At 35.7% G+C, this 144,179-nt stretch overlaps 1 protein-coding gene across 1 annotated transcript; it reads left to right on the top strand.

Moving 5' to 3' along the window:
- Positions 1-69,655: 69,655 nt before the first annotated feature.
- On the top strand, positions 69,656-136,273 carry DHX15 (DEAH-box helicase 15). The gene is made up of 14 exons (XM_031942203.1): positions 69,656-69,909; positions 83,923-84,358; positions 87,516-87,709; positions 99,944-100,103; positions 103,708-103,926; positions 110,946-111,113; positions 117,372-117,458; positions 119,173-119,322; positions 119,682-119,790; positions 121,811-122,002; positions 125,158-125,280; positions 128,308-128,498; positions 133,464-133,633; positions 135,725-136,273. Exons 1-14 carry the CDS (start codon positions 69,839-69,841, stop codon positions 135,840-135,842), a joined length of 2,388 nt encoding a protein of 795 aa, XP_031798063.1. The 5' UTR covers positions 69,656-69,838; the 3' UTR covers positions 135,843-136,273.
- Positions 136,274-144,179: the final 7,906 nt, after the last annotated feature.

The raw sequence follows: 144,179 nt of genomic DNA, 5'->3' as shown, positions 1-144,179 counted from the left end.
TAGATAAGCCTTTGGTAAATCTGATTAGAAAAAGGAGGGAGGAAAATGAAATTAGTAGTCTTAAAAATGAAAAGGGAGAACTTTCCACCAATGAAGAGGAAATTAGAGAAATAATAAGGAGTTATTTTGCTCAACTTTATGCCAATAAATTTGATAACCTAAGTGAAATGGATGACTACCTCCAAAAATATAGACTTCCCAGACTAACAGAGGAGGAAGTAAATTGCTTGAATAGTCCCATTTCAGAAAAAGAAATAGAACAGGCAATTAAACAACTCCCTAAGAAAAAATCCCCAGGACCAGATGGATTTACATGTGAATTTTACCAAACATTTAAAGAACAATTGGCCCCAATGCTATATAAATTATTTGATAAAATAGGGAATGAAGGAGTCCTACCAAATTCCTTCTATGACACAGACATGGTACTGATACCTAAACCAGGTAGGCTGAAAACAGAGAAAGAAAATTATAGACCAATCTCCCTAATGAATATTGATGCTAAAATCTTAAATAAGATATTAGCAAAAAGACTACAGAAAATCATCTCCAAGATAATACACTATGATCAAGTAGGATTTATACCAGGAATGCAGGGCTGGTTCAATATTAGGAAAACTATCAATATAATTGGCCATGTTAATAACCAAATTAACAAAAACCATATGATCATCTCAATAGATGCAGAAAAAGCATTTGATAAAATCCAACATCCATTCCTATTAAAAACACTTGAGAGTATAGGAATAAATGGACTTTTCCTTAAAATAATCAGCAGCATCTATTTAAAACCATCAGTAAGCATCATATGTAATGGAGACAAACTGCAACCATTCCCAATAAGATCTGGAGTGAAACAAGGTTGCCCACTATCACCGTTACTATTTAATATTGTATTAGAAACGCTAGCTATAGCAATAAGAGCTGAGAAAGAGATTAAAGGAATAAGAATAGGCAATGAGGAAGCCAAATTATCACTCTTTGCCGATGACATGATGGTATACTTAGAGAACCCCAGAGATTCTGCTAAAAAGTTATTAGAAATAATCCACAACTTTAGCAAAGTTGCTGGTTATAAAATAAACCCACATAAGTCATCAGCATTCTTATATATCACTAACAAAATCCAACAGTCAGAGTTACAAAGAGAAATTCCATTTAAAGTAACTACTGATAATATAAAATATTTAGGAATCTATCTGCCAAGGGAAAATCAGAAACTTTATGAGCAAAATTACAGACCACTTTTCACACAAATTAAGTCTGATCTAACCAATTGGAAAAATATTAAATGCTCTTGGATAGGGCGAGCAAATATAATAAAGATGACAATATTACCTAAACTAATCTATTTATTTAGCGCTATACCAATCAGACTCCCAAAAAACTATTTTAATGACCTAGAAAAAATAACAACAAAGTTCATATGGAAAAACAAAAGGTCAAGAATTTCAAGGGAATTAATGAAAAAAAAATCAAATGAAGGTGGCTTAGCTGTACCAGATCTAAAATTATATTATAGAGCAGCAGTTACCAAAACTATTTGGTATTGGCTAAGGAATAGATTAGTTGATCAGTGGAATAGATTAGGTTCAAGGGATAAAACAGTCAACAAATATAGCAACCTAGTCTTTGACAAACCCAAAGATCCCAGCTTTTGGGATAAGAACTTACTGTTTGATAAAAATTGCTGGGAAAATTGGAAACTAATATGGCAGAAACTAGGCATTGATCCATACTTAACGCCGTACACCAAGATAAGGTCAAAATGGGTTCATGACCTAGGCATAAAGAATGAAATTATTAATAAATTAGAGGAACATAGGATAGTTTACCTCTCAGACCTGTGGAAGGGGAAGGTCTTTATGACCAAAGCAGAACTAGAGATCATTACTGATCACAAAATAGAAAATTTCGATTATACCAAACTGAAAAGTTTTTGTACAAACAAAACTAATGCAGACAAGATTAGAAGGGAAGCAATAAACTGGGAAAATATTTTTACAGTCAAAGGTTCTGATAAAGGCCTCATTTCCAAAATATATAGAGAATTAACTCTAATTTATAAAAAATCAAGCCATTCTCCAATTGAAAAATGGTCAAAGGATATGAACAGACAATTCTCAGATGAAGAAATTGAAACTATTTCTAGTCATATGAAAAGATGCTCCAAGTCATTATTAATCAGAGAAATGCAAATTAAGACAACTCTAAGATACCACTACACACCTGTCAGATTGGCTAAGATGACAGGAAAAAATAATGATGATTGTTGGAGGGGATGCGGGAAAACTGGGACATTGATGCATTGTTGGTGGAGTTGTGAACGAATCCAACCATTTTGGAGAGTAGTTTGGAACTATGCTCAAAAAGTTATCAAACTGTGCATACCCTTTGATCCAGCAGTGTTACTACTGGGATTATATCCCAAAGAGATTATAAAGAAGGGAAAGGGACCTGTATGTGCACGAATGTTTGTGGCAGCCCTTTTTGTAGTGGCTAGAAACTGGAAACTGAATGGATGTCCATCAGTTGGAGAATGGCTGAATAAATTGTGGTATATGAATATTATGGAATATTACTGTTCTGTAAGAAATGACCAACAGGATGATTTCAGAAAGGCCTGGAGAGACTTACACGAACTGATGCTGAGTGAAATGAGCAGGACCAGGAGATCATTATATACTTCAACAACAATACTATATGATGACCAGTTCTGATGGACCAGGCCATCCTCAGCAATGAGATCAACCAAATCATTTCCAAAGGAGCAGTAATGAACTGAACCAGCTATGCCCAGAGAAAGAACTCTGGGAGATGACTAAAAACCATTACATTGAATTCCCAATCCCTATATTTATGCACACCTGCATTTTTGATTTCCTTCACAAGCTAATTGTACAATATTTCAGAGCTGATTCTTTTTGTACAGCAAAATAACGTTTTGGTCATGTATACTTATTGTGTATCTAATTTATATTTTAATATATTTAACATCTACTGGTCATCCTGCCATCTAGGGGAGGGGGTGGGGCGGGTAATAGGTGAAAAATTGGAACAAGAGGTTTGGCAATTGTTAATGCTGTAAAGTTACCCATGCATATATCCTGTAAATAAAAGGCTATTAAAAAAAAAAAAGACTCACTGGGAGCAGGATGAGATAAAGCATTAATCCTTTGACTTCTTCTGAACTCTCCCGAGCACTTTATTTGTGCCTCTCTTACTGAGCATTTTTTCTACACTATCTTGTAGTAGTTACTGAAATATTTAACTTCCCTCTCCTGCTGGACTATGAGCACCATGAGGGCAGAGATTCCTATTTCCCCCTGGACAAATCCTGAATAAATGTGTGCTGGATGAATGAATGAACCCACAGAACGTGAACGGACAGGACTTGTACCATATAATTTCCAACCAAAGAAAACACATGTCTCTAAAACCACAGAATGTGACTGCATCCCATTGATCCACTGCCAATAAAGAGAGTAAAGTTTGCATTTATTTCTTCCTCGCCTCCCCTTTCTGGATGGAGTCCCCATAATACAGGAGCTCCTTATTGTCTCCCATAAGTGTGAATGACTTTAAGTTTGCAGAGTTTCCAGAATGACATTGGATGCCAACAATATTTCTAAGAAATAGGATGAGATTTATTCACAGATAAGGATGCTGAATCTCAGAGATGTTAGGGGATTTCCCTTGATCACACAAAAGGTGGAGACCAGAATATGCAGCCAGGGCTCCTGATTCTATATTCAATGGTCTTTCCATTCTGCTGTTCAGCTATATATAGACATGTTCAGTCTCTACTAGAACACAAACTACTAATCTATTGGCATAAGAGTCTGAACCTATACCTTACATAGAGTCCACTGTCTTGTAGATAGTAGGCTCTCTGATATTTGAGGGATGGATTAAAGGCTCCTTGACCAAAGGAGCTAAAGGATGTAGTAGGAAAGGACAGCCTAACTAGCCAAGTTAGGGTGTTAGCTGATAAGGCTTGTGGTGGTCTCGTTACAAGGGCTATTTGCATTTTAATAGATGCCTCTTGAAGACCCCAAAGCCTTCTGAGAACTACCAAGGGCTGACCCTCGGAGAGGGATTTCCTGCACCTCCTTGTCAGGTGGGACCTGCAGCTCAGCCAAGACAACGACATTTCTGCAAAGCCAATTTCCATAAGGCCTACAGTGGGGCAGACTGTGGGGACAGAGATATTGATTGAATCTGGAAAGTGATTGTGGTGCTCCATGATGGAAAGGATTACGCAGGAGCTATTTCTGTCAGACCCATTCATATAAAGCATTTCAGACCCATTCATATATATATATATATATATATATATATATATATATATACACACATACATAGTTTACTTGCTGTGTACCACTGGGGAATTTCAATGAATCATCCTGAAAAGAGCTAAAAGTCAAAAGGGGGAAAGCAAGGAAGAATGAGGGGAAGTGAGGGAAGAGAGAGAACTAGGGAGAAAGGAAAATGAAGAGGGAATAGAGAATATGCACAGACTTGATTTTCTTGGGGAGTAAAACTGGGAAATCTTCATTTAAATAGAAAATACCCAAACCAGTGCTGGAATATGCATTTCTCCCTTCCCTTCCCTTCCATTTCCCTTTCCCTTTCCCCATTTAAGAAAGCCAGGAAAATATAGTCACCTCCTCAAGGAGTGTATATGGGAATGGTGGGAAGAAATGGGAGAAAGGGAAGGAGCGTGAGGTCTTCATCAGGAAGTGTCCCGTCCAGCGGGACTCAGTTATTCCGGGGATCGAGGGGGACCCAGCCTGAAAGAGAAAAGGGCGAGAAAGAGGAGGGAAACCGAGCAAATTTTGTCACAGCTCAACTTTATTCATGCAAAGGGTCTTGTTTTTATGCTATACTGCCACGTGAGACCATTATCTCTGTGTCAAAGTTCACATGGTCCTTGTAGTTAATGTTCTTCCTAGGACCCCTCGGATCATTGTGCTCTGTGGTTAATGTTCTTCCTGGGACCCCTCGAATCATTGTGCTCTAAAAGCATTCTTCTTCAAACAGGTGTGTTTAACTAAGAGTGCAGTTGCCTTTGGGGAGGGGAGAAGGCCACCTGAACAAAGATTGTTAAAGGAGGGGCTGTTGGTTCCTGACAAGGAAGGGTCTGAGCTAGGAAATAAGAGAAAGCTCCAGCTAGTTTTCCTACCTCTTGGTGTACCAAGAAGGCTTCCACATGAAAGAACTGGAAAGACCCATGACAAGTCAAACATCCTTGCCTGAGGAATTGGAGATAACCTAAGGCTGTGTATAGAGTTGACACAATAGGATTCAAAGGCTGTCAAGTAGCCCTGTAACTGTAGGCTATTCATTTAAGCTTAACCTTTCTGGGCATCAGCGTGGCCATCTGTAAAATAAGAAGATTGGACTAGAATGTCCCTTCTATTGATAAATCTGTGACTCTATTGAACTGTATTGGTGGGAGGTTGGAAAAAGAAAGAGAACTATTACCCATCAGCCTAGGTGGAAAATGAGCACCAGGATGCCAACCAGAAAAGAGGGAGATTCTAAGTAATTCTGAAGACTGATTCACATCTTTCAGGGACAATGGTTGTGAAGTTGAGGATTTGTTTCTGATTTTGTCCTATAATATCATATATTTTGAGACTGAAAGCAAAGAATTGACCTCAGTATACTAAGGACTGGAGTGGTTACATGGTGTAATGGCTAGAATGCTGGTCTGAAATAGGAAGACTCATCTTTCTGAGTTCAAATGTGGCCTCAGATACTTACTAGCCTATGTGACCCTGGCCAAGTCACTTGATCCTGTTTGCTTCAGTTTCCTCATCTGTAAAATAAATTGGAGAAGGAAATAACAAACCGCTCCAGTACTTTTGCCAAAAAAAAACCCTAAATGGGGTCATGAAGAATCAGATGTGACTAATCAACAAAAATAACAAGGAAAAAACCTCTCTGAAGGGGAGACTATATCTTTGTATTTCTCTACCTCCTTTACCTGATATTCAGTTTCTTTATGAGTCCTTGAGGAGCAAAGCAGGGGTTAGGATATGATGAAAAAAACCTTTGAGGTGCATAATGCATGTTAAAATTGTTTTTTGCTTTTACTCCTTCTAGTTAGAATAATAAGTTTAGAAGGGGCTGGTATAAAGTAACAATAGCAGGAACTAAAACAGCAAAAGGGAACCTGGAGGTCATTTACAGACTGTCCAACAGATAAAGAGAAAATGAAGGGTGTTTGCAATGTGTCTTATAAATTAAGAAAAAAATCACATTCTGAGATTATGTGCTAAATCAGGAGAAGTCCCTTTGGTCTCATTAACTGTCCGAAGTCTATAAAGCACTGAATAAGCTCCAGATATTTGAAGAACAGCAAATGTTACTGATAACTTTGAGATGACATGGACACATTGATAAGCTAAGCCCAAGGTGGCACAGATAAGATTAGTCTGTTTTCCATCAAAAACAACAACAACAAAAAATAGATCCTAAATTCCTGATCCCTAAGCACATTTCCATCTCCTAAAGTTGGGAAATATTGTTCAATGTCTTCAATTTTTGCTCTATGTTGCTCAAGTGCTCCCATCTGTGGTCACCTAAGGGACTCTCCCTCTCCTAATTCTCTTCCCCATGCTGACTTTTCCTACCATTCCATTATTAACTCCATGCTATTTGCCACTGCACCTTCATCCCAGTACTCTGTGCCTTATTAAAACATGATGGAAGAATTACTTCCCACTTGTCGCCATCATGGTTTTTCCCTACAATTATCCAAAAAAACTAGGCATTTTCCACCACATGCCCCAGAGGTAGACTTCTTATGATCCCATTCTCTTACTCCATAAATAAATTCCCAACTCCGAATGGATGAAAAAAAGAAACTTGTCATAATCTTTTTTTAAGTAAAAAAGGAGATAAATCATCAGTTGGAAAGGAAGAAGAAGAAGAAGGGGGCTTGAAATATTTGAAGAGAAAGAAAAATCAGCTGGGCAGAATGTGATAGGAAGCCATTCAGTGAAGAACAAAATGATTACTATGCAGCAGTGAGAGCCCAGTTGATATTACCCAATTACTCAAAAGCTATAATCTCAGCAATTTGGAACGTCTCTACAATGACAGATTTTGACTGTCTCTGATTCTCGTCTAAGTTCCTTCATCACTATCCCAAAAGGAATCCACTCAATATGCTGAAGACCTAATTAACTTCCCATGAAGGTATCAATGAGATGTTCCAGCCATCTGCCTATCATCAATCATCCTTGCCAAGGGACCAGTCCGTCTTCTCTTTCTATAATGAAATTCCTTGATGGAATTTCTTTATTCTTTATTCCTGTTTGCCTCAGAGTTCTTCACTGTTTATATGTTGTATCCATTCAAAGCCACAATATGTTTTTTCCTCTTGTTTTCTATTTAATATGAATTTTTAATTCTTCAAAGCCTATTATAGTCTATGTTTCATTTCCTTATAACACTATCAGGAGACTGTGATCATTAAAAAGATGGTCCTTTTTTTCATGAGAAATAAGGGGTCATTAAAGGAGTATTGGAGTTTCCTGAAGGCCAATGTAGATTTTTATTTATCATTTATTAAAATTTTATGAACTGAGCTTTATGTGGCTAGATAATTGTCTAACCCCAAAAGCTTACTATAGAGGTCAGGTTGACCTCGGAGATGTTTCAAGGAATCTGGATTATTATAGGGAATACTTAGATCTCATCCAGTGTTTGTTTTGGGTCCCCTTGGGTTCCAAAGTTGTGTTTTAGGTTCCTTCAAATAGATTGTCTTACCTACTGATATATATCAAACTGATCTTCTTTTAGAGATTACTTATTGCCTACACAAAGCCAATCAGACAAATGTCTTTTGAACCTTGGGCTGAACACCCATAATGTAACCTCACAAAGACCTCTCTCTTTCTCTCTCTCTCTCTCTCTCTCTCTCTCTCTCTCTCTCTCTCTCTCTCTCTCTCACCTAACAATCTTTTTTTCTAAAACTCTTTAAGAGTTAAAGCTTGTTCTCATGAATAAGACAGACTAGCTCTATCTTTCCTTCTGTTCAATTCTGGGCTCAAATCATTGCCCATTTGTATTCATTTATTTCAGATATACTTGCAGCAATTGGATAATCTTTACAGATTATCCATCCCATATATATGTTGTAATATAAGTAATAGTTCTTCTTTATCTACTTTGAATGATTTGCCCAGTGTCTGGAAGGACTTGTGAACCAGAGGAGATCTTAGACTCAGGTCTTCTTGATTTTAAGGCTGACTCTTCATCAACTATATCACTTTGCCTCTCTCATAATAATAATTATAATAGAAATAATAACAACAATGGACATTTGTATGTATAGTGAATTAAGGTTTGCAAACCAATTTACATGCTTATCTCAATTGAACCTAACTGATTATTTTCATTTTATAGATGAAGAAATCAGAAACTTAGAAAGATTAAGTGCTTTCCCCAGATCATGCAGTAGCAAATGTTAGATTCAGATCATGAATTAAAGGAAAGCCTAAATCAAATGCTACGATAGGAAGATGTCATAGGAAACTTGGCAGTAGCATGTGAGAAGAGGAGAGAATTTTTTTTTTGAAAAATGGAAAAGGCCGAGAAGACAAAGTTCTTCTAGAGTGACTCCTTTTTAGGAATAGCTCATCTTTTTTTCTTTTCTTTTAAATTCTTGTTTTCAGTTGCAAATTCTCTCCCTCCTTGTATCCCTCCCCCACTGTTGCTTATTAAGGATGACAAAGTCAGAGAAGACAAACTTTTCCTGGAATAAGACTCTGTTTGCGAATAGCTGATCTTAAACAAAGCAAAGGGATTTTCCATTTCTCTTTCTCTTCCAGGCTAGACTGACAGCATTGGTTTGTGTTTTGGCATCTGTTTTGGTCTTGGAAGGAAGGCCCTAGTATCTGAGGTCTGATTTTAAATAATTCTCTTTTGCCTAATCCAGTCTCTATTCCAAGTCTCTCTGCTTCTATCTCTGTCTCTCTCTGTCTTTGTCTCTTTCTTTTTTCTCTGTTTGTCTGTCTGTCTGTCTCTCTCTTTGTGTGTGTCTTTCTCTTTGTATTTGTCTTTCTGTCTTTGTCTATCTCTGTCTCTCTCTTTGTCTTTGTCTCTCTGTTTGTCTCTGTCTTTGTCTCTTTCTTGTCTCTCTCTCTCTCTCTTTCTCTCTCTCTCTCTCTCTCTCTCTCTCGCTCTCTCTCTCTCTCTGTGTGTGTGTGTGTGTGTGTGTGTCTATTTCTGACTTGGACAAGCTTTGGTTAGAGTTCTTATTCATGGTCCTCTTGTAACTGCAGGTACTCTGAGGTACCAATTTCCTTATGTGAGTCTTCTTCTCATCTCTGAAACTAGATGAAGGTACTAGATGTTTTCTGGGAGCCTTCCAGTTCTGGAGCTATGATTGTGGCTGCCCACTCCCAGTACCTTCCAATGTCACCTACGTCCCATTTATATACCGTATATATCTTTTTGTCATTGCATAGTTGTGTACATGATATTTTCCTCATTTGAATGTGAATCTTTTCAGGTCAAAGATGTTTTTTTTTCTCTTTTTGTGTATCTTAGCACTTAGCAGAGTGCCTGATACATAATTAAGCACTGAATAGATGCTTGTTGCCTATATAAAATGAAGGGTATTAGATGAACAATTTCTGACATCTGTAAGATGCTGTGGTTCTATGATCTTCAAGAAAATGAAGGCCATGGAAAACGAGCCTTGTGAGACTGGTGTAATTTTTAAAGTCTCTAAGTAGTATTTATATAGTACTCTAAGGTATATAAAACACTTTCATGTGGATTCTCTCACCTGAACCCTACAACATCCTTGGGATTTTCTTTCCCTTACTTGTAAAGCAAATACTACAAAGCATTTCTCTCCCACCTACCCTCTTCCCTATGGCTCACATGTCGGGAGTTTCTAGGGTACATTTTCTTTTGTTGATACAATTTAGAATCTTGGGGAATTGACAGAGGAACTGAAAAATTAGGTAACTTGTTGAAGGTCATACATCTAGCTTATGTTAGACCCTGGATTTGAAAGCAAGTCTTTTTGACTCAAAGTCCCACACTCAATCAACAAATGTTTATTAAGCACCTACTGTGTACTAAGCATCATACTAGGTCTTAGGGATACAGAGACATAAAAGAAATAGCCCCAACTCTCGAAGAACTTACGTTATGTTAGGTGACCTAACATAATGTATTTATATATTTACATTGCATATGTATATATATACATAGACATATATATATACATATGCAACATAAATACATATAAAATAAATAAAAGGCAATGGGAAGGATTAGCAGCTGGAGGAGGGGGACTCAGAAAGACCCTATATAGAAAATAATATGTGAGCTGAACTTTGAAGGAAACTAGGAATTCTGATAGGAAAAGAGAAGGAAGGAATAAACTCTAGGCGTGTGAAACAGCTTAAGAAAAGGCGCAGAGGACAAACAACTGGAAACTGAGTGGATGCTCATCAGTTAGGGAATGGCTGAAGAAATTATGGTACATGAATGTGATGGAATATTATTGTTCTGTAAGAAATGATGAGCAGGATGATTTCATAAAAACCTGGAAAAACTTATATGAACTGATGCTGAGTGAAGTGAGCAAAACCAAGAGAATATTGTACACAGTAACAACAAGGTCATGTGATAATCAGCTGTGATGGACTTGCCTCTTCTCAAGTGTAGTGATTCAGGATCATTCCAATAGACTTGGAATGGAAAATGCCATTCACATCCAGGCAGAGAACTATGGAGACTGTTACAAAGCATAGTATTTTCACCTTTTTTGTTTGTTTTTTCTTTCTCATGACCTTTTCCCTTTTGGTCTGATTTTTCTTGTATAATATGATAAATATGAAAATATGTTTAAAAGAACTGCACATATTTAAGCTATATCAGATTGTTTGCTGGCTTGTGGAGGGAGGAAATAAGGGAAGGAGGGAGAAAAATCTTAAATTCAAAGTCTTACAAAAATGAATGTTAAAATTATCTTTACTTGTATTTGGAAAATTAAATACTGTTGAATATATATATATATATATATATATATTTCCAGAGAGAGAGAGAGAAGGCACAGAGATGAGAGATGGAATGTTCTATTAACCAACAGCAAAAAGTCTTGCTTATCTAGACAAAGACTATGTGAAAGGTGGTGATGAATAATTAGTCTGGAAAAGTAGGTCAGAAACAGATTATCAAGGGTTCTAAATACATAACCTTATTTTTTTTTCTTGGATCCTACAGGTAATAGGAAGCCAATGAAGTTTCTCCTCTTGAAGAGGAGAGTAGCATGGTCACACCTGTAAATTAGGAAAATCACTTTGGGGATCTGAGGTCAGAGAACTATTAGGAAGTTATTTTAATAGATAATGCAAGAAAGACATCAAGAGAGTCTAAATTAAGGTGATAAAAAGGAAGGAAAACTCAAGATGTTGAAGAGGCAGATTCAAAATATCCTGAGTGACAGAATGCTGAAGACTTGAGAATTATTTGGGTGGAGAAGAGAGATTTGAGAATGATGGCTCAAGGATGGGTTCAAGGATATTGTACAGAAGCAATATCCTCACCTCTGTTGCCAAGTGTGTTGGGCTAGCTTTCTCTTTAAAAAGTATTGAGGCCTTCATAGAGACTGTTAGCTTGGGAACTAAAGGCTCATGTTGTTGACTTCCTGGTCACTGAGAATGAAACAGCCTGAAGAAACCTCAGGTGCTCTAAGGTGGATCACAATAAGCACCTTAGGCAAACTCCATTCAGCAGAACTGATATCCTTTTAGGAAAAACTATTAAACTGTCCCCAAAACCTATCCTTGTTGAACAGCTTCTTCCCTTTGGCTAAATAAATTCTCCTTTGTTAACTATTGCATAACCTACAGTGGTAGATAGTTTTGTTGCAGTATCAAATTTAAACCATCAATCCAGCCTAGATCACATATGAACTTTGGTGGCTGAAAGGGCAATGCCCCTATCCAGTAGTTTACCTTGCCTTCCAAAACACATTTTATTTTAAAGTTCCATTGATAAGTACAAGTTTTCAAACATGCAAATGAGAAGAAAAGAAATATGAAAACAAAAAAAATTGTAAACAATCCTTCATGAAACAATAAACTGTTATTCAACAATTGCCAGGGGGGAAAGTACACTGATTTTAATAGCAACAGAGACATCTGTTCATTTCCATGACCTCTTCAGAATATTTTTTTCTGTATATTTAATATGCACTTGGTGCTATTATTGTTTTCTTTATTTACATATTCATAAACAGTGTGTATATTATCCTTTTGGTTCTGCTTTCAGCACTCTGTCACTTCATATAAGTATTTACATATTTCTTTGAATTCTTCACATTTGTTGTTTCTTGTTGCACAATAAGAATCCATTGCATCCAAATACTATAATTTGTTCAGCCATTTCCAGTCCCTGGTCCCCTGATTTTCGCCAATTTGTGGCAATTGAAAATAGTGCTCTGAGTTGATAAACAAAAAGGTAAAGTAGATATTTCCTTTGATAACCCTCAATGTCTCAAATCTCTCCAAAATAGAAATTATGTGCCATCGATAAAGAAACTTCAATTGTCTCGATGATTCAGATCACCTGGAATCCAAAAGAGGGTTGAAAAAACAAAATTGTAAACTGATCCCTTAGCTCAGTCAGGTCTCCTCCCCCATACCTAACAACTCACCCATTCTTGGAGGTGGGAGGCCCACAGGTTTTACCTATAGTACCCATTTGGGGACCTTTTTATATTGTTCAATTGTGCTGATTTTTTCCCCTACTCTAAAAAATATTTATTGTTATATGGTCTGGTTCTAAGACAGAGCCCTTCTCCTAGGACCTAGACTTGAGATTACCAAGAAGATGTTCAAAACAGATAAAAGCAATAAAAAGTTATTAAAATCAAGGACAACAACAAAAAGAAAATTATACTACTAAGAATATTTTGGTACAGATAGGTCTTTGATAGGGATAATTCTTTAAGTAAGTAAATGAAGTACTTAAAAAGTAATCTAATAATAATAACAGTTAATATATATATATCTAGCACTCTAAGTTTTGCAAAGCATTTTGCACAAATTAACTCCTTTGATTCTTTCAACAACTCTAGGAAATAAGTACTACAAGTTTTATGTATTCAATATGAAGAAGAGGAAACAAGAGGGAGATTGGCTTGGGGAGGGGAGTGGAGAAGGGGGAGAGACTTGCCTTGGATTACACAGTTAGTTAAATATCAGAAGCAAGATTGTACAACCAAGGTTTCTCTTGACTCCAACTTCACTATTCCATCATGCCAACCCCGCAATGGGACCACTGGTCAAAGGGTAGGAACTTTTATTTTCCTCTTTCTGTGCAAAGTCCTTTACAAGACATTGAACCAATTCCTACTTCTTCCTCAGTGTGATTTCTAGCTTCTGGATGCTCCTATGAAGAAAAAAAAGAAAACTAATTCTCTCCCATCTATTCAATGCTGCTTGAGAGTCTCTGAATAAGGAACAAAATCTTCCATTCCTTAGGAAGAGTGAATGAATGAAAAAGTATCTATTAATTCCTTACTTTCATACTTACAGTATGTCAGTTACTGTGCTAAGGACCAAGGAATACAAATACAAAAAGCAAGACCGTTCCTACCATCAGGGAGCTTATGTTGTAATGGAGAATATAACATGCAAAAGGGAGTGATGGCCACAGAGGGGCACTTGAGTCCAGAAAGTTAAGGGAATGGTGAGTAGGACCATAAGTTGGGGAGTGTGGTAAGTAGGGGTTGACTTCCTATTCCAAAGCAATGGCAGAATTGATTTTATCCTAGTCCATATTCTATGACTGATGAGGTGAAGAGAGGAAACAAAACAGGAGGGAGAAGGAGAGCAAGAGAAACAGAAGCAATAGGAACACCGAGAGGAGATTTTCTGAAAATAAAAGCCCAGGAGGGATAGTGACCAATAAGGAGAAGGGATCCCCAGGGCCAAAATTTCTCCAGGGAAAAATTAAAAGTTTCTCCATGGAAAGATTAAGTTTAAAATTCTATCGAATTAATAGAAGATTCTCTGACATTCAAAAGCACTTAATACATGTTTGTTGATTTGAATTAAGTTTTAAATAACAGATGTCAGAGCCTTTCCTGAAAGCAGTTTTAAAGGGGCAAGGGAACTAGATGCTTAAATGTTCTAAGGTGGAAGAACTGGAAGCGTTTGGATATAGAAAGAGGTCAGGAGGGGTTCCGCCCCCTTTTTAATGTATAGAAGACCACTCCATGTAATGGAATGTACTGAGAATATTTATGCCCTGACCTAAGCAGTGGGCATAGAACATTTCCCCAAGCCTGTGAAAATAGCGGAAATTTTGCTGACGGAAAATTACACTGTTCTCATAATCAGTAATTTGAGGAAGAAAGGGGGGAATTACCTTTCAAGACCACACATGAATTTTCTACTCAGCAAAACCTCATTCATTCTGGTTTTTTCCCTTCGGTGCCCAAGACGTTGCCATGTCAAATCATTGTATACCTCAAAGACAAAGAAAACTAGTTTTCTTTCAAATAGATAAAAAGATGACTTGAATTTAAATTTAATTTTTAAATTTAGTCTTAAACCTGGAGTCTGCATTTAAAATCTCAGATACTTCCCAGTTGTATGATTCTGGATAAGTCACTAACCTGTATCTGCCTCAGTTTCCATACCTGTAAAATGGGCATTTTGATAGCATCTACCCTGCCTCCAGAGTTGTTTTGAGGATAAAATGAAATATGTACAAAGTTTTTTGCAAGCCTGAGTGTTATATTTTAGCTAATCTTGCTGGAGTAAGCATTTAATAACATCTGGACTCCATGGAATAGCAATTATTTTTCAATCAGTAAGCACTGAGTATTTGCCATGTATCTAAGACAATAATGTCCAATAAATAAGGTATTAAAGAACCACAAGATATAGCTCTCATATTTAATCATATTCTTAATTTCTTTTTTTCATGAACTTAACAAATATGAACATTTCAACAAAGAACAGAAAAGAACACAAACTGTGTACTTCTGTTATGTATAACTTTTAAGTAAAAATTAAATTAAATGTGAGTGTATCAGAACAGTCCTGTTTGTCTGTGATTACTGCTGACCTTCCATCCGTTCTCTTATGTGTACTTTTAAATGTTTTATTGATAGTCTTTTCTGATTTTCTCATTCTGTATCACCATCACTCCCTCAAGAATATAAATCCACTTTTCTAGCCAATAAACAGAATCAAGCAAAGCAGATCTACCTACTGATTTTGTCTATAAATATACATCTCATCTTGCACATTTATTCCCTCATCTTGCCAAGGGGGTGGGAAGCATGTTTCCTTAGCAGGCTTTTGAAGTCATGATTAGTCACTAATGCTGAATTTTCATGATCAGTCTTGATGTGCTCCTATGATCCACTGTCTCTCTCCAATTTCCTAAGTTTCCTTTCTCATTTTTCCCTTTCTCTCCACTTATCTCTATAAAAAGAGGATCCTAGAAAATTTAGGCATGATGAGGAACTAAACAACCCTTGAATGAGGGAGTAAAAGGGCTAGAAATAAGAGGTCTTTTTCCATTGGATGTCTCTTAGTTTCCTTTTTACCAAGAAATACCTATAAATCATCCATAGTGTGCTAGGCATTTGCAAGAAAAAATACTTTATTATTTATTAATATTGTTGGAATCTAACCTTATGTGGCTAGCTATTTAATTCCATTCAATTAATTTAATTCAATTCTTCCCAGAGACCCTCAAGGGGAGCCAGCGCTTACTCCAAGAAATGTTTGGGACCCACCCAAACTTGTGGTTTGGGTTAAGCTAATAGCTTGTGTTGGGTTCCATCAACTTTTACTGAATGTTTTGACCTACCTGCTGATATACATCTCAAACAACTCTGGAAACCGTCCATTTTGAAAACTGCATTGTGGGCCACTTAGCTTGTACACTTGTTTGAACTCTATAATGTAAGACTTATAGAAACCCAAGGTGAGCCAGCCCCACCTTTTTTTCTGGCTCTCCCTTTTGTCTGACTTAATAAAATTCTTTCTAGATTCCTTTTTAGGTTTCTGATTTGTTCTTGACTGACCCGTTATCTTGGGCCATAAGAATACAAAACCAAAACATCTCTTACCCCCAGGAAGCTTCCATTCTCTTGAGAAGGTACCACAGATATAGAGATACAGAAATACAGAATGTGTACAAAGAATTTCGAGAGGAAGAGAGTATCAAAGGTATCAGGGAAGGCCTTGTGGGAGGTGACGCCCAAAATGGGGCTTTTCCGTGAGGGACATGGCAGATGACTTGGGCAAAGCAGAAGAGGTAGGAGATAGAATGCCAGAAGGGCATTGAAGGGTTATAGGGTGATAGACATAGAACCAAAAAGGCCATCTTTTAGGGGCCATCTAGTCATTTTTCAGATGAAGAAACAGAACCAGTTGGACTGAACAGAGAGGCCACAAAGAGGCAAAACATGAAAAAAGACCAGCGAAGTAGGTAGGAGGCAGCCTGTGACTGTCTTTAATTGCCAGGATGACGAGTTTGTGTTTTATTCCATAGACTATAAGGAACTCTTGAGCATTATAAAATTGGAAGTCAAATCTGTTTTTAGGTAAGATCTGTATCCTACAACATGAGCTAAGCAGCTTTATGAGACATGGAGCGTGGAGAGATCAGACAAAATGCTGGAATAGAAGGAAACAGCCTAGCTCCCTTAACACCTACTTCTATAACAATCCAAAAAGAATTCTGGACCAAGTCCTGATAGAGAAATCCAAGGAAAAGCTACAGCGGGTCGTCTTTCTGACCCAGACATATATTTGAATCTACAGACTAGTGAATGAGGCGGGAACAAGGATGGACCTTAAAACAAGCCCAGAAGAGCTGGACACCTAGAGCTGATTTGCTTGTCCACAAGATCAATTAGAATTCCTAGAAGAAATGATAAATGACTTTTAAACTGAGTTTAAAAATATTTTAAATGAGAGCAATAAAGGAGAGAATTTTAAAAATAGATGAGAGATATTAAGGGGTGAATTAGAAAGAGAATTAATAACGGCACAAGTTTAAAAAAAATATATATATATATATATATACTAAAGTAACAAACTCCTTGAGAATTAGGATGGACCAAGCAGAAGTTAATGACCATATGAGATAATAAAAAATATTAAAACAAAGTCTAAAGCTTGAAAAAATAAAGGAAAATGTAAGGTATCTCATATAAAAATAGCTTAGCTTGAAAACAGGTCAAAGGGAAATAATTTGAGAATCACTGGAATTCCATAACTAAACAAAAAATTTGTAGGCTTAATAAATTATAAGAAAACTTCCTAGATTGAGGGCAAAGGGAAAGAGAAAAAATCCACTCAAGAAAGAAACAACAATATGAAAAGTCTCAGGAATGTCATAGCTAAAAACCAGAGCTTCCATGTCAAAGAAAAAATATTGTAATTTGGCCATTTTGCAAACACTGATTTAAACAGGTGAAGAAATACAAAATTTACACACAGATTTCCAAGTTGGAAGACATCTTGAAGATCATTTAATCAAATGCAATCCTGAATAAAAATCTCTTCTACAACATACCTACAGAGTGTTTGAAAGCCTTTATTGTTGGGGTGGGAGAACCTACTACATCCTAGTGTACCCTGTTCTGCATTTGGATAGCTCTAATCATTTTACCTTATAATAAATCTGAATCAACTTCCAATCATTTTTCCTAGTACTATCCTCTGGGGCAGAACTGATGTAATACCTCTCCTACCATCTTTCAGATTCTTGGAGAAAGCAATCCTGTACCACACACACACACATACACACACACACATCACCTCAACCCCCATCTTCTTCTCATGACGTCGCTATTTTTGGTACTCATATGTGAGCATCTACATTTATCCCTATTATAATGCATCATATTAAATTTGGCCCAATGTTCTAGCCTATCAATATAATTTTGGATTCTGATGTGGTCATAAGTTCTTGGCAAGTAGGGAATCTCTCTTTTATTGTATTTGAATTTGCAGTACCTAACATAGTAGGTATTTAATAAATACTTATTGATTGACTGGCTAGAAAAGGAGATGGCTCCTTTTTTTCAGCAAAAATGAGGAACAACTTAATGTTGCATTGGCTATGGAAAAATATTAAAAAGAATTCAAGGAGGTGAGATCTCCAGAAGAATGAAAATATATTGTATGGAAAGACAAGGACAAGAATGGCAGACATCTATGGTCTTAGAAGGTATACATACTGCAACAATAAAATTATGTCCATCAAAAGGTGGAATAAATTAAAATACAAATGTCAATCTGGCAAGACAATGGCCTTTAGCTCTCAACAATCATCTCCATGTTAGGTCTGGTCAAACTGGAAAGATTTGAAGTCCAAGCTACCAATTGTATTGTTGGCCATCAGCTAACAGCCCACCTAAGAAGAAAGGTCGATCCCCAGAAGATGGAATAAATGATTTTTTTTAAATCCTCAGAAATTCATGAAGATTGTTGTCTAAGATGCAGAGCAATAAATAAATTAATTAATTAAAAATAAATTTTTTAAAAAGATGCAAAGCAGCTGTGATCCGAAGTGATAAAGGGAATTTCCACACAACCAAAAGCGGGGGATCACGGATTGAGAATTGGAAGGAACTTCAGAAGTTATCTACTTCATATACAACTCCCTTTATTTTATGGATAAGGAAGCAGACCAGAGAGTATCCTCTGTTACTTGCCTAAGGTCACACAGATAGTGTCTGAGATGTGATTTGAACCCAAGGCCACTCACTCCAGAGTCAATACTCTTATACCACACTGCTTTCCCCATTATAAAGTTTTGAAGTAAATAAGTCCATTAAAAGTAGAAATGATGACTTTTTTTGTCTTTCATCTGGCTACACAGAAGGCAGTAAATATTCATTGCTCATTTGATTTCAGTTATTTGATTTTTAACAATTAAGAGTTTGCAGCAATTATTCCAGCTTGCTGGCCCACAGTAATTCTATATTCAGCTGGACACCAGTGAGCCGTTGACACGGGACCTCTGGGTGTGTTTGTTTATTTTAGTCCCTGCTCATTCTAGCTTGCTCCAAGAAAGGGGTCTATGGTGCAGAGAGTGCTAGCATTCCTGAACAGTTGTTATCACCCTCACCATGCTGAGCTGTCACATGTCACTGGCCCAGCCACACTAGAAAGAGGACGCTTCTCCAAGAGGCGTAAAATAAATCAGTCCGAATAATCAGCATCTTTCTACTGTGTTGGGCAACAACAAATCCACACGAATGAACCTTTGATTCCTTCCCTTTGGTTCTCTTCTGGTTCAATACTGTTTATGCCCTTGGACTGTTTATTAACATATTGTACGGTTTTAAAATGTGTTTTACTATTGTACAGTAAAAATATATCAGTGTGGATGACCTGCTATGCAGAGTTGTGATGATTGAAATAATCTATCCTCTTTATCTTGCTGGATTACAAAATCTAGCAGTCAAATGACTTATTTAAAAACACACAGCTAATACTTGGCAGAACTCAGACCTAGCTGTTTTCTCAGGACCCTTTCTATTATGCTATGTTGAATTATAGCTTCTGCTCTTCCTTCTTTCCTTCCTTCCTTCCTTTCTCTCTGCCTTCCTTCCTTCTTTCTTCTTCCCTCCTTCCCTCCCTCCCAATTTTCCTCCCTTCCTTTCTTTCCTCCTTCCCTCCTTTCCTTCCTTCCTTTTTCTTTCCTTCTTCCTTCCTTTTTTCTTTCTAAATCAACATTCTTTTAGCTCACATATCCCTCAGAGATAAGGTTTTCCCTTTCCCAGCAGCTTGCTCCAGTCTCTTCCTAATTTTTTAAAAATTCAAACAACAAGTATTTTAAACAATTTTTCTTCCATCTATCTTCACCATATCATCCCCTGCTCTTCTCCATTGAGTCAATTAAAAAAGCAAACCCCTCAAAGAAAGAGAGAGAGAGATTTATTTGGAGGTTTCTTTTCAAACATATATACACAGGGGGGAGGGCAAAACAAACATGAGGTAGGTTTCTTTCTGGACTTCAAATTTGTCATTTCTCTGTTAGGAGATATGTGACTTATTTTATCTTTATTCTTTCATATTCAAGATTTTTCATTGTGTTGATCAGGGTTCTAAAGTCTTTCAAAGTTATTTTTCTCTATAATGTTCTCATTCTAGTTTTCCTAATTCTGCTCATATCTCTCTACATCAGTTCATAAAGATCTGCCCAGTCTCCTCTGAAACTGTTCATTTCATAATTTTTATGGTACAATAATATTTGATTATATTCATACATTATATTGTGTTTAGCCATTACCCAGTAGGAAGATGGTGCCTTAGTTTCTGGGACCTACACAAAAAGAGCTATTATAAATATTTTGGTACACATACATATATATTTTTGTCTTTGGGGTATAGAACTGGTAACAGTATAGCTGGGCCAATGAATATGCACAGTGTAATAACTTATGGGGCATAATTCCTAATTCCTTTCCAGAATGGCTGGATCAATTCACAGCTCCATCAACAATACACTACTGTGTCTGTTTTCCCACAGCTGCTCTAACATTTGCTGTTTTCCTTTTTTTTTTTATCATCTTTGCCTGTCTATGTGTGATATGAAACCTTAAAGTTACTTTAATTTACAGTTTTCTAAAGGTAAGTTAGAGCATTTTTAATATAATCATTGATTGCTTAGATTTCTTCCTTTGAAAACTCCTTTTCAGATTCTTTAATTGTTTATCTGTTGGGGAATGGGTCTTAGTTTTATAAATTTGAATCAGTTCCATGTATATGGAACTTACATATATGTATATTATGTATACATGAAACTTATAAATATGCATATGTATGGAACTTATATACATGGCATTCCATATTTACACATACATATGTGTATGTGTACATACATATATAAAATAAGAATTTTAATGGATAAACTCATTGCAAAAAATTTTTCTCCAGTTATCTGTTCCTCTTTTAACTTTTGCTACCTTAGATTTGTTTATTCAAAAACTTTTGAAATTACATATAATTAAAATTGACAATTTTATTTGGGTGGTCCTCTTTACCACTTCTTTCATCATGAACTCTTACCTATCCATAGATCCAAAAGGTAATTTCTTCCTTGCTCCTCTGAACTGCTTATGATTTAACTTTAAAAAAAAATCTAAGTCATGGATCATTTTAGAGCTTATCTTGGTTTACAGTGTGAGGTATTGGTCTAAATGTAATTTCTGACAGATTACTATCCAATTTTTCTTAGCAGTTGTTGTCCAATAATGCATCCTTCCCTTAGTAAATGAGGTCTGTGGATTCATCAAACACTGTGTTACTGAGTTTGCCTGCCTCTGGATGTTGTATACTTAATCTGTTTGACTAATTGATCGCTCTTTTTTTAAACCAATACCAAATTTTCTACAAAAATAAGTTTACTAAGCAAATTCATGGCAAATGGCTCTTTTTTGTGAAGATTGTGGAAAGGGTTTTTTTTGCTTACCTAGGATAAAATATTTTGAACACTTAGCATCTTCCTTTTACAAACAAATAATTAATGTGTCATTTACAAATTATCCTTATTCATTAAATCATATTTGGCAGGATCTACACTTGGCAATACTTCGTTTACCATTAGCTTGTGCTAATGCCTATACTTGAAAGTAATAAGTTTGCAATTTTTTTTAAATGGTTCTATAATATTCTATAATTTAGATGTTTCACTCATCCAGGTTGGTCTTTCTCCCAAACTAGTCACATTTTACTTTTAATTCAGGCTAATAGATCAAGCCTCTCTAGTTACAGGTCTCTGAATGCATTCAATGTCGTCTTTTGCCTTTGTGTTATCAGGATTTGTGACATTAGAATCACTTACTGCTGGGAGATTTTGTCTATCATTTAGTGGGTTGGGGGATGGACAGTTAGTTATCTTTCTTTAGAATTATGACTCGCCTAGAGAGATATGTGACAGCAGCAGATGAGAATGGCAGTCTAGTGCGGCACTAATGCTGAGATCCATTTTTTTCATTCAATTTCCAGTGGACTAATCCAATTCTGTCGTTCTCATAATATAGCTTTCTAACTCTCCACAGCCACTCGGTACCAAAAAAGGGTAGTTTGATGGAGTTGTCGATTTTCCAGTTATGCAAGATGATTTCTCTTATAGCCAAAAAGCAAACTCTTTAATAGTCTTTTGTCTGCCAATATGCCCGTTAGGAAAGCTTTACTTTCACTAAATAATATCAATGTGGAACGAGGGGACAGATTGGACCACTACTCAGTGTATGGAACCAACAATGTTCTTTCCCAGCATATGATATAGGATGATACATTCAGGCCCATTAATACACCCCAGATATTCTAATGGACGTGTTTATAGGAAAGCAGACTAGTGAAAAGAGGATCTGAAATCAGAGCTCTTGTATTTCAACCCCACCGCTCCTACTTCCTGTCTGTGTAACCTTAGACAAATACCACAATTTCTTAGGACCTCAGTGAACTGCCTCATAAGATGGAAAAGTTTAGCAAGATCTTCTCTAAGTTTTTCTCCTACTCAAAATTCTAAGATACACAAGCTAAAATAGTATTATTAAATGTTAGAAGATATCATGTTCTTGTATAAGATTATAAAAGTCTAAGACTTTGGAGACACAAAACACAATTTGTAGGCATTGCCTCACTTTCGGTAACAAACGCATTTGTTGGTTGTAAAGCAAATCCTATTTTCCGGTTGAGTTTATTTACAAAATTAGAGCTGTGTTCTGATGGAAGGAAAGTCCCCCAATGGATTGATTTCAGTTAAATGCACTGGGACAAACTTTTGTTAGGCGCCTATCATGAGTGACTATTTTTGGCTGAGGAGGGATGGGCATAGTGGCCTAAGCCTCTGCCATATTGAATATTTTAATGTTGGAATTATTTTATTTTTGCTTCTTTAACTGGATGCATTTTTTCCTCTCTGTTCCCATCCCTATCCTCCACTGAATCAAAAAAAAAAACCCATCACCTAAGCTTATTTGCTTTTCTGAATAATGTTCCCCAGTCTTCAGAACTTACCTTTTCACCTTTTCCTTTTTTTTTCTGAATATATCTAATGGCAAATGCTTTAAGAGCCTGGCATCTTCTCTTCAACAGCCATCTCTGACTCCATCCCCTTCAGTCTTCTCCAGCAGACTGAACCCACTATCACCTCCATTTTCTCTAATTTTCAATCTTACCCTATCCAGCGGCTCTTTTTCTGCTAACTATGAATGCTTTGAATCTATCATCCCCATCAGTCATCTTCATATAGCTCTTCTAACCTTCTTGACTAGAGTCTGTGAGAAAGTCACCTATCATGGGTACCTTCACTCCCTCTCTTTTCAGTCTCTTCTAAGTCTTTGACAATTTGGCTTCCAACTTCATAACTCAGTTGAACCTTTTCTCTTCACGGTTAATTGATGACAAATTTAATGGCCTTTTTTTTTTCACCCTCATCCTTCTTGACCTCCATGTTGTATTTGACACTATTGATCTTCTCCCAAATACTTTTCCCCTTTACATTTTTGTGACCTTGCTCTCTTCTGCTTCTCTTTCCATCTGACCACTTTCCCCAGTCTCTTTTATTGCATGAAGATCCATGTCTCACTCAATAATATAAGTAAACTCCAAGTTGCAATTCTGTCTTCTCTTTTCCTTCTATATTATCTCACTTAGTGATCTCATCAGCATCTAGGGAGTTCAGTTATTGCTATGCAGATGATTCCCAGATCTGTATATATAGACTTTCTTTCTTTCTCTGTCTCTGTGTGTGCATGTCTGTCTCTATCTCTCTATCTGTCTCTCTGTCTGTCTCTGTCTGTGTATCTCTTATCCTTCCTGAATTCTAATTCAATCTATCAACTATGTCTTAGCATCTTGAAGTAAATATCCTTTAGGCACCTCAACCCCAAAACCTGATTATATTAAAAGAAAAGAAGATTTACTTCATCTTTCCTGGGACTGTTTAGAAATTCAGTAGCTCTAAGTAGCATAGTGATATGATTTGATCTCATGATGATTTCAGTTCAAATCTTGTCTCAGGCGTTTAGAAGCTTAGTGGCTAAGGGCATGTCACTTCATCTCTCTTAATAAAGTTTCCTCCTCTGTAAAATGAGAACAATAAGAGCTAATAATAAAGTAGACTTTACTATTTGTAAAGATCAAATGACTTAATTTATGTAAAGTACTTTCTCAACCTTAAAGTACTATTTAATATTACTTATTATTATTAATAATATGATATAGAAGGCCTGTTACATATACTATTAACTATCATCTCTATTAATGTAGACCTGACTTTATCCCTCAGTTGCAAACCATCTGGGATGTTCCAAACATGAAGAACCTTCTATGCAAAGACAAGAAGGTAGGTAATGGGATGTCTTGTTGCCCATCTTGGGCCCCATCAGCTCAATGTAGTAGACTGATATCACTCCTTCACAGGCCAAAGTGAGAACGATATTGTCTTTATTGACCGATACCGGTGCATACTCCCAAGAAGCATTGCACTGTCCTACGTGGGGTGCCGGTGACACAGAGGAACCAGCTGCCCCCCATTTCCCATTTAGAACCCAATATCCTGACCAAGTCTGGCCTAGTCAGCTGTGCATGAATGGGAACATCCCAGAGAAGCACATAATACCATGTCAAACACCATAGTAATCCCTGGCACACTGTGATTGATCGTTAAAAGTGGGCACCATCCACTCTGCTCACAATGTTAAGCTGCCTCTATTTGACCTATCTCAGAGGTGTAAAAATCCAGCTAATTTACTAGTTTAAAATATTTGCTCACTTATATATATTTTCTAAAAATATGGGTCTACCCACTTTATGGGGTGAACGAGCGAATGTATTACAAAATACTGGGAGCTCTTCAAAGGGAAGATGTTAGGCCAAATGTAAACTCCATTCAAGTCTACAAATATTTATCGAGCTTCTGCTCTGCTAAATGTCAGTGATAATGCAGCTACCGATAGTATGGTTGCTATCTGCAAGAGTAATAGGCAGATTTGCTTTCTATTACCTTCTATTTGGAGTGGCTTGAAAAAGAGCTATTTGTGATCCCAATAAGACACTGAGCATTGGTTCTGGTAAGCCCTTTGACCTTTCTTTAAAATCACACTGACACCAGGATACTTAGAAAGTGATAAATTCTTGGGGGAAAGAGCTCCCTCCCAGGGCATATTTGGCTACATTCACCACAACATCACCGCCATTATTGTAATCAGTCCCCAATTTACAGAGGTCAACTTGCAAGCATCCATTACTACTATTACTGGGGACTTTGGAGTTCTAGGTATCAGTAAAATGGAGGTTTGTTTGTTGAGCATAGTATCCTTCCCTGGGCCTCTAAATCATCCCACACAGATGACCTGCTATACTCATTAACAAGCCTCAAATATAAAGATGTGTTGATATAATTTTGTAATAGAGTAGACTAAAAATATTTTTTATTCTCTAAAGAGATAGGAATTAAGGTTAAGAAAGGAAGGGCAGAGTATGTCTGATGAGGAGTTTAAGTATCTGCTATCTATTAGCAGGACTTCTTATAATTTTGCCACTTACAACCCCTTTTTGCCTGAGAAATTTTTATATGATCCTGTGTATATAGGTATATAAAATAAGTATACAAATCAAAACTTTATTGATAATAAATCATAATTTCATGATGCATTTACTAGACTCTATATGAGGCTATGAACCACAGTTTAAGAAGCTGGGTGTGAGGACAATCACCAAAAGGGAAAGAGAAGGGATTTTGAAATTACAGTAATTTGGAAAAAAGGAAATGTGCTCAGTCAATTTGGAAGTTTCTCTTCAAGTGCTCCTGGTGTTTCCTTCCATGGCGGCCTGATGTATTCTGTAGTCTCTCAAGGTTTTGAGAGTCCGGGTTCCAAACTCAGTTCTGATGCCCACTTAGAAATGAGTGATAAATAAGTTCTTTAACTACTGTGAGACTTACTTTTATAGTATCTTAGAATTGCACAGAGATTTTGAGCTGGTAAGAGATCTTAGAGGCAAGCTCATCTGACTCTCTGATTTTAGAGTGGACCATAGATTTTAAGTAAATTGCCCAATATCACCCAGATATTAAATGGCTGAGGACCCCTGACTCAAGATCTAGGTTCTTTCCTTATGTGAATAATCATCATAATCATATTTGTATTGACTACCTCACCAGATTTTTGTGAAGAAAAATCCTTGAAAACCTGCAAACACTACATCAATCTGAATTTTTGTCATCATTTCAATTCGCTCAGAACAAAGGGTACAATATACCTTCATGGGAATTAAAGGCAGTGTCTTTTTCACCCCAAGAATATTCTACTCTAATATTTTATCATGGAAATAATGCAACAGGGCCTACCAAGCCGGAACGTGTTCAAAGGCCAACTTGAGCCAGATATTTGTCATCCTAGGACAAACTTAGATAAAGGTGGGGAAGCGCTTCACAAGAGGGTTGGCAACCAGGAATAAATGTACTGCAATGAGGGACTGTGAAGTGGCAGTGGTTAAAGCCTAGCCCTGAAGTCAAGAGGACCCGAGTTTAAATCTAACTTCAGACACTTAACACTTCTAGCTGTGTGAGCCTGGGCAAGTTGCTTAACTCCAATTGCCTCCACAATAAATGAATGAATGAATAAACAGACAAACAAACAAATAAGTGAATAAATGAATGAATGAAGATACTGCAATTACTGTAGCTTTGACACTAAAGCAGGGTGGCCTAGTGGATGAGATCTGAATTAAGAATCCAAGAACGATGAAGGCCTCCAAGATCATGCCATGTGAGGATCAGCTGAAGGAAGGAGGGATGTTTAGTCTAGAGATAAGACAACTTAGAGAGGAACATGATAGCTGTCTAAATATTTGAAAGGCTGTCATCTGGAAAAGGGATCGACTTGAGTTGTTTGGTCCCAGGAGCATACAATTAAGAGGACTGGATAGAAGGGAGAATGATATAATTATAATAGGAAGGGGAGGCAGTCAATAAAACACTGAAAAAAGAAAGAAAAACAGACAAGTTAATTCTGGAAGAAAGCTTAGTGGTTATCTCATTCCTCCCCATTATTTTATAGAAAAGGACACTGAAACCAGGCCAGAAATGTGCAATCCAAGGTCACGTAGCCAAGTTTGGACTCCAAGCTTCTGATTCCTCAGCCACTTTTCTTTCTAGTGCGGTAGAACGACAATCTTAGAATGTTAATGCTGGAAGGAACTTGAGAAACAAACTGGTCAAACCCCCTCATTTTGTTTGCTTTTTTCATAGTGTTATTATTGCTACTGTTGTTTTAAAATATAGGACTTTCATTTATTTTGAATTTTTTTTGATGTGTTTTCACATCAAGGACATTTCCATTTCCCACTCACCAACTCCCTCCACAAACACTCTCCTCTTTCCTGGCAAGAAAGAGTTAAAACCAACCTATCATAGCTGACAGTATATGCAATAAATTATAATTGTGGTTTCCCACATTTTCAAGGAAGAAAAGAAATACTTCCTCATTTCTTATTGGTGAGGTCAAGACTGATCATTTTGTTACAGATCTTTATTATAAAATAAAACTTTGCAAATATAAGGCCAGTTTTTGTACGAAATAGACTTTGAAATAAAAGTTTCTCCTTAAGTTTTCTGGCATCCAATCTGACTTGTCAACTCCTCCTTGGATGTAGTTCCAAAGATAGCATTTCTTCCATCAAGAGAGGAGTATTTTGGTGGGGTTTTTGATGACGTGGATTTGTTCTTAGAACTTTAGACTGAATCCATTGCAAATATGCCCAGTTCTCTCTTTCACATTCAAGGTGCAGAAGAGAGAAAATATTTCTTCTATCTTTCTCCTTCATCCTTCCCTTTGGTCATTGACTAAAAGAGAGAAATGTTTATCTACAGAAGAACCTTTGAAAATGAGCTTGTAACACCCCTGCAAGAGTTCATAAGGGAACCAGAGGTTCTCTTTAGACTGTGTTCCCTAGTTTCCATACCCCCCCCCAAATATAGCGAGTCGCCTTCCTTTCCAAGGCTGCAGGAACTAAATACAAATCTCTAGGATGTCTCTGTACTCTGTATACTGAGAGGAAAAGGAGGATTGCCATTCTCATCAGTTAAATAAATGCTGGCATAGGATAGAACTGTGTTTTAGGCTCAGTTTCCTTCCTTACCCCTGTAATACCACATCTCTTCTTCCTCCTCCTCTTCTTCCTCCATCATCAGCATTCTCTGCCGCACGCATTATCATAGAATATATCAGAATGCTTTTCTGAAAGCTCCAATCATTCCCAGAAAGCTTTGTTGGCATAGTAACATAGTAGACTGCTAGGAATGATGGGCACATTATTGGTCTTACGATGTCTCCTGATGTCTTGGATTTCATTTCTTTGCAGGGTTTGTGAGAACAGAAGTTGCATGTCTGACCTTTATCATACCCAACATGTAACTAAGGGGAAAGGGGAAGGGAAAATGTTGTCCTTTTGCAAGCACCAGTGTCAAAAACTTCTCATTCTGAGACTGAGTTAGAAGAGAAAGGAGTATGGAGGGTGAGGGGGGGGGTGGTAGGAGGGAAGGAAAGACAAAGGGGTAGATATTCTAGTTTTACCTACTTGGAATTAAAATGATACAAAGATTTTTCTGAAAAAAGAACTGGAACACCGTTTTCCTTCATCCTGCCCTATTATCTATTGTGTTCACATAGAGGCAAGAATCAAATTTCACAATTAGGTCATCAGGTGAGAAAGCCTTTGCAGAACCTCAGATGTTTATAACCAGCTTCATATTATGTCCCATAGATCTAGGATGCCTGGGAGGTCAATATCATCCTTAAAATGTGGGATGTAGGATTTCAAAGCTAGAAGAGACCTGCAAAATCATCAAATCAGAGGATTATTATAGGTCAGACTTGGAAGGGATTGGAAAAGTTGCTTAGCGATAAGATTGTAGATTTGGGGCTGGAAGGGATCATAAATCTCCCTCATTTTACTGAGGAGAAAACCAAGCCCACCTACAAGGGCTGAGCCATTTGTCCAATAGTAGACAGACCATCAGTGGCCGAGCTGGGATTCAAACTCATGTCCACTGATGTCAAGTCTAATCCTTTCTATAAACCAATGGTTCCCAACACTTTATGTTCCTCTAAATGTTTTTAACAACAGCAGCAAAATGTGTTGCAAACTCCCATGGTAATTCAATAGACTATTCATCATGTTCTATTAGATTTATTTAATATTTCCAAAAATAATGATAACTTTTGCTCCCCAAAAGTTCCAAATTTAAACATATAATTATAAAATATAAAATTTAATACTGTGTATAATTGTGAGAATTCTGAATGCTTATCAAATTATAAAACTATAAAATTAACACTTTATTGGGGACCTTCTGCAAGAATTAAAAGAAGTGATACAATAAGACTTCATGTGGTTACTATTGTGTGTAAGAATTTACATTAAATTTCTAATTTTTATAAATTTTGTTTAATATAAATAATGTTTTAGTGAAATAAGTTATAATTTGGAAGATATTTAATATGATTTAATAATATATAAATTTAATTTCTGGACTTTTTTATTTGATCAAAAGGTTGGCAATATCTAGCTTAATACCCAAAATATTCTCTCTCTCTCTTTTTTATGAGGCTCTTGATGTAAAGTGACTTGCTCAGGGTCACACAGCTAGGCAGTATTAAGTATTGAGGTCATATTTAAACTCAGATCCTCCTGATTCCAGCCCCACCGCACCAACTACCTGCCCCCAAAAACATTCTTAAATTTTATTCTCTATTGAGTTTGCTTCTGAATTTTTATTAAAAACAACAATGTAGTGAAAATGCTTATTCACATAAATAGAGGAGAGAAATGGTTGGAGAATTTTACCAACTCTCTTACTGAAAAATAGAAATTCTTTTGTTTTTTAATTTTTAGCCAATTGGCCAATTGATGAAAATAAATATTTAATGATGACATCAAATCTTACTGTTCTGCTTAATGACAGTGTTGTTTTCAAGAAAGTGGAGAAGTTCAGTTCCCGTCTAACATTTAAATATGAATGGATAAAAGTGATTCTGGTCAGCAATTCACTGTTTGCCTCAGTTTCCTCATCTGTAAAATGAACTGGAGAAGAAAATGGCAAACCACTCCAGTATCTTTGCCAAGAAAACCCCCCATTAAATGACTAATGTATATAAAATTTAATTTCCCCCATTGCATCATTTTAACCCATGATTATCTACAAACTAAGCTTTTGAAAGAAAAGAATCATATCAGACATGACTTTCACCTCTTCTGTTAGCATACTAGCTACTTTCTCATCAAAACTCTATTGAACCATTGACTAGTATTGCTAACTAGTTCCTTTGAAATAGATAGAAGAATAATGAGGAATAAATTTAAATTTCTTTTAATAAATTTTTTATTTAATTATTTTTAAATTTAAATTTAATTTTACATTTAATTTTAAATTTAAATTTCAATATAGCCTTAATACAGCAATGAGGACAATATAAAATTTATTTCTGTAGTACATTTGTGATGATATGCGATAGTTTCAAGATGGCTTATAATGCACATGCCCAGGGATTGTGATTTTTAAATAACCTGACACTTACCCTGGAAGAACCCAAACACTGGACCACCTTGATGATGTGATGATCCAGCTAATAAGGTACCATGATCAAGTTACAGAGGAGAATCAGGAAACTTCTTTGCTGCAATGTATAGAGGGCAGATCCTAATTCATGTGACCATCTTTAGGATGAGTTCCCTCCCAAATATCCAATACTTATGGCAGTCTAGAAGCAATCTGATGATAGCTTGAGAAGCTGTAAGAACATGTTGCTTAGCCAGAAATGACTAGAGTTTGATGTAATTGGTGCATGAACACCAAAATCATTATAATAATCATGAGCTTAAAATGCAGCAGAAATAAACCTTAAAAACTTCAAATATATACTGGCTCATTGCCAAAGAGAAAATATCTTTGCAATGTAATTAGACAACTATTTGCTGCTCAAGGTGCCATTATTTTTAGCATCAGTCCCTTAGATGATCATCACGAACCCTGGAGGGATTACTGAACTACTAAATTAGAACTACCTGGATTACACTTTACATCCTCTGAGTCCTTCCCTACTCACATAGCAAATAAAGAGCTGTGGCTAAATGACTTATCTAAGGCAACTTGGTGGTGCACTGGATGAGACTTGGAATTAGGAAGAGTTCAAATGTGGCCTCAGATACTCATTGAATTAAACTACTTAGTATATTTTTCAAGAAAGTCCATTCCCTTGTAACATTTAAATATGGTGGATAAAAGTGACCCTCAGCAACTCACTGTTTGCCTCAGTTTCCTCATCGGTAAAATGAACTGAAGAAGAAAATAGCAAACCACTCCAGTATCTTTGCCAAGAAAACCCCTAAATGAGGTTACAAAGATACAACTGAAATGATTGAACAACAGCAAGGTCATATAGCTACTTGGTGATCTATAAAAAGTCACTTGGGGAGGACAAGGCCTTTTTTAAACCTTATTGTAGACTGAGTAGAGGCAAATAGCTTTGGTTCTATGCTTATATACATCTGCTTGAATTTTATATCACGAATGTAGGGTTTTTTAAAGTACTCTACAGCCTTGTATTTCTCAAGCTCCATCTTCCTCATCTACCTAACCCCACTCTTGATCTCTGGAGTGGGCAGGAGGAGGACGGGGCAGGAAGCACTTTTAAATGTGCTTTAAACGAGCAAGGACAGTTCAGAATAAATCCTTGTGTGTAGCCTGAAAATCTACCCCAGGTCAAGTGTAACCCCATCACTGCTCTCACCCCCTGGCCTTTGCCAACCTTTGGTTACAACCTTGGCTCAGCCTTGAATAAAATTAGAAAATAATAGCTTTTCCCCTACTCCCTTTGTCCTATTTTTCGTTTGACTGACACTGATAGCTTTGCACCATTTTTAAATGGAGACTTTTTGAAGTTCCAGCAGGTGACCTCTATTTACTACAATAAAATTAGTGATTTATGGAAAGTCAGATTTCCACAATCCCCAGAACTCCTTTTATCCCTAACTACTATGTCAACAAAGCACCCAGCATCAAAGGTCTGGATTATGTAGCAAAATAAATCACTTTGAAAATCCCAATAGTGATGTAGAGCACAAAAAAAAAATCTTAACTGGAAATGTGTAAAGAGGAAGAGATCATATAGGAGAAGCAGATGCAGCCAACCTTGGCTGTGCTATATTACTCAAGTTGCTATGGGGCAGAGAAGATTGGATATTTAATGTCAATGTTACTATGAGAGGGGATGAAAAGCAAAAAACTCCAGGACAAAATAAGAAAGGGAAATAGAACCTTTTAGATTCTATAGACTATAGCTCTCCTCTCCCTCTCTTCTGTATTTCTCTCTTCTCCTTCTCTTTTCTCCTTTTTCTCTCTACTTCTTTCCTCCCTCACCTTCCCCAAGAAATAGATGTGATATGATAGAAAAACTATCACACACAATGTCAGAAAGCCTGAGTTTAACTCTTCACTGACATATATGAATTGTTTTTACCCTTAAGAAGTCACTGAGTCTGTTTTCTCTCTCTGTAAAAAGGAGATAACTTTTCATCCCCTACCTCATAGGGTTATATGGAGAAAAGCACTTTGTAAACCTTTAAAAATTATGTATGTGTATGTATACTTGTATAGTACATATATGTATGTGTTGGGTTTTTTTCTTCAAAGTGATAGCAGATGCTTCCTTTTTAACTTTTTTTTTCTTCTGTAGTCCTCACATTCATCTACAACTTAATTTAGAGAATTGACTAAGTGCCAGAATTAGGATCTAAACCTAATCTACTTAGATTAGATCCGACACTTTTTCCATTATAGACTCCTCTCTCGTTCTTTCTACTACACAAGAACTTTTTTTTTAATTCTGGTGTCATTGAATTAAACTACTTAGTACATTTTTCAAAAAAGTAGTAAAAGTCCAGTTCCCTTCTAACATTTAAATATGAGTGGAAAAAAGTTCCAAACTTTGATTCGTTTTACTTAATATAATTATAGGCAGCTATGTGATGTGGGAAAGTGCTAGACCTAGAATCAGAAATCAGGAAAACTGAGATTCAAATCTACTCTGTGTAAGCTCAAACAAAACACTTAATCTCTGTATGCCTCAATTTACTCATATGTTAAAATAGGGATAATAATAATACTTACCTCCCTGGGTTGTTGTGAAAAATATTGAAGTCCTGTGAAAATCTAATAGTGCTATAAAAATGCCAGCTTATTACTATTAATTATATTATTTAATATTCAAAGCTAGAATTGTGATGACCTCATGTAGAAAGCTCTTCCACACTCAAGGAATGGACATCAGGTTTTTAATACCAAGGATTACCCTGAAGTTCAGAAATGGAGAAGAGTAAAGCCGGCCAGAGAGACTGCTTTTTCAGTCCCCACATAACCCAGAGTTCCAGTGCCCATTTCTGCCTCTTGGCATTTGATGTAAAGGGAAAATGATGAATATGATGCATTTGCCATGTCACAGGAACTGAAGATGGGCCACTAGGATTCAATTCATAAGAAGAAGGTTAAAAGAGCTCTTCTCAGTGGGTTCTCGGGGTGGGATGACTTAAGTCACTTCATTCATATCCATCAACAGTCTTGATGTGTAATTTCAGGTACGGGCTGAGGGTAACTGATTTGTATCTTTCAAGGGTCAAGCATTTCAAAATGGCACCAGTAATGTCCTTGCTTGTGATGAAAGCCACATTGCCAGTTCTTTTCTTGATGTGGTTCTCATTCTCAGCTCCCATTTTTCAAGGTGAAAAACATTCACTTTCCAGTTGGAGTTTTTGAGGGCAGATTTTTTCTAGTACACATTGGCCTACAAAGTTCATTACTGTTCTATACAGTTCTCAATCACCAAATGTTAAACTAATTTAACCTTCTTTTTGCATAGTCTCTTTCATTTTATAATTTGTTCAGTTGCTTTCAGTTGTGTCCAAATCTCCATTATCCTGTTTGCAGTTTTCTTGGCAATGATGCTGAATTGGTTTGCTATTTCCTTCTGTCTCATTTCACAGCTGAAGAAACTGAGGCAAGCAGAATTAAATGATTTGCTTAGTGTCAGACAGCTAGTAAATGTCTGAGGCCAGGCCAGACACTCTGTCTACTTTGTCCCTTCCATTTTGTAATACATTTAATAAAAATATAATAGAATAATTGTATCATAACATGTTGTAAAAGCTCACATTCACCAAGCTTTCTGTGCTTTACCAAGCTCCTGCCTCCCAGCACCTCTCTAAGACAGATGGCACAAGTGTTTCCAGCTCCATGAGATATCTAATCAAGGCCCTTACCCAAAGTCACATGGTTCAAAAGGGCAACAAGCTAGGATTCAAACCTAGGTGTTCTAATTTTGAGATGAGTATTCTTGCAAACTTCTCTATTTTCCTTCTCTCACTCAATACACAGTGTTTCATTACTCCTTATAAGCTTTCCTGCTGTAGCAGTGGGACTTATTTAACCTTATCTGTGTCATAAATGACATTGGCAGCCTCATGAAGCTTATAGACTCTTCTTAGAATAATATTTTAAAACATAGCCTATGTAGCACTGTGTCCTCTGGCTCCCCCATCTGCCCTTAGGGTTCCAGGGCATGTTTCATGCTGTTTTTCTCCTCGATGGAGCAAAAAATTGGCTCCCTTCTCCTCCCCATTCTTAGATGCTAATGACTAGCTCTAATTTCCATTTAGATCTCTAGAAGAATAAGATTAAATTTTAGTTTAATTCCTATATAGTATCAATTCTACCAAATTTTCTGCTTCTAATGGCTTAGGTCCAGATTTTTGTTCCTTGAGATTTTTCATGGTGAGCTGGCTATAACATCGAGCTAGAACACAGATTCGGGAATGCTAAGATGCTGGTATGCAATTTGGATATTTTAAATTCAAAAGGTTTGAAAAACTATTTTTCTTCCATCTAGAATAGATAGATCAGACAAAAAGCAGGGGGAGGAGGGAGATGAAGTCTGTTTATCAAGACCCACATGGTCAGACCACAAGGGAAAAACTCCTGGGACTTCCCTCTTTGCTGCATGGATTCTCACCAGGCAGAGTAAGATGATTGGTTCTACTAAAAAAAAAAATAAAATAAATGAGATGATAAATCGGAGTGAACTGAAGCCTGCTAAGCTCTTTTAAGTGCCTCTGCAGCCAATCAGTAAGCCTCTTCTTCACCATGTGCTTAGCCAGCCAGAGCCAGTTCTATGGGAGCTTCACAGTCGCTCCAAAATACTTCCCTTAAATATCATCATGTTACTTCCCAGCATCCTCCATGGGGAGAGGTTGCATCAACTAAGAAAGCTAATACAATCTGTTCCTACACCAGATTCCCCCCAGGATTACAAAGAAAGCCAATTACATCAAAGTACAGTTATAAAAATATTTATTAAAAACAAGTTCAAGGACTTATTCTATATGCTTATTCTATAGGTTCTTTTACAATTCTTACTGTAAAATGCTTATTCTATAACTTCTTTTACAATTCTTTCTACCATATCCAAGAGATCTTTACTTCAACTCTTATATAGAAGATAATATTTCTATTAGGCATTGATTGGGTAGAATTCCTCTTGGAATGAATGACTTTCTAATCCATAATACTCCAAGTATATGCTTTCATATATAAGATCAGAGTTCTTTTGCTATTCCTAGTTAAGCTGATGCAAGCAACATCCCCTAATACAGCAAATATCTAGCTTCATCTGCTCCAGCAAAGGCAGAACAGCTGCAGAAAAGTCAATAGAAAACAAAGGCAGCTAAAGTAATAAGCAATAGAACGATTCCCAACAATTCTCTATTCATAATCCACATTTAATTCAAAAATACAAAAGGATTTGTTTAGAGTCTGGCAGGTTTTTTAATGGCTCTTCTCTACAGCAGCATCTCTGAAGTGGTGGAGATGTCAAGCAATTTTTGACTCTTTACCAAAGTAAGGAATTAAACACACAAGAGAAACAAAGGGTAATGATACAGCAAATGGCAATGCGTCCCATTGTTTGGCGGTGTCTAGCAGGGTGCCACAGGGATCAGTTTTCATTCTGGTCTAATTTAACATCTTCATTAATGATCTGGAAGAGAAAGTAAACAGCACATTAATTATAATCACAGGCAATGCTAAATTAGGATTTACTGCATGCACCACAAAACAGGACACAGAAAGGGCTTGCAATGGAAAGAAAAGAATAAAATGAGATTTAGCTTGGAAAATCATGAAATTAATATTCCAAGACAGAACTATAGAATGAGAAAGAGACACCTAGAAAGAAGTTATAATGCTAGACAATGTATATTACATTAAAAAAAAACACTTTGCAAAGTGTTTTTACAACCATTATCACATTTGATTCATCAGAACCCAAGAAGAACTTCGATAGCATCAATTCCCTTCCAGGAAGCCACAGTTATTTCCTCAAGATCACCCAGAGAGGTAGCAAATAGAACAGCTGAAAATTGAGTTCAAGTGCTCTGATTCCAAATACATTCTGTTTTCAACTCCACTGCAAATTTGAGTCCCACAGATTAAGTTCCTTATCCAAAATGATATGGCATAGACCTGAGTCCAGAATCCGCTCTCCCAATTCTCTCCAGGCTTACTTCATCATTAAGAACACAGCTCACTACCTGAAACCCAGTAGAGGTAATCAGGGACATACAGAGACATTGGTGTATGTCAAGAGAGACAGATGGGGGGAGGCAATTTGTAGCACGATATATGGAAAAATCCTCAAAGACTCTGAGAAATCGCCCCCACTGAAAGTATTTCTCTTGCCTGCCTAAAATTTCACTATTAGCTCATTCTTTACTGACCTTCTTAAGAAGATGTATTTTTAAACTGGTTTAAGGTATTGTGTTATTTGGTAGTTAAGCAAATACATCAGAGATTGGATGACAATGGCTAAAAAGCTGGAATGGGAGTCAGAAGGGTGTGGGTTCAAAGCCTGTTTCTGGATGATAAAGGGCAGGTCACCTAATGAATCTCTCCGTGGTTCTTGATAACTTTCTAAATCTAGAGGTTTCTTAGATAGAATCAGATGAGCCCACAGAGGCCATCCAGCACAGCCTTTCATCTCACAAATGAGGAAATTGAAGACAAAGGAAATTATGACTTCCCAAGTAAGAATGAGTATCAGAAGGAGAATTTGCACCAAGGTCCCCTGGTCCTTGCACCAGGGCTCTCGCCACTGAACCATGTTGCTGATTTCCTTCCTTGAATAGTTTCCTCAGTAGGACTTCCCCACGCTGATGAAATCAGCAGTTCCATGTCTGGACCGCCATGAACAAAACAAAGACACCAGCTCCCAGTTAGAGAGAGTTAAGGGGGAGTAGGGAAGGCTATAATTGGCATTGTCTCAGACTTGGTTCAATGCTACATGGTCAGGCTGTGATCAACTAGGTTGACAGGATCGTAACTAGTCTTAGATGTCTGATGTAAGCATCATGAGGTGGGACCCTGACATTGGTAGAAATGCAATGGAAGTTTAGTATCTTGTGCATAGGAGGCACTTAAATAAAGGATTATTGATTGACTGACTGACTGACATCATGGCTCTGCCTTTGGCTGAGCCCGGAAATACAGCTGTTTTTTCCTAAAGGAGGATGGGATTACACTGATCCATCCACACTTTGTCACCTGGTTCTTCTTGTAACTAATGGCATGCATTCACAAGACAGCTGGCAAGGGTGAGGGTTACAGTTCCACAGTGGAACTCAAGACATCGAGAGATCAAGCCATGACCTTGGGCACATTAGGGCTCCACTGGAAGCAACCGAGCAAACAAGGTCATGTAACTACACTAGGCCTAATGGGATTAGAGGATGCTAAATTTAGACAGCAAAGACTTTCTAATGATGAATTTTGTTGCAGGCCATAGCAGCATGCTCCATGTAACCTTTGAAGCTGGTAATGGGTATTTCTTAAGCACAGAGCCGAGAAAAGGCCCTTGAACTCTTCTCTTTGCCCAAATTGTGGACAGTTCAGCAATGGCAGAGAAGAGGTTGATGCTTGGGAGAGTGGGAAAGAGTGCTGACAGAAGGGAGCTGGGATGGTCGGGCAAAATTATAAACAGGCTAAGTTTGTTTCCAGTGTCTTCCAAATTTCTCCATCACTGAGTCTGTAGTCCAAAAAGATCATGATCACAGATGACGTTCTAAGTCCTGCCCTAAGGATGACTTCTATTATAATAAGGAAATGCCAAAGAGCTGTCAAGATATATAAGAATAAAGCTATCATGGTGGAATGACAGACACGGGGTATTATCCAGTACCCCACCTTAATCTAATAATGCATTAGGATTACCTCCTCCCTGAGATATTAAGCTATTGAGTCTCTTCATTAAATTTTTTTTAATAAATCACACTGAAACCCTTTAAAAATATTATACAACTCTTTAAGTAGAAAACAAGATTATTCTATTATTTAATTTATAAGATGTTTTCATATCTATTTTAACACTGAAGTAATCTTTGTACTTTTAGAATACAAGGGCATAAAGTCATAAAAGAAAATACAAAATTATATTGAATGTAAATTGAAAGATACAATAATAGCATATGAAATCCATGTTGATACTTCAAGAGATGTCCTTTTTAGGTGACGCAGTGGATGGCACAATGATCCGGGAGTCAGGAAGATCTGCATTCAAATCTTGCCTCAGATACTTACTAGTTGTATGATTGTAAGCAAGTCACTTAACTTCTCTGTGCTTCAGTTTTTTCACCTTCAAAATGAGGATAATGATCCCAGTATTTTTGTAAAGATCAAAAGAGACAATATTTGTAACAGTGACACTCTATTTGTTGTAGATTGGAACCCTTCTATGCTTTCATATTCTGTGTGATTCTCAACTCCTTTCTTCCATAAGTTTCTGTGAAAGACCTAGCAAACACCCTGAAAAACTGCATCTGGACCTTTTACTATTGGGTGCCAATATTCACAACATTCAAACTGCCTTTCTGTTATCTTTTCTGCTCTTGCTGCAGGACTAGGTCACCTCCTTTTCTTGTCACACATGGCACTGGCGACATTTTTATGTCACTTCTGATGAAAAAAGTAATCATTAGTACTGTGTGGTGTCCTGCTTATATCCACAGCCAATCAATTCATTAGTCAATATCATTTATTTATTAGGCACTTATTACATACATGCCAGGTATTGTGCTGAGCATTAGAGATATGAAGACACTAATGAAATAGCTCCTGCCTCAAAATTTACAAATCTCTCTATCTATATATTTGTGTGTGTGTGTGTGTATACACACAATATATATGCAAAATAAATATGCAATAAAAATATGCAAGGTGAATTGGAAAGGGTAGGTAGGATTCAGAAAAGGTCTCATGTAGAAGTTGATGCCTGAGCTGATCTTTGAAGGAAAGTAGGAATTCTAAAAGTCAGAGGTGAAAACAGACATACATATAACAGGTCTGGCCTCCAGTCTATACAAAGGGTGAGTGTCAGTGGTTTATAAAAGAAACGACAAAGGGCAGATTGGCTAGAATAGACTTTTTGTAAAGGAAAGTCATGCAGCAATCCAGAAGGGTTGTGAAGGGTTTAAAATGCCAATAGAAGCGTTTATATTTGAACTTAGGGGTAATAGAGAACCAGGGGAGTTTACTAAATAAAAATAATTTGGTCACACCTGAGCTTTAGGAATATCCCATTAGTACCTGTCCTGTGATCTTTGGCGGTTCTGATTCTTCAGAGATCAAGGTATCCCTGTGATTCCCAGTCATATAACACCAGAAGGAAAATGCTCCTGTTATGCAGGTGACCTTTGAATGCAAGGAATACTAAAACCATGGGGATCACTAAATTCACTTCAGGTTCCCAAATGGGATCCCACCCTATAATTCTATTCTTGGCCCAGCTAATTATCTATAGGCATTGCTTGACCAAGATTAATATATTGAGACTCACTGAATGGACTATTCACTCAGTTGCATAGAATATAAATGAAAGAAAAGGATGTAAGGAAATCTGACAATTAAATGAAATACGAAGTCTTGATGATTTAATGCTTTTCCTAAATTACTTGAGAATTGCAGTTTTGCATATTAGATATAACACTATCAAAAAAAGGAGAGGAAAACAAAATTCATAAAGCACATTAATGTAATAATAATTCCTACTTTCCTTCAAAGATCAGTTTAAGTATCAGTGTCTACATGAGGCCTTTTCTGAATCCCACCTACCTTTCCAATTGACCTTGTATTTATTTGACAGTTATATTGTGTACACACAAACACACGCACGAATCTATGTAGAGATTTATAAATTTTGATGCAGCAACTAATAAAATGAATCCATAACATTTTTAATCCAACTTATCACCAGATGGTGATCAGTACATATATGAAATTCTATAAAATCATAATATGGAAGTTTGTGAGCGCTGTTTATACTTTCTGCTTAAATTTTAAACACAAACTTTTTTAAAATGCTAAGAAGATTTCTTTCTTGTTTAATGAATCTTCCATTTTTCTCTGCGATGCTGCTAAAACTGTCGTTCTACCAACTCTGGGACTGCTAAACACTGTGTCTGGGGTGGGGGGAACCAAACTATTCTGATCTGTTCTCCCTGGAATCACAGGTTCTACCTTCATCTTTCCCTTTTCCCCTCTCCATTCCCATAATCAAATCAATACTTTCATTACCTCTGGAAAGAGCATGTCCATAAACTGTCCTATTGCTCCACTCATTCATTTTGCCACTTTCCAAACTATAACTGCTTTCCTTAGCCACCTTTCCCCTCCCTGTGCAGTCTCTGTCATTAGATTGTAAGCCCATTGAAGGCAGGGAATGGTTCTCTTTTACTATATGGCCAGATCCTAGCCCAGATACTTAACAAATAATGTTTAATAAGTGTTTTCCATTCATTCATGTGTTATAAGTATAAAGTATTATCTATTTGAAGGTATAAACAAAAGTAAGAGAGAACAAAGGGGATCCATGACAATATAGAATATGGAAACTGTAAGTAGCATAAACGTGGTAACAATGTCTTATCTCCCCCTGGTTTCCCTGGCTTCCATTGGGTCTTAGCTAAAATACTACTCTGTGGAGTCTGATTCTTTTTGTACAGCAAAATAATGCTTTGGTCATGTATACTTATTGTGTATCTAAGTTATATTTTAATATATTTAACATCTACTGGTCATCCTGCCATTTAGGGGAGGGGGTGGGGGGGGGTAAGAGGTGAAAAATTGGAACAAGAGGTTTGGCAATTGTTAATGCTGTAAAGTTACCCATGTATATATCCAGTAAATAAAAGGCTATTAAATAAAAAATAAAATAAAATAAAATAAAATAAAATACTACTCTGTGCAAGAAATCTTTTTTCATTCTACCTTGATATTAGTGTCTTCCCTCTAAAATTATCTTTGATTTTATTTATATCCTGTTTCTTGGATTTGGGGTTGTTGTTTTTTTGTTTGTTTATTTACTGTTTTGTTTTGTTTTTGCATATTGTCTCTTCTATTATTCTGTAAGCTCCTTGAGCATAGGACCTGTTTTTACCTGTCTTTGCATTCCCCAGAGCTCAGCATAATATCTAGTAAACAGTATACAGTAGGTATTTAATAAATGCTTACTAAATTATGAGCCAAATAACCTAGAAGAATGATGAAATTTTTAGCAGAAATAAGTAAGTTTGTGAGTTTGGGACAAAAGATAATAAATACAGTTTTTAAATTGTATTTGAGCTGTGTTTGGCACACCCAGTTTGAAATGTCCAGTGGGCATTTGATGATGGAAAATTCTCTCCTCTCTTAGGAGAGAGACTAGAGTTAGATATGTAGATCTTTGGACCATCTGCAAAGAGATGTTTATTAAACCCCTGAGAGCTGATGAGGTCACTGAGCAAGAGAGTATGGAGAGAGAAATCCCAGTAGTAATTCATGTTTAGCTTTTGAATTGGTGGAATTTGAATAGCAATGTGAAGGATAAATAAGTATTTAGCTAGAAAAGAAAGGGAAAAGGGGCATTTCAAGTATAGGGAAGAGTGTGATCAAAGGCTTGGAGGTAGGATAAGGAGCCTACTAGTGAAGAATACCTGGAAGTGATTAATATCAGACAAGGGTGGAAAGACAAATGGCACCAATTTGTGAAGAGGTTTGAATGGCATGCAAATGAATCTGATTTTTACTTAATAGGCCATAGGGAGCCATTGAAGAGTTATAAGCAAAATTGTGTCTATATCTATGCATAAGAGAGATAATTGTAGGAGTGATAAGAAGACTAAATTGGAGAGAAGAGCAGCTAAAGGTAAGAAGGCCTGATAGAAAATTATTCCAGTAGTAAAAATAAGTACAAGGATGACAGTAATAGAAAGAGAGAAGAAAGGATATAAGTAAGAGTTCTTACAAAGGTGGAATTGATAGGACCTGATAGTTGATTGGATAGAGGAGTTAAGGGGGAGAATAATAAGATATAATACCAAGATCTTTAGCATCAGAAACTGACAGGAATAACAAATTAGGAAGAAAGAAAAAGCGGGCATAGAAAAATCCAGAGAAAATTAATGGAGTCTGAATACAGATCAAAGCATACTTTTTAAACTTTATTTAGGGTTTAGTTTGGTTTGCCATGTTTTCTTTTATTACATGTTTTCTATATTTCATTTTATAAAATAAGTAATATGGAAATGTTTTACATAACTACATATGTATAAACTAAATTAAATTTCTTGCCTTCTTAATGATAAGGATGGGAGGGTTGGAGAAAATTTAGAAATTGAAACATTTTAAATTAATGTTAAAATTGGTTTTACATGTAATTGGGAAAATAAAATACAAAATAAATAAGTTTTAAAATAGAGATATATATTTCATTTTAGGCTCTGGTAAGATATCTTCTTGGAGACATCCTGAAAAATTTTGGAAACGTGGGTCTAGAGCTCAACCAAGAGGTCAAGATTGGAGATGTAGATATGGAAATTTTGAATATAAGTAATAGTCAGATTCATGGAAGTGAAGGAAATTGTGAAAGGATAAAGTGTGGTATGAGAAGGGACTAAGAATCCATACTAGGAGAGAGGTTTGGAAACTTAGGGTTCATGTACTAGGGACAGATAGATAGATAGTAGATATATAAATAGATACACAGATACATAGATATATAGATACATAGATATATACATAAAAGGAGAGAGATGGATAGATACATAAATAGATGATATATAACTATATTCTCCATATAATTGATTTCCTCTATAATCTTATTAATTTTATTTTATGCATTTAAAAACATTATTCTGGGAAGGGGGTCCATAGACTTCCCATGATATGAAGAAGCTTAAGAACTCTTCTAGAAGAATATCCACCCTAAGAGATAATGAAGAAAAAGAGAAGCCAGTGAAGGGAACAGAGAAAAAGCAATTTAAACAACAGTAGAAAAACCAGGAAAGTAGATTTTCTCAAAAGCCAAAGGAGAAGAAAATATCCAGAAGGAATAGCTGCTTCATGTAATGACAGCTTTATCTTATGCTTTTTCATCATCTATACTCCTATTCATCCTTTCTAGTTAGAACATTTTTCTTCCTGACTCAAGAATATATTGTCACAATATTAAAAAAGGAAAAAAAATAAGTATGGAAACATAAAAATAGGTGTGTAATATAATCTGAGTTGAAATGCAAGATTATGTGAGTTGTAAACATATCTTCAGTATTTATTTCTTTTTTCTCCTTTATAATAGAAATTTATTATTTGAGAAGAGTCTTTTAAAAAATCATAATATCTGTAAGATGCTTCTTGGTCCCCATGAGATCTTTTCTTAAGAGACTTTATAAAGGCAAGCCAAATGCTTCCTGGACAGTACCAGAGTTATTCATATATACAACTTAGAAAGCAAGGTAAGAAAGTACTAAACATATTTTATAGAGCCAGAAAAAATAAACAAAACTCATCTAGAAAAACAAAAAGTCAAAAATATCAAGGGAATCAATGTAAAAAATATAAGGGAATGTGGCCTGACTGTTCTATATCTCAAACTGTTTTATAAAGTGGTGATTATTAAAGCAATCTGGTACCGGCAAAGAAATAGTGATGGATCAATGGGATAGATTAAGTACACAATACATTGTAGTTAATGGCCATAGTAATTTAGGGTTGATAAACCCCCAAATCCAAGTTTTGAGAACAAAACCTCACTATTGAAAAAATTTTGGGGGAAACTAGAAAACAGTCTGGAAAAAATTAGGCTGAGTCAAATTTATAAGGATACAAGACATTGCCTAGTTGAAAAGTGGTCAAAGGGTCTGAATAGGAAGTTTTTAGAGAAAGAAATAAAAACCAACTTTAGTCACATGAAAAAATAATCTTAATCACTATTGATTAAAGAAATTCAAATTTAAAAACTCTGAGGTACTGCCTCACACTCTCAGATTGGCTAATATGACAGAAAAGGAAAATTATAAATGTTGAAGGGGGTATGGAAAACTGGGACATTGTTGATGGACTTGTGACTTAATCCAACCATTCTGAAGAACAAATTGGAATTATGCCCAAAGGGCAACCAGGCTGTGCATACTCCTTGATCTAGCAGTACTACTACTAGGTCTATATCCCAAGAAGATTTTTTTAAAAGACAAAAAGAAATATTTATTGCAGCTCTTTTTGTGGTGACTAAGAATTGGAAATTAAGGGAATTAAAGTTAATAAATAATTAACAATAATTAATAAAAATTAATTGGGAAATGACTAAATGAGTTGTGGTATATAATTGTGATGGAATAGTAGTACTATGCCAAAAGAAATGATGAACAGCCTGATTTCAAAAAAATCTTCAAAGATGTATATCAACTGATGGAGAGTGAAGTAAGTGGAACCAGGAGAACATTATACATAGTAACAACACTGTGATGATCAAGTATGATAGACTTGGCTCTTCTTAGCAATACAATGATTCAAGACAATCCCAAAGGACTCATGAAAAATGCTAGCCACCTCCACAGAAGAAACTGAATACTGACTAGAGCTATCCCCCCCTTTCTCTCTCTCTCTCTCTCTTTCTCTCTCTCTCTCTCTCTTTCACTCTCTCTCTCTCTTTCTCTCTCTCTTTATATATATATATACACATATATATATATATATATAGTGTGTGTGTATATACATATGTATATAAATATAAAATATATATACACACATATGTACTTCTTTTGCTCTCTTCGAGTCTTCTACCCCCCAAAATGGAAATATGTTTTATTTTTTATATAATTACACATGTATAACCCATATCCGATTGTCTACCCTCTGAAGTAGGAGAAAAGGGAAAAAAGGAGGAATAGAATTTGGAACTCAAAATTTACTTCTCAAAAATGTTAAAAATTATTTTCATATATATTTGGGAAAAATAAAAAAACTATTAAAAAAAGAAAGTAAGGTAAGACTGAGTTAGATAAACTCAACTAAACAGAGCTTTAGCTCATCATCTAACAATTGCAGTTCACAAACCTAAGGTAAACTAAACATCCTCCTATTCAAATAAAATTGTTAGGAGAGGTTTCTGGTAAAAAGAGATTTTCTTACATTCTCTTTTGACAAAAAAGGTCTTATCCTAGGGCCCAGCAACTTTTAAAAATATATAGATAACTATTTCAATATAATCGGTTTCCTTTGTAACATGTAAAGTGCTTTACAAATCTCAAAGTGCTATATAAATGCTGGCTATTATAGTTATTTTTTTTTATTTCACTCTTTTTTCTTTTTGAAATTTTTTTTGAAAAGAAAAAAGTTGTTATGTGCATAGCAGAACATAAGAGAGGATTTAAAATACAAAGCAATAAATTTCTATTTCAAGAAAGCCTATATAATAAATACTACACATTGTGTTCAGAACTTTCCATCTTTTCTTTGCCTTCTTGTGGATTTTCTTTTATTTTCTGCTCTGTACTTTTTACTTTATTCTTTTTGTTCCTCTCCTCCTTCTTCTTCCTCCCCCCACCAAAGAAAATTATAATTAAGCATGAATATATATGTAATGTATATACACATTTATAAATAAACATATATACATATACATCCACATATATATAGATATTTATAATCATGCAATATATGCATTCATACGCATCTATTTAAGACTGTACTATGCTTTTTTTTGTCCTCTGTTTCTCTGAAGGATGGATATCTTCCTTCATAGCTTCAACTCTTTCCATATTTTTCTAATTCCACCAGCTCATCATTTCCTGTTATCATTATTCTTATCACTATTATTTAGTCCAAACATCAGCTATACCAGATAAGTAGATTTTTTTCTTTTCAAAAGCAAGGTGCATATAAATGAATCACAATTTGACTTTGTAGCTGGCAGTCCTGTTAATTAAGAAGCCTGTAATTGCAACATGTGAAGGATAAACTACCCCTGTGTTTGATTCCTTCATTTCCCCTCAGTCCCCTCTGAGTCTATCAACTATCTTATTCATCTCTCTAATTTTCATTTTTAGCTATCTTTATATGTTGGGTACCAGTGATTTGGAGATTTAATTATTTAAAGGTTCTCTGAGTTTAAAACTTCCTTATCTGAACTGGAAATGGGAAAAGTACTCAGCTATCAGGCCAACAGATTTAATGCAGATATGCTCCTGCCAAGGGAATTTGAAGGATCTAATTTGGTCATTGAAAATCCAGGAGTAAGAAGAGGATATTGGATTTTTTCTATTGTTGAAAATCTTCTCTTTTCCTCCATCACAGTTTATTTATTTTATGCACATTTGACCTTTTTTGTCATTAAGGATCAATTTGTTATTAAGAAAAGCTCTATTATTTTAAATTAATACAATAATTCAGACATAAAAACAAATCTCCAAATCTCAAGTGTAGGTAAAAAGACTTGTAAAGAAATTTAAATGCCACAGACCATGGAAAATGCATAAATAGCCTTAGCACTCTCCTCAAGATGTATGGTACATATGACTGTTGGTAGGGGTGACAATTTCAGGTAATCTAATAAAAGTCTGATAAAAATGGGGATAAAATACAGAAAGAACTTGGAGAGTGGTATATTATACTGAGGAACAGCATTATTAAGATATAGGAGAGTAAAAAAATCCAATTCAACAGCCATTTATTATGGACCTACTCTTTTAGGCATACGAGACAAGAAACCAAAGAAATTCAGTCTCTATCCTGGAAGAGGTACCATTCTAATAGTAAGATACAAGATGTACACAGACCCAAAATTTAATGAGATAAAGCTCTCCTCTCAAGTGGAGAGAGGTAGGAGTTAGGGAGAAGGAAGCAGGAAAAGCTTCCTCTTGGAAGAAGCTAACCTAAGTTGGACCTTAAAGAAAGATGAGGATTCCAACAGACAGAGAAAAGCAGGGAGTTCATTCCAGGTATGGAGGCAGAAGCTAGAGTCCTTAGTTCTGGCCATTTAGTAATAATAATAACTCACATTTATATAGACCTAATATGAGCCAGGCTCTGTGCTGAGCACTTTGTATATATCATCACATTCGATCCTCACAACAAACTCAGTATTATGCTCATTTCACAGATGAGGAAACTGAGGCAGAGGTTAAGTAACTTGCCCAGGGTCTCACAGATAGTAAGTGTCTGAAGTTGACTTTGAATTTAAGTTTCCCTGACTTCAGATCCAATACCCTGTCCATTGGACTTAATGTTCTGAATCTTGATTGAGTGAAGAAGTTGTAAAGAGAAATAAATCAAAATTACTTTGGAGGATAGGTGGGAGTCACAGAATGGACAGCTTTAAATGACAGGGTAGGGTATTTGCATTTTATCCTAAAGGTAACCTGGAGTCATTGAAGATTATGAGTGGGGAAGGGACTTGGATGGACTTATGTTTTAGGAATATTAATTTAGGAGCTATGTGGGAGATAGATTAAGAGACCAGAAGCAAGGATACCAAGTCTGACAGGAGCCCTATCTCCCAGGGTTCCTTCCCCCTGCCATGTAGATTAGACCTCTGATGACCTTTGGCCAGATTGATGTGTCTTAGTGGTCAATTAGGCCCATCCTCAGGGGATCAAGGCCCTTTAGCCTTAGTGGATGTTCATAGGCCGTACAAGTCATTGCACACCTGCCTTGCACCCTAAGTGCTTCCAGAAGGGTGAAGTTTACTTGATTGCTTCAGTGCTACTGTATCCCAGTTAAGTATCTTTTCCATGTTAGAGTTATGAAATTTCCTTGTGGTACCTATTGAATGAAAGAGGAGTCTCAGTTTATATTGGAAGATTTTGGCCTGAGATAGATCTACCCATAACACCAAGGAAACATTGTTTAGACAAAATAATATCTGGATGTCACACTGATAACTAACAAAATGAGAGATTTTGGACTGATCATTGGTAATGTGAGGCATTTAGGTGGTTTGATGGAGAGAGGGTCAGGGATGACTCAACGTCATGAGTTCAAGGCTGGTTTCAGATACTTAACCCTGTTTGCCTCAGTTTCCTTATCTGTAAAATGATCTGGAGAAGAAATGGCAGATCACTCTAGTATGTTTGCTAAGAAAAACCCAAATAGGATCATGAAGAGTAAGGACATGATTAAAAATATTTGAACAACAACAAATTGCAAATCCATCATAGCTTCTATGCAGACAAATGTGAATACGTATTGTTAGTGTTGCCCAAAGTGTTCTGTGGAACATGGTGTTCTATACAATATTAATTTTAAACATTTTTATGCTAGGAATAATTTTCTGATCACTAGAAAAAGGTGAAACAGAAGCAAGGCAAGTCACCTTGGGCAGATGGAGTAAATCAATGACTACAAAGCAAAGGGGAAACATTGGAGTACTCCTTTCCCCATTGTAGCTACAGGGGCAATGGCACTGGAAATAAGCCACAGCAGTGAAAAGGGCAATGAAAATGGTCATGGAAGGATCTGGAGGAGGTTACAGTAATATCCCCAGGGGAAATTCAATTATCACCGGTTTAGAAAAGGTATTTTGTAAAGAGATGGACTCAAATGAAAGGTAAAAAGCCCCGAGCATGATAATTGTATAAATATATATGTCTATATTGGATTTACATGTATTTTTTATACCATTTTAAAATTATATTTGACTACTTGCCATCTAGGAGAGGATATGGGGGAAAGGGGGGGATCTGAATTCAAGGTTTTGCAAGGGTCAATGGGTGAAAAAATTATCCTTGTATATGTTTTGAAAATAAAAATGTTCAATAAAAATAAAATAAACAAAAAAAGGAATTGAACACAGTATAAATGAGTTTTCTAAGAAAATATTCTCAGGCCAGAGAGATTTGAAAGTTAATTGTATTAATTAATTAATTAATAATAGAATAAAAATAAAAATAAATAAAAACTAATTGTATTAAACATTGATTAAAAAAAAAAGCTGGGCTTGCACCAATTCTCTTGATGATGGCTGTAGTAGTTTCTGAGGATTCCTTCCTGCTGCTACTCAGCTCTAATACAATGGAACCTTAAAATCCTAGGTCACATCCAAGTCAGGAAATGTTCATTGTAATTGTGGAGAAAGGTGTTAACTCAGTGGAGTTGATAAGACAATGGTTATCTAGTTTAGCATGGTGATTAATAGTTCTCTAGTTCAATACATGTACTTAGTATTTAATATAGTTTTACAGGATTGACACCTATTCTACGAGATTCACACCTATGATGATGTAATTATAATAGAGTATATAAGCCAGGACAAACTCAGCCAGAGACATTTATTCCATCTCCCACCTTTGTGGTAACTGGAGGTTGGAGCACAAGCCCTCGGACTCAGGGAGACCTCAAGATGGAGAGCATCGTGGTGGTCCTCCTGCCTCCCCCACAGAAAACAAGACACATTCTGGAGGACCTCCAGAAAGCTGGCCCAGGCCCCAGGCAAGGAAACTAGACTGGGAGGGAGATAATAAAGAATTTGGACTTAATCCCTGGCTGGTGATTACTCTGCTGAAACAAAGGCTGGTCCAAAGACCTCCAGAAAACCAACCAGAACATTACAATTCATGTCAGGATAAATACTCATTTAGCTATAAGATCATGAAAAGACAAACATAAAAGCCAAAAAACTTAATAAGAGCCAAGGATTCAGGAACAAGCTCACCTAGAAGTTCCACTATACTAGAAGTTCCATATGAGAGAGGTTACCATGAAGTTAGAATGAAAAAAAAGGCCAGTTCTTCCTCACTGCTCCCAGGATTTTCAAAGTTATATAATGCTGCTTGGAAAGTCAAAAGAAAAGAGGCTAAATCAGAAGCTATTCCTTTTTTTGTTTATTTTACATATATATTGGGATTTGCCACTGAAATACAAAATTCTTTTACTAATGCATCAATACATGGCCAAGGACGGTCCAAAAAGCTCTCACATGGTCCATAAGAATCAGGAAGCACATATGCTTTGGGGTGAATCTTATAAGCCAATTTATTGTCCTTATAAGCCAATTTGGTCAGGAAAGACCAAAACATATTTTAGCAAAAGGAAAGGAACTACTGGGAAAGAGATTGGAAATAATAATAAAAAAAGACAAGAGATTATTGTTGGAATAAGTTCCTGATAGAGGAAGGAGTAAATGGAATCAAAGAATATGTGGAAAGGAAGCAATGACAAGGATGAAGGCTGCTTCTTCCTCTGAGATAAGAGAAAATGAATTGAAGATGGATGAAGGTATGTAGAAGTTTTTAGATGTGGAGAAGAAGAGTTGAGTGGATTTATTATGGATGGTCTCAATCTGCTCATTAAAGTAGGAAAAGAGGTATTTTTCTTAGGTCCATTTATCTGCCTTTTTCATATCCAAGAGTGAAAATATTATTTTAAAGAAAAAATTCTGAGGGGAAATATGTTGTGTTTTTCCATAGGTAGAGAAAAGGCTACATTTAATGACTTCTCTCCTTTATAGGCATATAAAATTATTTATGTTGCCACTGAAATGGGGAAGCTCTAATGATATTATCCTCAAGGGTATTCAAAAGTTTAGAAACATGAAATCTGAAAGCCCAAATTTACTTGGAATCCAAATTAGTTTGTCTTATTTCAACTCCATTTTTGCCCCATCCTATCTTTCTTTCTTTCTTGTAACATCAACATATTTGTTAAGTACTTATGAGTCAGTCACTACGTGTCCTTTTTTAATATTCAGACCTTTAAACAAGCAATTATGAAGAAATAATACTGCCACTTAATTTCTTTGGGTTTTAGTTATTTAATCCATAAAATGATGGAATTAGATTTCAGATGGCCTTTAAGGTTGAAGTTAAAAGAGACTATTTGTTGCATGTACTTCCTCACTACTAACTGATTCAACTCTTGTAACCCACCATCCAAAGAATAGTCACAATGCCAACAGAAAGAACACAGGACTTGGAGACAATGGAATGGGATTCAAATCCCAGTTCCAATATTCAAGGTCACACTACCAATGTTTGACCTCAAGCGATCACTCTTCTTGGTGCTGGTTTTCTTGTCTATAACATGATGGAGTTAGAGTTTAAAGTCTGTAAGATCCCTTGTAGCCTTAGAACCCAATGAATGATGAATATCTATATTGTTTTATAGCTATAAAATTCTTAATATTCTTCATTTATAAAATGGAGGCTTGAGTTACATAATCTCTATGTTCCCTTTCATTTATATTAAGAGATCAGTCAAGTGAGAGAGAATGATTATGATCCATGAGAATGATTATCGTTCCATGATTCTTAAAGTGGTCTTATGGGTTTAACATATGTCAGAATCTGAGCCATAGCTCTTTATGGGCAGAAATACAATATCTTCTACCCACTGAAAAGTGATAGGGTCTGGGGATCTAATTCATACCAATTACTCAGGGGGAAATTGAATAATAATTTGCAGGGGAGTGACTTATCTGGCAAGTTAGGGGGCCACACAATGGCCAAATCATAATATGTATAATGGGAGCTACACATAGTGTAAAAACTGGTATTAAATGTCTATATGGGTTTCCTTTGGTCAAGAAACCAAATTATAAAAACAGAAGTTTGGATGGTGAGCATAGGGTTAGAGCAAATGTATGTTCTTGGACATTATTTTCTTAAAATTATTACAGTTTCTTAACTCCTTCTTCACTCCTGGAATATACAGGAAGAGTTCAAGTTCTCTGTCTTCTTAATATTGCCCATGAAGAAGTGACTTTCAATCTGAGTTCTGAGGCTTCCATGTAGCTTTCTTCTCTTTGTTCTCCTCTTTATCAGATTATATAACATGAAACTTGAGTGGGCCCAGTCTGTAATGGTGCAACTTCAAACATTCAAAACCTCAGAAACTGTCAAAATTAATTAAGGGATGACCTAAATTTTAAAGAATGGAAGTATGTGAATGGGATAAGGTAAGAATGCAAGTGAGTGAGTCAAGGGCAAAGAACAAGGCAAAGCTGAACTGGTTAATTGTAATCAAGACTGTTAAGGAAGGAATAGGAAAGAATAAGGATAATGCACTTGGAGTACTAGGAGAGATGGAAGTTGTAGAGAGGATAAAGAAAAAATAGGTTTTAAAGGAATAAAGAAGAAGAAGCTAGAAAATTATGATTAGAGAGGGTCATTTCAAACTTCAAAACTAAGGAAGTGTCATAGGTATGGGTGATGAAGATGTAACTATGATCTTTTATTCAACCTATTCAATCTATTATTCAACCCATCTCTGTGGGTTGAATAAAGCTGGCGATCACTAGAGTTGATGAAATTGATGTACTGGAAGTCCAGGATACCTGAGAGAACATCCACATGTAGAATGAATTACAGAAAAGGAAAAGTAAGTCTTCTTGAAAGAGGAGAATGACCTCAAGGATAGGAAATGTCAATGACAGGGTCCCCAACTAGACCATAGTTATTGTCTACATGTGGTTTGTTCTTTAGTGAGATTATCCAATATATGGAGTCTAGGACTTCTAAGTTCACACTTACTAGTTGTATGACCCTGAGCAAGTCACTTCACCACTATCTGCCTCAGTCTTTTTGTCTATAAAATGGGCATAGTAATAGCAACTACCTCCAGAGCTGTTGTGAGAATAAAATGAGTTATTAAAATATAAAGCACTTTGCAAATCATAAAGCATTATATAAATGCTATTATTATTATTTTACTTTTTCATAATGCTTCTGTCATTTTTCATTAGACTTGACTCATCTTTTTTTATCTTTCAAATGAGATAAAAAAGTCACAGCAGCTGGCATAGCTGTCAAAAGCAGTTTCATAATCATACGGCTGATGAAGTGACGAACTAGTTCAATCTCTTTGAAAAGTACTTTGCTCTCTTAAGACACTATATAGATGTTAGTTGTTATTATTAATGGTTATCACTGAATATTGAAGAATAGTATTCAATTACATTTAGAGACCAAGAGGCAGCATGGAATAATGCACTGAGCACTGGCTTAGAGTCAGGTACATTTTGGTTCCAGTCCTATACTCACTGGCTGTATGACTGGGCAAATCACTTAACTTTTTGTGCCTTACTATTGTCATCAGTAAAAGGGGGAGAAGGGAATTAAATTTAGTGACTTCTATAGTCCCTTCCAGTTCTACATCTATGATCTATAATTTGTTTAGCCATTACACAATCATTAGACAGGTAATTTGTTTCTAGTCATTTGTTATGATAAGTAGCTTTATCAGGGATGTTTTTGCATGGATTTTTAAAATCTAGTCAACAACTTCTTCTGAGTGTAGTCCTGGTAGCAATCTTTGGGTTAAACCCTGAAGTAAACCCTGGATTAAAAGGTCTGAAAAATGTTATAAGATAACATATAGGATCATTTTGCTTTCTGATAAGACTGAACCAATCTACAACTTCACCAGCAATATAATTGTGAACCCATAGTCATATTCTTGCTGAGGGCATTTTATCATTATTTTTATTTATCATTATCATCTTTGCCAAAATGACAGGTATAAGGTCATATCTAACTTTTTTTGGGGGGGGGCTAACTTTAGAGTTGTTAATCTATTTTAACATAGTTATTGATAATTTTGTTTCTTCTTAGAAGAATTCATATTCACTAACCACTTGCCTTTTGGTAAATGACTCTTACTTTTATAAATTTGTATTATCTTATAATGATATTGATTGGCATTGTATTAAATCAGTATATTGATGTGAATAATGTTATCTTTTCTGCATAAATGATCTATTTGGTTATTAAATTTTTCTTCAATTGATTAATTCCTCCATTATCTCTGACAATTATCTTATAGTTTTCTTTATATAGATTCTTTGCCAGTCTTATTAGGTTAATTCAGAAATAATTCATTTATCTTTCTGTTGTTTGTAATATTGTTGATGTTTCCTTGAAGGGAAGGTAGATAACCTTATGTCCCATGATTTCTGAAACTTTTTTTAATCCAAAACTATAATTTTATTAATATAAGTTATTCCCAATAAGAAAACTCCATCTATTAATAAAGATTAGAAAATGTTCTTCAACTTATAGTCTTAGATACAGGTGCCTTGGGCACCGAGAGGTTGAGATTTGTTCAGAATCTCATAGTACATATTAAAGATAATACTTGAACTCACATTCCCCGAATGAAGTCAATTCTTAGTCATTATGTTGTGCCAACTATTTCTGAAGCTATTACTTTTTTAAAAATTTCTAATTAATTTTAAAAATTCATTTAAAAAATTGAGTTCCAAATTCTTTCTCCTATTTATCTCTTCCCCACCCATTGAGATGACATGTAATATGATATCCATTGTACCTGTGAAGTCATGTAAAACATATTAATATATCCATATTAAAAAGGAAAGAAAAAAAGAAAGTTAAAAAAATCATGTGAAGCTATTACTTTAATGGGTTTTTGAGTGTGTTGAGTTTTGTGTGTTTTGAATATAAAGCTACTTCATCCATAAATGGAAATATTTAGCTTCCTCTTTAATGATTCTAATTCTTTACTTTCATCTTCTTGCCTTATTTCTATATCTAACATTTCTAGAATTATGTCAAATAGTAACTATGAACCAGGTGGTTCAGGCCAGTTCCAAAGGTCTTGGGATAAGAGAGCCATCTGCACCCAGAGAGAGGATTATGGGGACTGAGTGCGGATCACAGCAAAGCATTTTCACTCTTTTTGTTGTTGTTTGCATTTTGTTTTCTTTCTCAGTTTTCCCCTTTTTGATCTGATTTTTCTTGTGCAGCATGATGGGAAATCTGTGTAGAAGAATGGCACATGTTTAAAATATATTGGATTACTTGCCATTGGGGAGGGAGTGGAGGGAAGGGAGGGGAAAAATTAGAACTCAAGGTTTTGCAAAGATGCATATGTTTTGAAAAAAAACTTTTATTAAAAAAAAAATTAGTAACTGTGAGAGTGAACAGCTTTGTCCTAGTCACGTTTTTATTAAGAAAGTTTCTAATGTTTCTTTGTTTCATAGAGCTACCTCTTAGACTCAAGTAAATACTTTTTTGACTTTTGCATGTAACAAATTCAGAGTAAGAGGCCAGGATGTAATATATTGATGGGGAAAGTGGAATAGCGTTTCAGAATCCCCTAATTAACACAAATGTTGCTATTTTGCATAGAACAGAGTAGTTGCTTGGGGAAGTTAAAGATAGTTTCTTTACCATAATGTCTCAAAATCCCCTTTCCATTTGAAGAAATTGAGCACTGGGGAGATTTACCTCAGCTAAGGGTTGTGATAAGACCTGGAACTAAAATGAGCCTTGTTTTGTTTTGTTCTGTTTTATCTCAAGTTGGCTGACAGTTAAATTGAGAAACCCAGGAATGAAAGCAGAAGACAAGGCCTTTAAAGGATAATTAAAAAAAATACTTCACCAAAACACTTAATAAAAGAACCCCTAAGGAGTATTGAAAGGGCAAAACTGAACTCAGTCTCAGACTCTATAATTTCTGATGCAGCCTGGATGAAAAGAAGGGAGCTTCTAATAACCATTTAGTCCAAAACTAAGCTGATCCCAGAAGCTAAGCTGGCTAAAGAGAATAGAGCTTTAAAACCAGTGGCTGAAAATTCTGGCAGAGGAGAGCAACAGTCCTATCTGCCTATGACAGATCTGTCAAATGTAGCCCTTCCAAAGGGAAGACTGCAGGTAGCTTTGTAGATTGCATTTTAGCTGAGGGGCAAGCTGATGGGACTGGGGTCTCTCCTCTGCTTACAAACCAAAGGATCTTTAACTGGGTAGGAGAGGTAACTAAGACAACTGGTAAAAGAACTATCCCCATTGCATCAATGATGAATGTTGTATAAAGTATTAGGTGACACTGACTAAAATTGGAGCTGATGGATGACCAGCAATAGCAGACAACAGTGTCAAGCAAAGAGCAGCTGAGAGCAATTCCTGGCATAGAAGAGTGGACAGTCAAACTTTGCAGGGAATAGGGCTGGCAGAGAACAGCTCGGTGACATCAGCAGAAGACTTTAGCAGCTCTGCATTACTGGAGGCATGACTTATTACTAGGCTTATCTGACTGCTGATCAGTAGATAGTGAATTTATAGTCCTCTCAGATGGATAGTCCTAACTTCAATGACTGTTCTCATTGTATTGACTTCTGCATTGTTTAGAGGCCTGAAATCTGAAGCCCTATTTCATGGCTTGTTGACAAATGATCCTTGGGATAACCTGGTTTTGATTTGTGGTACCAACTGCTCTTTACCCTCTAGTTTATTTGGTTGACCTCTCTGTGTGATATTAGTTCTCCCTGTTGATCTCAAAAACAAAACCAAATTGGTTGATAATGTCTCTAGCAAATACTTTTATCTAGGTCCTTGATAAAAACATGGAAAAGAACAGGACCAAGAACAGAACAGAACTAAAGTTAACCCTCAAAGTTTTTATCTGTCCATTTTTCAGGATTCTTTTAGGTCCAATCAGTAAATCAGTTCTAAATCTACTATACCGTTTTACCATTTTTGTTGTTGTTCGTCACTTCATACAATTCCTTATAACCCCATTTGGGTTTTTCTTGGTGAAGATACTGAAATTGTCTGTCATGTCCATCTCCAACTCTTACAAATTAGGAACTGAGGCTAACAGTTTAAGTGAATTATCCAGTCACATGGCTATGTAAGTGCCTCTTGACAATGACTTCCTGACTCCAGGACCGCCTCTATCCACTGCACATCATCTACATTAATCTGTATTGTCCACAAAAAATCTTGGCCCAATTTGTTAAATACCTTGCATATCCATAAAATTAATTTGATCTACCAGTTTAGTCATTCCTCTATCAGCTGAGTACAGTCAAACCTGAACACTGAACTGTTAAAAAGAAAAGATCAAAATTAAAATAAAGCTAGAAGAAAAAAGGTGAGGAAAAGAGATGTTATATGATAGAAACAGCTCCAACTTGAGCTTTTTGAACAAGTTATTAATAATGAAAAATAAGTAATGGGTGGTAGAAAGGATATTATCAGTGATTACAACAATTATATAAGATTGGTGAAGTGTATGTGTAATAGATATAATTATCTGGGAAATAGTTCTCTTTTTTTACACTTTTTGTTGGAGGGAGCCAGGATGGTGTCCTTTCCCCCACTCTGGCAATTTGGCAGCTGCAGAAAGGTGAGCTGCTCCTGATCTTTAGTTGCCTTTTCTATTTTCTGTGTCTTACCTGAGAATAGGTGACTGAATGGGTAACCTGATATAACCATTTCTCAGCCTTGGAAGCAATGTGGTGAATTTAAGAGGTTGGAGTTTCTGGGATTTTCCAGGCACAGCTGATTGGCAGAAGGAAGTTTCCATATGAAAGAGGTGACCACCAACAGGAGTCAGAGCCCAACTTGTGCCCTGACTTATTGGAAGCTCTGGATGTGGTAGGAATTATCTAGATAGTGAAATTTGAATGCTAATTTTACAGTGCTTTAAACTATATAGTGGTATGCTCAAATGGAGTGTATATTTTTTTTTCTGTCAATGTGCAGTTTTGAGTCCTTTGAATTAGAATTTATTCTTATGTGTGAAGGAAATAAATAGCTATTCTATCCCTCATTTACATTTTACATTTAGTACTTTCTATTCAGGTTAGTCAAAGGGTTTACAAAGAAAGTTAAAATTAGTTTCTGCCCTCAAAGAGCTCACATTTTAATGGGGCATAGAAACAAGAAAAGGATGAGGTACATAAAAGACATAAACAGGGAAAGATGAAAGGTAATCTCAGGTGAACACACTAGCAGTTTGAGGAACCAGGAAAGGTATTCTGTAGAAGGTCAGATCTGGAAGGAAGCCAGGAAAATTAGAAGCAGGTAAAGTTATCTAAATATGGGGGAAAGCCCATACAAAGACAGAAAGAACGGAATTGGAGTGACATGTGTGAGGGATGGCAAGTAGACAACTATGGCTGAATTATAGAGTCCTTTTTTGAGAAGAACCTAGACATGAGCCAAACCTACTCTTTAAAGTAATTCTTGGATGGAATTCTGGGTGTAAAATCCCAGGAGTGTAAAAAACCAGCAAGTTCATAGAGCATAACCCCTTGAATTAAAGGCCAGGCTGTTCCCAACTGAGGTTGGTGTGCATGGGTCTAGGTTTGGAGGAAAACTAAGAAAAGAGTCCTCCTGGTCCCAAAAGCAGAGTTTTTGTTGCTACACACAAGTATCACTCAAAGAGGAAAGGAAAGACACATGGTGGGTGTGAGCAGGCTGCAATATAAAACAACTGAGGATTTTTTAATAATAGGAATAAAGAATATGATCAGGTAAATGTATGCTAGGAGAATAAAATTTGTTAGACCTGTTATGGGGGTGAGGGATGACAGATGAGAGCAGGGATGTTCCAATGATATCTCTGCAATGTCAAGAGAAAGTAAGGAAGACCTCAGACATATCGGGTCAGTCCCCTTTGGAAAACTCCTGGGAAAACAGAACAAGTGTCATATAATTTAGGCAGACATGAATGGGTTTCAATCTGGATTGTTGTAGGGATTATACAGACTGTCAACATCCCTAATCTGTTTGAGCATTTGAGAATACCATTCTAGTGAATATCTCCAAAAAAAGTAGATTGCTATGACTTTTCTTAATGAACCCATGGTCTGTAAAAGTAGACTTTAAAATGACAATTTCTGGTGATCATTACTTCCCTTTCCTCATAAACCATCTGTCTAATAACCCATTCTAGAGCTTTGCCTGGAATTGACATCAAGTTAATGGTGGTAGTATGGAGATACTCTATCTCCCTCTTCTCTTTCCCAACCCTTGCCCTTGCTCCAGCTGCTGTCAGGCTCAGAGGACATCTTCCAACACACTTCAGACATGAGTCTCTAAACTAAACTAAAACCAATCTCATCTGTGGCTGCCAAGGCCAACAATCTGACTAACAGGATATGCGTCTAGATCCATCTACACTTGCTCAATATACATGTGAAAACAAAACACTGAAAAGGAATTCTACTCTCATAGAATTACAGAATATCAGAGCTCAAAGGTCCTTGAAGCTTAAATGAATTTCTTCCTTTTGCCGATGAGGAAATTGAGGCCCCATGATATAAAATGACTCACGCAGGATTACTAGAGCCTGGAATTGGGCCAGCTCTAGAAGTCAGGTCTTCAGACTCAAAAGTTTTGGCTTTTATTCCTCTTTGTCTTAAAATCATAGACTTAGAACTGAAAGGGTCTTTATAAATCATTTCTACACATCTTTACGAGTCCTGAACACCATCCCAAGTCCTCAGCAAGTGTCATTCCACTTGAAGCCTTCCAGTATTAGGAACTCACTGCCTCTGGGAACAGATTACATTATTTGGCAGCAGCTGGACTTGGTTTTTTCCTCATGTCAAGTCAACATCTTCCTCCTTATAATTTGTACTCAGTGACCTAATGCTCCTCTCCAGAACCTAGAAGAACTAACCTAATTCCTCATTCACATGATGAAAAACCTACAAATACTTTAAGCAAAACATCATATTTCTAGGAAGTCTTCTCCAAGCTAAACATCTCCAGTTCCTTCAACTGATCCCCAGATGTTGTAGTTTTTAATTCCCTTTATCTTCTTAGTGATAACCTTCTGAATGAATTTCACTCTATTAATGTACTTTTTAAAATGTGCCATCCCAGACTGTACACAATATTCAGGATATGGCCTGAGCAGGACTGAGCAGAGAGAGGCTACTATCTCTTTCATTTTAGACAACACACTTTTATTAATAATACAGTCTAAGATCACATCAGCTTTCTTGACTTCTACCTCATATATTAAGGTTTTGTTATACCACAGTGACTCTGAAAACATTTTAGCCACACGTTCCACCCTATATGCTCAGAAAATTGTGTTTGTTTGTTTTTTTTAAACACAAAGGGAAACTTTAAATTTCCCCCCATTACATTTTATTTTGTTCTCTTACATTCATCCTTACAACCTGTCAAGATGTTTTTGGTGTCTGATATTTTCTATATTAAGATAAGTAATTATTCTCATTTTTGTGTCACAGACAAATTTGACAAATAAACCATCTGTACTTTTCAAAAAAAATTTTTTTATTGATAACTTCTGTTTTTCATACTGCCAGGTTTTGTTCCTGAATCTCCTCTTCTCTCTTGAAGAGTCAATCTCTATAACAAAGAGGTTTTTTTTTTAATGGAAAAAAGAATTAGAAGAGGGAAAAACACACAGAGCAAACCAACCAATATATCCCCCCCTAAAAAAATTTGAAATTCTATGGAATGTTTCATGTCTGTAAATTGTTCCACATCTGTGAATCTTCCCCATTCTGCAAAGGAGGAGCAGGAAAGGTATCTATACATAGCCTATCTTTGGGAGCAAGCTTATTCTTTAAATCTGCTGGTTTTGAACCTGTTCTTTCTATCTGCTAATAAATCATTGCTGCTCAGAAGAAAGAATAGGACTAAGTGTATAGATCTGCATAGAGTTCATAATTGAGCCCATGGGAACTGATTAGATCACCAAGAAAGAGAATAAAGAGAAAGTATAGGATAGAGTCTGGCAGTACACTAGGGGTTAAGACAGCTCTAACTTACTATCATATGGTTTGTAAAATTTATATTTGCTTTAAAACAACAACAACAAAAAACTAGGATAAGCCTTGTTCCCACTCTCCAAGACAGTTTTAATGCCCCAGGGTGCACCTTTCCCCACACTCCCCTTTCTATCAGCAAGTCCATACTCTGGACTTCACATATCTCCTACAGATCTAGAATTGCTGTCTCTCACTACTTTCTCAAGTTTCTCTAACTTAGCTGGCCATGGATGTGAATGGCCCCAGTGTGTCTAGCTTCAATACCTACTCCCCCTTCCAAGATCAGGCTTATATTTTTAAAAGATTGGCTCTGATGTCAAATTCACATGACATGAATGGTGCAAGTATATTTTGGAGAATTTCCTAACTTCTCTAGCTCCAAGGCGCCAAACAGGAAAAGTGATGAAATGTACAAATAATACTCTTCAGGATTCATAGACTGACTTAATTTGGATCCATACTTCTTGATATTTTAGAATGTTGTTACTATTATATAGGGGCGCTGAAATGAACTATTAAAATCATAGCTGTATAAAAACCCTCACTCATTTATATTCCTGTATTTGAAGGCTACTCTAGCAGGTCCCTCTCTTACCTTGACAGCATGCTTCAGTTCTAGCCTTGGCTATTGCTTTGTAATGGGTGGAGGGACAAAAGCCAATCTTATTTTTTTTTTTCTGTTTCCTACCAATTTTCATATCTTTCTTCTTTTCTCTGGGTTTATGCTCCTGGCTCTTCTACTTAAAAAAAAAAAATCCATTGTCCACCTGTATCATCTCTGCTCTCTTTCATGTAAGCTATAGGATAAATGACGTTTATTTTCCAGTCACTCAAAAGAGAGAGAGAAAAGATCCCATCATAATACTACATTTTTATGTACTATGAATTGAGATTATCAATAAAAATTTGAAAAGCAAACAGGCATTTTTTGCACAGATGCTTTTATAAGAGATCACATGTTGAAGGTCATACAATTGACTGAGAGATATAGACTATAAGAGGTTGCCATGTTTATTATTAAATGATTTTTTTAAGAAATTAGCTCAGTAGCAGCTAGGTGGTACAGTGAATAGAGCACCACTACTGAAATCAGCAGATCTGAATTCAAATCTGATCTCAGTCACTTAATACTTACTAATTGTGTAACCTTGGGCAAGTCACTTAACCCCCATTGCCCCAGCAATAAACAAACAAACAAACAAATAAATGAATGGATGAATGAATAGATAGGTAAATAAGAAAATGAATAAACAAACAAATAAGTGGATGAATAAATGTATAGATACATAGGTAAATAAGCAAATGAATAAATAAACAAATAAATAAGTGGATGAATGAACGAATAAATAAATAAATAACTCAGGCAAAATGCATCTAGGTTCTTTTTAGACAAAACAAAGTATCATACATGTGTAGTATTTAAATTATACAATATTTTATGATGCATCTACAGAGATAAATCTATTTACAGATCTCCTCAGTACTGATAATTAAATGAGGTAAAAACAAAACAAAACAACAAAAACAAGCGCAGAGAGGCATGCTCATTTGAATCATTGAAATGATCATGAAAGCTTTGAAATTTTTTTTAAATTACAGATGATTTTAATTGAATCAAACTCTAGTATACTTTCAGTATACACACACACACACAATGAAAAACCTAATAAGTAAAATTATATAGCATGCAAATTATCTATATTTGGGCGAAAAGTGCTTGAAAAATATCTATTCATACAGCTGGATGGACAGTCTATCAATTTCGAACTAGGTTCCAATTAGTGCGACTAATGAATCTTATAAAGTGGTTGCATTTATTTGAATTCATACTTATGCAGTGTGAATTTGAATAACATATCACTTCACTGGATTTATTATTTGTTTTAATTAAGATTTAAATTGTTTTCTTATAGATAGCTAGGTGGCTAAGTGGATAGGGTGCTGGGCCAGGAGTCAGGAAGATTCCTCCTGAGTTCAAAGTTGGCCTCAAATACTTACTAGCAGCTACAGCTCACTAGCAACAAATCACTTAATTCTGTTTGCCTCAGTTTCCTCATATGTTAAATGAGCTGAAGAAAGAAATACCAAACCACTTCAGTCTCTTTGCCAAGAATACCCCAAATGAGGTCAGGAAGAGTCACACGTGACTGAAACAACTAAGCAACAACAAGAAGTTGTAGTCTACCAATAGGTAGATATTGAACATATACTACGGCTAGAATATGTTAGACTCAACTCCAAATACCCTCCAATGCCATTTACTCCTTTAGCTAGGAGAACAGTAATCAAATAAAGGTTACTACTCATCATCACCCAACCAAAGCACACTTTCCTCCTCATCACTCCCTTATATCAGAATGTAAGGTCCTTGAGAGCAGGGACCATCAAGCTTTTTGTCTTTGATTCCCAGCTCTTAACTCAATGCTGGACAGATCAGATTGCAGATCACAGCAGGAAGAGAAATCAGAGAATATTTAATCCAACCCCTCCTTTATAGTTGGGGAAATGTCAGATCTAAAGAGATTAAGGATGGTGTCCAAAGTCACACAGGTAATAAGTAGCAGATCCAATTTTCAAACTTGAGGCTTCTGATTCCAAATGCAGAACTTGGGTGTTGTCCCATGCTGCTGTCCCACTGAGCAAATGTTTAATCTAAAGTTAGATTGTAAAACAAGGTAAAGACCTCGAGGAAGCACAAGCAGACTGCAGTATGTTATCTAGTAGCATATCATATGTTATCATAGTATAGTGGGAAAAATATTAGATTTAGAGACAGAGTAAGTGGGATTCAAAAGCTACTTACTACCTGTGTGTTCCTGGACAAGACTGTACAATGGAAACAGCATCTGGACTCAGCAAGACCTGAATTCAAATCCAGCCTCAAACACTAACTGCCACTTAACTTGTTTGCCTTATTTTCTCATCTATAAAGTAGGGTTAGCAATAGCATCTTCCTGCCAAGACTGTTGTGAAAGTCAAATAAGATAATAATTATAAAGCACTTAGCCTGCCCTGCCACCTGGCTCCTAATAAGTGCTATATAAATGTTAGCATTATTATTCTTATTTCAACTCTTTGGACTTCAGTTTCCTCATCTCTCAGATGATGGATTAAATAACTGCCAAGATCCAGCTATAAATTCAAGGCTAGGCTGTATCCAGAAGTTGTGAGCCTCTTGTCCTAAACTAGAAAGACAATAGAAGCACCATCCACATATTATGTGATTATATCCAAGTGACTATAAAGTCAGAGGAGGCCTCCAGCAGGATGGGATTTTGGGAAAGAGATACAGACAAGACTTGCTCAGGATAATAATTCATGAAAGGTTTGAGATCCATCTAAGTGGGAGTGAAGGCCCATGTGACAAAATCACGGATGTTCCCAAATACCAAAATACTATGCCTCACAGAAGTATGGCCCAGGAAAATGAAATCAACTGCTGTACTTGGGTGGATCTGTGATCTCATCAGCATGATTATTCCTTCCAACATGCAGTACAACCTGGCCATCCTTCTCTTCCGCTGACACTCTTACTTATGTCCTTTAGTGCGTCCTCGCAATCGTTCTATATCTCTTGACATTTTATGGATACCAGGGTGACTATCTCTGCCTCTTGCTATATGATCTGTTCATTCTCTTTCCAATCATATATCAAGGCTGTTTCTCCTGAATCTCTTCACTGGTTGTAAGTTGGTAATTGGTTGTAGGCTATGTGAAGTACATGGTGATATGCACTTCTTTATCGTCCTTTGGGGGATCCTCGACTTTAATTCCTCAGCAACCTTGATATTTCATTCCATAAAGGAACATTGGAAGAACAATTGTGTTAAAAGAGGTGTTTATATTTCAGGCAAGGCACTCAGGGGCCATTAAAAGCAGTTTCCCAAATGTGATCAGCTCTGTCCCCTCTCTCCCTGCTCCCATTCAGTTCTGGGTCCAGTTCATCCTCCATCCATATAACGTCTGTCCAAGATATAAGTACTGATAAAATAGCTCTAGGGTTATCCATACAACTGCTTGCCAGCACCTGGATAATAAGTGTTCTCTAGCCACTTGGTTTTTCCTGTATGGAGACTTAGGCTGAACTTCTTGATTCTGGATCTTCCATAAGAGACTCATGAGTGCAAAATGCTGGGTCTTGATGCTATCAAGAAAATACAGGGGACTATTAATCATCCATAAGAATTTCTTCTACCCATTTACTCTATGCACATGTATATACCCTGCCAGTGGCAAACACATTTGCTAAGTACATGCCTCCTTATTTTATATCTTTCTGGATATTAATAATCAAATAGTTTAGAAACAAAGTTATCTCTTTTGTTACATTTTTCAAGGAATCCTATGTACTTTTGACAGATGCAGAGGATACAAATTCTGTCAGAGGAAAGCCTTTAAGACAACATTTTATCCTCTAGAATCATATCGTTTTCTTTTTAAACAGTCAACAAACAATAAATCCAGTAGGATCTTAACTGAAAGGAGGACCTTTCCATCAGTTGTGAAAAAATAGTCTGTTTCCTCACTGCTCAGCAACCTCAACAAGGATTCCCTGGAGGTATGTGCAGAAAATGCTCAGGAAGAATTGTAGTGGTGGAAAAGTAGGCCTCTAGGTCAGCAGTCATTGATATTTTTCTTAGTTATGTATTCTTATGTAGTAATTTTCCTTCCCCTTTTTGACATTTTCCCCTTTTTCAATCATCTTTAAAGTTGGTCCCTCAATGCTCTCAAAATTGTGTTCCTTCTAATTTGAACCTCTTCCATGGATTTTTGGATTACCAGGTTCCACTGTTCTTCCCAACTTTGTTTTCCTTTGTGCTATCTGAAGCTGCCATCTAACTCTAGTAATTAATGGAAATCAAAGGAAGTTTGGTCAAGAAGTCATAGAATCTCAGAGTGGGCAGGAATCCCGGAAGTGCCTTGGGAAGCATACCTAATAGGTGGTCATCCAGCCTTTGCTTCTAGGAGAGATTAATAGGAATGATCAAATCATACATGTAGAAGGAACTGACAACACTTAGACTCACTCAGCAGCATAGAAACAACTGAGTTTAATTCTGATCTAGCAAGAATGAACTTAAAATAGGAAATCACAAAATGACTGGCTTGCTGCTTTTCACTGCCACCCTCATCTCCAAACCAAACTCCAAGGTGGCCCTTTCAGTAATCCAGGGTGTCAGCCAGCACAGAGACTTTTGTCCTGGAGTCTTTCTCCTGGCTCCAACAGACAATAATATTTAAAAAGCTAATTTGAGGGCCCATTTTGTGAAGTTTGCTTTAGGTCCCCAAATTGATAGTGTAAGGGGCTTGGCCCGGTCATACTCAGATTGCCCATCATGGAAGCACCCTGTGTTTTCACATAGTAATGTGAGTAGACAGCCTCCTTTTATTGGCTATGGAGCCAGAAAAGGCTGGATCTGATTTACACAGGGCAAGCACTCACAAGGTGGTCAGAAAAAGTGATACAAGGACTCTCAAGATATCTCTAAGGAACTTTAGAATGCAAAGCAGAACTGAATTAACTCAGAAAAATGCAAGATGCACGAGTTAGAGAAGCACCCCAAATGTTCAAAGAGACTATTTGTGTCCAACCTGTGACAGAGCATTCCTAGCTCTGATCAGCCACAATCACACACACTGTAACTTGACTCTAACATAGTGATATCATTTTGGTCCTCTTCAACTACAAAGGACAATAGCCAACAACTCATTTTTTTTCCTGCTGTGTCCAGTTGACCAAAGATTTGGACACAATGAACTTACCTAGAAAGGGGATGTATTTTCCTTTTATTCTGGTTCTAAGAAATAGGCCTAAGATCTCTGTCATTTGTTATTGTTGTTGGTTTTTTTTTTTTTCCGGCTGGGACAATTAGGGTGAAGTGACTTGCCCAGAGTCACACAGTTAGACAGTGAGTGTTAAGTGTCTGTCATTTGGTCTTCTTGGCTGATTGTTGTCCTTCTCGAAGAGAACCAAAATGACAATACTATTTTTGTCAAATTAGTGCATCTGATTGTGGCTGATCAGACCAATATGAGCTCTGAATGCTCTGCTGCAGGTTGGCCACAAATAGTTCCTGTGGACATTTAGAGTGAATTGTCTAACTTTTCACACTGCACATTTCTTCTGAGCCAATGGTGATCCCTAGTAGTGTGAGTGAAGTGTTCAAGCCGTAGTTACCCTGGAGCCAGGAGTCCAGGAGAGATACTGCAGCCAGTCAGCCTGGTAGGGAAAATCTGAGAAGCCAGGGCTGGGGCTTGAGACTGAAGCAGGTTTGGACTCGAAATTGGACTGTGCTTTACAGGAACTGAGCTAAGCTATGACTCTAATCGCCTTCTCTACCCACCTCTATGAGGTGGTGAAAAGTGGGATGGAGAATTATTTCCTACTTGTTGGAGAGCATATCTGTAGATTTGTTATTATTCTTTTGAAGGAAATATTTCCTTATAATAGAAGACAAATCCGACTGATATGTAGTTAAATGGAATTGGGATATAGGGGATCACCCACTATACTTGTGGAAACTTCATTAATTGAGGTTGGAGTCATTAGCCAAGAGCCTAAATACCCTATACCTTTTTTGGGTATTGTATAATTGATGTTGATGTAACATACTTGGCCTTCAGGCCAGGATAGACAGTGTCACCTTAGTAATACTCTTTCTAAAGTACTTTAAAGTAAAAAAGAGTGGGAGAAAACAGCCAGAGTAGATCTACTATGCTATATAACATTGATAATAGCTCTAATGTGGAAATAGCAGTAGATACAACTAGTAATTCATTTGAGATAGAATCCAAGAGAAAAGAAGCAGCAGCATGACTTCATCAAGAACAGGTCATGCCAGACTAACTTCATTTTCTTTTTGGACAGGATTACTAGACTGGCAGATCAGCAAAATACTTAGAGAATTTAAATTTCTGTAAAGCATTTCACAGAGTCTCTCATCCAATTCTTATGGATGAGATAGAGGAAAGGGCTCTTTTCCACTTTATTTAGATGTTCTTTATATTAATGTACTTTTAGGTTTTATGAATAATTTTTGATTTTGCACCTTATTTACAGGTCTAACATTATCCCCTTTAAAAAAATTACTTTTTAAAAATTATTTTTTTATTTTTAGATCATCTTCATTTTCAAACATATCTCTTTTTCCTCCCTTACTCACAAAATTATTTTGTTACCCCAAAAAAAAAAAAAAAACTTGAAAAAAAAACCCTCAAACCCAGTTTTCCAAAACTAACACATTAAATGAGTCTGACAGGATATGGAACATATTTGGAATTTAAGCTCCTTGAGATAAAGGCTGTTTTGTTTTTGTTTTTTTTTTTTTTGCTTTTTCTTTGCATCCCTGGCACTTATCACAGTGCTTTGAACAGATTAAGCACTTAATAAAGGCTTGATAGATTGAGTAATTAATATTCTATCCCTGTAATCTATTAACTCTCCAACGAAGGGAGAATCTGGCAAGTCCAGCTTGATCATTATACTTACACAAGCATTCATTTTCGTTTTTCCTATTGTTCTTCCCATTTATATTGCTACAACAACCATAAAAGGTACTACAAACATAAAACTCTTTAAAGTTTTTGCAAAGATCTTTCATCTCTTTTGACTTACAATGACGAGGGCTGATTGAAACTGAGGGAGGTTAAGGTCGCACAGCTCGTGTCTAAGACAGGCCCGTATTTGGTTTTTCCTGACTCTCCCTCCCGCAGAAAGACCATCTAGTTCTTTCACCAGGGTATTTCTAGGTTCCGCTTCCTTCATTTTCCATCAGGTTATTTAAAAGCTTCCAGGGTTTCTCTGGGTTCTTCCTCTCTCCCTTGTCCGTATTCAGCAGACGCGGCTTTGTTGCTGAAGGCGTTTTCCGCTGACATACGCCTTCTTGCGAGCCGCGAGACCTTTTGTCTCGGACCCCTGGGGCTCAGTCCCCGGGGACACTTAGTTAGCGCCGCCGGATACCGCGCCCTTTTGCCGAGCGGCCGGACCGCCTGCGGCTGCAGCCACTATGCAAAGGTTTCCCGCGAAGGTCCACTTTTCAAAGCCGGCTGCGTGGGACGGTGACCCATGTATCACCAGTGATTTTTGGAACCTCCGCCCATGCTTATTTGCAACTTTATTAGTTTATTTTTCTTTTGGAGAGAGAGTGTTCACATTCTTTGAGTGAAGGGAAGGCCCTTCTCCTCACTTCCTCCCCGGGGGAAGGGTGTAGGTCTTCTTGTTCAGCAATAAGTTGGCTTTCTCTCCCCGCACACAGCAGGCGGCTAATAATTGCTCGTTCATTTATTGGCTAGTACTTCCAATCGGATAGTTCTAATGGGGGGGCCCTGAGGCACCTAGGGGAGAGACCCGTCTCCTCCGCTCCTACTTCCGGCGGCAATGGGGCAGGTGAGCCTGGGAAGGCCTTTCTTTCAGACCCACTCTGCACACCACGTGGGGCTCCCCCTCCCGCCACTTCTCCAAGGTTTCCCCGCTCTCCGGAGGGGGAGGGGCAGCGGAGTAATCTTCCCAGCAGCCCTTTCGCGTGACGTGCACCACCACGCCGAGCCCAGAGGGCGGGTGACTTCTCGCCCCTCCCCCTCCTCGCCTTTCCCCAGCTAAAGGCGGGAGGGGCGTAGAGCGGGAGGACGGACGAATGAGCGAGGGAGAAACGGCGGGGAGCGGCGCGGCGCGCGCGCGCCCAGGCACGCACGCACGCAGCGGGGGCGCGCGCGCAGGCCCGGTCCTCGCCGCCGCCGCCATTTTGCCTTCTGGTCCTGGCCGCACGGCGGAGGCTGTTGTAGGTGGGGGGGGCGCCCCGAGCCGAGGATCGCCCTTGTCCCGTCGCCGCCGGCCGCGCCTCGCCGCCTTCCCTCCCTCGCTGCCCACATCCCTTCCTCCGTCGCCGCGGCCTCAGCGCGACCATGTCCAAGCGGCACCGGCTGGACCTCGGGGAGGATTACCCCTCCGGCAAGAAGCGTGCGGGGACCGATGGGTGAGCGCGGTCGGGGCCGGGCGGAGGGTCGGGCCAGGGGAGGCCCAGGAGGCGTCGGGGCCCCGGGCGGGGAGGCCGCGGGGCCTGCCGGGGATGGCGGCCTCGTGGCTGGGACAGCGGTGCTCGCGGAAGCGGGGAGGCCGCGTCCGGGAGGCTGAGGGCGGCGCGTGGGCCCGGGGAGGCCGCCGTGGGGGAGGGGCGCGCGCGTGGGCCCGCCGTGGGGGAGGGCCGGGCCCAGGCCTTCCGAGCTTCCCCGGGGGGATGGATGCTGGAGTAGGCGGCTGGGGCTCCCGCGGGGCCGTAACCTTGGGCATCCCAGAGCCCCCCGCGGGAGGCGCTCCGCGTGGAGGTCATGCCGGCCCTGGCCGCCGGCTTCTCCTCTGCCCGTGAAGCAAAGGGGAGCCGACTTGCCCGGGAACCCATTCCGACCTGTTATACTTTGAGACTGGGGACCCAAAGGCCCTTACGCTCTTCGGGGACTCGTGTGCTCCTTGCACTTCCCGGGGACCCGTGTGCTCCTTGCACTTCCCGGGGACCCGTGTGCTCCTTGCACTTCCCGGGGACCCGTGTGCTCCTTGCACTTCCCGGGGACCCGTGTGCTCCTTGCACTTCCCGGGACTCCAGTGTGCTTTGCACTTCCCGGGTCTCATGTGCTCCTTGCACTTCCCGGGGACTCATGTGCCTTGCTCTTCCGCAGTACTTAGATGTTCCTTGCGCTTCCCAGGCACTCCAGTGCTTCTTGCACCTCTTAGTTACCCATGCTTTCTGTATCTAAGTGTTCCTTGAATATAATAGATGGAAATGCTTGTGGGATGAATAATAGTCTACATCGCCGAGCTAAGGTTATTGATACAGTTAAGCCACAGAGTTATTCAAATCTGCTGGTTTTGGGGCCTACCTGTCTTCCCTCCCAAGTCTGCTGCTCTTCTAACTTCGGACAAGTTACTTGAGTCAGCTTTAAAATAAAGGGTTTGTTCTCTCAGGTTCTTCCAACTTTTAATCCTGTAAACGCCAAGGTTAATTACCTCCAATTAACTATTTCACTGAATTTAATTGCAGTTTAAAGTAAATTATACTCTCCCCCCCCCCCCCTTCCCCCCCACCTCTACCCCCCCCCCCCCCCCCCCCTTTTAAACATTTGATTTTGAGCTCACTGCAGGTTGATAGCAAGTAGATCTCATTTTTCTGGAATCAAGTGTAGAATGAAGCAGAAGGGGATTTCCTACTTAAAAGTTTTTGCTACCCAGCTTTTTTGAATATTAAAAACAGACCGACATTTAAATAGTTTTCAGAAGTCTCACAACTCTAGACTAAATTTGTATGTATTTCTTTTTTTTTTAATTATTTCTGATAACTTTGTTTCTTAGAGATCTATATCCTGTAGTTTTGAAATCATAAGTTAGCTAGAACTACAGCAGTGAAGGAGAGAACAGGAGGTTCTTAAAATTCTTTAAAGCACAACAAACTGCTTTTGTCATCTTTAGGGATGGCACTTTGTCCGTAAGGAGAAAAGCCAAATGTTGTTAAAGTATTTTAAGAAACTGAAACTAACATTAGTTACAGCTGAGTTTATATTAGCGAGAATGTTAAATTCACTTCCTCTTTATCTTTTAAATTTTTTTTTCGAGTGGTAGTAAGCGCATCTGCAGTTATGTCTCATGTCCATATAGCTAAATTATGTCTGATTAAGGTAGTACTTGGACAGTAAATTTTCAGAATTCAGCCTTAACATTGTCAGTTTGACTTACTTAAGAGTTAAGTTGTATATGTGTAAAAACTTGTTTTCAACTCTTGGGATCAACTACATGGTAAATCTTTTGATTTATGCAAACAGGATCTTTATAAAATGGTCTTATAACCCACATGTATATGTGATATAACTGTGCTATCCAGTCTTACATTCACTTTGAAGAGTTATGTAATATAGTCAATTGTATTTGAAATCAGAAGGCGTGGCTTTGAATCCTGCACCTACTCCTAATTTAACCTGAGGGATACTGGACCATGAGGAAGTTGGAAAGCACCTATTATGTAATATGCGCAATAGATACAAGTAGAAACCCAAAATTGCTCCTTCCCTCAAGAAGCTTCTGTTCTATCGGTGGAAATATCATGTACATATAAGTAAATATGCAATTTAGATAGGGAGTGAGGAAAGTCAGGAAACTTGTCTTGTGGGAGCCGGCACTTGAGGTTTGAAGAAAACTAAGAATGATCAGAGGTGGAACTGAAAGGAAAGTGCATTCCACTCCTGGGACAAGGCATACAGAGGGGAGGTTTAACCTCAAAGGCTTTAAAATGGGAGGTGGGATTAAGGCTAATAGTGAGAAGAGTTCTGGCTCTGATGTCACAAGCTCTGGGTTCAGATTTAGCTTCTAGTCTAAAGCTATGATCCAACATTATGAACAAGGAACCCTGTTGGACTGGAAAGTAAAGTGTTTGTAGAGGAGTTATACAAAATATGTTTATTGGGTAGTATAAAATCAGATTTTGGAAGGTTGCAAGTAGAAGCTCCTCTAGAGGTATATGAACGGGAATAGGGTGTAGTGAAAGCTGTGCTTATCTAATAGTATGTTGGCTCCATGAACAGTGTTGATTAGAGCTTAAACATGAAGAGGCAGCAAGAATCGTGTCATAGGCCAAGTGATGGCCATGGAAATTGGGAGGAAAATATTCTAGAGGTTTTAGATAGACAGAGTTGACTGGTGCCCAGTTAGATGTGGGGACTAAAGGAGAATGGAAAGTTGAGGATGATTCCAGGGTTACTAAGCTAGTGTCAGGAAGGATGGTGCCCTACATGGAAAGAGTCGTTCGAAAAGAGCAATAGTTAGGGAGAAAGACAGATCTGTTTTGGACATGCTGCTTTTTGATGGATTACATACTTACTAAGGTCGTCCTGTGGGAAATGTCCAGTATGCAGCAGGTGATATGGGACTGAAACTGAGGGAAGACTTTAGAGCTGAGTACTTAGATTTGAGCATCAGCTGTGTAGAGATTATAATTGAGCCCGAGAGAATTGAAGAGTTCACTGGGAAGAGAGTATATAGAGAGAAAGGACCTTGGGTATCGCTGTGGACTGCTCCCATATTTAAGAGGCCGGAAGTTGGGGGAAAGGAGCAGTAATCTAGTAAAGGAGACTTAAGGAGTCACCTGCTAGGTGTAATATACTGTGTTAGGCACTGAAGAACATAAAATATAAATATTCTCTCCTCCCCCTTGTCCAAGGATGCACATTTATTATTCTTCCCTGGACAAATGATGAAAGCAGTTGAATAATTTTTCTATTGTGGCCGTCCAAAGTATTCTAACTGGATTCTGTAATTTAAGGTGCCATTTCTGAAGCATCATGTAGGAATTTTCTGAGGCAGCCATTTAACCTCTTTTAAACTCCATTTACATTCATAGTTAAAATGTGGAGTTGACCTTAGATGATTTTTAAGGCCCCTAAGTTCCCATCTGTTTTCTTGGATCTTTCCAGGGGAGTGGCAGCTTTTGTACATTGTCTGCTTACAGTCCTGTGATAGTGCTCAAGAATTTTTCATACTTGCTAATTGACTTAAAGACAAACCTGCATGTTTGTTTTTGAATTCCTGGCTGTTGGTGAGTGAATTTTCTTTTTAATGGTTCATACTTGGCAGTCTTGTGAATATCACTTCCAAAAGTCTCTGTCAAAATAGATACAGGTACTATATTTTTCTGTTTCTATGCCTGGCATCATAAGTTACTAATAGTAGATAATGTGTTACATCCCCTTCTCTACCTCCACCTCCATCTGTTTAGAAACCCTAGGAACATAGAATTATGAAGAAAGATTAAATATTTGCAATAATGTGCTATTGCAAACCAAAGAAACATTCTTAAAATCAGAGCTTATTAAGAAAATGTTGTTTGTCACTGGTGTCTTCGGTATTAAGTTTAGGCTTAAGACATAAAATGAGATGTAGCATTGATCTTTAAAAAAAAAAAAACCTTAAAATTAAATTATTTTGAGAAAAGTTTAAATAGCATTGATTCTACTGGATTAAATTCATAAAATACATGAATTACCTACCCTGTTTTCAATTCAACAGTACTCATCACAGTGCATGAGTAGAAACTTTTATAATTTCCACTGAAAGATAAAAAAATTTAAAAAGTTTCATTGTATTTTATACTTGAATTGCATAATAATGTGGGACAAAAAACTGCCCCACCAGTTTGTATTAATTACAAATGTAAGTAATGTAAATTACTTACAAATTAATTACATATGCACTGTGTTGCATTTATGTTACATGCTTAATGTTTGAAATTTCCTCTTTGAATAACTTGACTAAGACCTAAATACTTCTAACTTTAAATGTTGGGTAGTCATTGATATCTTCTAGCCCCATCTACCATGCATTTTAGATAAACCTTTAGGCAATTAAGCCATTTCCTTACTCCAACCCTGAAACTTGCCTAAACTAGTCAATAAATACCCTGAAAACCCTGTTTCTTCCTTTCTTCTTCCAATTATTTTTTTTTAAAGGAAAGAGAAATTTTTATTGGCCAAAATGTTCAATGTGTTAGGAGTACTGGATATTCAATATCTGAAATGAAGATTTATTTTTGACAGTTTCCAATTAAATTAGCCAACGTGCTCCTATGAGCAAGTCACAACTTCTTTTAACTGCTTATTCTCCACCAAATGGGTATGATAATGTGTATAGTACCTATCTCACAATATTGTTGTGAGCTAGTATGTGAAATAATATGTATAAATAATTTTGTGAACTTTAAAAACACCATATAAAATATTAGTTATTAACTCTCTAAGTGCTCCCTGATTTTGAGATGTTAAAGATCCTTCTAATTTTCTCCCATCTTTAAAGGTAATACGGACTTAATTCACAGTTGTTAACTTCCTTATAGCTGAAGTCCTCTTTAGATAGTCTTTATTTACAAATGTTCTTGCCCTCCAGAGCTAAGATTATTTGTAAAAACATAACTGCCGTGTAATGCTAGTCTGGATGGTTCAAATTAGCTGTTTGTTTTTTGTTTTGTTTCTCTTTCTGAAATTTGCTATTGGGAAACCTTAAGACAAATATTTAGCTTTTCTGGGCCTAAGTTTCCTCATCTATAAAATGAAGGGATTAGACTAGATAATCCCTAAGGTCTTTCCAGCTCCAAATCCTATTGTGTCACATTTAGGTGCTTATTTGTAATTTTATAGAGAAATGATAATACTGACCAAGTGAAAAGAGCCCTCACTAACTAGAGCCCCTAGCTTTGAATCCTTGCTCTCCTACTTGCTGCTCATTTGATGTAGGATGCAATTTTAGTTTTTTTTTTTTTTTCTTTATCTCTAAAATGAAAGGATGACATTTAAAAGGGGACAAGTTGATTTGTACAGAAATATAGCAGCTCTTTGTGATAATTGTGATAGAATATTATTGTGCTATAAGAAATGATGGGCAGGATGGTTTCAGGAAAACTTGAAAAGATTTAGATGAACTGATGCAAAGTGAAGTGAGCAGAACCAGGAGAACATTGTGTACAGTAACAGCAATATTGTAGGATGAAGAATTGTGAATGACTTCCAATTCTCCACAATACAGTAATTCAAAATAATCCCAAAGGACTCATGTTGATACATGCTATCCACCAGTAGGGGAAGAACTGTACAAACTGAAGCATACTAATTTTCCCTTCTTTACAATACGATGGAAATATTATACATGTGAATCCATATCAGATTGCTTACTTTTCCAGGGAGGGATAGAATTAGGAACTTAAACATTTAAAAATAATGTTAAAAAGCTGTTTTAACATGCAATTGAGGGAAAATTTTATTTAAAAAAAAAGAAAGCCATTATTTTAAAAATAAAATGTGAGTATAGTTGATCTTGGTGACTTCTTGCCATAATTCTTATCTTATGAATTGATTCCTTTTAGATTTGGTTTTAAATAGTTTGGTTTGAAATGTAGTACTTTAAGATTTGCAAAACACTTTACCTGTATTTTTTCATTTCTTTGTGCTTGAAGTTACTAGTGAGTAGTAGGGGTGTTTTTGAAAGGAAATATCAAGGTGTTGTTTCTTAAATTTCTAAAGCACTTTCTAATTTGTATAAATTATTTTTGTGTTTAAATACTGTCATGCTTCAATTAACTCCTGAGAACAAAGCTCCTTTATAATGAAATTATTTGTTTTGTTTGAAGTACAAAAATCTTTATTCTAGGGAGAAGGCTTGCAGCTGAACAAAAATGTTGGCCTTCTTTGTCCCTGCCTTTTCAAAAAGAGATAGGGGAGGGTTTTAGGTAAAATCACTGGGAAATACAAATTTGTCTTTGCTTCTACTACTTTCTGGGCACTGTTTCTTCAATGCTTTTGTCTATCACAGTAGGAAAGGATCCCATGTCATTTATATTGATTTTTTTATATCCTGAAAGAAAAAATACAGGTAAAGTGTTTTGCAAACTTTAAAGAACTGCATTCTTATTAGTTATGTTTGTTCTGTCCAGTGTCATGCAAAGCAGAAAATTTTTATATGACTGCAAAACTTAAGATCATAAATCTAGAATTGGAGCCCATCTAATCCAAACACTTCATTTTCTAGGTCAGAAAACTGCGGCCCACAATGCAGAATTTCATTCTACCAAGGCTTCTGAATTCTTCAGAGCCGTTCTTTCCATAGAAGGATATTGCTTTCAACCTTGTGATGATTTCTGATTGTGCTACTTTTGTGAAATTGAACTCCCGAGCAAATCTCTTAACCTCCCCTAAGTTTATTCCATGTATAAAATGAAGCAGAATGGGTTGGACAATATCAGAGTTCCTAACCCAAGGAATTGTTGCGAGAGGTTCTCATTGAGTGATTTGGGGTAGTAAAAAAGCAAGCCCACTATCACAAAGTGATACTGGTATCTTGTACCTCTATTAATTAACAAATAATTATAGATGCTTTATGGTTAAATTTATTCATTTGAAAGCATTATGGGCTCATAGGAATTTTTTGCCATTCTGTAGTTTACTTGGGCATTGTCTAGTAACAGAAAGAGCCCTTAGTATCATGTTGAGGTCCTAAAAAGACTGCAGATTGTTTACTCCTTTTAAAGATTGTTTTTAGGGTTGTACAACTATGTACAAACGAGGTATATAGCAAATGGGACTTTAGCTGAGATGTAAAGCTAGGAAGTAGAGGTGAAGAAGGAAGAAGTTCCAGGCAAAGGGGACAATTAAGTGAGAATACTTAGCTAGCATCCGGAAATGGCTTGTGCTGTGGGAGGAATAGTGCAGCCAGGGACTGCACGATTACAGTATTGTTACAGACTTGGATTACAGAATACTTGGAAAGTAGAAAAATGGAACCAAACTAGAAAGTTTGGAAGAGGCGGGGGTGGGTGAAGGGAGGGTGGGGTGGGGGGGTGGGGGGGGGGGGGGGGGGGGGGGGGGGGGGGGGGGAGAAAGAAAAGGAGAGAGAGGGGAAGACACTTTAGGAAGATAATTGAGACTCTAGGTGAAGACACCCACCAGCAGACTGTCACAATCTGCATGTGAGGTGATAAAAGGTCCTGAATAAGGAGGTGACAGTGTCTCAGGAGGAGGCATATATGAGAAATGCTATGGAATGTAGATGCACAACAGGCTTGACTGTTCATTAGATGGAAATGGTATAGAGAAGAAAAGAGGGCCCAAGACAGAAGTGCCAGGTAAAGAGCCAATAAAGATAGAGAAGTGGCTGATCAGCAATGTCAAAATCTAACTCAGGCTGCCAGAGTTTAAGAAGGGTGAGGATTGAAAAACAAGCCATTAGATTTGGCAGTTGCCAAATCTAATGGCTTGTTTTTCAATCCTCACCCTTCTTTGGAGAGAACAGTTTCAATTGAAATATGAAGTTGGAAGGATCAAGGAACATAAAAGACAGAGCATTGGAGAACAAGTCAGTTTGCTTGTTTTTTAGAGAAATAAGGCTCATGGATCTGAACCATGAGCTAGCTCTTTGAGAAAAAGATTTTTTTTGCCTTTTTTTTCCCCAGCTACCTGTACTAAATGGTACAATGCTTGGTAGATCGTAGGTGATTAATAAATGCTCACTGGCTTACTTATTTCTTCATTCAAGCTTTCTGTCTAGAAGATATTTGTCATCTTTGTTGGAATTAGGAAAAAATGTCCTGAATTAAGTGATACTGTAAGATCAGATAGATTTAACCAACTTTTAGATATTAGGCCTTTTTGCCTTTATTTGCAGGATGAAATATTGCATCTCCTAAAAATGGAATCACAAGCATGGACATGTCTGTTGTATAGCATCCTACATTCCTTCCTTAAATTTCTTTCAGAACTCTGTCCTAGAACAGGTTGGATTTTTACCACTTTTCTCCAGTCATTTTAGTTTTTGATTCATTAGTCTCTACTGAAACTCCTCTCAGTGTTTTGAAATTTAGTCCTATGCCATCTATATGATTTTCTTGCTCACTTAGTGAACTTTGATTTAAAAAAAAAAAAAAAAAACACATGCTGCTAAGAGTTCTTTGTAGAACTGTGAATGCCTTCTTTCCCAGTGGAAAATAGGGACTTTTATCATTTAATTCCTGTTTTGTGAGAGAATAACCTTAAACTATGCATGCACAGTAAGAACTTCATAAATGCTCAATGTGTAATGAGCACTGGACTATGAATTTGAAGATCAGACAGAGCTCTAATGACTTCTCATTAACTTGCTATGTAACTTTAGGTGAATTTGCCTTCTGTTTCTTCTCCAAAATGGATGAGTCAGACTCAAAAATATTTAAGATTAACCCTTTCTGCTATTTGATAGACTGTTGGATACATTTGTAAACAATTAATTGCCATGTACATGTGACTTGTTATTTAGTTTTACAATCTGCTGGAACGCAAAAGTCTACTTTTGGAAACATGGGAGACTTCAAATTTGTAACAATGGTAAAAACTTCCTATCACTGAATTTACTACTGAAATTGTTTTAAAATATTTCTGTTATCCATCTTAAGGTAGCTCACAAAAACATCTTCCTCTTGTCAGTCTGCTTGATTCAAAGGTAAATGGCAGGATGGAGACTGTGCTAGACTATGGCCTAGATGACCAAGGTCTTCCTTTGACAATCTGATGTAAATTATATAAGATGTGATTTTTAGATTTACCTTAATTTCTACTCTGGTGTGCCTCCTTTTATTTATTTTTTATGGCTTTTAAGATGTCTAGATGTATTGAAGATAATAGCTCTTAATGCTTATGGCCACAACCTGTTCTGTCATTGACTGTGAGTACTGAGGGTAGATATTCACTTTGCTTTTGAAAATGACTCATTTTTTTTTCCTTTTTTCTTTAACAATATTTTATTTTCCCAATTACATGTAAAAACAATTTTTAACATTCACTTAAACATTTTTTTGAGTTCGAAATTCCTTCTCCCTCCCCCCCTCGCTGAGATAAGCAATTTGACATAGGTTAGAGATGCATAATCATGCAAAACATTTCTATATTATGTTGTGAAAGAAGACACAAACCTCATTGACCCCATTTCCTTATCTATGTTCACTTTGCCATCCCTTGTATTCTGGCTTCTAACTCACTAGTCAACTGAAACTTCATTTTCAGAGGTGACCAATGTGCTCTTAACTACCAAGAGTTTTTGTTTCTGTTTTTTCTTTCCTCCCAGTATCCATTCTTTGGGATCTTTCTGTAGCTGTAGGCCACCCCTTTGTCCTGCATATTTTCCACCTCCCTTTATTTTCTTTCTTCATTGTTTAGTATTTTGTTTTTCTCCATTTACATGTAAGACAATTTTAAACATTCATTTAAAAAATTCTGAGTTTCCAGATTCTTTTCTTTCTTCCCTTCCCACCCCAGATTGAGAAGATGCATATGAAGTCATGCAAAATATTTCCATAGAAGTCATGTTGTAAAGGAGAACATAGGAACCCCTCCCCCCCCCCAAAAAAAAAAAAGAAACAAAAAACCTCAAGTATAATAAAGTAATAAAAGTAGACTTCAATCTGAATTTAGAAACAATCAGTTCTTTCTCTGGTTATAAGTAGCATTTTTCATTTTGAAGTCCTTCAAAGTTATCTTGGATCATTGTATTGCTGAGATAGCCACATCATTCACAGCTGATCAACTTACAATATTGCTGTTAACTTTGTACATGATACGTTTCCTTTTGCATAAGCTCATGGAAGTCTTGGCAGGTTTTTCTGAGAACATCCTGCTCATTATTTTTTAAAACACAATAGCATTTCATCATAATCACATATCACAATTTGTTCAGCCATTTCCCACTTGTTGGGCATCCCTACATTTTCCAATTCTTTGTCCTGAGAAAAGAGTTGCTAAACATATGTTTGTACATATAGGTTTTTTCCCCCTCTTTTGAGATACATATCTAGTCATGGTATTTTTAGATCAGAGGATATTCATAGTTTTATAGACCTTTGGGTTTAGTTCTAAATTGTTCTACAGAGTGGTTGAATCAGTTCCACCAGCAATAAACTAATGTCTCGTTTTTCCTACATTCTCTCTAAAAGTTGTCATTTTTCCTTTGTCCTTTTAGCCAATATAATAGGTATGAGATAGTACTTCAGCATTGTTTTAATGTGCAGAAAATGGATTTCTTTTAGTGGTGTCTCAAGAAAGGGATATCTTCTCTCCTTTCCTCCCCCCTCCAATCCACTCCTCACTCTTATCTTCCCCACTCCCCAATAGAATTTTGAGCACCTTAGCTATGATGGTAGAAGAAAGAAAACACTCTTTCTACTTCTATCTATGTCTAAATTCACCTCAGCCCCCCTACTCTCATCCTTTAGCTGAAGAAAATGTAATCTCATCCCTAGCCCAGGTAGCAATGCATAAGGGGGGAAAATTCTGTGCCTTTCCATTCAGTCCAGCTATGTAATGAGGCTGTTTCCTCATTTAATTGACCTTTTAGGGCTCTCCTAACCCTCAAGCTGCCATGTAGTTCAACAAATTCAGGCCTGAAACTCCCATATCTTATTATAGATTTGCCAGACATAAGAAAATAAGAGTTGAAGTCTCATTTGTATGGATTAGATTTTGATTATCTTTACTAGTAATTCACCTTCATTCATGTGGATGAAAATTGAGTAAAAAAAAGGTTTTTTTATTAGAACCTGTTTAATTTTATAGTTGACCACCATATGTAGGTTTTTTTTAATAGTTCAAATTTACTCTTATTAGAAAAATAGTACTCATCATCTCCTTTTTACAGATGAGGAAAGAGGTTGGATGATTTGACTAAGTTCACACATAGTAATGGTCAATATAGAGCAAGCTTTACACTAACTCTTCTAACTCTTAAGCCCCTTGTTGACCACTTTATCACATGACTTTTGTCAGATTCTACTCCTGGCCCATTACAAAGCTTGTCATTAAAACTAATTTAAGTATACTTCAAAGTTGTTTGACCAATATCATCTTGAAGTAACATAATCTAACTCTTTAACTCATTGCTCCCTATAACATTGTTGGGCATAACATCCTTGCTTTCCTGGAACTAATTAATTATAATTGTATCAAATACATAATCAAGGGACATTTATGATTGGAAGAGAAGATTATGGAAAGATTATGGATAGGGACTATGTAGAATCCCTATCACTAGATCCATGTGTAGTCCATCCTAAAATGGAGTCTACAGAATGAGTAGTGAAAAGGTTAAAATAACTTCATTAGAATGGTAGTGGAAGATTAGTGAGATGATGGTAAAATGCTACTTATTTTTTTGCTGCCAGAGGATTGGCCAAAGTTAACCACTGATTTCTCAAAAACAGACGTGAAGGCAGTGTTGACTCACCATACAGATCCAAAGGCTTTTATAAACATAGCAGAACATGTCTTAATGATAATTGATATTTATGTCATGCTTTAAAGTTTGCAAGCACTTTCTGTATATCATCTCATTTGAACCTCACAACTACAGCTATCTCCGTTTTACAAATGAGAAAATGTACTATGTGCAGGATTTGAGCCCATAACTACCTGATTAAATTAAATTCAGTGCTCTACACCTTGGGTTTTGTAACTCTTATTTTTATATCATGGAATTAAAGATTCTCACTTCCATTAAAGGAATTTCACAAATTTCACGGTAGCAGGAAGATCTGGTGGTAGAACTGAGGCAGGACACCCAAGAATGATTATAGTTCTTGTAGATTGGTTGTTGTAAATAAAAATCCAGATGGATAGTTCTGGATAGTTCAGTGTATCATCTCTCTCCCAGTGAGAACTTTTGGAGAGCTATTTCGGATGGATAAAGAAGTATTTTAAATGTAAGAAACCATTTGATTGTATTAATAACAATAATACCACACACTTATATAAGTATTTTACCATGTATTCTAGAATACCACTTGGTGAAGTATATCTAATATTCATTATCTTCATTTCCCTCCCCCCCCCCCAAAAAAAAGAAAATGTTTGTGGATTTTAAGGTGCCCAGAGTTACATATGGGCAAGTAGAGGGAGTATAATGAATGGAGTTTAGAGTTAGGAAGACCTGAATTCAAATCCAGCACCATATACTTCATAGCTGTGTGACCCTGGACAATTCACTTACCCCTATTTGCCTCCTCATCTGTAAATTGAGCTGGAGAAGAAAATGGTGAACCATTGTAGTACTTTTGCCAAGAAAACTGAATGGAGCCATGAAGAGTAAGATAAAACTAAAGCAGCTAAAAATCACCAAAACAACATATTTCCTTATTGCTTAAGAGCTTGAATTCCAACCTAGCTCTTTATTCTTCATTAAAATCTATTTCTCTTGCTCCTTGTGCTTGGAAGCTATTCTAGTTTTTGCAATCCATTTGGGATTTCTTCTCAAAACTAGTGGAGTGGTTTACCATTTCCTTCTGTTCCTCATTTTAACAGGTAAGGAACTGAAGTAGACCGTTATGGTAAGTGACTTGACCACAATCACCTGGTTAGTAAGTGTCTTGTGGTCAGATTTGAACTCCAAAAAATGAGTCCTCATGGCACTCTCCACTGAGTCCCACCTATCTTTGAGTGATACACACCCACACACCCCCATACTGGTGCCAGTAAAAATTTATAACACATTGGTTAATCTTTGTCACAAATGTTTCAAAATCTTTGAGCAGGAAGGGATTTTGTGAAATCATTTTCTCTATCATACAATGCTCCATTTCTTTATCTCTTTCTCTTTGCACCAGCTGCTCACCCTATTCCCTTGAATGTGCTCACCTTTGCCTCATAGAATCTCTTTCTCCAAGATGCAGCTCAGACCATCATCTATCTGAAACCTTTGCAGATCTTTGTCTCTGGTACCTCTCTCTCAAATAACTTTGTATATTTAACTACTTTGTATTTATTTGTATTCTCTTTATCTTTATTCTGTTTCTTATATGTGTCAGTCTTTGACCTACTATAAGTGGAAACTGTTTCATGTATTTGTATCCTCAGTGCCTAGTATAGAATATAGGCTCTACACAAGTAGGCAATGTTTTATTCATTGGATTTGCAGCCTAGTCTTTAGCATATATTGGGCAACTTAATTCTGATTGATAGTCACAGTAGCCTAGTCATATGCAACTTTGAGTGGTATAGTGGTAAGTGGTAAGAGTGGTAAGCAAAAGACCAATTTTTAGAATTGGTAAAGACCTTGTCATCCATTTACCCACTTCCATATCCTGAAAAACAATGCTCACTATAGCATACTCTACAAGTAGCTTAGTTATCTTAAGCTTTTCTTAAAGATGTCCACTGACAGGAAACTCCTTATGCCTATAAGCTGGTATAGATTCTATAGCATTTGAGAACATAGTTCCATTATTCTGAAGTATCCATTCTTAATCAGCTGAAATTTCTTAACCTATTTTCATGACTAGACACTATATTTTGGGGGTGTTCATAGAACTCACTTTGGGGGAAAGGACTCGGTTGAAGGCTTAAAAAAATTTTTTTTTAGATTTGCTGAATGGAAATGTCTAAATATATTACCTTTTTTTTTTTTTTTTTTTTTTAAAGCAAATATCTGATTTTTAAAATTTTATTTTTAGGAAGGATCGAGATCGGGACCGGGACCGTGAAGATCGTTCCAAAGATCGTGACAGAGAACGTGACAGGGGAGATAGAGAGAGAGAAAGAGAGAAAGAGAAGGAAAAGGAATTGCGTGCCTCTACTAATGCTATGCTCATTAGTGCTGGATTACCACCTTTAAAAGCATCGCATTCAGCACATTCAACACACTCAACACACTCAACACATTCAACACATTCTGCTCATTCAACACACACAGGACATGCAGGACACACATCACTTCCACAGTGTATTAATCCATTCACTAATCTACCCCACACCCCTCGTTACTATGACATTCTAAAGAAGCGGCTTCAGCTCCCTGTTTGGGAATATAAGGATAGGTTTACAGATATTCTTGTTAGGCATCAGTCCTTTGTACTAGTTGGTGAGACCGGCTCTGGTAAAACAACCCAGGTGAGTTTTTGCATTGTGGTGTTATATGCTGTGTGTGTGTGTGTAAGAAAAAGAGACACAAAAGACAGAATTTCATGTTCAGATATCCAAGGAGAATTTGTAAGTCTTTTTATGTTCCTCTGATACCTTATTTATCATATCTTATGACACAGTAGCATTCCATCATGTCCGTATACCCTGTTTTGTTTAATTATTTCCCCACTTGACGTGTATTTAACTTACGTACAGTTTTTTGCTAATCACAAACTGATGCTATGCATGCTTTCATTTATTCAGAATCTTTTTATCTTTGATGGCCATAGGGCTGTCTGTTTCATATTTCATCCATAAATGTTTAAAACACTTAAATACCCTAATTGCTCCTTCTGGTCATTTGCTTTAGAATTTCTGGGGTAGTGTTTATAAAACCTTTGGGGGAGATGGGCTGGCTCTGCCACCACTTGTGGTGGGAAAGCAGCCTCAGTTCTGTTGACATGGAGTTAGGGAACCATCAGGGAGGGTTCGAGGCACACTTCATGTCTGGGAGCCTGGAGGGAAGATGAAGCTTTGTTGGGAAGAACCTTAGTGAGAGGTAGCGAAATGAAGGAGAGAAAGCATTGGCTTGGAAGCACATGACCTGGCCCACCTAGTAACCTGTGACCTTTAACAAATCATTAACTTCTCTTGGTTGCAGTTTTCTCTTCTGTATGATGTCACTTCAATGAACAAATTGGAATAGATTGTCTGGATGCTGATTTTTGAGGGATACAAAATAATTGTAGATTTGCAACCTTTGGAAAGTTGATTAAAAGTTAGGAACTGCTTCTGGTTTACAGTGTTGTGTTAGTATGCCAGAATTTTAAGATCTTCTGTACAATTATCAGCTTTAAAAATTAATCACATATTTTGGAAAGTGTCTGCATACTGACTAGTCTATCTTTTCTATCTCTCTTGTTGATTATTATCCTTATTCAGAAATTTGTTAGAATAATTATTAAGTGCTCTGGGAAAAGAAAGAAAAAAGTAAAATAGAGACTTGGATTTAGATTTGTATTTTCTGTGTGTAATTTTGCAGTTTTCATTAAGGATATAAGAGAGAAGCTCAATTTAGAAGTTGTATAGTCAAAGGTCTGTAGTCAAAAGTGACTCGACTAATGGGTCTATTTTTGGCAGTCTTTCAAACTTGCTTTTTCTTTATGTACTTTGTCAGTCAGCCATCTTTAACCTTTTCATCTCAAATGTTCTGTGCCTTCCACCCACATACTACCATCTGCCTCCAGTACCCCAAAATGAATTCCAAAGGGATTCCTTGCAATCACAAGGCTAAACGTGAGAAAAATCTTATAATAGCTTTAAAATAGGCATAAACTAATTTACTCTTACCCCTTTTAAAATAGCACTGATTATTCTGTATTCTAGATAAGGGATTTAAGTGGGCATTATGTAATTCACCTTTTTTGGGGGGGGGTAGTGTTCTACAACATTATTTCTTAATCTTTTCTCATTGACAGAGTATCCTTTTGTTTTCTCCTAGGGAATCTCTCCCAACCCCCAACCATTTATCACTTTTTTAATAGGAAAGGGTACATGCACGCCTAGATTGATGGTACAGTTGCTTCTCCCACTAGCTCTTAATTGAGTTAATTGAAATGCATTGTTATTCTGGATCTTTTCTGCTTTTTAAAAGCAAATTCTTGCCACTAAACCCTTTCTCTTGGCCTACTGCTAGTGAGGTCAGGACAGTTTTTGTTTGGTTTTGGCTGCATCACAATATTGAGTTTGCCTTCTATATTTTACCTTTCAGCAAAATGATGCACATTAGATAGACTCAGCATATATTTGGGGAAAGGGAAGCAGGAGAAGAAGGATATTTTGATGTAAAGATCATTGAACCAGAAGTTTAAATCCTAACTTGATACCAACTAGCAGAGAAGTTTAAATCCTAACTTGATACCAACTAGCAAGTTGGAACCCTTGGAAACCTGTTTCTTAGTTGTCTTTCGATTGAAAGAATTACATGACTTGATTTTAAGGTTCCTTCCTGGAGTCAGACTGAAGGAAGACTAGAATTGTGGCAAGCCACAAGTGTTGGCAAGACAAGGTTGATTAAGTCGTAAAAGAGGATTTACTGAGCTAGTGAGTCTGGATAGACGAGTGAACTAGTTTGAAGAACAAAACATTGATGTACAAAACAACTAGGAGATGTAAGGAATTGCACACAAGGAAATATGGCCTGTCTGTTTTAACTTCTCTTACCCTTTCCCTTTTTGGGTTTTGTTTCTAAACATTTTTGCCATTGTAGAATGCATAGAAGGATTGGAAGACCATCTAAAAAGACATGGTTGGGAAGGCTTTTTAAGGGGTGAATAATAGCTGATTCACCAAAGGATTGCTTTGAAAGTGTTAAGCTTTTTGAATAGTTTCTAAATATGGTCCTTAGTAATTCTGAATTGTCTGTCAATTTCTTGTGATATACAGAATTCTGTGTAAAATTGGGTTGTCAGGGAGTGTAGAGTTAACAACCTTTAGTGAAGACTTAGCTACTGGCTCCCTGTGGCTCTCCATCATTGTGTTAATTTTCTAATCAACCCACTTTTCATGGTTCTGTGAAAGGGAAGAAATGCATTGTCATTCCCTTGTATTTTTATCCCCTTAATTGTTTTCTTCTGTAGCTGTATAGCTCCAACTCTAGACCTTACCTGAAGCAGGTGCAACACTTAAAGCTAAAGCTCTCTTAGCCAGATGGGGAGCACCAGTCCTCTACCCTGCTGACAACAGCAGGGTTATTCTGGTTATTCTCAGAGAAAGAGCAATGTTGTCTGACTGGAAGGATGGCTGGCTGCATAATTTTGGTTGAAGTCTTCTGAGACAAAATTTCTATTATGTTGTAACTGAATCTGAATAACAAGAAGTTCTAGGACAGTTGTACAATTTATAACTTTTGTACTGTTCACAGAATGGAGACAAAATATTTTAATGTTCATTGAGTTAAATTATTAATTGAAAGAGGATTTTTAACCCCATGTTATCCTTTCACTTAATTTAAAATCATATTCTTGGAACATGATTAAATGAAGCTGTTTAAAATGTTAAAGCAAAGAACTTGTGTGAAATTTCATTTACTGTGTATGCAGAGTGAATCAGTATTGTGGTGTGAACCTGAAAATGTTTTTGATAGATCCCTCAGTGGTGTGTTGAGTACATGCGCTCCTTACCGGGCCCCAAGAGAGGAGTGGCCTGCACACAGCCCAGGAGAGTTGCTGCAATGAGTGTGGCTCAGAGAGTTGCTGATGAAATGGATGTGATGTTGGGCCAGGAAGTCGGGTACTCCATTCGATTTGAAGACTGCAGTAGTGCAAAAACTATTCTCAAGTAAGTGCTGTCACTATCCTTTGAACTGTGAACTTTGATTACAGGGATCTTCTGCCACTTAGAAGTCTTATTTCTACAAAATAAAATGTAAAATGGATGACTAGTGGAGGTTTCCAATTTCTTGAATGGAACTTGGTGTGGTGATAATGCTAAATATTCTCTTTGACAGTTATAGATTTCATCAGCCTAAAATATATTAATGTGCTATGTCCTAGGCTCTGTGTTTTGCTATGGAAACTTCCAGTGTGATGTATAGTTTGCTGCTTTTAAGAGTTTGTCTACAGTAAATTTCAACTGTTGATACACTGATGCACCTACTTAAAAAGTAGAGGTGAATTTTTAGTATACATTCTAGTCATTAGTAGATAGTGCAGTTAATGTAAATTGCAGTATCATGACAGTCCCTTGCCATGTTCCAATATTTAATTTAATCTGCTAAATGCTGGGATAAAAAACTAAAATGTATGTGGAAGTTAGATGAGTAACATGCTTTGCTACAAATGTATAATTGAAAGAAATTGTGTAAATATCCTAATGGATATAATCACTTGTTCTTTGTTCAAGATGATCTCTAGAATCTTTCTAAACTTTAATGATTTACTTCTTAAAACTTAATTTTTCTACTATTAAATAGTTTTTAATAGTATTTGTCACATTTGCTTCAGCAATTTTAGTTGAGAACTGTCCACAATGACTAAGACAGGAATTAGCAGTGTTAGTATTTCTATCTCTTTTCTCTTTCCCATTCCCTACAATTTTTGAATATATGATCTCTTCTGGTTTTTTACACACACACACACACACACACACACACACATATAATTTCAGGAGGTCTCAAGTAAAACAGAAATCTAGATGTAAGATTTTAATGTTTTTTGGTTGTGTCTTACAGACAAAATAGTGTTGTTAATGATATGTCTATTTATCTTACAAAACGGAGCAAATATAAAGCCTTACTTGTTTAGAGGGAAAAATGAGCTGCCAAGTGATCAGTTGATGCTGACTTGATTTCTTTGATCTGTACAACATGTTGAGGGAAAGGGATGTTTTGATTTGTTAATTTACATTTGTCATTCTGTACTTGAAGACAGGCCACTCACAGACTAGCTTTCACTATGGACAAACCACTTACCCACTGTGAACCTTTTTCTTTGCCTGCTAAATGGGGATAATAATTACTGTGTTACTTAACTCATATGGAAATGATTGAGAAGTGCTTTGTAAATCTTGAAAGTGCTACATTAGTGTTATTTATTAATGATGATTTGATGAGGGAGGTGACTTTTTTTCCTTTTACTTATGTGTACTTTCTTCATGTTCCTTATTCCTCTTTACTGAAGCAAGAAGCACATTTATGTGCGAATTTGCTATATCTTTGCTTCTTTAAAACAAGGTTCTCAATCATCTGCTTCATTTAGTATTGACATTGTTACTAATGCCATATATAATGGTCATCAGCAAAACCTAGCTGTCTCTTGTAGCTCTTACTTACTCGATACCCATATCATTTCTTTGGTGCATTGTGATAAATGTCTTGCTAAAGATTTTCAAAGAATTATAACATTGTCTCAGAGTTAGTATATCTACTGTAGTCTCAGATATTAGAGTAGATATTTGTGATGCCCATTGATAACCAATGTTGAAATGAGAGGTCTTTAATTTTTATTTCATTCATCATTTTAAAAATGTTAATGCTATATGTTTGTTATTTCACAATATACTTGATGTCATGTTAAAAGCAATTGGAATCACTGCATATTTTAATGTCACAGTGTAATAATTTTGTCTGAAATACAATCTAGGTTTGATGATTCAAAAGTTCTTTAGTTCTGTGATGTTACTTAAATTCATCACATTATAATTATAATGTACTCTAGAAAATATCATTGCTAAAAGGATTTATTATTTAATTTAATTAATAATTTAATATCAGGGATTTGGAGACAGTATAGAAAGAATATTTAACACTAGTCAGGACTCAGGCAATTTTGAAGAAATAGAATCATCTATTGGCAGCTCTAAATAGGTCTCGACTTTTACACATTTTTCTTACTGGGCTCATGATTTTGTGAAATGTAATCCTCAACAAAATTTGGATGTTGGAGTGGTTTGTAAATAATTTTTAAAAGGATAAACTTAAGATGAAGATTTTTTTGTTTGTGAAAAGTGAAAGATTCTCTTGAGTTTGATTTATCCAGCCCTACTTTTTGACAAATGTGTGTCTGATTCACCCCACTCCTCAAGGTATCAGTCTTGTGGCAGAAGGAACACTGCTCTGTGGAACACTGGTCATTCATTAATGGCTCAAGAGCAACCTTTGTGGGTCTACATATAGTATTAGCTCAAAGTTAGAAGAATGTAGACTGGCTCTTCAAATGTTTTGAAGGAGATTATTTTTGAGTTTCTAAACGTTCCTTTCTCAATACTAAAACTTTAATAGGTCTGAAGTGAATGTTAAATTTTGGACCCTGAGGAAATCCTTTTCTTTTTTGTTAATTATAAGATGAAAAAGTATTGATATTAGCCAACCAGTTGGGGTGATGAGGCACAGCGGAAAGAGTGCATGAATACCAAAGACTAGAGTTCAAATGTCACGTCAAACGTATAAGTAACTCTTATGTTGGGCAAGTCATTTAATCCCTCTCTGCATAAAAAAGATTTTATTGAAATCTTACCCTATCACAAAATTCTTCCTTATATCCCTTATGTTATCCCCTTCCAGATAATCATCCTATATAACAGATATTTTTAAAGAAGGAAAATCAGTGATTGTTTTCTCATAATCTTCTTTGGAACTGTGTTTCTTTGTAGTTTTTCAACTTTCATTTGTCCTTTTCTAACCTCTCTCCCTCCTCCTTCCTTTCTATTTGTTGGGATCACTGTATATATTGTTTTCTTGATTCTACTTATTTGACCATGTAAGGTCTTTCCATAAATCTTTATCTATTTCTCTTTATTCTTCTGCATCCTTACAGAACTTTTATATCTCATTATATTCACGTACTGTAGTTTAATTAACCATTTCCCAATTGATGCTTTTCTATTCTATTCTTTGCTGTCACAAAACTGCTTTAGTTATTTTGATACATGTAAGAACTTTATTATTAACCTCAAAATCGGTCCCCTCAGAGTCAAAGGGTATGGACTTTTTGGTCACTTTTATTTGGATGATACCAAATTGCTTTTCAAATCATTGTACTGATTCATAAGTCTGTCCACAATATATAATGGACTTATTTTCTTGTGCCTCCTCTAATACTAACTTCCCATCTTTTGTCCTCTTTAGTATAAGTTTAAAACCTTACTTATTTTAAATAGTGTTTTTGTAATTATCTTCAGAAATGTATGTTCATTTTCTTTAACCACTTACCATTTAGTCAATTGCTTTTGGTCTTTTTATTTTTATATGAATAAATAACATTTTCTCTCTTTCTTTCTCTCCACAAAACCCTAGTGCTTTTCTTCTTACCTTAATTTTGCAAAAGCTTTTTGGTTTCATATAATAAAAGTTCACAGTTTTATTTCTTTGTCTTTGCCTCTGTCCATTGTTTGATTAAGTATACCTTATATCTTTGCCTTAGGAAAGGTATAATGGTTCTCCTCTTTTTAATTTTTTTCTCAATTACATTTAAAAATTTTTTAACATTAAAATAAATGAGTACCAAATTTGCTTATTCCTTCCTGCCCTTCTCCCATTCTTTGATAAGAAAAGCAATATAATATTGATTATACATTTGAAATTATGCACAATATATCTACTGTGCTCAAAAAGAAAAGTGAAAAAAGTACTTCAGTCAGTACGCAGAGTGTATCACTTCTTTCTGGAGGTGGATAACATCTCTCATCATGGTGTCTTTGGAATTATCTTGGATCATTTTTTTGATTACAGTATTTCAGGCATTCGTGATTGATCATCCTTAGAATATTGCTATTATTTGGACAAGGTTCACTGGAGTTGTACTCACTTCGTCAGTTCCAACAAATCTTCCCAGATTTTTCTGAAACTATCCTCATAATTTTTACAGTACAATAGTATTTCATCCTAATTACATGCTACAGTTTATTTAGCCATTTCGCAAATGATGGGCATCCCATTAATTTCCAGTTCTTTGCCATCACACAAAAAAATAGCTTCAGTAAATACTTCTGTATATAAAGGTCTTTTTCCTTTTATTTTTTGATCCCTTTATTGTGGACACCTTGTTGTGGTATTGCTGGATATGCAGTTTTACAGCCTTTTGGGGATAGTTCCAAATAGATTTTTGTTTTGGTTGGACTAGTTCACAACTCTACCAATACTTCATTAGTATACTTAGTTTTTCACATCTTCTCTACCATTTATCATTTTTCTTTTCTGTCATATTAGTCGAACTGATAAATGTGAGTTGGTATTTGAGTTGTGTTAATTTTTATTTCTCTTAGTAATAATTTAGAGCATTTTTAAAAATGTGATTGTTGATAGCTTTGTTAACTTCTGAAAATTGCCTGGTTGTATCCCTTGAACATTTCTCAATTGGGGAATGACTCTTAAGAAATCTGACTTAATTTCATTTTACCCCCGTTTCCTGCTGTCTTCCTAATTTTGTCTGCTTTGATTTTGTTTATGTAAAAAACTTTTTAAAATTTCATGTAATCAAAACCTATTTTACTTCCGTTATCTTTAGCACTCCTTTTGTATAGAAGTTCTTCCCTTATCCATGGATCTGACAGGAAAATTTTTCATAGTTTTCAAATTGACTTAAATTTCACTCTTTACTCAAATTTCATTTTTTAGGGTTTAACCGAAGTGGGTATTTAATGTAAGTTCATTCCTCTCCCTTTTCTGTTGTGATATGGGAGCCACCTGCCAGTGGCTGCTGGAGGTCTAACTAAGATCTGTAGAATGGATTTCTTCATGTGAGAGGATGATGATGATGATAATACAAGGAGACTGAGAGGCAGTTGCTATTCTCTGACCTCTCTCCTTTCCCACTAATTTATTTCGTTCCCAATCCACAAGGAACATCTTCAAGGCTGTTTATAACTCCTTCAAGTGTTATGATTCACAGCTGTGGAGGCTCTCAGAGATTTGACCTGCCCCTTCACTTAGGTGTGATCCTTAACACATCTCCTCCCTTCCTGCCTTCCTGTATAGGGAGTATCTTTCACTAAGAGCATTTTCTAAACATGTTAATCCTCTTTATATTTTTTAATTAGTTGCTATCTTTTGTTTTATTATCACCTATGTTTTCCACTATATCCTACCCCTCTGCCAGAGACCCACCTAACTGTTGATTTACCAGGAAGTTAGAAAGTTACCATACATCTCTCTTATGGCTCATTTTGTAAATGCTGCTCATTAGATGCTCGGTTTTTTGCTAGCATTCTAGAGATGTGAGCTATCTTAAAATTGGTAAAGGGCAAAGAGGTCCACTTTTAAAAATTTCTGTATTGAGAACCAGAGATTAACGCCATTCTTGCATTTTATGAATACTTAATATGTTAAAAAAATATATATATATATATATATATATATTTTTTTTTTTTTTTGGTAAGCTTAAGCGTAAATATTTTTAATCACTTTTAAGGTTGGGCTTATAGAAGGCCACCCTTACCAAAATAATTTCTTGGTGAAACGCATTCTAGGCTGTCCTGGTGAGATCAACATGTTTGAACACTTTGATTAGGAAACACAAACAGAAAAGAAGAGTCGGGCATCATTAATGAAGTAGTAGAATCAATCAAAGCAGTGTAACACATTGGATGTGTCTGAAATATGGGCCTCACTCTGCAAATAGAATTTACCATTTCTCTAGCTGTGAGAAGTGAAATGAATGCTTCACTTTTAGTCCTCTGAAGTCACAGCTTATAATTGCAGCTATCGGGTTTCTATATTAGATATCACGTTGTGCTATTTGATATTAAATTGTGCTGTTATTTATGTTAGAAGACAATCTGGGTTGTGTGAGACTAGTATAATCAGCCACCATCCCTGGAAATGTTATTCATATTATATATTATTAAGTTAATAAAGCTTCCATTTGCTATTTGTATATATTGTTTTTTTCCAAAGTGTGTCTCATAGAGTTGGCAAAACTTGGATCTTTTAGAGCTGAGATGATGAAAGTACTTTACATTCTGGGTTGTAAAAAAATCTAAAAATGGTGGGGAAAGAGAAAGTTGACAAAAAGAATAGTATATTAAGTCATCATTGTCTGTATGGTTTTTAACTTCTGGAGGAAGCTGATTAAGGATAGTAAAATTGTTTTCAAAGTTTTTCAAAGAAGGTTGATTAACTTTGTTGTCACTTAGGGAGTCTGGTGCCTTTGTACTTTCTGCTTTTGTGCCCCTGCATCTTCAACCTAGTGTCCTCTTCTTTCTTCTGAAGGAATGTTGCTGTCCTGAGCTGTGTGATCTTTGATCTTTATTCCACTCTGGCTGCCTTTTCCTTGCAAGTGACTTTCCATCTTTTCTTTCATTTTCTCTATCCCTGCCTCTGGCTTTGTCTCTCTGTTTCTCTGTCTCTGTGTGTATGTATATATGCATATGTGTGCCAATTTCTGGCATAGAAGTTCTAAATAAATGCTTGCTTGCTTCTTGCTCTTGTTTCAACACTGTCTGCCCTGTTCTTTTTTTTTTTTTTTTTTTTTTTTAATAAAAGCATACTTCTATTCTTGAGCCATATTTAACAGTCTCAGTAATACTTATATAGCTAAATTGACCTCTATTTGAGACTGCTGGCTCATTCAGTTACTGTTTTATACCTGCCACTCTAATAATACCAAACTTGATGAATCTAAGGAATAATTTTCTCTTTCCACTCACCTTTTTTTAGTTTAAATCTGTCATGATCAAATTCAGAAAACTATGTACATATGTATTTTTTAGTGGTCCTCTTCAGGTGTACTTCATTTCTTGACTACAGTAGAATCATTAAATACTGCATTGGATGAACAAAGTAAGGCCTGTGATGAGCTGAAAAGGCATATTTGAGTTAATAGATTGAAACAGATTTTAGATAGATAGATCATTAAGGTGGGAGTAGCAAGAGCAAATGACATAAAGTGTAAAATAATTTACTTAGTTCTTTTAGTAGAGCTAGAAACAATTTGTGTAAGTAGAGTAGCTACAAAGGTAGAACAGTTTTGTCAGATTGTGTGGAATTCAACATCATAGACGAGGCCTTTTAACCAATAATTTCTAGGAACAGGATGAAAGATTCCATGTAAAGAACGCAATAGCTTTTATTTATTTATGACTTATATTCATTTAAGTAGGTTAAAATGTACATTCATTCTTCACTGTAAGTAGAGGATCATTTGGCATGTTGAAAGAACAATTTGTTTAATATTTAATGTGCCTCCTAAAGTACCTTATTAACCACCAAAAAATAGCTTGCTCACCTCATGGGACTTGCTTCTCTACATAGTATTTGAATTTATAAACAATCCAAAGTTGAGGTGTTTTTTAGCTTCCATTTTATAAGATTTTATTTTTTAAAAATTAATAATAGCCTTTTAATTTTCAAAATACATGCAAAGATAGTTTTCAGCATTCAACCCTGCAAAACTTTGTTTTTTTCTTTCCCTTCCTCCTCCTCTCATTCCCAGATAGCAAGCAATCAAGTATAGATTAAACACGTACAATTCTTTCAAACATATTTCCTCATTTATCATGCTGCATAAGAAAAATCAGATCAAAAAGGGGGGAAAACAATGAGGGGGAAAAAAGCATGCAAACAAGAAAAAAAGTGAAAAATACTATGTTGTGATCCACATTTAGTCCCCAGAGTCCTCTTCTTTCTCCATCACAAGTCTGTTGTCCTGAATCACATCATTGTTGAAGAGCCACATCCATCACAGTTGATCTTGACATAACCTCATTGTTGTTCACAATTGTATGCAGTGTTCTCTTAAGTCTACTCATTTTACTCAGCATTGGTTCATACAAGTCTCTCCAGGACTCTTGTAAAATCATCCTGCTGATCATTTCTTATAGAACAATAATATTCCATAACATTTATATACCATAACATATTCGGCCATTCTCCAGTTCCTTGCCACTACTAAAAGGGCATTTTTGCATATGTGGGTCCTTTTCCCTTTTGATTATAAGATCTTGTTTTTGAGTGAAAAGATGAACTTCAGACACTAAGCATAAAAAGACAAAAGTAAAACAATCCCTCTACTCAAAAAACTACTACCATGTTGTATGTTTAATTTTGCTTCTTTGGGAGTGTGTTGTATGTGTAGGTACCATCTAGCAGAAGAATAGTTGCCTTTTTGAAGTTTTGAGTTCCTATTGTCAAGAAAAGAAATAGAGGAAAATATTTTCAGTATCTTTTTTCCTCGTGAACCATATAGTATTTCTGTCTGGGTAAATTTATCTATTTAGTGAACATTTCTCTGTTCTTTTGTCTAATTTTATTAGGTACTGGTGGATATTTTGGTTATATTTAAAGAGATTAGCGTAAGGAAAGAATTGAAATCAAATACCAGCATCTTTTTAACATAACTTTTCCAAAAGTTTTAGGATAGTTTAAAGCTGTTAAACCTTAAAAGGACTTTACTCACTCTGTAATTGCCAACTAATTGTTTTAGTTTTCAGTTTAATTACTTCTTAGCCTAGTTTTGGTTGTCCATTTCATACTAACATTTTAATACATAAGTCAGATATGTTATATTGGGTTTAAGGAAATAGAATTAGGATCTCATTTCAGGGAGTATTTTTTCAAAGCATTCAGTGGCTATGTTTTATTTGTACTTAAACCAAGTAGCACTTTGTTAATGTGATTGGTCATTTATCACATTTTCCCCTATTCTTTGGTACTGACTCTTTATACCAAAAATATTTATAATTGGTCTGAGGCCAAAAAGAACTAAGCTTAAAACTGCATTAAGAATTTTGGAGCAATGTAGATGATGTAGTAATTGTAGCAATGTAGATAAAGCAACAAAACCATATACTACTAATCCAGTTACTTGGAATATAGATGCATTTTCTTATTGCCTCAAGTGTAGAGGTTTTTGATTTTGTTTTGTGGCAAATAAGCAAGAATTTCAAGAAATAGTGATTAAAATGACTGGTAGAGTCAAGGAGAATGCATCAAAATAGATTTTAAGTAATTTGCATTGTTGACTCATATAGCATTAAGGTGCTTGTTGGGGACTAGCCTAATGAAGATTGTTGAAGTTATTGCAGCCAGTGAAACAAAGACAAAATGGCTTTGGTATTCTGTCTCCCTCACAATTGTGTAGTAATGGTGGCAGAAAAGAAAGTAGAGGTTTAAATAATTTTTATAAAGCCTATGAAAATTAATCCAGGTTTTGATGCTCTTTTAAGTGTGAAATCTATAACCAGTGACCACTCAAGTAATATGCTTCCAGAGGAATAGAATCATATCAGTCTTAACATTTGCTGCAAAACAAATGAAGCCAAATAGATGATTCAGAGGTTCTCCTTGGGAGTAGTCGATAACACTATTGGCAAATAAGGGTCCAAGGACATTAAGCAATGTATAATATCATTGGACAATGTATTATCTTATGATAGTTTATGATAAATATTTGCAAGAAGATTACATGAAAGTGAAGTTTGCATATCAGGATATTGAGGATGGAAGAGGTAGATAATTCTAGGAAGAACACACTTTACTCAATTCAATACAAAGGTATATTTAGTGCTCCCCTTCCCTCCCCCCCCCAAAAAAAAAAGGTATTGGAAAGCATAATTCAGAAATAAGAAATGAGATGCCAAAATATTATATCCTACAGGTAAGAGAAAACATTCCTATAAACAGTAAAAACTTTCAAGGATAAAATCGGCATTGAAGTTGTGAACTCATCCAGCCATTCTGGAGAACAATTTGGAATTATGCCTGAAGGCTGTACACATTTTCATTCTCTTTTCATCCAGCAATACTACTAGGTCTATGCCCATAGCAAAAAAGTTCAAAAAAGAAGGAAATGTACCTATTTGTACAAAAATATTTATAACAGTTGTTAATGTTGTTTTGTGTGTGGTGGCGCTGAAAACAATGGAACAACAACATTATTAATGGAATATTGTGTTGTAAGATGTTGAAAGAGGTATTATTTGAGGAAACCTGGAAGGAGTTGTATGAACTGATGCAAAGTGAATTGAATAGAAAAATGATACAATAATAACATTATAAAGAGATAACAAGTTAGAAAGATTAAAGAAGTCTGATCAGTGGTATGACCAAGCATAATTCCAGAAGATTTGTAACAAAACATGCTACTCATCCCCGGTATGACAGAGGAGAGTAAGACAGGTAGTGTTGGAACATGGCCAGCGTGGGAATTTGTTTTTCCTTACTCTCTGGTTGATACAAGGTTTAGTTTTATTTCCTATTTGGGAGGGAGATGTGAGGAAAAGGAGGGCTGGGAAATAAAGTATCCAGGAACAAAACAAGGTCATGGACAAAAAAGAAACATAGTTTTGAATTCATTTATTCATTTATTTGTGCATATACACTCTTTTAAGTATTGTGTTTATGATACCTTCCAGTGTCGTGTCCAGGTGGAAGTGACTATCATGTAATTGGAGATATCAAATTGACCCTCAGGAAAAAGATGAGGGCTATTTATATATTATAACGATCTCATCTGCATAGAAATGCTGTTTGAAAACATAGACACTGATGAAATCATCTAGAAAGAACAGTCCTGATTTTTTTTTTTTTTTTTCTGAAGCAATTGGGGTTAAACAACTTGCCCAGAGTCCCACAGCTAGGAAGTGTTAAGTGTCTTGAGACCAGATTTGAACTCAGGTCCTCCTGACTTCAGGGCTAGTGTTCTATCCACTGCACCACCTAGCTGCCCCTACTCCTAATTTTTATATATGGTTAAGGGATAAGATGGGAAAGGTTACCTAACAAAAGAGATGGAGAAAGAACAATTATACAGGAAAATCAGAAAAAACAATGCCATTAAAATCCAGGAGGGAGAAAGTGATGTGAGATGTGACATAGAGATCATGAAAGATAAAAACTTAGAAAAAACATTGACTTTTTCAGTTGCAAGATTGTTGGTAACTTTGAAGAGAAGTTCTGAATAGGAGGAATAGAAAAAGCCAGGTTCTTCTTCTTGGGAGATGAATGGGTAGTAAAGAAATGGAGATAGTTTTGCAATGAAGTGATCCTTCTTGTACTATTTTAGCTTTTCATCTGTTTGATGGAATCCTTCATTTTATGTTCTAGCTCCATCACTTCCTTTCTTGATCCCCTGGAGTTCTTAATCTATGGGAATCCTCAGAGTACCATTTTTAAATTCTAAAATAAAACCAATTATATTTAAATAAAATTTGCAAGCTATCTCTTAAAAAGCAACTTGACAGACCTCAAGTTAAGAAACTATTTTATCTGCTAATGCATTTCCTTTCAACTTGCCTTATATTTATTCCTCAGACCTCTACATCAAGAATATGCAAATTTTCCTTGGGTCTCAGGGAAGGGAGGAATAAAGTCTGAAAAGGGAACTTTTGGAGCCTTGAGAGGTAGGGGCAGCATGCAGTTCAAGGATACATTGGGGTGTGGGACAAAGAAGAAAAAGCAGGGGGAAGAATACCCAAGATTGAGGATGGGGAAAGCCATGTAGTATCTGAGTGAGGACAGAAGCCATATAGGACCTGCTTGATGAATGGGCAGGGCAGGGCAAGGCAAGGCAAGCATCTCTTCTTCCAGTGCCAGCAGTCTCGAGCAAAGTCTTGATCTAATGGTGGTGATGATGGTCTTTGTGGACATCTTTACTTCTTTCATTTGGAGAAGTGTTTTTTTGTTGTTGTTGTTGGGATGTTGAGAGGCTATGGAGCAAGCACCAGACCAGAGGTTTGGAACAGAGACATTTTAGGCATTTCCTAGATGATAAAACAGGTGTTCTTTTGAAATGTGGATTTTTTTTTTTTTCAGAAATCTTTAAAGATAAATTCATTTAATCTGAATTTAGAGAGCCATCTTATTTGTTGTTTTTCTTTCATGTTAATATGTAATCTCCTCATAGGGAATTATAGAACTGATATCCCCCATACCCTTACACAGTGCTTGATATATAGGTATTTGATGGAGCACCTTCTTGTTTAGGTGTGGGATTGTATTGGGTTCCCTATGAGATTCCATTCAACTTTGTGCTTCTGTTTTTGTTTTTAAAAAATGATCCTTCTGTTTTTAAAATTTTATATCAAATGACATTTCAATGCACAGTGACTTGATTAGTCGCTATTTCTTTTCAAATTCAGATATATGACAGATGGAATGTTACTTCGAGAAGCTATGAATGATCCCCTTCTAGAGCGCTATGGTGTTATAATCCTTGATGAAGCTCATGAAAGGACCTTGGCCACAGACATTCTCATGGGAGTTCTGAAGGAAGTTGTGAGGCAGAGATCAGATTTAAAGGTAAGGTCCACAAGCCCTTTACAAAACCTCCTTGCATTTCAAAAACATTCTGAATACCTCGATTGGTTCTAGACATTTAAAGGAAATTTAAGTCTAGGCCCATATTTTTTTCCGTCTTTAAGGATGCTATAGGGTGAGAACATTGCTGTGTTTTAGATCACTTTTTATCTTAATAAGTGGGGGTAGCTATTTCGCTATCCTTTCAACCTCAGATACTAAAAAATATTGTTATACTTTTAAAAAATAAGATGAGTAACATGCTTTCTAAGCTTCCCATTTTCTGTTTGTGCAATCCCTCTTTTCTACCTGGCATTGATATTGCTACTGTCTTATAAAATATTGACATGGTACGGTTCCCTTTTGATACAAATGAGGTGAGTTTCTTTGTTTTTGAAGGTAAAATTAGCCTCCACGGCATAAGTGTCTCTTGTATTAGCAGGAGGACCCTGGCAAATTCAATGATGTCTCGGGTGAACTCTCTTAAGACTAAAATTTACAACAGTATCTTTAATGATAGTTTTTTAGTGGAATTTGCCAGCACCAGTAAATCACAACGTCCAATTCTTTACCCCTATATTATACCTAGTATGTTTTTAAACATAGCAACACCAAGGAGAAGGATGTTTGTATGTGCTTCCCAACTTTAAGGAAAATCCATTTAAGATATACAAAAGATAATGTGGAATAATAGGAACATTTTTTGTACTTTAGTATTTAGCATTGTTTCTCAGTCCTGGAGAATGTAAAACAAGTAACTAGAGCCATTTTCTTCAAGGAGTTTATAGTAACAGTTGGGAGGAAACATCCCTTATTTATGAAATGACTCAATAGCTGTATACATTGGAGTGATGAGAGAGGGAGAACTTGCAACTTGAACTTGCCTTGGAAGGGTATAGAGAGGTTGAAGGGCAGAAGCATTTTTTTTTTTTTTTTTTTTTGCAATGCCATCATCACAAGTCTCACCTTTTTGAGAAGGTTCTAGTGCTGAGTTCGTGTGGTGGTGGCAAAAAATTTGGTTCTAGAGATTGAGGAGAAAATGATCAGTAGTAGTAGTTGATATTTCTGCTAAAAAAAAACTTCAAAAATAACAGCATTCTAAGTTAAAAGTACATTATTAAGGTAAGAGATTGTAGTATTGAGAGAAATGTAAGAAATAAAATGTTGATAGGTAACATTTTAATTCCTTAAGAAATCAAATCCTGAAGCTGCAGGAAATCCCATTTAATTAACATTGGCAACTAGGATAGACAATAAGCTCAAGCTTTATATGATAGAACGTTTCCATTTTTAGCTACTCTACAACTTTTGGGAGAGTGACACTGCCATGATTGTCTAGCTTTATATTCTCACCCCCCTTCTATGGTTCCAGTCCCAGATCTGAAGAGTGACTGATTAGACTTTCTTCATTCTGGCAGCTTTAAAATAGAGAAGAGGCAAGGATTAGACTCTGCCAGGGACAGAAGTAGATCCAGGGGAACAGGAGTGAGAAGTTAACTGAGCTCTAGGCCACAACTCCCAAATGATTTAGAAAAAGCTCTAGATTGAAACCTTACTGAAAAATTGGAGAAACTGCACCAGAGCAAGAAGAGGTCCTTGGAACATACCAGCCTATGCTTGGAAGCACAGATGCCAACTGACACTTTTTTGGCTCACTGTCCAATCTTTAGGTACAGATGCAGAATAGACTGAGACCTATATCTAGTGTTGTGATTTCAGGGTGAGGAGTTCTTGGTGTTGTAGCAAGCAAGGCTCAAGTTCTGTAGCTTTGTAGCTGATTTTAGGAGCAAAGCCAGGTCTCAGTTTCTAGCCAATTTTGAAATCTTCAGCAGAGTAAAAAGAATAAGGATCCCAGGCCAAAGCAAACCTGATAGTGCTGCCACTCTGAATGAGTAGAGCTTTCTAGCTGGCTGTTGGTGGAAGACCATTGATCTCCTCAGATTTCTAAACAAGGGTAAGCCTGAACCCATATCAGGAGGTTCTAGACCTCCAGCCAGGGAGGCAACAATACTTGGCCCTATATCATGCAATTTTGGGGAACAGGTTTCTAGTTTGAGCTTATCCTGCAATCCTGAAATAACATAATACTCAGTACCTTAAGAAAACAATAACATGAACAGCCTCTATGTTCCCACCAGAAGTGTGCAGAGTCTAACTGTTAAACCAGCAAGTAAACTGGAAGAAAGAACAACTTAAAAGGATTTCCCTCCAAACAAAATAACAATAACAAAACCCCCCAAAAAACAAAAACAAAAAGACTGTTATGGTGACAGGGATGCTCAAGACACAAATTCACAAGAAAAAAAAGGATGTATCCAAAATATCTAGAAGAAAAGCCTGCCTCAAAGAAAAAAACATGTTTTGTGCAAGACCTATCAGAAATTTTGGAAGAGATTTAGTAATTTTTTTTTTGAAAAGTTTAAAAATGTTGCGAATGAAATAAGAATGCTAAAGAAAAATGACTAGAATAATGGAAGAAAGAATTGGCAAGGGAATTTAACAGCTTGATACAAGAGATACAACATCTTGATTAAAGACCAAAATGATTTCTTGAAACAAATATTAAAGGCAAAAATAACTGACCTGACCTGGGAATCATTTGACTCCCTATGTAAGCCATGACCACCAAAAAACCTAACTATCAAATTTCAGGAAATCATGAGGGAAAACTTCTCAGATCCCCTAGAACCAGAGGGTGATTAGATTAACAAGGAAGGGATTAGTCTAAGCCAAACAGATTTACAAAAATATTTTTAGTCATTCTTTTTGTAATATCAAAGAATTAGCAATACAAGGAGTCCTTAGCAATTGGAGAACCACTGAACAAATTACAATATATATTGTTCTTTTAAAAATGATGCAGGAAATGATTTCAGAAAAGCCCCTTGATGTAAAGGCTATAGGCAAACCTGGGAAAACAGTTTACACAGTGAAAACAATATTGTTAAGATTGGAAAGCTTAGGAATTCTCATCAATATGATGATCAGCCAGGTTTCCAGAGTACTCATAATAGAGCATGCTCCTTACATCCTAATAGAAAGTATTTAATATGGAATGGGTTGTTTTATTGGACATTGCCAAGGCACAATTCTCTTTTACTTGTTTATACAGGTGTTGAATTTTTCTTGTTCAGTGAAGGGGGAGGAGGGGAAGAGAAGGGGAGAAAAGGAAAGAGGATTTTTGCTGATAGAAAAAAAAAATTAAATAGATAGACTATTTAAAAAGAGGAAACCAGAGTCAATATTGGGAAGATTTTTTTAGGTTTAAGAAGCACATTATAGGAGATGATAGGTAAAGTAGGGCTGAGCCAAAATTTATGAATGTTTAACCAAGATGAATAGTATTACTTAAGCAACTTGCAGAAAAAGTAACATAAATTGTCTTTTGCTAAGTATATATTGAGAAGTAGTACTATTGAAGAAGAAGAGATATCCAGGAAACTTAATCCAAAAATTTCCATTTGAATTCATTCAACTATTTCTTAGTATTATTATGAACTTTCACAACCAAAATAAAAGTCAGTGTTAAGAGTTATACTTTAAAAATAGTAAAATTGCTTCATATATTACACTTCAATATACTTAAAAATTTTTTTTTTCCTTTCAGGTTATTGTTATGAGTGCTACTTTAGATGCGGGGAAATTTCAGATTTACTTTGATAATTGTCCCCTTTTAACTATCCCTGGCCGTACACATCCTGTTGAGATTTTTTATACTCCAGAACCAGAGAGAGATTACCTTGAAGCAGCAATTCGAACTGTGATACAGATTCATATGTGTGAAGAGGAGGAAGGGGATCTTCTTCTTTTTCTTACTGGACAAGAGGTATTTTTATTCTCTTTATTTTATGAAACAAGTAATTTGTTATTAGAATATTTTTTGGAGCATGTTTTTTTATCATTTTACAGCAGTTGCCATTCATAATGGGGTGTGGGTATATATATATATAGTATACATATACACACATACCCTTTCATATATGACCTTAGTAGATATTGAACAGAAATTTCCTTATTTAATTATAAATATATTTAGATTGTTATATTTCCTCTTCTAGCTTTAATTTAAAGACTCCATATTTCGTCATGTAGTGCTAAGATCCTAGGAGCAGACCTATAGCTTTAAATGATCCCCGAGAGCTTCTAATTAAAAAGGTTTTTTTTTTTTCCTTTTCTTTAAGCCCAAGGTCACATAGAAAGGTAGGAAATGTCCAAAACCGGAGGAGAATGTGAGTGCTCTGACTTGGAACCACTGGATTCACACTCTTGTTTCTCATGAAATTGGTCTGATTCTTTTGAATTTGGAGAAAAGACATGATATTACAAGTGTTGAACTCCCAATTCATCCATCTCCAGAATGCTCCTTTGCATTCTCTGCTTAACTAGAATTTGAGTTCACAAGTTCTTTTCTTAAAATGAAGCATTTCTTAAAAGGGAAATTTCCGATTTTTAGCGCTCTGGGCTCTAAACATCTTTTTTCTTCTCTATCCCATCTAATCTCACAGTTTCCTATTTCTTTTGAAAAGATAATAACCATATTCTCTTTGAGTTTCATTCCATTATGGCTCAATAATACCTCACACTAAAACCTGTTTCCTTTCAATTATTGCTTAATGGATGGACATTTGATTAAAGATACCTTAATGAGTTTTATCACTGGGTTTTTCCTTTTTTTGTTCTGAATTTCTGGATATCTTAATCTTTCTTCACAATAACTGTCCTCTATACTTTGCTTGTATATAAAGTGTATATCCTATTCCTGCATGTATCCTTTTTAGTTTAAAGTCCTTTTATCTAGTTAGACTAGAAACCAAACACTTTTTTTTTAATTCAAAGAAATAATATTCTTGATAGGAAACTATAACTTTCAGCTAATTCACTTCTCTGTCTGCAATTAGCCCATAATTGACTTTTTCCTTCTTTGTCACTTGAAAAAGGGGTAGGATTTAGGGAAATTCTTTCTCTGCCCTGTGAATCCTCATTTTCTTTCAAGATTGTGACTTTTGTCAGTATTTTCTGAATTTATTCTGGCAGTATCACTGTTGCTCATGTGAATCATTAAAAATGGGTAGTGGTCTTCCATTTTGACAGGTCTCGAAAAATCCCTTGGTATTTGTTGAAATGGTGTCCAAGGAAGACTAACATCTTCTAGATAATTATGTCAACAAATAATTATCTTAGTAGTTACTTATCTTCTTAACCTCTCTCCTGATAGTTTTCCTGGCTCTGCTTGATAATTCCTTGGAGAGCAAGAAGTTACTTCCTCTTTAGAGCATCTAGTTCTTTCAGAAAGAACTTCAATTGGTGTTTTTTTTTTTTGTTTTTTGTTTTTTTTATTCCAAGTATACAGTTGTTCTTTTTCTCCAAGAAATGCTTCATTTTCTCCTAGTAAATATGATGCCCTTTCTCAAAACCCTTTGCCTTCTCTCCTTGGAGTATGGCGATGACTGGATTGGTGATTTATGTTTTTTTTTTTTTTTTTTTTAATTTTCCAAAAGAATATGTCAGCTACTTGGAATACCACTGCAATTTGGTCTTAATTTTAGAACCTGCTGGTTGAAAGGGACCTGAAAAATGTATGATAGTCCTGCAATATACAAATTCACTGCTACAGTATCCCAGCAATCTAACTTGTATTTGATTATTATCAGTGATGGGGAATGAATTATGTCATGGAGAAATTGACCTATGCTGGTCTGTTCTAATCTTTCTTTGAGGATTTTTGGTCCTGGACATGCCTTATTCCTTCAGAGATCACAGCTCTCCTTTGCCTTTGTGAATGAGCTTATCTAAACTTAGTTTTCAAATGGCAAATATGTAGCTTATTTCTGTGCCCATGCTCAAAGCCTTCAAGGATACATGGATAGTACCATATTGTAAAACATTAGAATGGAGAATCTGTTGTAATAGTTTAAGATTTGCCTCCCTGAAACTTTTATCCAGTGGTGCCAATTAATACTTTTGATACAATATGTCGTAGCTCTTTAAATATTTCTTTAAATTATCTTTTTTTTCCTATAATAAACTTTCCTAGTCCCTATAACCATTTTTCATCTTATAGTTTCTATATTCACCATTGTTTTTATGTGTTTTGAATATTATGTTTCAATTCGTGTCCTTTATAATCCTATTCATTTTATTTGATTCATTAAAGAACATTTGTAAAGGAAGTCCTTCAGTTTCACTACATTGCCAAAGAGGGTCATGACATAAAAATTATGAACCCCTGACCCATCTTTTTAGATCTAGAATTTAAAACAGGATTTATTTTGAACTCAAAGGGACTTTGGGGATGATCTTGTTAGAGAAGTTCTTACTGAGGTTCTGTAAATTAGATTTTTTAAAAAATGTTTTTATGATCGCATTTCCATATAATTTGTTTCTTTTGTAATATTCAATTTTTTTATCTCTCTCTCTCTCTGTCTATATATATATATATATATATAAAACAAACATTCTGAAAAGGAATCCATAAACTTTACCATACTACTAAAGGGATTTATGAATATATGGGATATATAAGTAATATAATCACTCATGCTATTCTGTAAGAAATGGAATGCTTAAAACACAATCATACTTAATGTATGCTGCTGTGTTCAACATTTTCCACCCTGCTCCCTCACTTGTTGCTTAATCTTTTTAGTAGTCCTCTTGCAATGTTGTGGGCAAAAACTCTTTGATATTTCACTTGTAAGGAGAAAGTACTTCAAATTAGGTGCTTCTTAAAAGCTATACAAATAGTTTGTCAGTCTATAGACCATGGATGAGTAATTTATGTGGGTTGGGTTTGCTGTCTTGGTTAAACCTAAAATTCTGATTATAAGCAGTTTTTTTTCTCCCTCCATAAATGCTGTGTTCCAATTACTTGTGAAGATAGTTTTCTACATTTTGTTTCTAATAAGATTTTGAGCTCCAAATTTTTCTGCTTCCCTTTCTCCCTAAGATGGCAAGCAATCTGATATAGGTTATACATGTGCAGTCTTGTTAAACAGTTCCATATTAGTCATGTTGTGAAAGAAGAAATGAAATAAAAAGCAAAAAAATCACAAAAAGTTATGTGCTCTGCATTCAGTTTTCTCTCCATAGTTCTTTCTCTGAATGCAGATGGCATTTTTCATCCCAAATTTACAAAAATTTTCATGGATCCTGGTATTGATGAAGACAGCTTTAAAGTTTATCATGGTTAATCATTGCTTAGTGTGTACAATGTTCTTATGGTTCTGCTTACTTCGCTCAACATCACTTCATGTATATCTTTCCAAGTTTTTCTGAAATCATCCTGCTCATCTGCAGCCTTCTACACTACCCAGAACCAGAACTTTAGGGAATGAAGGAATTTTGGTTGGTTAGGGCTTTGTCCCTTTTAGACTCTCAAACAGCTTTCTTTTCTTCTTGAATTGGACATATCAATTGTAATTTCACCTTGATAGCTTTTATTTCTCTATTGGGTGTTAGGTTGAAGTAAGTGACATCTGAGATTCTTACTGCAAGTGATTATCTGACTTGATATTACATGTTATTAACAGTCATTTATTTCAGTAACTGCTGTGTATCAGCAACTGTTCTAGCAGTTGGGTGATTTTGGAGGACAAAATTCTAGTTTGTATTGAGCCTAGGGAGTTAGGCATTTAAACTGGTTAAAATTGTATGTAAAAAAATATTTAATAGGTTCTTCGTGAGTATATCAAGTAAGCTTTTGGTCATTGATTATTGTGATAACTCTTCCTGCAAAGATGTCTTTTTGTATCCTAGTTCTCAGTTGTGTTTTGGAAGAGTAAGATTGCTTGGGGAGAAGCTTAATAGAAACCTGAGATTTTAACGTTTTATTAGCAGTACTTTATACCTTCAATGTGTGTGTGTGTTTCCACTAACTTTTAGCCTTGTATTTTAATAAAATTTCATGTATTGGACAAATCACTGATTTATTTATTTATTTATTTATAGAAAGCTCAAATCCTGTCAGTTATGAAATAAATGTTAAATGTTTCCCAAAAAAGTACCTGTGGTGAATGGAACTAGTTTGAAGTTTTGCTTATTATAGTCTCTTTGGAGAGCTGCTATAGTTAAGAATAATTAGCATAATGCTGTTAGTGCATGTGTAAAGTTCTTGGGGAGATTTGAGCACTTCTCATCTTCGATGGCATTTTACTTGGATAGAAAATCATTGAATTTCTTATCTAGTGTTCTTCCCATATGTCGTGGTGGTGGTATTCATTTGTTTTCAGTTATGTCCAATTCATGATCTCTTTTCTTAACAGAGATATTGGAGTGTTTTGCCATTTCCTTCTCTAGCTCAATTGGCAGATAAGAATATTGAGGTAAAATGGGTTAAGTTAGTTGCCCAGGGTCATCTACCTAGTAAGTGTTGAACAGAAGTGAGTTGCCCAGGGTCATCTACCTAGAAGTGTTGAACTCAGGAAGATGAGACTTCCTGATTCCAAGCCCAGAGATCTGTCCACTGGGTCATCTGGCTTCTTGAAAGACTTAATCAACTACATTAGAAGATGAATATATTGATATTTGTGGCAGGAGCGATGGAATATTTGCATACTACTAAACCAGTAGGGGGCACTCAACTCAAGATTTTTGAAGATGATTTTTTTTTTAAGTTTACTATTGAGAAGTAGCCACATTTTAGCAGAAATAATTGACCCAGTTTATTTAATTCTATTGTAGGTGTAATTAGTGTGCCACTGGAGAATTTTCTTAAAATTCATTGATAAAATTTTGAGGGGAGTGCTAGCATTTCCCCAAATTCTTCCATCTATTTAGAAAAAAAGCAGCAACAAAATCCACAAAACCCCTTTTCCATTGTATCTAAGACATGCGAGGGAGCAAAGCAACAGTATTGATTTGATGATGACTAATAATATGTACTACATTCTGAACCCATAATCTGTCATGCATCCTCTTTAATGTGAGGGGAGATGTATATTTTTATCCTGGAGTCAGCATTAATCATTGTATTTACATAAATTCTGGTGTCCTTTAGTGTTGTTTTCCTTTAGATTATCATGGTTTTATTCTTGGTTCTGCTGAATTGGTTCTTCCTCAATTCAAATGTTTTTGTAAAATTTCTCTCAATACTTCATATTATTCCTTTCCCACACCACATTATTTTCATAGATTAAGATCTGAATTCAATTTAGTAAACAGTTTCTACTACATTACAGATAAAAAAGTCTGCCCGTAAGGAGGATGATTACACAAAAAGAAGGGATGGCAATGGGGTAAAGCTTGGTGGGCTGGCTCAGGTTTTCTGGTCTTATAGTTCCATGGAGCAAGATTTAAGATTGATAACTCTAGTTTTTGTTTTTGTTATGAGACATTTTTTCTTTTACCTCCTTAAGATATAGTCTCAGGTATTGTATCACTTGAGTCAGAGAGTATAAATAAATGGTTGGTTCTATTAAAAATTCCATCCCTGGTGTAGTAGTTTGTTCTGTTTTCTAATAACTCTTGCTTGAACCTTGTGAAACCATGATTATTACAAATACTGTTCATGAGTATAAATCTTCTGTTTTTATTCATCAACTACTTTTACACGATCTTTATAATTTGCACTAGAATTCTTTTTTTTCCCCCACAGGAAAAATTTTAAGATTATTTTCTATTAAATAGAATCAAATAATTCTTTGTAATCATTATTCTTCACTATATATTTTTCAGTTGCATGATGATTAAAAATATATGAAGTGCTTTTAAAATTTTCAGAAATTCTGCCTTATTTGCTCTTATTTTCATCAAGCATTTTCTTGATATATGTATGTCATTATTGTAAAGATTCTCTATAACAAAGCCACAAAACTTAGTAATTATTGATGATATCTTACAATTTGTTAATGCTTTTAAGATTATATTGCCTACAACACTATAAATTTTAGTGATTTTGGTCTGATATAGTTCTTCCTATAATCTTGGAATTGTTCAATAAGAATTTGGAAGAAGAGTAGATGTAGTCATGTTATGTGGGAATTGACTTGAGTTACTTTTTAAAACTTCTAAATTTGCATTGTTTAATGTTTTAATAAAAATTAAGTTGACATTTACCGTTTTTTAAAAATTGACATTTTTTAAATGCTTGAGAAAAATAAGGAAATTTTCATTACCATTTTAGCAAATCACAATATTAACTTTAACTGCACATCTGATAATTTGTTTACCTTTCACTTTGGTATTTGAAGAATCAATATATTTCCAATAAAAACCATAGTATTAAAATGTATGTTCTAATTGAATCTGTAATCATACCATTTCAAGTATCTCAATTTATAATAGTTTCTTGTAAATTTTTAGCAAAAATTTTAACAATATTTTTAGACTCTGTACTTAGCTTCATTCTTGACTATCCATGTTGATACTATAAAGGTGTTTATTCTCATTATGTACAATAAAGCAAATCTTCCATATAATTGCATTAGTGATACGTGACATTAAAGCTTAATTGGTTTATTTAAAATATCTTGCCCATCAATTTCTTTTAGATTGTGAAAATTGAAAAGGTCATGAGTACAGTTTAATATTCCGGGGTGAGAGATTTCAATTTTAGCACAATTTGTTGAGAATTAATTAGGAAATCCAACTTGAAGGAATAGGGGTGTTGAATGCAAATAAGGCCATTTAGGTGTTCAGTAGAATATAGAAGCTTCAGCTTCTTGGCACTGTTGTAAAAAAACAATTGGTGTTCACTAGATTAGTTTAAGTTACTAAATTGAGAATATCCATGAAGATAAAATGTTCTGGCATACACAAAATAAACTTTGCATAGAACTTGATTATGATAAATACTTGAAAAATATTTAAATTCATGTTGGTTTTGTTTTCTTGAAACTTTTTTGGTAGGAAATTGATGAAGCCTGTAAGAGAATAAAGCGTGAAGTTGATGATTTAGGTCCAGAAGTTGGTGACATTAAAATCATTCCTTTGTATTCCACACTTCCACCTCAGCAACAACAGAGAATTTTTGAACCTCCTCCTCCAAAAAAACAAAATGGAGCAATAGGACGAAAGGTAACAATTAAAAGATTTATGTTTCATATTCTGTAGTAGCAGCTAGAGAAATGTGACATAACAATCATTATAATTACAGTTGTTTTTACATTTAAAGATTCACGAAAATATTTTCTTCACAACAACTCTGGGAAGTAGGAAACACAAATGTTATTATCTCCACAACCGAGTTACAGAGAAGTCAAAGAGCAGCTACTAAGTGTCAGGGCTGGAATAGAGATAAAGTTGCAGATGATTGGAACAAGCACTTAGATATTAGATAAATCACATAAGAAATGCTGTTAATATTGTATTAAGCTTGTTGAATGAATTTCTGAATTCTTTAGGGAATATTAAACCAGGTAATTTGGGGATAAATTTGATTTCATTTAGAATTTTCTAATTCTGTCTTAAAGAAAAATTAATCAGCATTTTTATAGGTATTCTTCAAGTTTACAACTTGTAAATACATGTTTTCCAATAAAAATTGGTTGTAATAGGAATTTGCTTTCTAATTTGGAGAAGCCTTATAATTAGAAGAACAAAGATTCTAGGAATATACAGTATTTATGACTAATTGAAAAAAATTTTTTGGGTGGTATTGTGTTTTTTGTCTCAGTTTCTGATATTACTTTTGGTTATAATTAAAAGTTGATTCATTTTTAGGACAGTTAACATGAATGAGAACACTACTACAATGCTTTTGTGACATACACTATATTCTCACCTTTACCCCCAACTTTGTTTTGACTTAAAACTGATTTCATCATCATCACTCATCCTGGAGGGATTGCCGATTGACTCGGGTAGAATTGTATGCTGTTCAGTAAGGAGGGGAAATGGGCCCTTGTGGAAATGCTTCTGGGGTTTTAAAGAGACATTTAGAAGGAACTCAGTGCCTTCTTGGAAGTTGAGGAAGCCAACAAGTAACATCCTTCCTGAATTGTTGAATTTAACATTTTTGCAACTGGTGTTATCCTTATTCAGAAAGGAGATCCAATCAGTGAATCTTTAAAGAAATTAATTCAAACTCTTAACTGGAAGGTCAGTTACTAAAACTGAAGCTTAAATATTCTGGCCTGGCCACATAATAAGACAGGACTCATTGGGAAAGATTGAAAAATAGAGAAGGGACAGAAGAGGGTGAGATGTATAGAGAGTATCATGGAACCGTTGAACATAAATTTGGACAAGACTTCAAGATAATGGAGGAGAGAAGGGCCCAATGTGTTATGGATATCCATAGGGTGTCAAAGAGTTGGACATGACTGAACACAACACAAAGCAGAATCTTGAGGACTGAGAAAATAAGCTGGTTTAACCTAAGTGCATTATGATTTTGAGACAGTTAAAAGATGAATCAACTGAAACATGACTGGACTAATCCTGCTACTTAAAAGTGAATAACCGAACGCTGTCCCAAGTAGATTATTCTTTGATCTCAGCATTCCATTTCTTCTCTTCCTTTCTGGAGGATGATCTCTATACATTCTAAGCATTTTTCTTCTCAACTTTTCTTCAAGAATCTCAGAGACAGAGCTAAAAGGTACTGGAGAGCATTTAATCCAAGCCCTTCATTTGGCAAGTTGCCCAGGCTTGTGTTGGTATTTGATGGTAAAGAGTCTAGATGTATTCCAATCAAAGGTACTTTGACTGTCTTTCTATTCTCTGTCCTTTCCCCTTCACCCTTCACTTAAATCATGCCCCAGCTGGTTGCATTTGGAGGAGGGAGGAGTTTTCCATGTTTTTTCCTACTCATTTATCTTTCCATGCATATTTCCAGTAAAATGTAAACTTATTGAGGGCAGGCAACATTTCATTTTGTCTTTGTATTTTCCAGTACCTCATACAGTGCTTTCTTTGTACATAGTAGGTACCTAATAAGTGCTTACATCAAGCTATCCCTGATGTTCATATCAACTAGTCGCTGAATTATTTAATCTGAGCTAAGATCATCTCTCTCTCATTCCTTGTTTATTACCATTTCCCTAGCTTTGGCTCAGTTATCTGTTCTCTGTCTTAAACTGTTGTGAAATGGGTTTTCACAGTTATTATTCCCACCTCTGAACCTCAGTGTATTTTTGTTGAGGACTTGGAAAAAATCATGACTCATGAAGATGCATACTTATTTAATAGAAAGACTCGTTAGATTTTTTCCTACCTGTTGGTCAACCTGACTTCCAACAATTGAGTCCATAATAAACCTTTTAATGTTTACCCCTAAAGGATGTTGTTTCAATCCCTGATTTCATGGACATGATGAGCTCTATTCCTCAGCAGCTCTGCAATTACCAAGACTATTTCCTCCTCATGACAGCCTGTGGAAATGCAGTGTGGTATCTATTCTTGCAGGTTATACAGGGGACCCAGGAAGAAAAGTCCTTGGCAGAATCATTTGTTGTAACATTAGAAATAGGTATTATTTTATCGGGGAAAATGAATTCAAGAAAAATTACCAGAAGTTTATCAAAAATTATCAAAGTTTGTCACTGTACCCTAAAGACTGAAAATTTTCCACCTGGTTTGGAGCTAAAAACTTGATTTCACCCATTATAATTTGATCTTCTTGAAGTGAGGAATAGCTTGTTTTTTCTTTCTTTCTTTTTTTTTAATCTCCAGCATGCTTTGCAGATAGTAAACACTCCTTTTAAATGCTTTTTTCCTTCATTTATATCACTGTGTCTCATCTGCCAAAACTTTTGGGGAAAAGGGTACTAAGCTAACCAACTCTTTGAATTCCTCATTTAATTCTTCTTTTAAAACCAGGTTAATATTTTACATTTGTTTGTTTTATTGGGTCTGATTGCCTGTACCTTTGTGATAACTCTCTCCCTTCTCTCCCTCCCCCCCCCCCCCCCCCCCCCCCCCCCCCCCCCCCCCCCCCACCTTCCCCATGCTGTTCTGATTATAGTGGTGTCATGTCATTGGGGACAATGGTGGTATCAAAAGGAATTTAAAAGTATTTCTTATTTCTGATAGTCTTGCAACTCTGCTCTTCTTCCTACCCACACCCCTCAGATCATTACTGATCTGCTACCATGAAAGTTATTCTTGTTCTACTAGAAATTATTTATGGAGTTTTCCCTTATATGTGGAAATCATAGGGATCAGCAAGAGACTGAAAGAAACCCCCTTTGAACAAACATTTCTATTCTTGGAAGTGCATAACACCAATGAAATCCTATTGTGTTCTCCCTCCTTTAATTTGTTCTGTAGTAGGTGATCTTAGTAGGATCACCTACTTCACAGATTTATTGAAAGGAAAGCAATTTTTTGGATACAGATTTGCCTTGTAAATATTATTGATCATTAAATCAGAAATGATTTTTCTTCCCCATGTTCACATTGCAAAGCTGTAGCAGAACAAGGCCTAGAGCTTACACTTTCTGACCATGTAAGCCTGTATTTTTCCACACCAGTTTCCATTGGTTCATAATTGTATTGCTCCTGAAACAGAAGTGGAGGTCCACTATTGGGTGCATTCAGATTATGTAAAGCCAACACTAGTGGGGCTGCTATTGTTATATCACCTATTGGGTGATTCTTCCATACCACAAACAAAGTTACTGCCATCATCTGTAATTTGTCTCTCTTCTCCAGCTTCTTATAATACTTCTAATGGAGCAGGGAAATGATGTTATTCTTTCTAATGTTGGTGTGTCCATTAGGCTTATTTCAAGCTTTGACCTCATAATAAAGACTAATTATTATCAAATCTCTTGTTTTGATTTCCATGTCTGAAAACAGTAGTTTGTGTCATAGCCAGGAAACCATACGTGATCCACTCCCAAGAGAATGTGAATTACACCAATAGATAGAAATTGAAAAAACTCCCCAAAAACCTATCCCCCTGAAAACTGAAATGAGCCTCTCTTCCTTATTCCTTTTCCCAAAATGAATTGCACCTCCATTCACACTAGGCTGGAGGTTAGTTTTCTAGCATTAGCAGTAGAAGCTATGTTTTTCTATTATTTATTAGATAAACAGCTCCATTATGGGTAGGAGATTATTCTGGGCCATTGGCCATAGCTGCTGTCTCACTGTGACTCAACTTTACTGCCATCATTTTCAAGGAATTCCGGTCCAGTACAAGCTATTGTATTGTGAATCATCTAGTTTGTCTCTTGTCTGTTACTTTTAACTCTTTCCATCATGGTTCCAGAGTTGGAAATAACTTGAGAGGAATTCTGAATTACTAAGAGCCAGAAACTTCTGGGCAGCAGTCAACACGAAATAAATTTGCAACAACCATTATAGCTAATAAATCCCCCCTTCCTGGAGTTGATATTTTCTATGTCTCGCATGACTCACAAGTATCACTCTTTATCTCTTTCCAAATGATACTCAGTGAAGGTCCAAGATACCCAACTAAGATTTATGTAGGAAAATCCTCTGTTGTGGTCTCATTGTGCTTACGTAGTAAATCCCTCATCCCTGTGAGATGATGGGTCCTTTTATTTTTGATAGCATTTTTCGGGGAAAGATCAAAGGGGTATTCCTTTGCTGATGTCCATTAAATTTTGCATCTCTATGCTAAGAATTCTTGTTTATCTGTAGTGATATTTTTTGAGACAAAAAGATTTCAAAAAATTAAGATGACCAGATATTTTTAGAACTTTGGATACTTTTCAGCTTTCAGAGTTAAATTCTGAAATGTTGGCTGCTCTCCAAACCACATCCCTTCTCTTTTCCTCACTTCTAGCTTAATCTCCCTGTATAACCTTAGTATTATAAAAGGAGAGGCAGGTATGGTATGTGGCTAGTGAGCTGTCTGTGAAAACTAGAAGAAGTGAGTTCCTTTCCTCCCTTTGACATAAACTGGCTGCGTGACTCAGAACAAGTTGCTTACCAGCTTTGTGCTCTGAGCATCTAAGACTCATTTGCAGAGAAACTTTCTACATGTGCTGGTAGAAAGTTCCATGCTGGTAGAAGAAATACTGCACAGATAGAAGCGGTTATGTGCTGATAGAAGTTGTTCAGTGTTGGTGGAAGACATTCTGCACCGGTAGAAGTTGTTCTGTGCTCGTAGAAGAAATTCTGCACTGATGGAAGCTCTTATGTGCTGATAGAAGTTGTTCTATGCTGGTAGAAGAAATTCCATGCTGTAGAAGTTGTTCCATGCTATTGGAAGATATTCTGTACAAGAAATTCTGCACTAGTAGAAGTTGTTCCATGTTGGTAGAAGAATTTCTATGTTGCAGAAGTTGTTCCATTCTGGTAAAAGAAATTCTGCTCTAGTAGTTTCGCTCTGGTATAGGAAATTCCATCAAGCTCTTGATATTTATTAAATGCAGAGCTCTGTGGTAGGTATTGGGAAAATTGCATTGTTTAGTTCTCTTTGTAAGAAAACATTTATTTTCTGAAAAATAATTCTCAATTACATATAAAAAAAAATTTAAGTTCCAAATTCTGTCTCTCTCTTCCACTCTCTCACCTCCTTTGAAAAGACAAGCAATTTGATAATGAATATACGTAATATAGCCCTTTTTAATGGAATTACTATGTAATAAAATAAAATGTCAATGTATTTTTTACATGAGTTTTTTAAAAAACTTAAAACAGTTGTAAAAATACATCTAATTATTTTCCTTGGATTATTGTTTTGAATTATTAGTGCTCTGATGGGCTAGTGCAAGTGAGAATAATTTATGCTCAAAGTGTAAATTATTTACTTGTTAATAGTTTTTATTTGTGGGGTTAAGTACAGTAAAAAATTTCATTAGGATCATACAATTGTTCATAACTACTCTAAAGAAGCTATGTAGTACAGTGAAAAAGATTGCTTTGGCCCTGTTATCTCCCATTTGTATGACTTTCAGTGAAGTCATTTATTTTCTGTAAGCTCTTCATTCCTTTGCAATTCTTATTCTATGATCTTAGGAAAACAGGTAGTTGGAGGACAAAGTTGTCATTTTTTAGTAAACATCAAATATTTGTTTAAAGAATGAACTGCTCTGAGGATTTTATGAATTTTTTTTTATTTTGTTTTTGTTACTTATCCTCAACATAGGCCCAGAACTTGAATATATTTTTAAGCACTTGAATTTTTTAGGAAAAACCTACAATTTAATACAATTTTAAGTAGACCAGGTTGTATTACTCAATTTGATTAAGAAGAATGTTGGATTAAATAAGCAAAGAGATAGAACTACTTAAACCTGTGTATTTCCTAGAAAATACTTTATATTTACTGGACTTTATTGTGCTTTATAACTGATTTGTTTCAGTCATACTACATAGTCATTTAATTTTGTATTACATATGGTATTTATCTTATAGGTAGTAGTGTCAACCAATATTGCAGAGACATCACTAACAATAGATGGTGTTGTGTTTGTCATCGACCCTGGATTTGCAAAACAAAAGGTAATTTGGTTTCACAGCTTATTCTAAAATGATTTAGGTTTTCCACAAATCATCTTTTTATATATTCATTTAACATGCTAGTGTAAGATTGTCATGTTTGAACAGTAGGAACTAAAAATGGACAGAAGGAACTATCTTTCAAGTTAGTAAGCATCAATAACTCTTTTCTTGAATTGAGAGGACTATCCTGAGACCTTTGCGACTGGATTCTCTCCTCCTTTTTTCTTTAAGAGAGTTTGACAGTTGTAAATGTTGAAAATAGCACAGCTTTATTCTAAAGACCAAAATCTGTCCCTCTTTGACTAGCCTCCTCCCACAAAATCCCTCATAATTATTCTTCCAACTGGAAAATTATTTTGACTATCTAAAATATTTTCATCACTAGAATGGTTACTTTAGAATACAATACCTGTATACTTTATTTTACTAATCCTAATATTTAGTTGATCTTTTTATAATGTTCTAATAATTTTTAAAAGAACCTTTAGGTTATTAATCTATCTAGATTAACTTTAGGGATAGATAGAATTTAATATGTGGTGTATATATGTGGGTTGTTGTTTGTTTTGTTTTGTTTTTTGTGCTGAGCAATTGGGGTTAAGTGATAGGTTCAGGGTCACACTGTTAGGAAGTGTTAAGTGTCTGAGGCCACATTTGAATTCAGGTTCTCTTGACTTCAAGATTGGTGCTCTTATCCATTGGGCCACTTAACTGCCCCTACTATATATTTTTGAAGGAAGCCTTGCTCCCTAAAGTGGATATTATGAAAATTAATAGTTATATTTACTGGAACTTTTTTCATTCTGGGGACCAAATTTTTTATTTGGAAACTGATTTTTGAAACCACAATGGAATTCACTGGGAAGAAATAAAGTGTGACTATTGAATGATTCAAGAATTTTTCTAATGCATAAAGTGTGCTTATATGGTGGTAGATTTGAAATTTAAGTCCTTAGTTTCCATGGAGTTAAGACTATTTAAGATAAATGGGGTAATGAGGTGAACCAAACCAGTTCCATTTGCTCAATAATGAATAGAACCAGCTATACCCACGAAAGAACTCTGGAAAATGAGTGTGAACCACTACATAACATTTCTAATTCCTCTGTTTTTGTCCGCTTGCATTTTTGATTTCCTTCATAGGTTAGTTGTACATTATTTCAAAGTCCAATTCCCAAAATAACTGTATGAATATATATATATATATATATATATATATATATATATATATATATATATATATATATATATATACACATATATTGTATTTAACATATTTAACATGTATTGGTCTATCTGGCATCTGGAGGAGGGGGTGGGGGAAAGGAGCGGAAAAATTGGAAGAAAAGGTTTTGCAATTGTCAAGTGCTGAAAAATTACCCATGCATATATCTTGTAAATAAAAAGCTATAATTTAAAAAAAAAAAAAAAAAAGATAAATAGGGTAAGCTGAGAAAGTTCATGAGTGTAGCCTTAGACTTTAAGAATTTAGATAGCTAGATTGGCACCTTCCATAAACAAGTTGAGGCATAAGCATATATACTCCAGTACTTCCTTTGTTGCCATATCTTTCACTACTGGGCAGGTATCATGAGTGTCCCAAGGATTGCAATGTTTATGTTTTGTGGGATAGTGTGAGCCATCAGGAGTCTTTATCAGAGTATATATGTTTAAAGTTGAAGAAGTAACTGGTTTGATTTGATATTTCCATTAGGTATATAATCCTCGTATCAGAGTGGAGTCTCTTTTGGTGACAGCAATCAGCAAAGCTTCTGCCCAGCAAAGAGCTGGTCGAGCTGGCCGTACAAGGCCTGGAAAATGTTTTAGACTTTATACAGAGAAAGCCTATAAAACTGAAATGCAGGTAAGAGCTCCATTTCATTTAATGTATGACCTTTCTGGGTACCATAAACTGATGATTTGCTTACATTAAGTTTTTAAGCTATCAGAAGGCAACACTAGCAATTTAAAGACTCCTTTCCATAAAGATCTATGGTGTAGATCTTAAAATTAAACATATATACCAGCTGAAAGATGTTTTTCATACAAGAAGAAATCAGATTTCCTCCTTCTTTAGTCCATGGTTGACTTAGTTGATTTTGTGTTGTTCTGATAGGATAGGCAGGGATAAGAATATGACATTTCCTGGAGAAATGGGGTGAGAATGAATGTAAAGTAAGCAAAGCTAATATCTTAACCCAGCACTGTACTTTTTTCTTCTAGGACAATACTTACCCTGAAATTTTGAGGTCTAATTTGGGTTCAGTGGTGTTACAGTTGAAGAAACTTGGTATAGATGACTTGGTACACTTTGATTTTATGGATCCACCAGGTAAGGTTTTTTAAAAGAACATCTCAGTGAAATTTCCCATGTTAATTTCCTTCTTTATGTGATGAAATTCAATTAAGGATATGTTAATTTTTCTCTCTAAATGAGTTTTGTGAACGAGTTTTAAATTTTTTTAAATCAATGACCTATATTTCATATACATACATATATATATCCCATTTGGGGAATATAGACCTTTTTAAAAATGTGGCCATTAGCATGTAAATTTCTACTTAAATTTGTAGTAAATGAATATAAACATGTTAAGCATTTAAAAAAATCTTTTTACTTTGTGTCTTTCACAGTCAGCAGAGATGACAACTTTGACCTAGTTAGGCTAATGTTTTCTATTAGTCAGATATATGATGATTCATTTAAGTCTTAGAACTTCATAGGATGTAGATTGAGTTCTTGTAACCAGACATATATAAAATTATCATAGCATTTATTGACAACTCCTTGTTTTCTAACTTGAATCTCAAAAGTTGATAAGCCTGTCACATGTAATTTAGAATATATTTATACATCTTTCCAAAGGGAGGAAATGTTGCAAATATTGGTAAGATTCAGTGATCAGTTACTTGATTGGATAGGTCACATGGACTGAATGCTGGGAGTTAAGAGTATTAGAACAAATACCCAAGTCATGTAGGAAATGGAAAGGAGGTAAATGAAGGTGTTTTCTGAGCTTTTTTTTGTGCAACATTGACCCTCTCCAAAATTTTTAAATGGCTAAAGTTTGTATTTCTTATTTATCCCATCTTCCAACTTCTGTTTTTAGTCATTTATTTGGAGTTTCCATCTTTCTTTATGTCTCCAGCACTTAGCATAATATAATGCCTGGCATTTAATAAGTGCTTGTTAATTTATTGAGGTCACTCACAGATTAAACTAACTTGTCCTTTTCTCCCACATACTTGATAATTATAATAGGATAAATTTAGAGCTGGAAAGGACTTCAGAAAGCCATCAAGTCCAAACCACTTATTTTACAAATAGGCCCAGAAAGGTTTAGAAGGTCCCGCTTGTAACTGAGATAGGATTTGATGCCATAGAACCATCTTCATCTTCATTTTTTCAGTGAGATCCCTTATCAGTCTTTGAATAGCTGTATTGTCCATTATTCCAAATGAAAATATCTATTCTTGATAGATGATTTTAGGATTAGATGATTTGATTGTGTTAATCATATAAGGATTAAGGATTAAAAACCTTGAACCTTTAAAAGAGGTGTTTGCATTTTTAAAAAGGATGATTATTAGTCCAAAACAACTGACACTTAGACAATTATTATTACAGGTGTAACAATGAAATAAAAATATTGCTGAAAATTTCCAGTTATTTGCCAGCACACGAGCCACTTTGTCCAAAAATTTCATATGTAAATCACTTGTTAGTTGGAATGCATTTTCCCAGCTTCTTTGTGGAGATCACTGCTCAAGAAACCAGGCTTCTAGTCTGAATTCTAGGGCAAAATAGCTGTGTGACTAAGGGACAGAGTTTGCCTCTTCTGGCCTCAGTTTTCACAGCTGTAAAAGAGGTGGTCAAACTAGATGTTTTCTAAGGTCTATTAGCCTCTAAGTTCTTATAATAACCTGAACCTATGAACTGTGGTCTCTAAGACTGGGGATAAGTTTGTGTGTGTATTTGCGCACGTGTGTGTACGTGTGTTTGTATGGCTAAATGTCACTTCCATTGGTATTTGGAAGAATTTAAGAATAAAGATCCTTATCTTTCTTTGGGAAATATGTTTAGTGTAAAATATGTAATATGGTACTCATTCTTTAGCAAATTATCTGACCCTTTTGGAAGAAAAACTCTTGACTTTTAAACTCTTTAGCAAACTTTTAGATTTTGGGTGATTCATTGGTTGCAAGATTCCTATAATTGAATTTGATGACAGCTTGAATTCTGAATTTGGCCCACTGTAGAATGAAAAATGAGTTTGCTTATAATAGTTTGTACTTTGTCACATTTTTGCTTACTAAAGGCGGCTTGACTAATAGAGTATTTTTTCTTCCAGCTCCTGAAACTCTGATGAGAGCCCTAGAGCTTTTGAATTACCTAGCTGCTTTAAATGACGATGGAGACTTGACTGAATTGGGATCCATGATGGCAGAATTTCCATTGGATCCACAGCTCGCTAAAATGGTTATTGCAAGTTGTGACTACAACTGTTCTAATGAGGTCCTATCTATTACTGCTATGTTGTCAGGTAATGGAGGGAAAAAGCCACCCTCATCCTTCCCCCCTCTCCCTTGGCCCCCTCCATTTCTTGCCTCCCTTCCTCAAAAAGCCCAGTTTGGGTGGACATCACTTAGTTTTTTTCTAACATATGATAGTTTGATGTATATTCTTAAAAAAGAACAAATGCTGTATATATGAAAATAATGACTGAAATTGAAGAATAAAATCTTCACAAAATTTATAAAAAGCAAAATTTGTTGTATCAAATATTAAAAATAATCAACTCTGAAATACTGCTAAAACTTAAAATTGCCAAATTGTAAAGAAAAGAATACTGGTACCTCACTATAACAGTAAATGTTATCCCATAATTCAGAATTTTGAACAAGGTGGGTCATTATCTCCCTAGGTTTGTCATTAGTCCCAGAAGGACCTTGTTTTGAACACTGTTATAGTGATCCTCTTGACTGTGTACAAATATGCCAGTGAAAAGAACATCAATTAAAAACTGTCACTGAAAGAATAAAAATAGTAACCAAAAGTCTCCAATCTAACTCAGTCTGTTTAAATGGCTGTAACTCATGATGGTAGAAACATTTATAAGGCATATCTAGTATATAAAAGTCTAAATTTCAAAGTTGGACATTGATTCAAGAAGAGAAACATCCATTTGAGTAAAGCTTAATCTTTGAAATGATATCAGCTTGGATATAAATATTCCAAAAGCAAGAAAGGAAATACCAGTAAAGAAATTCAAATTGAGCTTTACAGCTACAAATTGCTGATGTGGTAGTTGAGTAAAATTTCCAGTAGAAAAATAACTCAATGGGATGAGATTTTGTACAGAATATAACTGACCTTTAATTAAGGTGCTCGTGCATTTATAGATTGAGATACTGAGGAGAATGGACTTTATGTCTAACAACACCTGCTCACTGTTGTAATCAGGATGTTTATTTATGATGGTTTTAAATATTTAAAAGCCTTATGCAGTGTAAACCCTCTCCTGATTACTTCTAAATTTGTTAAAAAAGAGAAACTGAAAAATGTTTTATAAAGTTATGGCCTAGTTCAGTCTTGTGGCATATATTAATGGTGTGAAATTTTTTTTTATTTATGAACTAGCTAAAATGTTTTTTTTTTGCAGAGTTATAATTGATCAGACTCAGAGCAGATGGGCAGGGCAGAATCTAATCATTTAACTAAATTGTAGTCTTAATTGCGGAGGTGGTGGTAGGTTGTTGTCTGCCTTTCTTTCATGTTGTTTTTATTAGTTTCTTCAGTGAGTTTCATCTTCCCCCAGATTTAAGAGAATTTGTGGTTGCAAACATCAACAGGTTATTTTTATGCTTCACCTGCCTTTCCCCTGTAATTTTCAATCTTTACTGCCTGTTTGTTTTCTCAGGTTTTCCCCTTTTTGGAAACTAGTTTAAGAGTTGATAAGAAAGTTTTAGTTCTTTAAGGAAATTACTATTTGGATTCAGTCAATCTTCCAGCTTGTTTTAAATTCCCTTCTTTTCATGGTCTTGGTCAGCATTAGATATTCTGCATGAAATGATGGTTTAGTGATGCTACATAGTTCACCATAGAAATCACAAAGTTTGAGCTTACTTGCAGAAATACATGGACAGGCCATTTGGGAAGAAATGAGTAAACTAACACAGAGGGCCCATTGAACACGAACAACTTGCCAAGCTTCTCAAGCTTTATTTTCCATCTTAAGTTTTAAGTTCCAGAATTTTGAGGTCCTGACATAAACTGTGCAAAAAACAAGGGCCTTCTTTTTATATAATGCTGTTTCTTCACTATTACTTAGTTATTATGTTGACCAGTTTTCCACACTGACTTTCTGATACATAGTCACAGCAAAGTGAATTTTTTTGTGCTTCAATGACTTGACTTGCTCCTAATATTTTAAGTCAGACCTCTAATATTTACCATGAATGTGTCTTTATTTTCTGTTGGCTATTTGACATCCTTTTAAGGGGAAAAGGTTATGGGAAAGAGTAATTCATTTGACTGTGTATTCGGTCTACAAGTCTGCTAGTTTCACTTCCATCTGAATTGATGATCACTTTTGATATTTCCATTGATAATCAAGAGTTGAAAAGCTTTGCTTTTAAAAATGTGTTGAAAAAGGTCCCAATTTGTTAAATATTTAATTTTTTATCTTCTCATGAATATGGAATTGCTAAAGTGGTTTAAGGAAAGTTGTATTTTTTTTTTTTAATGCAGTGTACAAAACACCTTGTATTGATTATAGCCTTATTTGAATTAAAATTGGGGCTTCATATAAATACATGCTGGGCTTACCTTACTGGCGATCTTGATGACCCTTGAAATAACGAATATCATGGGCTCACAGTGTCCACTTTTCTATTATCGAGTGTTGGTTTTTATTTGGGGATATTGATTCAAATACCATTTAAAAAAATCTTCATTTAGGACTCTCAATTTATTGGTCCTTTGAGATTTTGAAAGAATAGGCTGAATTCCCCCAGCCTTTTAATTGAATTTCCCTAATTTAAATAATAGTAAAGGGCGGTTTAACCTTCCACCACTACTGCTACCATCAAAACCCAAGTTTCCCTAATACTTTCTTGTTCACATATGCTTCTGCACACCGGTGCTAATAGTAATGCCTACCAGTGGTGACAGCCACAACATTTTTAGATCTTTCTTATTTAATTGTGGTAAATAGGACTAGTTGTAAAAATTGATTATAACCACAGCAGTGGTGAAGTATAGTTTTTTAAAATTACTTGTGTTATTCAGTGGACTTCTTACTTGAAGAGATAATATTTAGCTAAAAGGCTGTTGTCACCATAATTCTGGTTATTGGTAGAGCTATCAGCACTGGTTTTTGAAATAAGTTCTATTTGAGCCCTCCTTGTATACTTTTAGCAATCTTGATGGCCTTCAGAATAGCCGTTTTGATGCCTACTTTTAGTTCTAGTCAAAATAATCAGGTACTCTGTAGCTTTGAAACCCTCTTGTCTTACAGATGTGGTTAGGTGTTGATGTACCAAATCAAGGTAGTAAACAGTCCAAGATGCAGTTGGAGGCCATCCTGCCCTGCCCTATGCTCTGTGAACTGACCTAGCTAGGCCTTGTTCCTCTGTCTGTGAATGCGTGACTCATCGATATGGGCGTTTGTGTTGGGCCCATACCAACCTTGTTTAGTCCCACAGTGTTTTGTTCGCCCCACGGAGGCCAAGAAAGCAGCAGATGAAGCCAAGATGAGGTTTGCCCACATAGATGGAGATCATCTGACACTGCTGAACGTTTACCACGCTTTTAAACAAAGTAAGTTTTAATTAAGTTAAATTTCCACTTTTATGTAAATGTCAAGTAACAATATTGATTTATATTTCTCATTTGACTTTTATTTTTATGTTTATGTATTTGTTATTAATGAGACCTTTGTATTCAAAGCACATCCATAATTTTAAATTCTGATTGGGATAAAAAATGGAGATCTTATTCTGGCTAACTATTTTATTCTAAAAATAAAGCTACATCTTAAATATTTATTGAATAGAAATATTTTATTCTGATTACTTTTTAAATTGCTGAGTCTTTGTGACAGATATTTGTAAGAAAATGCTTTTATATTTTTGCCTTTATAAAACACTTCATCAGATAATCATTTCAATTCAGAGGTATCATATAATGCTAGAATAGTGACTATATCAAAACCATAAAATAATATAAAAATAAAGCATAAGTTTTGTAGAACTTGTATAATACCAGATTATGATCATGTTGATTATTGATCAGTAGACTGAAAACTGAATTTTTCTTAAGATGATACTAATGCAGAATTGTTGCTGTACAGGTTTCTGATTATATAAAAGGTAGTTCATTCAGAAATCTTTAAAACTTTTTTTGCTTTTGGTTCTAATTGTTTTGGGAAGTATAACAGTAGCTTTCTTTATACCATTTTGTTCTAGTGATATAGCTATGTAATTTGTCCATTGCCACTCAATGAGAAAATTGGATCGATAATTCATCTTTTTTGACTACTTTTATCTACGTATTCTGAATCGGGCATGCAAATTTTCAATTTCTCACCTCAGTGAGGGGCTGCAATTAATTTGACAAAGAACACTGCTACTTTTCTCTTTTTCTTCTCACCTTTTCAATTGTATGGGGGTTTGTTTTTGTTTTTTTTCTTATGTCAAGGCATTTATACATATTTGTAGCCTTTATACATATTTGTAGACTTAATAACAGTTTTTAATATTTTCTGATCTTTTGGCAGAGAACGGGGCTGGCCCTGTAATTTCAGGGTTAGGAAATTTCTGTAGCTACAGATGAGCAGCTGCCTTGCAATTTAGTCTCTTAAAAAGTTGCCTGGGAAGTTAATGACTTGTCCTTGGTCTCACAGCTATTTGTGTCAGAAACAGGACTTGAACCTGGTTCTGTCTGACGTGTATATTTTGCCATTTTTCATCGTAAGGAATATTTCAATGAAAATAGTTTGAGGTACAGTGAAACAGTTAAGGTATCTAGCTTTTCTAATTTCAGTTATCAGTTGTTCCCTCAGAATAAATAAACCAATATGAGGACTTGTGGAATTAGTCGCTGTTTTAGTTGTTACTTGTTTTTCACAGGGACATAATCATCTGTAAAGTGCTACCTTCGGCAGAGTTTCTTTGTTTAAAGTTAGTTTGTAATCTGCTTTACCTCTTGAGTAGGCTTTTGGGAGTTTAAATGAGATTTTTGTTTTTAAAGGGAATCTTAAACTTATAATTTAAGGGGTTATTTTGTTTTGTTTTTGTCTAATGTTAATGTCAACAAATTAATTACCTAAGCAGAAGTAATGTTGCAAAGAAAAAAAAATGCTGCCAACAAGCTCTTAAGGGAATAATAAAAATTTGATTCCATTTTAGTTTTTAAGCTGTCTCTCCTTCAGCACAGTCAGTTTTTTTACATGGTATGAACACATACTAATTTGAAGGTAGAACCTCAAGCATATAACTCGATATGTGTGTGTATCTGTGTGTTTGTAGGAGAAATAAGGTGTACCTTTATATTCCTTTATTATGCCAGAGGAAATTTGCTTCTATCACATTTTGCAAGGAATAGTCTTGTCAAATGGGAGTTTAAACACCCAAATAGTATTTTCAATACTAAGTCTTTATAACTAAAAAGTAACACAAGAAGTTTCTGTTAAAGATGCTTTGGAGTAAAGGCTATTTGGGAATTATTTGTGGGGCTTCCAAATGCCATGTGAAACAATGTCTGCTTGTGACTAAAGACTAAAAAAACTTTTTTTCATCTTGAGCCACATTGGTCACTATGAAAATTTATTTTTTTTCCCTAGTGACATCTAAATATGAGGGGGAAAGAGGATAAGGCATCAAGTACTATGTTACATCAACGCACAGGCATTGTCTAGATAAGGGGAAGACAGCATGGTCTACTAGAATGATCTGTAGGACAAGGAGGTCTTAGAAATTAGTGTGGGTTAGGAGAAAGTCCTGGACAGGAAATCAGGAAAAGCCTGGGATTGACTCCTGCCATCATTAGCTGCTTGAACATGAGTCAGTCACTCTCCCCCCAAGTCTTTAGTTTCCTTAATTATAACAGGAGAAGACTAGATGGTTTCTCAGTTTCCTTCCTGTGATAAATCTATGATCTTTTGATCCTTTGAAGTAAATTATTAGAACACTTCTAATTTTAAATCTAAAGTTAGATAAAGTCAAAAGGTTTATGTGGATTGAATTCCATTACAGCTAACTAAATCACAGTTTAAAAGTAAAAATAAATTTCTTGATCTTGGATTTTATTCCACTGAATTAACCCCCCCCCCCCAAAAAAAAATTATTAAGGGAATCATTCAAAATGTCAATTTGGAGATTTATAAATTGAAGCTGGAGGGCACATTAGAAGTCTTTTCAGCTAATCCCCTTCATTTTATGGGTGGCGAAAGTAAGTCTTGAAGACATCAAGTTCCTGAGGTCACATTGGTAGTGGCAAAGACTGAATCTGAGTTTAGATCTTCTGTGCCCTTGGTCATTTTGATTAGTATGGAAATTACTCCATGTGAAGTCGGGGGGGGGGGGGGGAGAATCCAATCGATGTTTTTAAAATTGTATTTCATCTCTATTTTAACTCACTAAGGATTTAGAAAGAGTTTCATGATGACATCTAATTTTAAATGACATGACAGTTATAGAGAGAAAACTCTAGAATTCTAAAGTGCATAAAATAGCTTTATTTTTCTGGTTTGACCATTTAGTTAATATATTTTTTTAATTAGGTAAATTGTTTGGATGATATATATCCTTTTTTTTTTTTTTTTTTTTTTTTTTTTTAACATTGCAGATCATGAGTCGGTTCAGTGGTGTTATGACAACTTCATTAACTACAGGTCCCTGATGTCTGCAGACAATGTACGCCAGCAGCTGTCGCGAATCATGGACAGATTTAATTTACCTCGTAGAAGTACAGATTTCACAAGCAGAGACTATTACATTAATATAAGAAAAGCTTTGGTTACTGGGTATTTTATGCAGGTATGTGAAGAAAATAGGGTAAAAGTCCACTGTTCACATTGGTGTTCTTTACTTTTCTCTAATTGGCCTTTAATTCTTCAAATGTAAAATGAATTTAAGAAACCTAGTGAAAATTGCTCTTAAAAGGTTGTTTAGTCAGGATGTCTCAGAAGAGCTTTTATTAAGAAATTTAATATGTCTGAGAATGTGTAACCAATTAACCCAGTAAATGGCAAAGTTGGCATCGCAAATCATGCATACTTAAATTTTAGTTTTATTAATGTAATCTCACTTGTATCAAATGGCCAATCTGGTCATTATGAAGCTATATAACTGACATTTATTACTTTAAAAGTATAAAAAGAAACCTTTAATTCCTCATAAATTTTTTTTTTCAATTAAGTTTTCTTAATCTAAACAACCAGAAAAATCACATAACCAGAATATTGGCTATACAACTATGGAACGATTATCAATAGTCATATGATGATGACCCTGATATATACACTTTGAATTATTCTTTGTTAGCCTTAACTAGTTTAATTTTATAACTAGAAGCCAACTTTGAGCTTTTAAGCAACTGTTGAACACAGAAAGTCTAAAGGTTTAATGAGAGATTCTACCCATTCCAATCCTTTATGTGCCTCTTCAAGAGGCACATAATTCCTGCAACTGGCTCCCCGAGCAGCATTGTTTATAATTTAACTAGCGGAGATTTACAAGCTGATCTTCATTCTGTTTTTGCTTTAGGAGGAGTTACTTGTACCCATGTAGAAAATATCAGTGTTCTGCAAAGTCAAACAAGGAATGATTTCCAAGAAAACTTCCTAGTCTTAGCTTTTAAATTCTTTCTCCATTTTTTAGGCAGTCTTACAAGTCCAGTTATCTCAGCTATTATTCTCCCTCACAGCCAATTGTCAAGTTCAATTGATTCTCCCTCCAAAGTATTTTTTACATTAATGCTCTCAACTTCATAGTAGCATGTTGATTTAAATTTGTTGACTTCATATATAAATTGTTAGCTAGCATGGGCTAGCTCTCTTTTTCAAATGGCCCTAATCTCCAGATTTCTGTAACTGCTTCTTCTCTTTCACTTTTCCAAACTTCCCACCATGTGCTTTTCCTTCTCAGAAATTATAGTTATTATATATTGCTTCTGTGAACATAGCTAGTTGTATGATGTTTCCCCCACTAGTATGTCTTTGAAAACAGGGCTTATGTCTGTCTTGGTATTCCCTGTTCTCGGGACAATGCCCATAGTAAGAAGAGCTAAATAAGTTTGTTTACCCACTATTTCCCTGACTTTTAAGGCCTTCCTTCCTTTGATCTATCCTTCTGAAATATGCTTGAAATTTTGAGTTATTGCCTGTATAAATAAAAATCCTTAACCTGGCATTAAAAGTTTTCTCCTTTAAACATTGCTCATTTACATATTCCATTTTGGCTAAACTTTGACTAATAGCTGTTCCTCAATCTCATTATGCCCTCTCCTGGCCATCCCCCATGACTAGAATATACTTCCTCCACATTTCTACCTATTAACATACATTCCCTCTGAGTCCTGGCCACTTTTCTAGCTACTTTTCCTGATCTTCTGCTTCCGTAAGTATCCTTCAGAGCATTTGGGGCATCTCCCTGTATCATAGCACCCCCTGTGTCATACTTACTTCCACATGTGCCTTACTCTTTCTATAGCGCTCAGATAAAGAGACTTTTCTGTGTGTCTCTCAATCGATAAATATTTACAGTGGTGTTTCTCTGTGTATTTATATGATCTGTAATGCCAAATCATTGCATAAGACAAATTAACAGCAGAGATATTAAGGAAGACAAAACCTTTGCTTTGTGAGAATGAACTAGAGAAAAAGGTGACATTTTTGTCATAGTAGAAATGTAGAAAATAATTGATTGCATGAAGATTTTATATTTTTGTCACTGGAGTTATCTGGAACTGTACACGTACTTTTATTCTCCCTGTTTTCTCTTCGTTCTGTGATTTTACTGATTATACCAAGTGTGAATAATAAGACTAACTGAACATTGTATGTCTAGTCTGTTCTAGAATGATCTACTCTACTACGAACACATTGCAATACAAAGGCAAGAACCATCTTGGAAGAGTTGATTTTCCTTGTATTTTCATGAAATAAGCCCCACAAGTGCTCATATTTTTTCCCATTCTTTTATTTCACTAGCTCTTAAGAAATTCTTGTAAATTTTAAATATTTCTTGCTGTAATTTCCTCTAGCATTATAGGAAATTTTTTTTAAGTTACCATCTTCTATGAAAGTTCTGTATTTGATGATTTTATTTGTATCTCTTTCCTTACCCTTTCTTTTCTCCAGGCTTTAAAAATATTAAATAGGGCCCTGTTAAACTATAGGAGAGTGGTTATATAGAAGAATTCCAAAGCAAATAAAAAGCTGTACAAGGTTATTTTATCTATTTTGCTCCATTTCTAATAATACTTGATGAAAAAAGGAAATGGCTGCAGATGGAGCTCATCCATTTGCTTTTATATCCAGTTGAATCTGTTTCAACACAGCATATTCAAAGATGGAGCTGAGGAATGAAGATAAATTCCCTTCATCCTCACCCCACTTAATTTTTAACTTTTATCTTGGTAGTTTTCTATAGTTAAAATCCCACTGATTTTTTTAAAGTAGCATTTTCAGGAAATGAGAAGAATTGTGAGAAAATTTCTTATTTTAAAGTATTTTTTCCTTAAAGATTTTATATTCTTTAGCTTGCTTTTCTCCCAAAGTATTATAAATTAAGTAACATTTGGAATATAATCCTAGAATGTCTTCAGAGATGAAAGGAATCTTATAATTCATCCATTTCTACCCTTCTTTTATAGAAGAGAAAGATCTGAGAGATGAGCTGACTTTGTCTCATGTGCTGGCCTAATTTTCCCCCTATTATGTGACCTGGATCAACTCATTCAACTTCTGTGATTTTTTTTTTTTTTTAATGAAGGCACTTGATTTGATATATAGTGTTTTATTGAGCCATTCTTGTATTTTAGAACCTAGTCTGAAATTGGGAGAGTTAGTTCTCCATCTTTAAGTTGTGTGATCACTACTGTACATTATCATTTTGTCAGTGAAAACTAGAAAATTCACTTTGTAGGGGATAGAGGCATTTGTAGATCTTCACTAAACATTTTGAAATGGATTGAGAGGGCAATCTTATCTCATGGGCAAAGCACAAGGTTTGGATTCCCAAGACCTGAGAAGAAAATTAGATGTTATGTCACTGACTAGCTTTGTGGCAGTGACCCTTAGTTATATCATCTGTGAAATGGGGATGCTAGTTGTCTCACAGGATTGTTTTGGACAAACTGCTTTATAAACTGCAAGGTCTTATGATTAATATTGTAGAGATCTATATGCTTGATGAGAACAGCAATATTAATGCTGGGGGAAAGTTACTGATGCTGTGAATGTGACATTATATGCAATGATCTTCATGAAGAGAGGTGTCTTCTCATCTTTTTGTTGAAATTTAAGGATACATACTTACTTTGTAGCATATGGTTTTTATTTTGGAGGGCAGGGTTGTTTCCCTGTTTATATTTTTTAAATCATTTTATATTTTTCTGGTTCTGCCTACTTGTTTTGCATCATGTCATGCTTTTTTGTATTTATGATAGTCATAATTTCTTTCGGTACTGTAGATTCCATTCTATTTATTAACTACATTTTGTTTAGCCAGTCCTCAATCAACGGACATTTATTTGCCTCTGGTTTTTTTCTACTGCAAAAAGTGCTGATGTAACCTGTATGCATGGGGGCTATTTTTACAGACTCCATCTTAAATGATTTTATTTCTGAGGTAATTGAATCTAATAACCAGAATCTACCAATAGCACCTCACTTATAGGGAGGAGAGATCTTCAATTTTTGTGTATTTTGCAGAATCGAAGCTTTATCCTTGTGATCACTGATTTTTTTTTAAATTAATCATTTTGTTAGAAAGTATTTCTTAAATATATACTTGCCTGAACATAAGGAAAAGTGAAATCTTTGCTCCCTCCTCATTCTTCTTGACCTCTCTGTTAAATGGCTCTCTTCTAAGAAACTCTTCTCTGAGTCCACCTAAAATTGTTGTCTGCTCATTTTTCCTCCTCCTGACTTTCTCACTGTCTCCTTTGCTAGATCCTTATCTGGATTTCATCTCCATTTGAAGGTATATTGCAAAGCTGTCCTGTGCGCACTTCCTCCTCCCCTGCCCCTTTGAACATTTTCTTGGTCTTTGAATTCAGATTATTTCCGTCAGTGACACCCAGATTTACATATCCAAGTCTCAACTTCCTCTTGAGTGCCCAGTTTTGGTTCTCACTGCTTGGTAAATATTTCCTCCTGGGTGTCCTGTAGACATTGACTTACTTTAGACATCATTTGTTAACTGCTGTGGTCCCAGATGCTATCTTCAGTCTGCCAGTGAACTGGAAAGCCAAGTTTCTTACATTTGGATCAATTCAGTAATTTGAATGAGCATCTATTATGTGCTGGTCCTCTCTCTTCTTTGGTGAGAATTGGTTATAAAATAACATCACTGCTGCTTTTTATGAGCTCCAAAATTCAAGGTTCTAGAAGTATAAGATTTCATGTAAGAAGGGACCCTTAGAGAGGTTGTTTTACACACTAGAAAACCAAAGCTCAGGGGAGTGATGTCAAAATCGCCCAGAGAGTACTGGGTTTAGTATCCACTGACTCCATATTCATTGATCTGTGAGTTGGATTCTAAGAAACTGCCTGTAAAGGGGCATCACATAGAGCCAAATTTTATATGTTCTAATACTGGTCAAAGCCAAAAGGAAAGCATAAAATTTAGCCTTCGGCAGGTACGTGGGAGGAGTGAAATTCAAAACCACAGAAATGGGAGGCCATAGTTATGCTTGATTAAATAAGTATCTCTTAAAACACTTTAACTTCCCCATTGGTGCATCACAGTATTAATTTAGTTTGGTTTTAATTTTAGGTGGCACATTTGGAACGGACAGGGCATTACTTAACTGTAAAGGATAACCAAGTAGTGCAGCTACATCCTTCAACTGTTCTGGATCACAAGCCAGAATGGGTGCTTTACAATGAATTTGTCCTGACAACAAAGAATTATATCCGGACATGTACAGATATTAAACCGGAATGGTAAGCAGATGGTTTTCTTTGAAATGTTCCATTTTTCCTTAAGAAATGTGGTAGAAAAGTAATTGATACTGTATGAATATGCTGAGTGAATGTGCTGATTGAAGATAGTTAACCATTAATCAGTTCGTGAATTATCAAAATGAATGAAGGATTTGTGTTTGTAGTATTGTGTGGTATGAGATTTTCTCGCAGTTGTTGTTGTTTATTCTGAATTGTACATTTGATATTTGACTTGACATACCTGAAAAATTGACTCGGACTCTGCTTGTCTTATTCCCTGTATGTGAAGTGTTTGACACACAGTGATGGAAGAGTTCACATTTGCAGTTACCACAATTAAGTTCTTTTGCTGTTGGCTCACCAACCAAGGGACTTCTCCTTCGATGTTTTTCACTCAGATGGAAATAGAAACATGCTTGTCTCAAATAAGGCTGCTATATTTGGCCATCCAATAAGAATTCTCTATCACATTGGTAGGAGACAAGTGGTGTTCACCCACTAGGGCCAAGGAGCTGCTCAATCTTGCATCTCACTTAGGGCTTGTGATTCCAGGGCACTTTCTGCAATACCTTAGGTGCTAACCTAACATGGACTGCCATAGAGCCTTTCACAGGATACATGGTTGTTCTTTGACTTGGAAAAGTTTAGTGGTGACTGTTTTTAGATAAACAAATAGAAGGTCTTTAGCTCCATATCTTAGCTTGCATTTTTCTCAAAGCCTTCAGGGTTTGGTTACCTTTCCTAAAGGCTTCAGTGTGCTGACTTGTTTTCACTCTGTCCACTCAGATATCAGGAACTCGTGAGGGGAGAGTGGAAACTGAAAGCCAAAAAGTGAAGAAAGATGGTCTGAGTAATGGGCATAGTATATTGTAAGGTTAGAGTAACCCCAACAGATTACTGTACTGATTGTACTGGCTACCAACTAAAGCCCACCTTATCTCCTGTCTTGTCTGTGCCCGAATCTTCCAAGCCCAATGACAAGTCGATATCTCTTCTTCCTTTCCTTTTGCTTTCATGATTAGATTTATCTAGGTCTAAGAGGGGTACTTTGAAGTCTTCCACTAATGTATTTTTGCTATCCTTTTCCCCTTTTAACTAACTCATTTCCCGTTTTCTTTAAAGAATTTGGGTGCAATGCCATTTGGTACACTCCTTTTATTTCTCACCAGATCTGTAATTTTGTTCCTATAGGGGACTCCCAATGCAGATTGGCATCTATGTTAAAAAACCGAATTCTTTCTTGCTGAAATAAATATTTGAAACAATTTATTATGTCCCATATTTCTTTTCTTTATTCCATCTTAGTAACATAGAAATTTATGTTTTGTGGAGCTGTATTTAAGTTGATTTCTATGAGAATTCAAACAGAAACCTGATTAACATCATAATTGGTAGCAGTGTTGGCAAAAATCTGCTGTACAAATGCAACCAGTGCTGGTTGTTTCAATGTAGAGTTGTTCAACTCCCTCATTATCTATTACCAGAATCCACCCTGGGGTGGGAGATACCAGTTTTGCCCAACATGGTTAGTTGAGGAACTTGGTATTTCTTTGCTTCTTGTGTGGAATTTCTTTCCCTTCATGATAAAGTGTGTTTGAAACCTGAAAATGTGAAACATTGCTGTTTTAGCCCAAAGAATTGACCGAAATCATCCCTAATACTTAAAAGTAATTGGTTTCCTAGGATCTAGTATGATTTGTACAGTTACTTAAAAGTAAAATTGAAGTTGAGTAGAATAATCTGAATAGTCAGTAGTGTATATTCTCCTTAAAATACTAAGAAATGTGTTGTGCCTCAGGTCCCCTTACTAAATTTAGTAATGTGAAGAGAGCTTTTTTTCTTTAAAGACATGTGGAAGTATCCTTTAGAACTATATTTGAGATGGTGAGAAAATTAAACTTGTACTAGTTTTGAGATTAACATTGGAATACTTGGAATATTTTGCATGGGTTTTTATTCGTGAATTGGATTTGCAGATTTTGTCGTGTTCATTAGTATCATAATTGGTAACCATTGTTCAGCCAACAAGTATTGCTTTTACAGTATTTTAATCAAATAGAAATATTGTAATGTTTAAATTTTTGTTGACAGGTTGGTGAAAATTGCCCCTCAATATTATGATATGAGCAATTTCCCGCAGTGTGAAGCGAAGAGACAGTTGGACCGCATCATTGCCAAACTCCAGTCCAAGGAGTACTCACAGTACTGAAGCAAGCGCGTGGAGCTGAGACGAATGAACTCAAAGCTCAAGTTGTGCTCTTCACGTTGGTTCAATAATGGCCTTTATTTGAAAGCTTTTTAATTTTTCTTTACAGTAAATATTCCATTCTGATTTCATAAATTAAACATTTATGCCTCCTTTTTGTGTTGACACTGTAGCTTCATACTGGAAAAGTCGATCAATGTTTTGCAGTTTATTGAAAGTAGTTCTATATATATAACAATGTTATAAGCATTTCTTTAGAAATGGTTGAAAATGCTTCTAAAATGTGATTATCGACCATGGTATGCATGATCGTTGTAATTGTTGACATTCCTTTTAGAAGTTGTGAAATGTTACAACTTGTGCTTATGTAGACACAATCTTCGGTCTCAGTACAGAGGCAATGACTTCAATAAAGTCTATTTATACTAATTTTGGCCAGAGTACTTCAGTATCTTTGTTCTGGTCTCAGAATGGATAGATTTCTTTTCCTTTACCCCTCAGTGTAAGTGCTAAAGTAATGATAAATGTAACATTTGTGATATGAGGCAAAAGGTTTACATGTTATATATCATATAAACTCAGGTCTATTCACTTTTCTCTACAGTAACGTCTTCATAGAAATTAATCAAATTTATCATTCAAAAAGCCTATCCTGGAGTCTTGGTATGTAAAATAAGATGTAATATAATTGGAGAAAATGAGTGCTAGGACATGATTTTCATCCAAAATAAAAATTTGAGAAGAAAGGCTATATAGTAATAATCTTTCCTCTCCCCTTCCCCCCATACATAGAATACATTTTCTCTTCCCTCCCTTTTGCAGGCTACTTACCCTGTCTCATGTTACAGGCAATTTAATTTAATTTAATTAGATCATTAAGTTGCAAAAGTGTTGCTAACCTACATCAGTGGATGGAATGTTCACACAGAATTTCCTTCATTGATGAAGTCACAGGCTTTAATCCCCGTCCCATCACATGTTACACTGACCCACCTCCAAAAAGGAAGTAAAAGTTGTATTACTAAATATTTTTTAAAGATCATGCTTTTCCTGGGTAGTTTAAAAGAAAGTAGCTTCTTGTTGGTTTGTGAAACTGATCAAATGTGAAAGTGTCACAATAGATCCTGAGCGTTGAATGTCCCGGGCTAGGCAGCATCATGCATTTGAAAGGTAAAACATTTTCATGTCAGGAATTGGAGTTTTTACTTGGCAGTTAGACTAATAAAACTATTTAGCACCACAAGTCAAAAATACAGGCCATTTTTGTCTCGAGGTGTGTGGGTGGGGTGGGGGGGAAGTTTCTATTCTGAATCTCACATAAATGGACTTTTTCTCAACTGTAGGTTTAAGGTATTAAAATGAATGTGCTATTAAATAATGCTTCATTTGATCAATTTCTAAAGGTAAATTTGTAGGTATATATTGTGTTTCAAAGGTATATTTAGTAGTTGGTCCTACTTTATAACATTAACTCTTTGAAGCCACTAAGGCCTTACATAATGGTAATTGTCATTCACTAAATTGTGCCCTAGTGACCTTGAAGGGACTAATATACATGATTTGTTTCCAAAGAAATTTCTACACTAGGAGAATATATCTGATTACATTTGGAATACATTTATAGATCAATTTTAAAACTCACTGCACTTGAGTCCTTTGGCTATATTACCTGTTAGGGGTCAATGTGGTTCTTTTTCTTTTTATGTTTTTTTTCCCCTTTTAAAGGCTAGGCTTAATAAAAGTGACCTTCTGGCACTTGACTCAAACTGTGTTTTCATGGGAAAGTATTGTCAAAGGAATACACTTTATAAAAATGACCTGTTTAAGATCTATGCTACAAATGTACAATTTCTGGGTCGTTGTAAATGTCAATTGGAGCCTTTATAGATTTCGGGGTGGCTTACTTTAAATGGAGTAATCTTGAACTTTAAATTTGATGCTTCAAAGCTATGCATTTCAGTTGATGTCGAGCAAAGATTTTCAGAACAAAGTTTAGCAAAGTTTCTAGGAAAAGTAACAGCAGTCTAATAATAGATATACTTCTTGTTAATAGGAGCTATTATATATATATATATTATATAGATAACAGGAGACAGTAGGTCTAGGCAACTTCCCTGCCTTCATCATGTTTAATGTTATTTTCACTTGAAGGCACCTGACCAAAGCTTAGGCATTCTAAGGATTGAAAAACATTTGTATGTGACATTATGTGCCATGTCTGTTATAGAGATTGCCAATTCCTACTTTAGAATTAAATTTTGCTTAATATGTTAAATTGTTTTACATTTTACTTTTCCCAATAAGGAATTTGAGGGTAATTTTTCAGTGAAAAAGGCAACTGTTAATTAAATGTTCGCTGTATCCTTTAAATGACTTGATTTGGTGGGGATTAAGCAGTGTCATAGAATTTTGGATGAGGAGACTTGAGGTCCGGGAGGCTGAGTCCATAATCATATGGCCAGTTAGTTACAGTTATATTAAAAATAAACCAGATTTTTATTTCAAAAGGCAGGAAGGATTGGTTTTCTTGAGTTAGGGAATTTTTAAAGCTTTTTTTTTTTTTTTTTTTTTTTTTTTTTTTTTTAATTAGGCTCTCTCATTTCTTAAAGTATTAGCAGCTGCCATGAGGATAGTATGAGGAAAAGAGGAATGTAAGAGAGAGAAATGACTAAAAAGTTGATGGCTAGGGAATTAACAGAATTTTATAAGATTTTGGAATTTGGATGGCACTTCAGACTTCCTAATAATCTATATCATTCAATGAAAAAGACTCCCAAAATCATCATAACCAGCCATTGCTTAAATACCTCTAATGAAGAGGAGCTAGGAGTTCTTTTGATGAGCTAGGGTCTCTTACTCTATTTTTTAAAGTTTTTCTTTATTTGAAACATTTGATTATTTGTAATGTCCATTTCCTAATTATTGTCTAACCTTCAGCAGTGGGATAGAACATTTTTGTTCCCTTTTTTTGCACTGTGTGAAGAAAATTCATGTCTCCCTTTACATTATTTTCAGACATTTCACCCTGCTTGTGTTTTCTTGGCTTGATCAGGTTTGTCAGAATTTCAAGGTTGTACACACAACTGACCCCTGTATGGGGTTCTAGATGTGATCTGTAGGACCACTTGAGAGAGGTCTTGATAGGCTCAACTGGATTGCTATTCAAGTTCCTTCCAGCTTGTGGATTCTGTGCTTCTTCTGTTCATTTGTCTAAAGTATGGATTAGACTTGCTCATGATTCCATCTCTGAAATTCTCTGATTCTAATGTAGACAAAGATGAAAGCATTTCGAGTTATTGTGAGTTGTTTTGATAACTGCAGTGATTTTATCACCTTTAACAAGATCAGTTCATTAAATTTTTTTTCACATTGACTGCTGTCAAGCCAGCCATTCTCCATACTGTAGTTGACTTTGAATTTCTAACAGTTCATTTTAAGATTGTAAAGTTGCTTAGTAGCAAAAAAATGTTTTCTGGAGATCTTAATGTAGTTAATTTTTTGAGTCCTTCAACGGTATTATAAGGGTGCTTTTTTAAAATTGTATCTTGGTTTATAGTTTGTATAACAAAGTGCTCTTTCTAGTGTGGTGTTAATGCTGCTAGAACTAAGCTGAGAATTCAGTTAGTCATGTTAATCTTGTACCATTATAATCGGGAGAGGTTTATTCGATATGTAAATGTAAAAATAAGGTTTGTATATTTGATAGTTTTTTAAATTGTCCCATGGAACAATTAGATTAGATTGTGTTCCTAAAAATGTGCAAATAACAAATGTGGCCAAATTTAGTCATTCAGCATATATGGTTTTGAGTTCCCTTGTGTTTATAGTAATGTCCTAGATCTGAGGTAGTTATTAAAATACAAGGTGCCTCTTCAGCCCCCTCCTTTCAGGGTCTTAAACTCTAAATAGGAGAGATCTGATGGACATTATTTCACACTGGTATATGATCAGTACAATAAGAAAAGAGCTTCATTGAGGAAGAGATGGGATTTTTATCTGCTACCTGGAAGAGCATTAGGATTTTAGCCCGCAGGTGTTCCTGGGAGATAACAGCATGCCAGACTTGTAGGAAAGAGTTCAGGCACAGGAAGTTTGGCCAGAAAGGTGTTCAGTGTCCTAGAAATCGAGAGATACAGGTTTCTAGAAGTGGAAGATGAATATGAAAAAGAACTCATAGAGATGTCATGAATTTAAAACTAAGAGGAGTATTTTTACTGATTTTAGGGAATTCTTTAAAAATATCAACTTTTAGGTCGTTTGAATAGAATAGTGGTAAAGTGTAATACTTGGAGAAATTTGGTAGAAGGAAAGTTTTCTTGTTTTTTAATTTTGGAGAGCTTGAATGTGTTTTTAGGCAGAGAGGGAAAACGTAAAGATCAAGAGGGAGATGGAATTAAACACAGATGAAAAGGCCAGCCTTTGAGGATAAGGAGGAATGAATCATAATGCAGAGATTTTGGAAGTTTTAGAGAACGCGTTCGCTTAGAATGGAATCGAGCTAGTTTAGGAACATTAAAAAAATGTGGAAAAAACTTGAGGCAGCTGTATGTCATAAAATAAATATAAAGGGCAAAAGGTTTGCTGAGCGGCTTGCCAGCCAAGGTTCGATTCTTTCAGTTTAGCCTAAATGTAGAAAATGGTTGAGCATTGGAAAAGCCATTCCTTTGGAATTCAGAATTGGGGAGTGATGTGGGTTGGTGTTCGGGATTCAAAAACCCTTATAATTTGAGGATCTTTTTAGAAATCAAAATGCTTTTGTTTTTTAAAATTGACCTTACATCTTTCACTATGTTTTAAACATGAGAGACAAACAATAGTGACAGTTCTTTCTCTTAGTTTATGCAAAGTGAACCATCTTTATTTCAGACCATAAATTCTTTAGACAATTGAACAGGTGTTCACAAGTTATTTGAAATAGGGAATTTTAGCTCACTTCTATATATTAGACATGCCTGATACCTGAGGAATGATCAGAAGAAAATTAAGGTGGCTGCTCTTACTGAAAGCAATTTGTTGCATGGAAGTTCTATAAAACAGTGATGTGGGGAGAGCTATTTCTTAATGGTTGTAAGAGTGTTTTGTTAATAGTGTTGTGAATTGTACAGTGGAATAACAACACTAAATACACTCAAACTTTATGGCGCTAGTGCATACTTAATACCTCATCAAAGAGCCCAGAGGCTTTATGCAGGTAACCTCTACCAGTGCTATTCCTGTTCTTAATTAAATAAGGGAAGATTTTAATTTTAAAAGATCACGGAAAGTAATGTGAGCTATTAGTAGGCAGCATGAATAAGATTTCATCTGTGTATTATGATGGTGGGTGTTTGAGATTGATTTTAGTATATTTGCTTTATGTATTTGTATGCAATCATAGTTATGCTTATCAGCAGTAAAAGATATAAAACAAGTTACTGGAAAGATTATATATTGTAAAAAAGTTACTGAAAAAATTTTAAAGCTTTATTTTGACAATTTTGTCTGATGTGTACTTCCTAAGATTAAATACATTACCAGAATGTATTTGTTTCTTAGATTATCTGACATATGGTTTATATTACACCTGCATTACTGTATTTTATATTTTCTTGCATTTTTAAACTAAACCTTCCAATCTCATGTGTTCTGATGTACTCAATTTTCCTAAAGTATATTATTCATTTTTTCCTTATAGATGCAAAATAAATGTGTATTGTTGATGAACTTTCAATAAAGTGCTGCTCTGGTGCCTCATGGAGGTAACCCTGGATTCTCAAAGGCTATGCCAATAAATTATAAACTTGGAAAGGTCCCACAAAAAGAAAACTAGGATAGACCTAGAAGCAGTGGATAGGATATGCCAAAGAGGCTGGTTTTATTTAAGAAAAAAAGTAAACTTCCTTGTAATTAGAGCTATTCTGAAGTTGAACATACTGCTTTTGGAAATAGTCTGTTCATACTCTGTAAAAGTCCTTAGGCCAAGGCTGCTGGAAAACCATTTGTAGCTTATTTTAGAAAATTTTTGTTTATGGACAATTTGTACTGAGGTCCTTTACTACTTTACTTTTGATTTCTGTGAAGTTGCAGAAATTCACATTTTAGCTCAGTGTTAGTGAAGTAAAACTTCAGTTACCTTGATTCATAAGAGACTGATCAGTGCAACATGTTGACCCATAGTCTTTTTGGCTACAACATCTTAAAAATTGCCTGTAAAATTTTGGAACAATTGGAGTTTGTTAGTATTAGGAATTCTCACGCTGAATGAAAGGTATCCTCAGTGTTGAAGTTGATACTGAAACTAATCTTGATAAGGGGAACAGGTTCTGCAAATGAATTCTAGAGGTGAGTACTTGTACTTTGTCTCAAGATGAATGTCTTCACTGTGTGGGTATATAACAATTCCTGCACAAAATTGGGAGTATGTGATGTGTACCCTATCTTTTAAGGCATTGAAACACTCTTTTACATGTGACCAGCAATATCCTGTTTAATTTATTAATTTCCCCAACATTATGTTTTGATTGCCAAAAATGTTGAAGGGCAATTTTACTATAATGATTTTTCCCATAAAAAACTTCCAGTTTTATAGAAATTCAGCATTGGAAATTTAATATTTGATTTTGTACTGACATTTGAGTGCCCACCAATAAACTGATTTGATGTTCATTTCCCTGTAAAGAGGGGCAAACACCATTCTGGCCTTTGTACAAATAATAAAACTGAACTAGAGACGGATTTGCTCAGGTAGGACTCATTACAGGTTTTCTGACACTCTCAACTCGGCTACCTCCACTGCAAGATGTTATCTCCCTTTTTAAATTATGAGTTCTGGAAGGAATAAAGTATGTAGAATTAGTCATGTAGGCCATATTTCTGGGATCTCCCACTCAGCCATTCTGTGCTCTTCAGAACATTTATTCCCTCGCCATTTAGGAGACTTCAAGCTGATTGCAGCTTTTCCCAGGTTTATTGCGAGAAAGTACCGAGATGAATTTTCAGTGGAGTGCCTTTCCTCAGAAACACTCTACAGGCACTTCCTAAGAGGGACTGCTTACTTGGTGATTGGCAGATCTTGAGGCTGCTCCTTTCTGCTTTTAGTCACATCACAATTCAGTTGATCATTCCATGAGAATTTCCTTTGTGTTCAGCTCTTGATCTATACTAATAGAGTAAAGCAATGATGTGGATAATATGGAATAGATGATTATGTTTTGAAATTTATATTTGGTTTTATAATAATAGCACCTCTTCCACGAAAGTGAATTTTCCAGATTATTGATGCTTACCCTTGTGAGTACTAGATTTTTTTTTATTATAGTTTTTAACTGTTTTAGATGGAAATCTTTTTTAAATGCCCACAATTATCTTTTATTAAGCAGAGGATATAGAATATAATTTAACCTTTTCTTGATGACAGCTTCATTATGAACACTAATTCTAGTACTCCATAATAATCCAGTGCTGGCCTCATGAGCTGTTGCAGAATGGGACAAGTCCTGGGGAATGGCCCCAGATGACTCTGCTTGATAGTTCTTGCATCTGCCTTCCATGATTTTTGTCTTCTTTTTTGCTTTTCTCAGTGTTTCTATCTCCAGTGTTCCAAAGTAGCTGATCTCTGGTACTTCAATTGAGATGGTTTAGAAATAATTAACTGAATCAATGGAGTAATTTAGATCTAAGGAATCTTAAGACCCAAGTACATGACTTTTTATATTATGCTTTTTTTCCCCCCCAGCTCTTATTTTGTCTGTAAAGATTCCTTTGTCCTTAGCACCTGGTTCTTATCAATATTCCTTAAGGTCATCAGATTACAAGGCCTTTAGCTTAGTGAGGAATATATATGGATTGTACCCCTGTTTCTTAGTTACTTTGCTTTATTTAACATTGGGGGAGTTGGGGTGGCATAGAGTTTTAATAAAATTGTGACCTTGGAGTTCTGAAGTCCAGGGCTAACTGCTGGGCTAACTATTAAACCTTTCCGTGCAACTCAAAGATTACATAAGTTGTATAAATGGGTTAAAGTAATTCCTTCCCTGGAAGTTCTCTAAACTATGTAATCACAACTCAATACTAAAAGTAAATAAAGGCAAGATTCGGTATCAAACTAATGACTGAACGCTGTTGGTTCGTTCACCAGAATTGTGTTGAATATATTCAGTTCATCCTGCATTTTAAATTAGCTATCCCTTTGGTATATTTTTAAAGGATATACTGTACTCCCAACATGCTTTTTTATCTCTTAATTATGTATTTTCACAAATATGTCACTTAAGAGACCATTCAATGTAATAGGAGTTTTCCTTGAATTCCCATGACATCTTGATATCATAATAGCATGTAGGCTGACCATTGGTTATTTCT

This window comes from Sarcophilus harrisii, chromosome 6, assembly GCF_902635505.1.
Source record: "Sarcophilus harrisii chromosome 6, mSarHar1.11, whole genome shotgun sequence".
NCBI lineage: Eukaryota > Metazoa > Chordata > Mammalia > Dasyuromorphia > Dasyuridae > Sarcophilus > Sarcophilus harrisii.
This window is presented reverse-complemented; position numbering and strand designations above follow the sequence as displayed.

What these genes read in the sequence shown, in the direction of transcription:
- DHX15 (XM_031942203.1), top strand. Translation starts at nt 69,839, where the DNA reads ATGTCCAAGCGGCACCGGCTGGACCTCGGGGAGGATTACCCCTCCGGC. An exon ending in GCTCTGGTAAAACAACCCAG is followed by an intron (nt 84,359 to 87,515) that starts GTGAGTTTTTGC and finishes TGTTTTTGATAG; the next exon opens with ATCCCTCAGTGGTGTGTTGA. An exon ending in TTACCACGCTTTTAAACAAA is followed by an intron (nt 125,281 to 128,307) that starts GTAAGTTTTAAT and finishes TTAACATTGCAG; the next exon opens with ATCATGAGTCGGTTCAGTGG.